General features: G+C 44.3%; 1 protein-coding gene across 1 annotated transcript; it reads right to left on the reverse strand.

Annotated features, from left to right (window-relative positions):
• Positions 1-13,583: 13,583 nt before the first annotated feature.
• Positions 13,584-78,863, reverse strand: FRMPD3 (FERM and PDZ domain containing 3). The gene is made up of 14 exons (XM_087829407.1): positions 78,716-78,863; positions 75,573-75,675; positions 72,110-72,155; positions 61,741-61,845; positions 57,710-57,817; positions 54,543-54,674; positions 52,981-53,100; positions 47,629-47,765; positions 46,932-47,058; positions 44,742-44,831; positions 42,813-42,992; positions 32,809-32,947; positions 19,081-19,902; positions 13,584-17,525 (listed from the first exon to the last, which is right to left on the reverse strand). Exons 1-14 carry the CDS (start codon positions 78,861-78,863, stop codon positions 14,458-14,460), a joined length of 5,325 nt encoding a protein of 1,774 aa, XP_087685533.1. The 3' UTR covers positions 13,584-14,457.
• Positions 78,864-144,179: the final 65,316 nt, after the last annotated feature.

The raw sequence follows: 144,179 nt of genomic DNA on the forward strand, positions 1-144,179 counted from the left end.
GGGCGGGGAAGCTGAGCAAAGAGCGCCAAAATGTTCCGCGCTTGACAAGGGGTGGAGGGATGCTAGTGACGTGTAGGACCAGATCTTTCCGCAAGCAGGAAATCAGCTAACCTTTTTTTCCGTTTCAGCACCAGAAAGTAAGTCTGGCTGTGGTTTACAGTTTTTTTTTTTTTTTTTTCCAGAAAGACTATTTATCAGGATGGCAGCCACAGTTCGTCAGAATGAAGGGGAGATTTCTGAACTTGAGTTTGCATGTTTCTGAACACGAATGATGTTTGTATAAGGATGGGCCCAAATTGAAGCACATTTACATCACAGAGAGATACAGGTGCATCCAAAGAGTTTGTTTGCCTTTTGCAATTGTGACAGTGTAGCTTTAGGGAAAGTGACAAAGCACACCACTGGAATAATCCAGATATTGCAAGAGAAAGCTATTTTTTGTTTCTAACGCTGGGCCCGAGTATGTTCAAACAAGTAAAGGAGTAGGGATTTTCCAAAATATCTGGACAATAAAGTTCTGATTTACCGAAAGCTTGGAAAAGAGAGAAAATGCGGTGTATTTATGGGACTTTGGATAAAGAGCCCTAAACGAATCAGAAAAACTGGTTTTTGGTCCTATCTGCCTCACGTGAGCCTCAACATCATCATCCGCAAATTGCTAATGTGGCCTTTTACACCATGCTTTATTATTTTTATGATGATACTTGCTAATTGAACCAAAGAGAACTTTTATTCTTATACCACATTTTCATTAGGTATATTCCAACCATGGCTTAGAACTAAAAGTACAATTTTAGAATAAAAAATCATACAATTTTAGAATTATACAATTTTAGTTATGAGCACCACATTCTTGGCTGCTCAGAAAGGGGCAGATTTGACAGCTCCGGCTGAAGCTGCCAAGAAGTGACCTCTGTCCAGCACACTACAGATTTTTGAAGGAGCAGCTGGGAAGGGGGCAACTGAGAAGGCTGTGCCAAAGGAGGTTAGGGGAGGTGACACCAATCTGATTATTATTTCCCTGACTTTAGACTATAAATTTTTACACATATGGATGTATCAAGGGATCGAGCCTAAATAAACATCTTTTGTCACACACACACACACACACACACACACACACACACACACACACACACATCCCACACACAAAAAAAATAGAAGGGACTTCAGAAAACTTCTAGTCTACTAGCTTCATTTTACATATGGTGAAACAGACCCAGAGATGAGAAGGGATTTGTCCAAGTGGGAAAGGCAGAAAATACTCAAAGCAGCATCCTATCTTACCCGTACTGCCATTGTCAGCGGTGTCCATGGAGGAACTCTCTTTTTAAAATATATATTTTTTAAATATGTATATATATATATATATATAGAGAGAGAGAGAGAGAGAGAGCGAGAGAGAGAGAGAGAGGAAAGGAGAGGGAAAGAGAAATAGAAACATCAATGATGAGAGTCATAGATCAGCTGCCTCCTGCATGCCCCCTACTGGGGATTTAGCCCCCAACGGGGGCATGTGCCCTGACCAGGAATCGAACCTCGATCTCCTGGATCATAGGTTGATGTTCAACCACTGAGCCACGCTGGCCGAGAAGAAACTCTCTATTTTGACTTATTGTCATACTTTTACCAGTTTAGAAATTTAATGTAGGCTCAGGTACAGAGAAGTACTTGGAGAAGGAAATAAACTGCAAGGCAGAATATTACTAGTCTTCCATCGTACTTCATTCATCAAATATTTACTGAGTGCCTTTTGCGTACAAGGCAGTGTGCTAGACATTGAGGGGACTATAAAGTATTTTCCCCCAAGGAATTGGTTTATTCAGTAAATACATGTGTCCCAAAAATGTATACACACTTTAACAGCTGATAACTCAATTTTTCAAAATGAAATGTATTTTAATAAGCACCGCCTTATAATTATTCAAAGTGTTTGTATACATTTTTGGGGGGACACTATATTTATTGAGTACTTCTTATGTTCCAGGCCCTGATCTGGGAATGGAGAATACAGCAGTAAACAATAAAAAAGAAAACCCCTAGCCTCATGGAGTTTACATTCTCAAACAACAAACACATAAATAAATAAAATATGTTATGTCAAATGGTGATAAATGCTATGGAGAAAAATCAGGCAAAGAAGTGGGATAACGTGCCAGGATGGTGGTGGAGGGAAGGGGGAGTGAAATTTTATTTTTTTAAAAGATTTTTCTTTTAATTTATTGACTTGAGAGAGAGAAACATCAATTTGTTGTTCCACTTATTTATGCATTCATTGGTTGCTCCTTGTATGTGCCCTGACCAGGTATCAAACCAGCAAACTTTGTGTATCGGGACTATGCTCTAACCGACTAAGCTGCACGGCCTGAGCAGAGTATAATTTTAAGTAGGGTGGTCAGAGAAGGCCTATCTGGGAAGGTAACATTTATGCAAAGATCTGAAGAAGATAAAGGAATGAGCTCTTAGATTAAAACTAAAACTAAACATCCCTTTAGGGCAAACTAGGTAATCTGATCCACAAATTCCAAAATATGTTTGCAAATAATCCTGTTTTCCTTGTTTCTTTTTCTCTCTGAACGGTAACCAATGTCATGGCATGGGGGAGTGGCTTACCCTTTAGGGGTAGGTAGGGTCTACAGTAAGGCAGTACTGACTGGAAAGTTTAAAGGAGACTTTAATTGAAATAATTTAGAAAAAATGACCTCAGGACTTTAAGGATGGGTGAACATGGACAAATTAGACTACCAGAAAAGGGCCAATGTGTATGGGGCAGGCATGTGGATCCTAAGACGTAAGGGTTTGAAAGGAGTGTGGCTGAGTTATATGTAAATGATCGTGAGTTCTGTAAGTTTGATATAATTCAAAAGAAATGTGCTGAGATCCTTCTATATGCCAGGGCCTCTGGAGAGTGGGCACACAAGGGATGAATAGTACACAATCTTTTTCCCCTAGCAGGCAAGATAGATACTTACTGAAATAAGGTTAAGTATGGGGGCATGAGAAATGCAATCAAATTCAGAGGATTTGAAAGAGTCCTTTAGGAATTGGACCTTGTAAGACCAAGGATTGCAACCTGGGGATAGAAAGCTAAGAGAAGAATTTTAACAAAGGCCCCGAGGCAGGCTAATGTGGGGGGAGGGGAAGGTAGGGAAGGTAGGTTGAGGGCTCAGAAAAGGCAAGCAACTAGAAGCCTATGAATGTCAATTTTATGTGTCAACTTGGCTAGGCTGTGGTCCCAGTTATTAAATCAAACACTAATCTAGGCATTGCGGTGAAAGCATTTTATAGAGAGAATTAATATTCATAATAGTTGTCTTTATGTGGAGGAGATTTTCCTAGACAGTTTGAGTGGATTCAATCAGTTGGAAGGTCTTAGGAGCTGAACTGAAGTTTCTCAGAGGAAAAAGGAATTCCACTTATGGATTGCAATTTCAACTGTTGCCAGATAATTTCAGCCTGCCCTTCCTGATGGCCTGTCCCATGGATTTCAGACTTGCCTATCCAGCCCCCACAATGGTGTAAGCCAATTCCTTACAATAAATCCCTCAACATGCCCTGGCCGGTGTGGCTCAGTTGGTTGAGCATCGTCCCATGCACCAAAGGGTCACCGGTTCGATTTCTGGTCAGGGCACATGCCCGGGTTTCGGGCTCTATCCCCAATAGGGGATGTGCAAGAAGCAGCCAATTGATATTTCATTCTCTCCCTTCCTCTCTCTCTCAAATCAATAAAAACATATTTTTTAAAAAATCTCTCAATATACACTTCCTACTGTGTCTGTTTCTCTGGTTGACCCTGACCCATACAAAATCAGACTGTGGAAAGCTTTGAATACCAGTTCAAGGTGCTGAGGGTAAGGCTGGAGTCCTGATGAGGGGAAATCTGATCCCTAAACTGGAGAGAAAGGGAATGGAAAAAGCACAAATTATTTTGTTCTAGAAAAGGCTGAAGAATGCCCTCTTGCACATATTTTATATTTCCAATTACCTCCAAAGCTCAGGGCCACTTGGAGAATTTTGTAAGCACCCTCCACCCCCCTGCCCCATAGTGAATCTCTAGTTTTGCCTCCCTCTAAGATCCCAGGCATTATAGGACAGTCTAAATTCATCCATTTGTTTAGTCACTTCTCCTATAGGCATTTCTTGGGCAGCAACTGCGGGCAAAGAACAGTGCTCAGCCGTTAAATTACGGAAGTGAATAAAACATGGCCCTTTTCCTCAAAAAGCTTTATAAACTTGTAAATGACTACTGTAACATCAGAGAGAAAGAAGTTCTCCTTCCTTCCTCCCACTGCCAGCAGCTCTAAAAAGTAGTTGCAGCAACATCTTTTGCTGGGCTGCCACTTCAATCCCAGTACAGTGGGCTTCTTCTAGCATCACCTTTAACTTGCTGGGCCTCCTTGTCATCTTCAAGAATCTTTTCCTGCCCCTTCTGGGTATTAGCATTTCTTTCAAGACATTTTCTCTTTTCAGTCTCCTCCCTATATCTGCATTTTTCCTCTTTCTGCCTTTTTGACCTGTCATCATTGTTCATATCTTTGCCTTCACTTTTTCAGCCAACAGAAGTTCAATGCCAAAGTGATGGCAGATGGGTGTCTCACTTTTGTAAGCATATCAGACGGTTTTTAAAAGCTACCACAAAGCTCATCACATCTGTAGAGAGTGCTGATTTACTGCAGCCCATGCCCAGCTCACCAGCTCTTAGGAGTCATCCCTTCCATTGGGCCTCTGACTCCAAAACTCATGTTCTCTGTCTTTAGCAAGTAGGCAAACTCATTGAGGGTAGAGACCATGCATCTCCCATAGCCCCTAGCATAGACCCAGCCTTGGAGTGGATGCATTTTAAATGCTTAAGGATTTGAATTGAAATCAGGATTAACATTGAAGATAAATTAGGAGGTAACTCTTAGTGGTTTTTGAAAAGGATTAAATGTAGGATTCCCATAAAAGAGCAAAGGACACATATGTAAGTCATGGTTTTATTACTGTAACTGTATCTTATAATGAGTTCTGTTCCAGAAGATTTATTTCAGAAAGCAAAGCTTGTTTGTTGTACCTGAGGCAGGATTTGGCTACACCCTTTGGATACATTTCACACTCTTAGGGTTCCCATGAGTTGGTTTCCTGTGAATGTAAGCTTTATTGTACAAGGTCAGTATCCCAGGGGGCTAGAATCATCTAGAGATTTAAGAGATAGAAGATTTAAGCCCCCCTCCCCACCCCAAACAGAAGAGGATTAGGTGAAAATGCTCAGACCAAGTGGGCTTTGTGGTTTGTTCTAGTGATTAATTTTATGAGCTGGTAAGTTCTCCCAGTTTAATTACTGACTGAGGAATGTTTGGGTGATGCTAGAAGTATTTGCTTTTGTTTTAAAAATCCTTAAATGAAAGAATGAGAGAAAAATGTGTATTTTTCTTAAAGCAAATTGGGCCAGCCCTGGCCAGTGTGGCTGATTTGGTTGGAGTGTTGTCATGCATACCAAAAGGTGGAGGGTTGAATTCCCAGTCAGGGCACATACCCAGGTTTCCAGGTTCAATCCTGGCCGGGGTACTTGTGGGAGGCAACTGATTCATGTTTCTCTCTCACATTGATGTTTATCTCTCCCCCTTCCCTCTCTCCTTTCCCCTCCCCTCCCCTCCCCTCCCCTCCCCTCCCCTCCCCTCCCCTCCCCTCCCCTCCCCTCCCCTCCCCCCCTCCTTTCCTCTCTCTAAGATCAATAAAAAAAATTAAAGCTACTAGGCCCTTTAGTTCAACCCATTCATTTTACATAGAAAGAAATTGATGCTCAGAGAGGAGAAGTGAATGCACAAGGTCAAGTAGCTAGTTATTGGAAGAGCTACAAGTAGAACCAAAGTCTTCTGACTCCTGGTGTAGGGCACCTGCTTGCAGTTTCATTACAGAGCCAAGCTAGCATGGGCTCAGGTCTGCAGAAACTGCGAGTGAAATAAAAATCTCTTCCATTGTTCAGCAGGGGGAAAAATCTGTCTGCTTTCTACTTGGTTCTTTGAGGTCTCTAGAGGCATTGTACAATCCTGTTGTGCTCGATTAGGAAGGGCGGGAATACTTGTCCTAGTTCTCACTTTCCTACCAATTCTCAGTTCTTGGTGGCCAAGAGTCCTGCCACTGTTATATATATATATATATATATATATATATATATATATATATATATATATATATATATATATAATTTTATTTTTTTTGCCTATAAATCATACCAAGAAGCAGGAATTGTAGTTACTTTCAAGAAACTGCAAACAGCTTGCCCATGTTGTAAATTTATTCTCATTTATATGAGGTAGGAAGGGCACGCTGAGAGATTGAGTAATTAGGGTTCTAGACAAGGCAAAGAAAACAGATAACTTCAGTGGCTTGGACACTTCTTACCCTCATAATCCCATAATTGAGAGAAGGGATTTCCAATAGCCACCTTACCAAGATTACACAGCATGCATACCAATTAAAAGATCATATTCATTGCATTCTTTATTGGATATGACTATATCTAACTTCAGGGAACCCTTAGGCACAGCACAAATTGCTTTATTTGTTAATCAGATGACTCAAAACCTAACATATGCCCATACTATGTCAGGTTTAATTTTTTTTTAATTTCGTAATTTAATTTAAATTTTTTAAGAGAGTGTGTGGGGGGGAGACATTGATTGGCTGCCTCCCATCCAGGGATCAAATCTGCAACCTAGGTATGTGCCCTGATGGGAAATCAAACCCACAACCTTTCGGTGTATGGGATGAAGCTCCAACCAACAGAGCCACACTGGCCAGAGTTTATTAATTTTAACGAAAGAGGAAGAGAGAGAGAGAAACATAGATTTGTTGTTCCACTTATTTATGCAGTCATTGGTTTCTTCATATATGTGCCATAACTGGAGAGCAAACCCGAAACTTTGGTGCATCAGCGCGACCGACACTCTAACCAACTGAGCTACCCCGCCAGGGCTGTCAGTTTTTGCTTGAATCAAGGAAGAGGAGGAAGAGGTCATTTTGAAAGGAGAGCAGGCTTAGAGGGTTGTCACCATGTAGGACCTTGAGAAGCCAGAGGAATATATGAGGACCCAGGATGTCCTGCTGAGAAAGGGGTAGGGAAGGTAACTAGGAGTTAGGAACCAAAGCCAACTTTGCTTTTTAGGCCATTATGTCATGATACTGGGAGCTGAACTGCCCTCTCCCCTGAGGGTCTTTGAAAATCATTTCTCAAAAAAAAATCATTTGTCCTGCTGCCCTGGGCACACTGCCATAATTTGGCAAACTGCTAGGATGGGAGTGGGATGCAAGGAAACTTATCACTGGGCACATTAGATAGAACTCTGTCACCAGCTGTCACAGGGTCACTGGTGAGAGTTTGGAGTTGAAAGCCCTTTCTTAAGAGCTAAGCCTAATTTTTTTAAAAAATATATCTTTATTGATTTTAGAGAGAGGAAAGGAGAGGGAGAGACAGAGATAGAAACATCAATGATGAGAGAGTCATTGATCGAGCTCTCAACCCGGGCATGTGCCCTAACCGGGAATCGAACCCAGATCTCCTGGATCCTAGGTTGACACTCAACCGCTGAGCCACACCCAGCCGGGCTAAGCCTAAATTTTGAAGAAATAGAAGTTCAAGCCTCTTTCAATTATAGCTGCTTCTAGTAAGAAGGATGAGAATGAAGTAAGGAGAGGAGATGTCAGAGAAACAAGTTAGGGTATTGGCTTAAGACCAAGAAGAGCCTTGAGCCCATCTGACTGTTGATGGGAGTTCTTCACTGAGGTAGTGATCAGGTATCCCAATTTCAAGAGACAGGCTCAAGGAAGAGGAGATCTTGCAGATCCCTTTTGAGGACAACTGACTGGAAGATGGTTTTAACTGAAAACAATCAATATTTAAAGAAAACGGGCCCCCAGATTTCTAGTTTCAGGCCCCTGGTACAAGCTTAATTAGTTTCTGTGGATCAGCTGCAAATGAAGCAGTTCGATTTGTACTTGTTAAGCTTGTACAGCTAGAACTCAGAATTTTTATAGCTGCTTTTCCAGCACCACCTCATTAATCCTCAGAGCTGCAGAGGGAGGCTGGAGATTCAGTCATCTTCATTTTAGAGAAGGGCCCAAAGAGGTGAAATGACTTGTACCCCATCATAAGGCAAGTCAGCAACTGTGCTGAAAATAGAACTGAGCCTTGATTCTGGGGGGAATTGCTCATCTTAGCCCAGATGGCCTCCCTGCTTTGCTTGTTCATTGCAGATGCAGAAATCTCTAGGTTGCAGGGAATCTGGCTCCCTCAGTCTGGGTGCAGGGCTGACCCAGTGCCAAAGGGTGTAACAGCCCACCATGGGATGAAGTGGGGGAGAGGCATGAGGCTTTTATAACTGCCCCATCTACTCCTGGCATCCCTTCCTGGAACCCCATCAAGTCATATCTCTTTTCCCTGAAGAAGTTCCTGACTTCTACCTGTGCCCAGAGCCATGGAAATAGGCCAGTCCTAGAAGCCCTCCCCTTGGGGCCCACACCACCATTTAGCTCATCTGATAGACCTTGAGCATGTCCCACATTTCCACCAAAGCATGTTTGGTGGTAGAGGACAGTGAACCTGAATGCTGGGTAGGTGGGTATGGGAGTGAGGCCAGATGTATCAGACAGGAGTCTCAAATGTCTTTAAAGTGATATGTATTCTTTATAAGGAAGACGACTCCTGCATTCCTCTTTATATTTTTACATACACATATTTCATGTAACATCTGCATAATATTTTCCTCACAAATCTTGGAGAAAAATGCAAATGTATCAGGAGTATGGGCCACATCATAACCATTGCTTTTTGTGTCTGCTGGCACACTACCACATTCTCTGGGAGACTTAGACCCCAGTTTGAGAAGAATGGGGTGGCAGGACATAATCTTTTTTTTTAAATATATCTTTATTGATTTCAGAGAGGGAGAGGGAGAGAGAGAAATGTCAACGATGAGAGAGTCATTGATTGGCTGCCTCCTGCACACCCCTCACCGGGGGTCAAGCCTGCAACCCCGGCATGTGCCCTGACTGGGAATCGAACTGAGGTCTCCTGGATCCTAAGTTGATGCTCAGCTGCCGAGCCACGCCTGGCTGGGGTAATCATTTTTTAATATTTTTTTATTGATTTCAGAGAGAGGAAGGGAGAGGGAGAGATAGAAAGATCAATGATGAGAGAGAGTCATTGATAGGCTGCCTCTTGCATGCCCCCTACTGGGGATCGAGCACACAACCCTGACCAAGAATCGAACCATGACCTCCTGGTTCATTGGTTGAAACTCAACTACTGAGCCATGCCGGCCAGGTGGCAAGGCATAATCTTGAAGGTAGCTTTTTGGATGCACCTGCTCTACCCACAAATTTCCATGCACATATACTGCTCCACCCTGTGTCAGAGATGTGTGTGGCACTAAGGAAGTCCAGGGAAGAGAGGTGTGTGTGTGTTGCGGGGGTTTGTGTGGGCTTGCAGTATCCCACACCTACCAATGACCTGTTACTACCCACATGCTGCCTTGACCACAAACAAAAGTTACAGGTCATCTTCTCATGAGTGTGGCTGCATCCATGCCTGTTTCTAGGAGGAAGTACTTTAAAGGTAGGGTTGGGCTGAGTACTGTAGGGTAGCAGTTGAAAGTCTGGGCTGGGTTTGAAAACTGACTGGCTTACCACTTACCAGCTGTGTCACCTTGAGCTAGTGACTTAATCTTTCTAAGATTTAGTTTTTCCCTCTGAGAAGTATATACGATCATAGTATCTCTCTCAAAGGACTGTTAGGAAGATTAAATGAGATCATGCATGTAAAGATCTTAACACAGTGCCTGACATATGGCAAGTGTTCAGGCACAATTGGTTTTGCATATTTCAGGGCAGAGATGAACTTTTTTGTGTTGTGGAAGACTCCCAACATAATACAAATGCATATTCCTTTTAGCCAAAGCTGTAAAAATAACAATGAGGAATTAATATCCAGAGGTAAACATAGACACCATAGATAAGAGGGCAAGAAAGTGAAAACTGAGCTCATTCATAAGTGGTAGGTCCAGAACCTGCAGCTGGAAATGTCAGTGTGGGCACCAGAGCACATCCCCATGATGCTGGGAGTATGGTCAGCACCCAAGGATTGGATAGGTATGTGGGTGTGTGGGCATGGGTGAGAAGGAGTCTCTAGAAACACTGAAGTGAAATAAGCAGTTCTCTTCCTGTGTGAAGGCAAGCTTCCATAATTTCCACTTAACAGTGGCTTCCAGGAGGACAAGGCATTGGAACCAAGAGACCCACCTGGAGTCCAGGACATTTTGCGAGGGCCCGGGACCAAACCTTCTGAGGTCATTTTCTTCCACTCCATGGAAGACCTTCTTTTTACTCCAGACACACACAATCTGGCTCCCAGCCTATAGCATGGGGAATGGGATGCAGTTATTATTCCCATCCTAGTGGCTGCTTGGAAGAATTTAAGCCTAAGACATAAATTCATGCCCCTTCCTCATGTTGGCAACTGATCCCCCCTGCCCCTTTGGCAGGAAAAGTTCTGGCTGAGGCAAGTCCTTTCAATTCATTGCTGAGGAAATTGCCTCTTATCCACAGTGCCTCGACAACAGCTTGAAAAAATGTGGCTGTGCCAGTACCACAGGCATCCTGGGCCCATGCCAATAGCATGAACCTATTTCCCTTTATTGGCTGAAACCAGAAAGGCAGGAATCAGGCTCTGGGGACTGGTGTCTGGTATAGGGTGGCCAGAGAATATCTGCTTCAGGCTCTGGCTCAGACCAAAGATGGCATGGAAGTTGCTGGTGGAAAAATGGCCTCCCTCAGTGCTTCTGACTACTACAGATAATGACCCTGGGTCCACAGAAAAGAACACCACTGGTCAATCACCTCAGGAGATTTCCTGAAGCTTTTTGAAAGTTGTTGGTGAAATTCAGGATGCTGGATGATGGACCCGACTTCTTATCCTTTGATAGGAGGTGCCAGCCTGCCTGGCCTAGTCTAACTGCAGTACCTTGGATTAACCATTCCCAGAGGAAAGAGGGCCCTTTTCTGGAGGTCTGGAGGTCTGGAAGGGCTCTCTCATGAGTCATCTCATTCAACACTCATTTATTCAGCAAATACTTATTGAAGAATTACTATGTACCCGGTTCTGTGTGGGTACGTACCCAAGGTATAGAACCAAATATGCATGCTTTCTGACTGTAAGGAGCTACCAGTGTAATGCAGGGCCAGAGGGGGGTCCAAGTTTCTGGACTGTCCAGTTGGGTCATTTTGAAGAACAGCAGACCTCACTGTATACTGGCACTGCCTTTCACTTGAAAGGGTCAGGATCTTTGGGGGACAGCTCCCACAAGAGCTCTACCACCAGGCTAAGCCTGTCACCCCTGATGGCCTCCCGCATGCAGACAGAGTTCTGGTTTTGTGTTGGGAAACATGCAGAGCAGCCCAGCCTGACTACACTGTCTCTGGCTCCTCCTCTGTGCTTTGCCTCCTAACTGCTTTAGCCACGCCTTTACAGACATGAAAAAAAGTCTGTGCTCAATCTTTGGGAGGAAGTGACTAATCAGAGCCACTATACATGGTTGTGGAGTATGTGCACCTGGCCAATGAGACCAGCTGAGCTGGGTGAAGCTAAAATGACCAAGACGTGTGCCCGCAGAGCTAGCAGCACCCAGAGGGTGTTTTGTTTTGTTTTGTTTTGTTTTTTTCCTAATTCATCACTTGAGGGGCTGGGGGGATAGCAGGAAGAAACTTTTTCTTTCTTTTTATTTATTGATTTATTTTATTTTTTATTTTATTGATTGATTGATTTTAGAGAGAGAAAGGAAAGAAAGAGATAAAGAGAGATTAAGAGGTTTGTTGTTCCACTTATTTATGCTTTCATTGGTTGATTTTTGTATGTGCCTTGGCTGGGAATTGAACCCGCAACCTTGGTATATCGGTATGATGCTCCAACCAACTGAGCCACCTGGCCAGGGAGGGAGAAACTTTTTCTAGCTGGCACAAAGGCACCTCATAGGCTAGTGGGGATCTGTGATTACCAAAAGGAAATAGAACAGAGAAAAAAAAATCATTCATCACTATTAGGTAATTCTCTGAAAAGCTGGAGAGGTCAGCCCTACTTAGGGTCCTGTTGCTTTTGTCTTATCAATCCGCACCCAATAAATTGTCAGAGGCCATTGAAAAGGATTTGCTAGTCTAAACTACAAAGAAGTTGGGATACACTCTGAGGTGACTGGATATCCTTCAAAGGGAAAGGCCCCATTTCCCAATTCCGACCTGAAGGCTGGCCTAAAACCCTGTCTCCTGACTCCCAGGCCATCCAGTGTACTAGGCACAGAGCACATTGTGCCTACCCCCACCCTGCCCCAACCCCCTTCAACTCTGAGGTCACAGCCATGGTAACTAGGTGAGTCAGAGACCCCATGGGCAAGAGAAAGGAATAGACAGTATCCAACTCCTGTGACCAACAGGAGGCTTCTATGAGGAGCAGAGGGGAGGTGGAAGGAGCAGGCTCCTCAGCTGTCATCACCCACTGGGTCCCAAGTAGATAGGAGGAAAGGCATAAGGAGAGCACTCAGAGGGCCACCACCAACCAACAATTCAAGGATACAAGAACACTCACAAAGAGGCACTGTCAATACTTATTGGGATAGTAAGATGAATAGATTTAATCATTCTTGTTTGAAAAACAAGACATAAATTAGTATATATATATATATATATATAATTTATATTTTATGTAGTATATATACTATATACAGACATTAGAAAATGTGTCCTCTCCATGAGGCTGAGGGAGAGGTGAAGGATGGTGGTGGAATGACACAGGTGGGGCCTGAGTGGCAAAGGTGCAGGATAAAGAAGTTGGGAGGAGAGGAAGACCACATCAGCACTCATGCTTACAGTGGTCAAGGGAGAAGGGGTTCCCCACTGACGGAATCTCTGGCCTATTAAACAACTTGGTCCTGTGGGAGGAGACACAAGGAAAAGGGGGGCTGGCTTCTGCAGAAGGAGCTCCCCTAACCCTTGCTGGGAGAAATCACCACTCAGGGGGGCTTTACTGCACTAGGGGATACCAAAGATGGGTGGGGGTTAAGCACAGTGTACATCTTTATAAAACTCACACAAGAATAGGAGATTTCACATGGGCCTCTCACAAAATGATGACGAGAGGCAGACACAGGGCATGAGCATGTGGGAAAATGGGGCGGTATGGAGAGGTGATGAGAAGCAATCTATACAGAAGAAACATTGGCTTTCTTTGTTCCCTACAATGGGACAATTGGTAGGGACTCCGTGTCTTCACTCCCATGAAGGTTGTAGGGGGGCGGTGACAGCAGCAGTAGATGTGTGTCAAGGAGGATGCTAAACAGTGTGAATTCCCTTCCAGATGACTCCGGAGAGAGAGGTGCAGGACTGCACTTGGTAAGGCGCTCAGCTTCTTTTCTTAGAGAGACAAATCCACAGGGTCAATACACAGCCAAAAGCATATACTCAGGATTAACATATCACGCTAGCTTCCAGAAGTTTAAGATATAGTCATCAACACCCCCCCACCCTTACCCCCTTCCCACCCTCCCCCCACCCCCCACCCCCAATCTGTAGCTAAGTCGAACTCCTAAGGACGGTCTGTCTGGTAGAGATGTTGAGAGAGGAGCCACATGCCTGCAGCCAGAGCCACTGCACTATGCTGGGCCAGGCAGGCTCCAAGGCTTGCTCTGGGCCTCCCCAGAGCAGACATTTTCACCAGGTACCTTAACCAGAACCAGTGGGGTGATCCCAGATGCTTGCTCCCTAGTGGACTGAGCTACCCTGCCCATCAGTGAGGGACAGGGCACTTTGGGGATGGCTGGTGTGGAGCTACTAGGTCTGGGGGCAAGGGCTCCCAAGGCTGCCAGCCAGTTGGACTGGCTGCAAACAGCCCCATGTGGCTGTTTTCTGTAGGACTACCACCTGGGCACAGGCCCTATGGGGTGGCTTCTGCAAGTGAGTGTAAGCCCAGGGTGGGTGGGCATATCAGGACAGAGTACCCTTTCCCCTCCACTGGGCACTGTGGTCTGCTGCTACTGCCATTGCTCCCTGGAGGGGAGTAGATGCCAGAAGGAGCTCAAGGCCATCTGGCTTGCCTGCTTTAGGCCCTGGCTTCCCTGTGGCAAAAATGGAGGGGAAGTGAGCCTGATGTCACCTCTCAGCCCTAGTGAAGAGATAAAATACAGCTCTTCGGCGGGCGTAGTGACGAGGGGCCTTGGCCCTCACAGTGACGCCTAGAGGCTAGAGAAGGGGTGAGGATACCCAGGGCAGCAGCAGCTTGGAGACCTCAATGCAGGGATTTTTTGCTCCCTGGAGATTGAAGGCTCTTGGACCCCAGCTGGTCCAGCAGACACATACGCTCACCACAGGATGCATGACCACAAAGCTCAAACTTGGGGCCGAGGTTAAGGAACAGGGGAGGCTTGGGCAGACGCCCTACTTAATAAGGGTTTTTAAGGAATGAGTGAATGTGCTCATAACAGTCGCCGAAGTTGGAGATCCTGGTGGGTGCCCTGGGGCCACCCTCATAGCTGCAGCTGCCTGCTGCTGCTGCTGCTGCTGCTGGTTGAGATTCCGGGCGGTGGATTCCTCAGCAGCGCGCAGAAGGAAGGTGTAGTTCCTCACCACCTCTTCTACCTTGGCCAGCAGCTCTTGGCGCTGTGCTTCGGAGCGCACGATGAACACCAGCCGCACAAAGGTCTCAATGAGACTGCTCAGCACCTGGAAGCTGCCCGTGATGGCTGCCAGCATGTGAGTCGGGCTCTTGTCCACATTGGCTACGCGGCGGCAGGAAGCCCGGAGCTCCTTGAACTTGACAGCCAGCTCGAGCTTGTACTCAGAGATCTGGGAAACATAGGGCTTGGGAGCGCGGGCCTCAGGGCTGGCCACACACTGCCGCAGGACTGTCAGTAGCTCATTGGTGTCCAGCCGCGCAGCCAGGAAGCCGTCAGGTAGGCCATAGGCATGGGCCCGCAGGGCATTGATCTTGGCCAGGCTCCCCTCAAAGGTGGACACCCGCAGGTCAATCTCCTGGGTGCAGGAAGCCTCAGGGCTGCTGTTGCTGCAGGTGGCGGCATCCAGCACCTGCAGGGTCCTGCTTACTACGGGCACCACCTTCTCGTCCAGCTTCATGCCAGGCAGGATCTTCATGGGGATGGAGTAGGAGAGTTCATCCTTGCCATCACTGGCATCATCTGCCACGTCGCACTTGCGGTAGTAGAAGCAGTAGCGGATGGAGCAGCACTTGCTGCTTTCGCTGTCGTCATCCAACTCGGTGGGCTTCCGGTACACCTCTTCTGGCAGTGAGAACACAGCCATCTGTCTGGAGCCTTTGGTCTCAGGGGCAACTTGGACATATGATGGGTCTCCCAGAGTTGGTGACTCCAGAGACTTGCTTTTGGGACCCAGGCCTGGGGGGAGGCCTGCCTCTACCTCCTTGGCCTCCCTGGGCAGCATGCCCAGGGGTAGCTGTGGATAGACATCCGAGGTCAGTGAGGCCCTGTCATCCTGGTCCAGCTCACTGATACTATAGCGGCGCATAAGTTTCCTGTAGTTGGGAGCTCCCAGACACTCGCCCCCCGAGGCACACGTGCTCAGGCATGAAATACCACTCTCAGGGTCTGATCGGCACTCTCGGGATTCCAAGCTGGTGGAGCGGATGCGCTGGACATTGGTGGGACTGCTGAGGCTCAAATCTGGGCCAGCCTCTGGCTGCCTCTGGGTAGTCAGGACCTTGTCCTTCTCCTTTCCTCGGAGGCTGGGCACTGGTGTCTGGGGTGCCTGTGGCCGACCACCCCGGCAGATGCGCTTGCAATCACAGCTGCGTCTCTGCTCACGAGACATGCCAGGCCCCTGCTGCACAGGGCTGCTGCGTAGCTGGCAGCTGCAGCGGCCTGGTGCTGGAGGTTGGAGGTATTCAGTGCCCGGCAGCTCTCCCTGACTTGGTGGCTTTAGAAGTTCCTCAAGAAACTCTAGCTCATACTGCTTTACCTTCTGCAGCTGGGCCTGCCGCTCATCAGTCTCCTTCTTCTGGCGGGCTGGAAAGGTGGCAGAGAATAAATTGCGTAGCCTGAAAGGACCTCGAGATGATTTGGGCTTTATGGGGCCTTCAGAGGTTGCTTGGGCTCCATCCAGGGTCGTTTCAAGCTTCCTAGAGGGCATGGTGCTCACCTGACGGCTGGCAGCCTGGGGCCTCAGTGGGCTCTGACCTCGAGGGTGGCAGCTGGGGCTCTGGCCTCGGGACTGGCTGATGGGACTGTGTCCCTGTGGCTGGAAGCTGGGGCTGTGGCCTCGTGGCTGGAAGCTGGGGCTGTGGCCTTGAGACTGGCAGCTGGGGCTCTGCAGAGCCATGGGGTAGCCAGCTCGGGAAAGCAGGCTGGTCTCCTCAAGCTTGCTGCTTTGGGGTGTGCTTTCCAGCTGCCCCTTCTCCCCTTGGCTGGAGACAGTGGCCTGCTTATGCAGGGAAGGTTTAACACCCTCTGGCCCACCCTTGCCTGCCATTGCCACTTCCCCTGTAGTTTGCTTGCCCACTGACTCTCTACTCGCTCTCAAATGATAGCTTTTGGGAGGGAAACTTTGAACAGGTAGCCTGTCCTTTTGTGGGGAGAGGTGCAGGCTGTCAGCCCGGCTGCCTGTGGGTGCTCTGGAGCTGGAAGAGACCTCTGGGCTCAGCTGCTGCTGGGAATTCCATGAGGTATCTGGAGCAGTGGGGCTCATTTTGAACTTAAGATTTTTATTGGCACTGCCACTCATCATGCTGACTTCTGGTCTTCCCATGCTGACCTCTGGCCTCCCTACGCCGGCCTCCAGCCTCCTTTCCCCACTGCTGGAAGGGTTCCCCAAGGCCCCGCCAGGGGCGGGTAGACTCTTAGTTTGAACCACCTGCTGTAGGGCAGCTGAGATGATAGCTGGGGTCACACTGCCCTTTGGGTCCAGGATAAGTTTGGGGCTCAACCTGACCTCCTTTGACAGGTTCTCCCTTAGCTCAGAGACCTGTTCTTCACTGAGGGACGGTGTGGCCGCCCTCAGTGACATTTCTAGGCCAGCCTTACTATAGCCAGGCCCTTTGTCCTCAGGAACTGGGGACAGCAGGCTCAGATTCTTCTGCTCACTAAGCTGTGGGGACAGTGCTGGGTGCACTGCCAGGGCGTATGTTCGCTCTCTCTGTGACTGGGCCTCTGACTGGGGCAGCTTCCTCCGAGCGCCAGGGGGGCCAGTACTCTGGCCTGTGACAGCTGGCTGGAGGGATGTGTTGGGATCCGGGCGCCCAAGAGAGTAAGGGGCTGTGAGAACAGCCTGGGCTGCGCAGCTCTGGATCCGGAAAGGCAGGTCCTTGCGGGCCAGAAGACTGTCTTTGTTGAGGTGCTGCGCCAGGAAGTAGGTAGTGTTCTGGTGCTGCTTCATGGCAGACATCATCTCCGACATGTCTGTGAGCTCTGAAGAATTGGTTTCATGGCCTGAGTCCAGCGATGATTCAGGGGTGATTGTGGCCAGCACAATCAGACCTGGAAGAACAGGGACAGGGCTTGCTGCACTTAACTCAGATCAAGTCCTTTCTCAATCATTTGTAGAGGGTTTATGGGGGCCAAGGTTAGCCAGCAGTACTGGAAGTTGGGGAAAACCAGTCAGGCCTGGGGGGACTGCAAGGCTAAGGGTGGGAGGAGTGGAATAGGGGGACAACAAGAGGCAAGCTGGGGAGGAGTTAGGAAGGACTAGAATTCAGAAGAGAACAAGAGGCACAGAGAAGATCTGGGCACTTTGATGGCAAATTAACATGCAAATCACATGCAAAGCAACATGCTAATCACTATTTTTTCCATAGCTAGGAAATTTTTGTTAATTGTCCTAAAGAGGGCTGGCAAAGAGAGGTCCCTCTCTATCTGACCCTTTTCATCTGTCCAGGCTTGCCTACAGTCCTTGAAGCTGAGGCCATTTAGCTGAGATTGTCCTCCCTCTGGCTACCACATGGGCCCACATCCTGGAAGCAGCTAATGCTTGGAGCTCCAGACCCTGAGCAAAGAGAAATGCCTGCTGTGGGGGCCAAACACATGGGAGCTGCCTGACACCAAAGACGCCCTCAAATACAGAAAAGGCAGGAAGTTGGTACTCTCTCTGGTCAGGCTCACTCTGACCCCAACTTCTTTACCTTCTCTGTCAAAACTTTCTCCCACCTCATGCGCTTTCTCATGTGCCTTACTCTTCCCTATTCCTTTCTGTTGCTGTATTACTGACCACTTCTTTTTAAGGTGTATATTTATGGAGGTATGTATGTGTGACTATGGGTGCACATCTGACACGTGTTGTCTACAAGATGGACATACATGTGTATAGAACAGAGAATAGCATGCATGTTGTATGGTTTTCCCACCAAATAATAATTAATAATAATAGTTACCACTTACTGAGTCCTTCCTATGTGCTAGGCAGTACTTAAGTGCTTTGCATGAATGGTCTCATTTAAACTGCACAACAACCCTATGTGATATGACTACTATTATCAAACCCATTTAAGATGACAAAAGCAAGTCTCAGAGAGGGTAAGTGCCTTGCCAAGGTCACACTGAAAATGAGTGAAGAAGCCAGGACTTGGGTGCATCTGATTGAGAGCCCATGATCTTAGGCAGAATAAAGACCTCTGCTTTGAGCAGTGAAGACTCCTGGCTCCCGTGATCCCAGGTTGCTAGGTGGTTACTGGGTTGTTTGGTTTTTCTTCCAGTCATGTGCATGCTGGAAGTTTTTTGCCTGTCTTCTACATCTCTCATAATTTTGCTTTGATCCTCCATCCTAGTCTGCCTCTATAGCTGTCATGTCCCCAATCCCTGGGGTCCATCTGCAAGACATTTTCAAGGATAGAATGGAGAGAGCTGGAGCTCCAGCTGGAGATGAGCAGCAGACCCCTACCATAGCGTCATTGCTCCATGACACTATCTGAACTGCCTCTGGCCCATCCACTGCTCTGACACACCACAGTGACTTTGATCTCTGCTTGGGAAGAAGCAATGTCACCTACTGGCCCTGCCTGGAAGAGGTGGGCAAGAGTGAGGAGAAATAGGCTGTTACCTGCAGTCTGTGGGGGTGGGGGGTGTGGTCCATCCTCTGAGGCTGCCAGGGCTTCCAGAGCCTGCAGAGTGGACACCAGGGCATCATCTAGCTCCTGGGCATGATCTCGGACAGTCCGTGTCTGCATGCTGTCAATCAACGTCACTGGAATCTCATCATACAGTAGCCCACGCAGGTGGCGTCCTTGTTCCTGGCTCTGGACAGCCCGGCGCTTGGAGTCATCCTCATCAGAACTGTTGTCTCGGAAGCCAGGAGGCGGGGCAGCAATGGCAGGCAACAGCGAAGTGCTCTCATCTTCCTCCTCCTCCTCCTCCTCACTCCCGGGAGGTGGAAGGGACATTAAGTCTACTATATTGTCACGAGAGGAACCAGGCCTCCCGCCTTTGCGAGGACCCAGCTGCTCCTGGAACTTGGCTTTGCAAGAGTCACAGTAGAAATTCAGGGCTTCAGCCCCAAGGGAATTGTCCAAGGTGTAAGATCTGGCCCTGCTGGCACAAGGCTCGTGGTCTAGGCTGGCTGCATCAAAGTCATCGGGGACCAAATTGTAACCTTGGCCAGAGCTTTTGGACGTGGGGTCAGATTTGGTCCGGGGCCTGGTCTCCTCAAAGAAGATTAAATTCTCATTGACATCTGTCCGGCTTTCCTGCTCCTTCCTTTGTTCCCGCATGTGGAGGTAGCAAAAGCTGACAAGCTCAGAGTCGGCAGGCGGGGGCGTGCAGTGGCTCGACTTCCTGGGGCTGGTGCCCACGCTGCCCACATAACTACTCTCCTTTTTCCCCAGGTGGCCCCCAGTGACAGGGCGGTGGGAGCTGTGCATGTAATCTAAACCCAGAAAGAGAATCAACAGATGAGCCCTGGTAATGAGGACTGTGGCCAAGCTCTCATGGTTTCTCTGGCCTGGATTTCTAGTGCATAGTTGGGTGGTAAGTACAGAGAGAGAGCATTACCTGACTGCTAGGGATTAGGGGAAGGGGAGTGAATTGCCCATGTTGCTGCTGACCCTGAAAGTAGAGTGCATAGAATAAAATGGCTTGAGTTGCTAATAGCCCCATCATCTCTGAAATGGGAAAAGACATGGGCTGAGGTGCGGTAGGGTTAAACCCTTGGTATCTGGGCACGGCTAGACTCTTACATGGATAGGTCTGCTCTGAGAGTCACCTGTAAGCATACTTAAAGAAATGATATTTGACCTAATGGATTTAATTGACATTTACAGAACATTTTACCCCAAAGCAGCAGAGTACACATTCTTCTCAAGTGCACATGGAACATTCTCAAAAACAGACCACATGTTAGGGCACAAGGCAATTCTCTACAAATATAAGAAGACTGAAATCATATCAAGCATCTTCTCGGATCACAATGCCATGAAACTAGAAATCAACCACTATAAAAAAACTCAAAAATATTCAAACATATGGAGGCTAAATAACATGTTATTAAACAATGAATGGGTTACCAATGAGATCAATGAAGAAATCAAACACTTCATAGAAAGTAACAAAAATGAACAGACAACAACCCAAAATCTATGGGACACGGCAAAAGCAGTCCTGAGAGGAAAATTCATAGCATTACAGGCCTATCTTAAGAAACAAGAAAAAGATCTAATGAACCATCTAACACAACAACTAAAAGAACTAGAATGAGAACAGCAAGAAAATCCCCAAGGAAGTAGAAGGAAGGAAATAATAAAAATCAAAGCAGAAATTAATGACATAGAGACTAAAAAGCAATACAAAAAAATCAATGAAACCAAGAGCTGGTTCTTTGAAAAGATAAATAAAATTGATGCACCTTTAGCCAGACTCACTAAGAAACAAAGAGAGATGACCCAAATAAATAAAATCAGAAATGAAAGAGGTGATATAACAACTGACCCAACAGAAATGCAAAGGATTGTAAGAAAATACTATGAGCAACTATATGCCAAAAAATTGGACAACATGGGGGAAATGGACAAATTCCTACAAGCATACAACCTTCCAAAGCTGAATCAAGAAGAGGCAAAAAACCTGAATAGGCCGATAACAACTAATGAAATTGAAGCAGTAATAAAAAAACTCCCAGCAAACAAAAGTCCTGGACCAGATGGATTTACAGGCGAGTTTTACCAAACATTCAAAGAAGAATTAATACCTGTTCTCCTCAAACTATTTCAGAAAATTCAAGAGGAGGGGAAACTCCCAAACTCTATTTATGAGGCCAGCATCATCTAATCCCAAAACCAGATAAAGACACTACGAAGAAAAAAATTACAACCCAATATCTCTGATGAACATAGATGCTAAAATCCTCACTAAAATACTAGCAAACTGGATCCAGCAATACATTAAAAAGATCATACATCATGACCAAGGGGGATTTATTCTGGGGATGCAAGGCTGGTACAACATCCGCAAATCAATAAATGTGATACATCACATAAACAAAACGAAGGACAAAAATCATAAGATCATATCAATAGACGCAGAAAAAGCATTCGACAAAATCCAGCACCCATTTCTGATAAAAACTCTCAGCAAAGTGGGAATAGAGGAATCATACCTCAACATAATAAAGGCCATATATGACAGAACTACAGCCAACATCATACTCCACGGGCAAAAACTAAAGCCATTTCCATTAAAAATAAGAACAAGACAGGGATGTCCACTTTCACCACTCTTATTCAACATAGTACTGGAAGTCCTAGCCACAGCCATCAGACAGGAAGAAAATATAAAATTTATCCAAATTGGAAAGGAGGAAGTAAAACTGTCATTATTTGCAGATGATATGATATTGTACATAGAAAACCCTAAAGACTCCATCAAAGTACTACTAGATTTGATAAACGAATTTGGCAAGGTAGCTGGATACAAAATCAACATCCGGAAATCAATGGCATTCTTATATACCAACAATGAACTTTCAGAGAGAGAAACTAAAAAAAAAATACCATTTACCATTGCAACTAAAAAAATAAGAAACCTAGGAATAAACTTAACCAAGGATGTAAAAGACCTGTATTCGGAAAACTACATGACACTGAAAAAAGAAATAGAGGAAGATTTAAACAAGTGGAAGAACTAATATCATTAAAATGTCCATACTACCCAAAGCAATTCATAAATTCAATTTGGGTCCATACTACCCAAATGCAATTCCTATTAAAATACCAACAGCATATTTCACAGACCTAGAACAAACATTTCAAAAATTTATATGGAACCAAAAAAGACCCCGAATAGCTGCAGCCATCTTGAGAAAAAATAACAGAGTAGGAGGGATCACATTACCAGATTTCAAACTGTATTCCAAAGCCATTGTAATCAAAACGGCCTGGTATTGGTACAACAACAGGCATATAGATAAATGGAACAGAACAGAAACCCCAGAAATAGACCCACACCATTATGGTCAATATTTAATTTAATAGTTAATATTTGACAAAGGAGGCAAGAGCATCCAATGGAGTAAAGACAGTCTCTTCAATAAGTGGTGCTGGGAAAATTGGACAGATACATGCAAAAAAATGAAACTAGACCACCAATTTTCACCATACACAAAAATAAACTCAAAATGGATAAAAGACTTAAATGTAAGTCACGAAACCATAAAAATCCTGGAAGAAAACATAGGCAGGAAAGTCACAGACATCCCACGTAGTAAAATTTTCACTGATACATTTCCTAGGGCAAGAGAAACAAAAGAAAAAACAAATATATGGGACTACATCAAACTAAAAAGCTTCTGCACAGCCAAAGAAAACAACCTCAAAATATAAAGGAACCCCACAGTCTGGGAAAACATATTTGCCAAAGATGTATTTGATAAGGGGCTAATTTCCAAAGTGTACAAAGAACTCATAGTACTCAGCAAGAGGAAGACAAACAACCCAATTAAGAAATGGGCAAAGGACCTGAATAGACACTTCTCCAAAGACATACAGATATCCAAGAGACACATGAGAAAATGCTCAATGTAGCTAATCATCAGAGAGATGCAAATTAAAACCACAATGAGGTATCACTTCACACCTGTAAGAATGGCTACCATCAACAAATCAACAAACGACTCTTGAAGGTGAGGATGTGGAGAAAGGGGAACCCTAGTACACTGCTGGTGGGAATGCAGACTGGTGCAGCCACTATGGCAAACAGTATGGAGGTTCCTCAACAAATTAAAAATGGAGCTGCTTTTTGACCCAGTGATTCCACTCCTAGGAATGTATCCTAATAATCCTGAAACTCTATTCAGAAAGAATATATGTACCTCTATGTTCATAGCAGCACAGCTTACAATAACTAAGATCTGGAAACAGCCCAAGTGCCCATCAGTAGATGAGTGGGTGAAAAAAGCTGTGGGACATTTACACCATGGAATACTACGCAGCTGTAAAGAAGAAGAATCTTGTACCCTTTGGGACAGTATGGATAGACCTGGAGAAAATTATGTTAAGTGAAATAATCCAGGCAGAGAAAGGAAAAACATCACATGATCTCACTTATATGCGGAATCTAATGAACTTAATAAACAGATGAACAGAATAGATTCAATGCCTTGGAAGCACAGATCAGACTGACGAGTGTCAGAGGGATGGAGGAGGGCAGGTGGGTGGAGGGGGAGAGAGTAACCAAAGAATTTATATGCATATATGCACAACCCAAGGACACGGACAACCTTTCGGAGAGGGACTGGGGAGGGGGAAGAGAGGGGGAGGGGATGGGGTGGAACAGGTCATTGGGGAGAAAAATGGACATTTGTACTATTTTAAACAAAAATAAAATGGGGAAAAAAAAGAGAAAAAAAGAAGTGATATTCGTTTTATGTCGTTCTTGGAACTGCCCCTGCCCCCACTTTTTTCAGAGCCTTTACAACCCCCAGTGCTCTGTCACTCTTGTGTTAAGTTGGAAGGCTTCTAGCAGAAGGAAATAAATCTGACAAGTTACTACTGCTTTAGTGGGAAAGTGTAAAACAAGCTATGTACAATGCCTGAGAGTTTGCCCTTCAAAGAGGACTGTCAGTGGAAGGATGTAAAAGAATAGATCTCTACTACAGTACTGGAATTCTGGGCATCTGAATGTGTAAAGTGTATAAGAGATATGCTGGGATGTGCATATATTGGGGGAGAGGATGGGAGGAACATTATTACAATTCCTCAAATCTCATTATTGCTCTGTATTCATGTAGGGCCATCCTATCTGCTACATATATAAGTGGTAAAATGTTCTGGTCAACAGTTTTTATTATTTTATTTTATTATTTTATTTTATTTATTTTATTATTTTATTTTATTATTTTATTTTTGTTAACCCTCACTGGAGGATATTTTTTCCATTGACTTTTTTGGAGAGAGTGAAAGGAAGGGAGGGAGGGAGAGGTAGAGGGACAGAGAAACATCAATTGGTTTCCTCCCACATGTGCCCCAACCAGGACCGGGGATCGAACCTTCAACCCAGGTACCTGCCCTTGACCAAGAATCAAACCTGCGACCCTTTGGTGCACAGGCTAACGTTGTAACCATTGAACCACACCGGCCAGGGCAACAGCTTTTAATAATGGTAGGTCTGTGTCTTTGAGGATTATCTATATCAAATGCATCATCTGTGAATGGTGTCTCTCTCTTACTCTGTTTTGAGGGCCCCACCCCATGATACCTGTAAGAATATATTCTCACAATGCCAAATTATTTTGCTATCAGATTAGTAGCAAGCAAGCACTAATTTAGGTTAAGGTCATCATGTATAATCCCATTTAATCTCACAACAACCCAATGAGGTAGGTGTTATCATTATCTCTATTTTACCAAGGAAACTGATCCAGTTGGTTATGTGATTTACCCAAGGTCGCATGAGTCATAAATGGCAGTCTGGATTTGAGCCCAGGTTGGAGGGGCCACAAAGCCCTTGTTTTTGACTACTACCCTATAGTTCATCATGGTGGTCAAGATGTTGGAAAACAAAACTTCAAAATGCCTTTAAAATTCTAGTTTTACAGGGTCAAGGTGTCCATGTTGCTTTTCACTACAGCTTACTGCTACCACAAAAGCACAGTACTGGCACTTAACAGTACAACCCCAAAATACATGAAACAAAAGCTGACTGAATTGAAAGGAGAAATACACAATCCAACACCAATAGTTGAAGACTTCAATACCCCACTTTCAATAATGGATAGAATAACTAGGCAGATCAAAAAGGAAAGAGAGCACCTGAACAACACTATAAATCAATAGAACATGCCACCTAACAGCAGCAGAATATACATTCTTCTCAAGTGCACCTAGAATCTTCACCAGGATAGGCCACATTTTAGGTCATAAAATAAGCCTCGGTAAATTTTTAAAAATGAAATCATACCAAGTATGTTTTTTTAACACAAGAGAATTAAATTAGAAATCAATAACAAGGAAATTTGGGACATTCACATTCATGTGGAAATTAAACATTGCTAAATAACCAATGGCTCAAGGAAGAGATCACAAGGGAAGTTAGAAAATATTTTGAGATGAAGGAAAATGAAGATACAACATACCAAAACTTATGAGATCTTGCTAAATTAATGTTTAAGGACAAATTTATAGCTGTAAGTGCCTACATTAAAAAATAAGAAAGATTTCATATCAATAACCCAACCTTCCACCTTAAGAGACTTGAACAAGGAGAGCAAACTAAACACAAAGCAAGCAGAAGGAAAGAAATAGTAATGTATAGAGTAGAGAAAAATAAGAGAAAATCAATTAAACTAAAAGTTGATTCACTGAAAAGATCAATGAAATTGTCTTTTCTCAGTTTCTGTTGACTGTCATACACTATACTCTGATTTAGGGGGTTTAGGGGAAGGAGATTAAAGATATCTTTATACTTTGGTAGATGATAAAGGAGAAATAGAAGGAAGAGACAATGTGGAAAAGTGGCCTGCTGAATTAATAGCCTGCCTGTAAAAGTTGTGAGCATAAGGTATGATTCAGTTTGGGCCCAGAGGAAATAAAAGATGTTGTTTTCATATGCCTCTCATGTCATACCTCTGTAGAGTTTGTTTCTTTGGAGAATGTGAGCTGTTAACTAAGGCTATTGAAATCTAGCCCCCAAATAAACATTGCTTTTGAGTGGGAGGTGAAGAAGCTGGAAGGAAGTATGAGGTATATTATGAATATTTTTTTAAGCTATACATTTAGCTGTACAGACCAAGCAAAAAAAAAGAGAGAAAGGGAGAGAAAATTTTCAAATTAGTAAAATCAAGAATGAAAAAAGGGCCATTGCTACTGACTCTATAGATACAGAATTGCTTATAAGGAAAAATCATGAATAAGTTTATTTCACAAAATTAAATAACCTAGATGAAATGAACAAATTCCTAGACATACACAAACTATCAAAACTGATTCAAAAGTATAGAAAGGGTGAATAGGCCAATAACAGGAAAATAAATTTAATTAGTAATTAAAAATTCCTTCTCTCCCCCAACTAAAAAATAAAGGTCAGGCCCAGATGGCTTTACTGGTGAATTTTTCCAAATGCTCAAAGAAGCGTTTATACTAAACTCTTCCAAAAAATAGAAGAGGAGGGAACACTTCTCTCAACTCATTCTATGAGGCCAGTATTACCCAGATACCAAAACCAGACAAAGACATCAAAAGAAAACTATAGAGCAATATTTATTATGAATATAGATGCTCCTTAACAAAATAGTAGACATCTGAATCCAAAAACATATAAAAAGAATTATACACCATAACCAAATGGCATTTATTGCAAGAATGCAAAGTTGGTTTAACATCCAAAAATCAATTAATGTAATACATTGTGTTAATAAGCTAGAGGACAAAACCATATGATCATCTCAATGGACACAGAAAAATCATTTCACAAAATTTATCACCCTCTCATGATAAAACTCAATGAGCTAGAAATGAAGGGGAACTTCCTTAACATGATAAAGGTTATCTATGAAAAACTGATAGCTAATATCATACTTGATGGTGAAAGACTGAAGGCTTTCCCCCCAAGATTAGGAAAAAGTCCAGAATTTCTGTTTTTACCACTTCTATTCAACACTGTACAGAAAGGTCTAGCCAGGACTATTAGACAGTAAAATGAAATATAAAACATCCAGATTATAAAGGAAGAAGGAATAGTATCTCTGTTTCTAGATGGCATGATCTTGTGTATAAAAAAACTTAAGCAATTCACTAATAATAAACTATTAGAAATAAACAAGCTCAGCAGGGTTGCAGGATAAAAGCTTAATATATAAAAATCAATTGTATTTTTATACACTAGCAATGAACAAGCTGATAATAAAATTAGGAAACAATTCTATTTATAATAGCACCAAAAAGAATAAAACACTTAGGCATACATTTAACAAAAGTAGCACAAGACTTATACACTGGAAACTAAAAAAAATTGTGAAAGAAATTAAATAAGATTTAAATAAATGGAAAGACATCTTATGTTCATGGTTGGAAAACTTAATAATGTTAAGATGGCAATACTTCCCAAATTGATTCAACACAGTCCCTATGAAAATCCCAGCTGACTTTGTAGAAATTGACAAGCTAATTCAAAAATTCATATGGAAGCACAAGGGACCCAGAATAATCAAAAGAAACTTAAAAAAGTACAAAGTAGGAGGATTCACTATTCCCTGTTTCAAAGCTTACTACAAAGCAACAGTAATCAAAACAGTGTGGTACTGGCATAAGGATAGACATATGAATTAGTGGAATAGAATTGAAAGTCCAGAAAGAAATCTTTATGTTATGTTTAAGTAGCCCAATTTAAAAATTGGCAAAGGATTAGAATAGATATTTCTTTAGAGAAGATATACAAATGACCAATAAGCACATGCAAAGATGCTCAATATCATCAGCCATGATGCAAATCAAAACCACGAGACACACACTTCACACCCATTACAATGGATGTAATAAAAAAGATAATAACAAGGGTTGTTGAGGATTTGGTGAAATTATACCCTCTAACATTGCTGATGGGAATGTAAACTGGTGCAGTCATTTTGGAAAGCAGTTTGGCAGTTTCTGATCAGCAATAGTAATACACTCTTAGGTATATACCAAAGAGCAATGAAAACATATGTTACCACATATATGAATGTTTATTACATTATTATTCAGAATAGTCCAAAGGTAGAAACAACCCAATGTCCATCAACTGAGGAATGAGTAAACAAAGTGGTCTATCCATACAATGGAATATTATCTGGCCATAAAAAGAAATGAAGGGCTCATACAATATGGATGACTCTTGAAAACATTATGCTTAAGTGAAAAAAAGCAAGCCACAAAAATACCATATATTGTATGATTCCATTTATGTGACATGTCCAGAAAAGGCAAAGCTATAGAGACAGAAAGTTGATTAGTGGTTGCTTAAGGCTGAGATGTAATTAGGAGCGGAATAGGGAATGAGTATTAATGGGTACAGAGTTTGTTTTATAGGAGGGGCAAGAATATCCTAAAATTAAATTGTGGCAATGATTGTACAACCCTTTGAATATATTAAATATACTTAAAAACACTGAGTTGTGAACTTTAAATGGGTGGAAATTATATCTAAATAAAGCTGTTACAAAGAAGCACAGCACTGGACAAATGAACTGTCAATCATTACAAAAAGAGCAAAAATGTGTTCTGCATTTGAAAAGACTATCCCACCTGATCTTGTCAATCCCTCATAAGGTAGGTTCTATTATTATCCTTAGTGTACGGATGAGGAAACTGAGACTCAGTTTATGTACCTTGCTCATGATTACACAGCTAAGATACAGCAGAGCAGGGACTGGAACCTACGTCTCTCTGACTTTGGATCCCAAACCCTTGCTGTTATCAATAGACCATGTTGCCCCTCTAAGTATAGTCAATGTACCTACATTGAGTGGCTTTAATTTAGGCCTTAATGGTTGTATCTAGGGGTCTCTGGATCAGCTGGGGGGTTGCTTCTTCACCTTTTGGCTAAGATAAAGTGTGGATGAGCTGGAGGAATAATATGTAATTATCCTTGGAGACTTAGAGAAGTGCTCTATAGGAGCACTGAGCCAGGAGCTCGAACTGTCAGTTTGGGAGGTCTCTACCCTCAGGCATTGCTCACAAGTCCTGGCAATGCATTAGGTGCTAATTACCTATGAGACAGCTGAACAACCTTAATCTGCTACTATCAGAGGTGGCTCCCAAGGGCATGTCCAATAAGGAGGTGGTGAATCCATTCAGACAAGGGCTAGAGGTCTAAGAGTGGCTTCCCTCCCTGCAAATGGAAACATCTCTCAACACCAGGCTCTCAAGGCCAGGTGATGCACAGCCTACCACTTGGTACTGTGATTTCCAGATCTGAGCAGCAGCACAGGGCTTTGCAGAGGAGAAAATGTCCCTGGAGAAGTCTAAATCTCCTCCAGATAGAAGGTTAAAATGCCAGTAAAGCCAGGTGCGGTTGGCTGATGTCTGAGACAGCATGCCTCCCAGATTGCAAATCTGATGTAAATTGCTCATCAGTTTTCCCCACAGGGATGCCCTAGTCTAGCTCTCTGTACTCACCCACTCAGAAGACTGACTTTAAAAAATACTTGCAAAGAACAGGATGGTGATTCAATTGGAGCTATATTAAAAAACTATTATTATATATATACACACACACATATAGACACACAGTTAACACAACACTGATAAAACTGACTTTCTATTACTTGGTCTTGCTGTATTCTACAGTCTGATAATCATTGTTCACAAGGACAAATGACCAAAAGGCCTTGCAAGAAACTCATGTCCTTTCTGAATCATCAAAAAAAGAGTCTGCTATGTTCACCCTAGCTTTAGTATTCTGTGTATGTTGCTGAGTTTTAACTATATGAAAATCGGTAAGCTGTGCATGGTATATATAGTAGCCATTAACCAAAATATTTGATTACCAGATCAAACTGTTTTCTAAACATGGGAGAAAATTTAGAGTGGAATCTGCCTCCAACTGTGACTCCAATGCCTTGTTTTCTTGGATTTCCCCAGGATACAGGGAGCTCAAGGTAGGATACAGGGAGCTCAAGACAGCTGCCTCTGGATTTTCAACCATTCCATTATAGGTGGAGAGATAACATTTGTCTGAGACTCACTAAGTTGTGTCCTCAAGATCAGGTTGGATTTATTCTATATAAATGCAAAGGCACTTAATGTATTGGTAATATTCCTTTAATTGTCTGCCTGTATTCTCCCACTAGATTGTAAGCTCCCTGAGGGCAAGGACCGTGTCTGTTATTTATAGCTCTATCTGCAGTGCCTGGCACATAATGAGTACTTGAGAAGCAGTTGAGTGAATAAGTGAAATACCTAGTTCAGGAAAACTACTGATAAAGCCCAACAAGTTATCTCTTCCCTTTCACGTCCCCATTTTCCTTTTTTTCTGTGTCTCAGAGGAGAGGTGATGCTTTGTCTTTTACATTTGGTGGTTTACCAGCATCCTTTAAGTCCAGTCAGCTAAGCATTGAATTGGGTTAGCTGGCAGCCAGTAGCTACTATGGTACAAGAATATAGACCCGGCTAGAGAGACCAGGCTCTGAGTGGGCTGGAGCTCTATTCTCTGAAGGGAAAGACCAGATGAGGTTGGCAGGAAGACTGTTCCCTATAGGCCTTTGCTAAACCACAGTCAACACTGGGGCTTTTGTTCTGGGATGAAAGTGGGGGCTGATGGAGGAAGCCAATCTCAACTTTATATCAGGAACTGATGGCCTCTCACTGTAACCTGCGTGGAGGTTACAGTGAGGCCATGGGATAAGCTGTGCACCCCAGCCCCTAACAGGCAGACCCATGAGACTCACCCTGCCCCACTTGTCTAGAACCCTGGGTGTTTGCTGTCAACCCAGTAACCAACAGTCCAAAAGGCCAAGTACTGGGCCCAGACATTGGCCCAAGCCCCTGGGGAAGTCAAGCGCTACAAACTGGGGATACCACAGTGATCCTGCATGGACAAAGACCTTGTGTCAGAGGCAGCCTAAGCCCCCACCACTCTGTAGGCCCAAGGAGGGAGTGTCTCAGGAATCAGGGAGGGGCTCTAAAGCTATGCCTAGCACTTATAGAAGCTGCAAGAGAATCCAACAAAATTGATTTGTCTTTGGGAAAGCAACATGATGCAATATGGAATGTATTCAGTGAAACTGAAGGGACAGAGGAAACCAGTGTCCCTCACATGGTGCCACTATTCCCACAGCAAGGGGAATACTTAATGAAAGCATTTGGCTAGGGTGCTAATGGGATGACTAAAACCCTTTGGAAGGCAGGGTGGTACTATAGAATCACCCAGGGGCCTTCTTAAAATGGACCCCCAAACAATCCTCACTTCCACACCTGGTCCTCAGATGAGCTCCAGGTTCTTTCTTCTGCCTTACCTTTTCTCTTTCTCCCTCTCTATTCTGCTCAGTAAGAAGTATAATTTACTTAGGTGTGATGACAGAGAGTAAGACCACAGGTGACATTAACAATGTTAACACTGGCTTTTCCATCACTTGGCCATCATAAGTTTGGTAGTTCATATGGCCACCCATTTCAAAGCAACTTGCCTGGAGACATGTGGCAACTTGGACCCCTGAGTTCTTTATATTCCAAGTTAGTTCTTTTGCTTCTCTATGTGGCCCCCTTCATATGCCTTGGGGCCGGCCCTCTATCTTTCCCCAAATCTGTGTTTGGTGGATTGCCTTCTAATTCCTGTGGACAATATTATGAGATGTAAACATGTGTCTGTTGTGATGTTCATGATGAAGAAAATGAGGTGAGAGGGTGTATGTGGATACACAGCCCACTGGGTGTTGGGTCATCCATCAGGTGTGTGCTTCTATTCTAAACTCCTCAACCTAGATCAGATGTGACCATGCTGCAAGGCAAAACAGCCTTGAGGAGAAAAAAAAAATAGTTAAGCAGCAAGAGAAGTGGATGAAGAGTCTTCAGCATGTAAGGAGGACAACTACTGGGTGAGAAGTCTCAGCTTCCACTTGTGATGTTTGGGTGCTGGGATGGGGAGAGCACTCATTGCATGTATGTGAGCCTTAAGTCTAATATGTAGAGTGCCTGCTCTTTGAGTCCCCTCCTTCTCCTCCCATTTTGGTTTGGGGCGGCATTATCTGGATTGGGTTGATTTTTCCCAAGGCCCCTGATTGTGCCATCATCAAGACAGCTCTGAGAAAGTGGGTTCACTTAGCTGTTTGAGAGCTGCACTTGACTGTTTTAAGTGGTCATGCCCTCCTATCTCTAAGACTCCTACTAGTCTATACTCTGGGCTTACACAGTCTTTCCTACCCAAGTCTTCTGTGGCCTCTTATTTCAGGCAGCTGTCAACCCTCCTATGAACAAAAGAAAGTTTTATCTTCATTTTCAGCTTCCACTTCAAAAAATTTAGAACACCCATGCATCTCTCCTAGATCAATGTACCTCTAAAACTTTGCCTTAAATTCAATGAGATTCCTTAATTGGTTCTATTTATTGCTTGTTTGCTATTTTTATCTTACAATTGTTCACTGACTCAATCAGTGTGTTGTCACAGGCATCCTTTGCTGGACAAGCCCATCTGAAGGCCAGCTGTCTTTCCCACTGGCTTGTGCCAAATGGGACGCAGTGGTACAGCATTAGCTCCTGGTAAATCCGGCACTGGCAGAATGGGGTGAGCACTAAGGCAGAGGAGCTCCTCCCTCCATGTCTCCAGGGTCCAAAGGGCCTTTGCCACACTGAAAACTGAGGTTGAACCCTACCTGCCTTGATCATTGGAAGAGGCTGGTTGGTGGGTCTGGAGAAAACCATCTTCCTGGAATCCATTAGGAGGCGGCAGTATCCCGAAATCAGGCAAGCAAAGTTGGTGGCTTCGGGCCACTCCATCAACAGCACCAGAGGCTGGGGGAGAGACGGGGAGAAACATGAGGACACATGGGAAAGAGGAAGGCAGGTTCAATTCCTGGAGAATGATGGTAAAGAAAAGATAATTTGCATGGTTATGGGAACCACAACTTCTGAACCCAAAATTGAGGCACATGTCCTGACAAATGATTTCTTCTGATTTGAGAATTAATTTGTAGTAAACTCTTACCCAAGTACCAAAGCTAATCAACCTTAATTACACATTTAATGAACCTTCTTTACTGAAAAAAAAACTAAAATTATTAAAGATCATGTGACTGCCATGTGGCTTTTATTAGGGTTGTCAGGGCTCAGTAGATATTCAGCCAGCTGGGAAAGCTGGGGTGAACCAAGCTGGGGTGAATCAAGGCTAGACTGGGGAACACCTTTTTTAAAATTTATCTTTATTGTTGAAAGTGTTGCAGATATCCCCCTATTTCCCCCATTGATCCCCTTCACTTTGCACCCCCCCCCCAGGACTTTACCACACTATTGTCTGTGTCCATAGGTTATGCATATATGCATATAAGTTCTTAGGTTAATCTCTCCCCACCCATTCACCCACCCACTCCCACCTTTCCTCTCAGATTTGGCAGTCTGTGGGGAACATCTTTGATGGGAAGTTCCCTGAGTGCAGGAGCTATCTCTTGCTTATCTCTATAACCACCCAGAACAGCTCCTGGGCATGGACATTCCATGCAATCAAGTCCTCACTGTGCCTTCCAGGCCAAAGTCTTTCTGGTCTGTAGTTCCTGCTCAGACTGTCATGTACTCCCCTTTTCCCTCTGTTTCCCAAAGTGTTCTCAAGATATTAATTGGTGCTCCTTAAAAGAGTTCCTTGGTCAAATACATGAGTGAAACCCTGGGCTAAACAAAGCTAAATAGATAATTGTAGGAATTCTCAGATCCTTTAATATATTAGTGTGCACTACCAAACTTCAAGAGAAGGGCTTCAGTATTCCAACTTTTCTAAATTATTTGATCAAAAAAATCTATTTTCATAAAACATCTTAAGGTGTTCTCAGAGCTGCTGTTGCTTTTTAACCCACTTTGGGAAATACTAGCATACTCTGTTGCTTTCTGTTCCTGACCTTAAATCAGTCAAATTAATCCTGGGATTAGCTGGTTGACTACTTAAGAGACCTGGCAAAGACAATAACAACAACAACAACAATAATAATAATAAAATGAAAAAAATCACCATCTTTTCAATAAACCTTCCCAATATCTGTATTGTAATTTAAAAAGTGTGGCTTGAAAATAAATTTGAGTCAGATGGATACCAGCCATGAGAGTTTTCTACCTGGGATAGGGCAGTGGCCTCTGGATTAAGACTACTGAAAACTGTACTGGCTGAAGAGAGACCATTGAGCTGTGTGTTGCCTTGACTTTTGAGCATTCCCACACTAGGCATTAAGAGATAAGAGAATTAAGAGAGGGGAATAAGTCCCTTCTATGACCAGTGAGAAGGCTACTGCACCAGTCCAGGTAAGAGGTGATTAGTGCCTCCACTAGGAAAATGGCAGTAAGAAGGGACATCATGAAGACCTGATGAAAGTTGGTTATCAACTAGACTAGCCTTCTTTGGCTGGATCATCACCTTGGGAACCATTCTGAATCCATACCAGCTCAGCTTTTAGTTAAAGTTGCACCAGTATCCTTTGCTATCTCCCAGAATTCCGACATATAGCTGAGTTGAATATTTTGTAGTTCATACAAGCCAAGGGTTGGCAATCTTTTCCTATAAAGGGCTAGATAGTAAATATGTTAGGCCTTGTGAGTCATACAGGCTCTGTTGCAACAACTCTGCCATTGTGGTGTGAGAACCATCATAGATAATCAATAAGTTAAACAAATGGATATGATGGTCTTCAAAGAAAACTTTATTTACAGATAGAGGTGGTGGGTCAGGTTTGGTTCATGGGCTGTAGTTTGCTACCTGATCTATGAGTGAAGCTTCTTTCCAGCTAAATACAATAGTTTGTATTCATTTTCATACCTCTCTGCTTGTTTCATTTGCCAAGAGTAATCGCCTTCTCCTTTGGAAATTCTCTTCCTGGCTTCTGTTTCCATGAGGTGATATTGTGTTCTGGTTCTGTAATTTCTGACCATTTCCATTTCCCTCTTTGGCCAGCTCTTCTTGCACAACCTCCCCACTCAATCCATGCCCCAGGCTCAGTCCTCAACCCTTAGTTCATCTTTAGGGCATCAAATTTCATCTCCAGTCTTTTCCCTTTTTTTTTTTTTTTTTTTAACCCTCACCCGAGGATATTTTTTCCATTGCTTTTCAGAGAGAGTGGAAGGCAGGGAGGGAAGGAGAGGGAGAGAGAGAGAGAAACATTGATGTAAGACAGACACATTGATTGGTTGCTCCTGCATGTGCCTCAACTGGGGCCAGGGATTGAGCCTGCACGTATGTGCCCTTGACTGGAATTGAACCTGAGATCCTTCAGTCCTCGGGCTGACGCTCTAACCACTGAGCAAAACCGACTAGGGCTCTTTTTCTCTCTTGAGCTCTTTTCCTACCTCAGAACTCATACAGTGCTACGTCTATATCACACAATCTCATGCTAGATTGAATCCTATCTTGAATCGTTTAATAGTTATAGTACATCCAATTATACTGCAAACCACAGCAAGGCATTTGGATTCTGTCCCTTAGACAATGAGTTAGTGATGCTCCTATGGAGCTTACAGAATACCATCAGCAAGAGAAGGAATGGTCTGTACCCAAGGGACCAGGATGAGATGTTACCTTTGGGTCATTATTAGGAAGGAGCAGAGGGGATATTTGTACCTCCAGCAAATGGATGTTTCTCAGTAACAACAGAATGGTGAACTTTGTGTACAACAAAATAGAGACAGAAGGGGAATAGAGTGGGAAGGGGATTGAGATGCCCTTTTCTGTCTCACTCTGTCACCAATGGCAGAAGGACACACAGAGGTTTGGGTGTGAATAGCTGCTACCACCATTACTATGAGCAGCCAGGATTCACTAGGCTTGCCTCAGAAGGTATCATAGGCATCATGACCATCCCTTCTGCCACTGATTTATTTCAGGCCTTCATCATCTTCCTACAAGACCAAAACTTCTCTAGGTATGTGTGAATGGGTGAGAAGTGTACTGAAATTCTGAGCCCTCAGCCTCCAGGTCTTGTTGCCTCTGGCCACAAGCTGCCTCATCTGTTTATTCCAGTATGCTGTACAAATCATGACTTTTTTTGTGATACAGAAAAGGTAGGGACACACCCCAGGATCTCCAATAGCCTTCTGATTGATGTCCCTGCTTCCAATCTCTACCCACTTCACTCCATTTCACCTCCATATTGCTGCCTAAGTCATGTTCTAAAATATGACTCTCTGTCACTTAAAATCTTTTTTTTTAAGTATGCATTTTATTTTACATCAAATGTTCAGATTCTTTTTAAAATATATCTTTATTGATTTCAGAAAGAGGAAGGGAGAGGGAGAGAGATAGAAACATCAGTGATGAGAGAGTCATTGATCGGCTGTCTCCTGCACGCCCCCGACTGGGGATCGAGCCCGCAACCCGGGCATGTGCCCTGACCGGGAATCGAACCCCGATCGCCTGGATCCTAGGTCGACGCTCAACCACTGAGCCATGCCCGGCCGGGCTGTCACTTAAAATCTTAAATAGCTCATCACCTAAAACCTACTGCCTTCCATTGTCACACAAAGCCCTTCGGGACCTGAACCAAACCTGCAGCTTCAAAGCATGTCTCCCACTAACTCTGCCTGTGCCCTCCTCCCATTACAGCCCCTCGTCTTATGCTCCAGCAATGACACATCATTTACAATTTGCCAGAGATGTTATGTTCTTGCATCCCTTCATAACTTAACCTATGTTGGTCCCTCTGGCTGGAATGCTCTTACATCCCGCTCTGTCCACCCAGCAAGCTGCTACTCACTGGTTACATGGCTCATAGACAGCATGACCCACTGCAAGAAGCAGCCATTCATTCAGAACAGGGCCAACACAGTTCCTGATCTCATGGCACTTATAATATAACAGAAAATAAGACATAAACCAAATAATCATAGAAATGAATATGACTGTAAGGTATGTAAGAACTATGAAGGAAAGTACAGAGAGCCATCAGAACATAGGATGTCCTGGATCAGTGTGTGGGTGAGTGGGTGCAAATGTGCACACATGTGACTAATTTGGTTGCAGAAGCTGGAGAGAGCTTCTTTGAGGAAATGGATTTGACTGAAAAATAGAATAAGGGACCATTTGACCAAAGTACAGGCTGACTGGCTGGCTGACTGATAGAAAACTGATAGACTAGCTGGCTTCAGGGCAGTCTGACCTATTGATGCCCTGGCTGACAAGCTTGGCTACAGGACAGGAAGAATGTCTCAAAGCCTAGCAGCCTGACATCCTGACCAGTTAAACTGCTTGGCTGGCTGGTCAGCTGGCTAATGAACAGATGAGAAGCTAAGTGACTAACTGGCTGATTGACTTAAATTGTGACTTCACTTTGGTTTCCTCTCTTATTTCTTAACCCAAATATAGCCCAGTGTCAGTACTAAAGCAGCATGCAAGCAAAATCCTGTGCACAGAGAGAACCAAGCACATCCCCAGTTGGCTCAGCACAGCACATCAGGAACCTCTCCTCTGCATCTCCTCACAGCCAACTGGACCCCAGTATGAGCCAAATGGAGCTTGTAAAAGGAACACAGATGCACTTTTTGCCAGCAGAGGTAAAAATCAAATCCAAGGCAGGCAAACAAAGATGTTGGATAAGATTTCTTAGAAACCTTAAAAACAACAATTTTTGTGTTTTTGTGTGTTTTTTTTTTTTAAATAGGATTTTAATGATCATATCTAATGTAATGCTTGTCCCTACAGAAAGCACTAGAGCAATAAAGCTCAAACACGAGAATAGGAGACACATTGGGCCACAAGAGATCCCTTGGGACATTCCTTTGATGGCTTCTTTTCTCCCCTTGCGTGCTTCTGTGGTAATGGGGTATGGTAATAGCCCAGTGCTGCCTCAGTCCCAGACTGCTGTATCTTGGAGAAAGACAATTGCATACTACCTCATGTGTGCTCCACTAAGAGCAAGTAAGCTGAATGAAAACTATAAAAATATGCTCAGGCTATCTTCACAAGGAGAAGGAGAAAGGGAGAATGGAGTTGGAGGCATGGTCAAACAAGAGAAGGTACAGCGGGGATTAGTTTGACATGCTCCAGCTCTGTCTCCTTCCCAGCATTTTGAGATGCCAACTAGGGAGGGTACTGGTCCTGGGGTACCCTCAGATCTCCCTAACAGCCCTGAAAACAGGAAAAGGGGTGGGAATTAAAGGGCCTGGAGGAGCAAGGGTACAAGATGATCTTTGAGTCCCAGGGGACCAAGTACATTTGGGTTTTTGCCTCCTTGACACTGGGAAAGGCTTATTGGGCATAGCCAGCTAATTTGGGGACCAGGCAGAATATCACTTTAAGGCAGTGGTTCTTAGACCAGCTGCATATCAGAATTACCTGGGAAGCCTTAAAAGCCTATATTCCCTTGGGGAGGTAGAAGAGGGTAAAGGGGGGGGGGGGTAAATGATGATGGAAGTTCATACTAAATGACTGTCAGATGGAAACCTAGATCTTTTTTCTCCCTTAATCTTCCTTTTTTTCCCCTCCCACCACTATATCATGGATTCTGCCTTTGCCAATTTATCTGAGAAAGATATAAATACCATCCTGTCAATTTCATAGGGCACTGACTTGTTATTAGTGATGCACACAGCAGACATCTCTGATTACAGATGCATCTGGTTTTATGTAACAAAAATTGGGTGTGAGCATAACATTTATCAATCAAATCACATTTTTTTTTTTTTTTTTTTTTTTTTAGAGAGAAAGAAACATTGATTCGCTGTTCCACTTATTTATGCATTCATTAGTTGATTCTTGTATGTGTCCTGACAGGGGATGGAACCTGCAACGTTGGCTCATCGCAACAATATACTCTAAACAACTGAGCTACCCAGCCAGGGCCTCAAATAATATCTTTAATGTAGTGTATAATAGCTTCCTACTTGAAGGAATCTCACCATATATTAGTTTCCTGTTGCTTCTGTACAAACTAACACAAATTTAGTGGCTTAAATGCCATACATCTATTCTCATACAGTTCTGGAGCTCAGAAGTCTCACATGAGTCTTACTGGGCTAAAATCAAAGGTAGGCAGGGTTGTGTCACTTCTGCCTTCTGGAGGCTCTAGGGGAGAATGGGTTTTCTTTCCTTTTCTAGCTTCTAGAGGCCACCCACACTCCTTGGCTCATGGTCCCTTCCTCCATCTTCAATGAGAGCAAGATCAGACTGAGTCCTTCTCCCATCACATCACTGTGACCTTCTCTTCTGCCTCCCTCTTTCACTTAGGAGGATACTTGTGATTATACTGGGACCATCTAGGTAATTCAAGCTAATCTCCCTCTTTTAAGGACAGGTGATTAGCAATCTTATTTCCATCAGCAATCTTAATTACTCTCTGCCATATAACAGCATATTCACAGGTTCTGGGGATTAGGGCATGGGTATCTTTGGGAGGCCATTATTCTGCCTACTGCACATGATAAATATTTTTACAAAGTAGAAACATTTTAATGTAAAGTGGATAATTCTCCTTTGGTTTGTCATATACATTTTATCTGTTGATTAAAGTAGGACATACCTGAACTATCTGCCACCGGATGGTTTCATCATCTACCTAACCATTCATTGTTTCCCACTCAGCAAAGTGCAACCTTCTCCTAGCCCCTTCCTTTCACCAAGAAGATCTTCTGTTTATCGCCTAATGTAGTTTCTCAGCCTCTCCACCCACCCACCCATGATGTGGACACTTTGTGTGCAATGCATAGTGCCATTCTTCAGTGCACTTGGGCTACATGCAGCAGGTGATAAGGGTTAGGTATAATAAGATGTGTGCTTTGTGTGTGCAAGACAAGAATGTGTGTGGGGATATGCATGTACATCCTTAACGATTCTATACATTTCACATTCACTCTGTCTTTTTCATTACCACTGCTGTCCCTCCAGCTCAGGCCCTGCCTTTATCGCTTCACTTCTGCACTAGCACCACAATCCCCTTCTTGCCTCCCTGGTTTCACATTAGCTTTGCTCCCATCCATCAGGCAAACTGGTCCAAATCAGCTTTCATTCTATCATTCCTCTGCTCCAGGGCCTACAGTGGATTCTCACTATTCTATCATATTGAATCTACATTTCTCAGCCTGGCCTTCAAAGCTTATAACTGGCTTATTCTGCCCACCCCCAATCTCTCCAATCTTTTTTCTCATTATTCTCCTCTTCAGCCATGCTTATCGACCTGCACATGTCTTGCTTATTTCCGTGCCTGCTCTCTGCCTGTGAATACATCCCACTTCTCTCTGCTAATCCATGCCTATTACTTCAAGATCCAGCTTAAAACACTTTTGTGGGAAGCCAGTTCTTGTAACCCCTTCCCGTTCCTTTGTTCCATGCTACTATTTTCTACAAAATTTACTTAATTTTAACTTTATTGATGTTTTGCTTTTTCAAAAAATACCAGGTTTCATTTGTTGAGGAATTATAATGTGTCAGGCAGTGTTCTAAGACATTTTACATGAATTTTCTCATTTACTCCTGAATGACAACCTTTTGAGATAGGCACTCCATTTTGCAGTTGAGGAAATCAGTGCTCGTAGAGGTTAAGATACTTTTTCAAGTTTACACAGCTAGGAAGTGGTGCAGCTGGGATCTGAACCTGGTCTGTCTGATTCCAGAGCTCTATAGAAGTTCTGATATTGTTTTATTAAAGTAGGTCATGTGTCTTTGTGAGTCTAGGTCTCCCCAATAAGAGTGTAGCCCCTCCAGGGCAGCATTCATGCCCACGACTGTGGCTGGATCTCTCCTATAAATGAGACTAGTGCTTTTTGCCTGGGCAATATCCCACTGACCCTGCTTGGCCTGGTTCCTCCAGAGCTCTAGACTCAGAGGTGAGAGATTCTCAAACTTGGCTATACTACAGAATCACCCAGGGAACTGAAAAATAAATAAATCTTGATGCCCAGGCTGCATCCCAATCAATTATACCATGATCTCTGGGAGTAGGATGCAGGCATCTGTACTTTTTTAATTCTCACCCAAGGATATTTTTTCCATTTCTTTTCAGAGAGAGTGGAAAGGAGGGAGGAAGGGGGAAGGAGAGGGGGAGAGAGAAACATTGATGTGAGACAAACACTTCGATTGGTTGCCTCCCTCATGTGCTCAGGCTGGGGCTGGGGATCGAGGCTGCAATCAAGGTACTTGCCCTTGGCTGGAATTGAACCCAAGACCCTTCAGTCTGCGGGCTGATGCTCTAACCACTGAGCCAAAACAGCTAGGGCCAGGCATCTGTATTTTTTGTAAAGTTCTCAAAGAAATTCTATTGTGCAGCCAATGTTGAAAATCACTCGTAAAGCAAAGAAGATTCAGTTGGAAAATTGTTTCTATGTTTTAAACCCTTTTTATTTCTCAGAAAGCCACATCTCTCTTGCATGCCTTGTCTTTCCTCCCCCTTCCCTACCTACTCATTTGGTTTTTTACTCAACAACATCTGAGGAGGACAGCAATCATTGGTTGAGGAAGTGACCAATTAAATATTAATATTTATATTAAGCCCATTAAATATTAGCTCCAGGCAGTTCCTAAATCAATGGCATTCCAGTGAATCGCAGGTGGAAAATTAACATATTAATATATGTTAATTAATATATGTTAATATTAACATATTAACATATTAACATATTTCTGGGTTTCACAAAGACAAAAATAATTTGCTGTTTTAGAAACGGCAAACATTCCACCTCTTAATCTGCTAACAATACCTTCTGGGAAATCCTTTAAGAAAGAAAAGCTGCCCCTTCTTTAATAACTTTCACCAGCTGGCAGGCAGGCCTGCCCCCACCTACAATGGTCACTGGGTGTTGAAACAAGAGAGCCATGAAGGGAGTGGCTGACCAAGGCTACCTGACTCTGCACTGGCAACAGCTGTTTGATAGTCTGAATGAGCTCATCTATGAGAAAAGTTCTAATGTTCTGGAAGAGGTGGACTCTGGGAGGTGAAATGGGGACCAGGCCATACCTGTTCACTGTCTCCCCAGGACCCCTTAGTTCTGTCTACATACTCAGACATCCCTTCCTTTATGATTCCAAGTGTGTGTGTCTATGGCAGGGCTCCTTAACTGGTGTGGATGTATACCTTCAGCCTTTGGGACAGCCAGACAGGGCCTGGGGTGGCCAGAATCTCTGGGATCCATTTACCCCAATATTCCACATAAATGTTATTCCCTATGTGTGCTATGACACAGGATTGGAAAGTGATGGCCTGGGGATAGCTCCAAGTTCTCCCATTCCCCTGCTCTCTGCTACAGACCTCTTACAGGTTGATTGGACACTCCCTAGCTTTCCCTAACACTGGCTGACCTTAATATGTGGTCACGATAGCATGTCCCAGGGGCTCTATCTATGGAGCATGTCTGCACCTTTCCCCACCCTCTGCCCCAAGAATGCTTTTCTTGCCTCTCTCTTTCTCCTAAGCTCCAAAGGCCCTTCTTTTGCCTCTGTAACTTGTTTCCAGAGCCCATTTCTTCTACAGCTCACTTCTACTTCTGTGACTTTCTAAATAAACTTCCTTTTATAAAAAACAGTATGTCCCACAGGGTTGAGGAGCGCAAAAAAGATGAGCCCAAGTGGACTTAGGATCTGAGGCACTTCAGAATAACTGAACTTCACCTCACAGGCTCAAACTCTCTTTCTCAAGGTTACTTCTTCCTGTGTTCCCAAGGCCTGTCCCAGGGAAAAAGTAGCCCCCAAAGCCGAACTTACCTTGGCATCCATGATACTGGTCTCCACTCGAGCCACGCCCTGGTTCTCCCGGAACAGCTGGATCTTGCTGATCTTGCTGAACTCAGACAGCACAGTGGTGAGGTTGGTTTTGAGGTCAATAACATGGCTGATGCCATGACGGGGTCCCACCAGGAGAGTGGTGGCTGACTGCTTCTCGTCCTGGTGCCCAAGTGTGGTGGGCAGCATTCACAGAAAGAAAGGCAGAGGAGGCGGGGAGAGGAGACAGGAGGAGGAAATAGAAAACAAGCATCGGGCCAGTTCTGCTGGGAAGTCTGGAAATATCTGGGGCTCAGTGCCAGGGCAGGAAGACAACATTGAGGGAAAAATGGTCTGGGATGCCCCTGTTCTCAGGGAAGGGCTCCAGATCATTGGCCCAAATGGACACCTTAGGCTCAACAGCAGGTTGAGCGAAGTGGGCCACAGGAAGGTTGGTTCTAGCAAAATCATGAAGTAGGTGAGGTTTTTCCTGGTGCCTTTACAGCACCCTCTTCATATCAAGTCTCACAGACTTTCCATTTGTTGTTGCAGGCCACTCAACGCATCTACCCAGTACTCTGCTTGAACTGGTAGCATCCTGTGTTTGGTCTTTAATCTCCCCACCCAACCCCAACCAACAGCCACTCAAACTTTCACTTCTCACTGGCTGCCAAAAGCTAAAAAGACAAGGAAGTAACCCTAGTCTAAGGTGTTAAGGGTTGACTGGGTGCTTAATTGTGTGTGTGTGGGGGGGTTATCTCTCTCCGTAAGAAGATATTTGTTCTTTAATAGGCACTACAGTAGTCTTAACCTAAAGGAATAGCCTATAAGAACTTCAACAGTGGCAGGGGTGTGTGGGGTAGAGAGGAGGAAGGGGGCAGTGGGTTTTCAGTGATCTTCAAATCCCAGCATGTAAATGGCTACGTCTGTGCCTGATGGACTGAATTCCCTTAAGTGGTCTTGACAGGCTCCTTGGTGCCATCAAGCCTGAGCCCTCTGCAGGTCCATTCTCTGGTATTAGCACCACCCCGAGAAACCTCTTACACTTGCTGTAGATGTTTTGATAAGTGGCTTTCCATTGGTGTGCCCCACAAGCATGACAGTGTGTTCCCCAGAGCACAACAAGCACCTGGATCCTGTCAGCAAGATGATTTGAATTTCCTTTCACCATAGCTCACTAGGGTAAACTAGCCTGGGGCACAATCTTTGGGGGACCAGTAGTTCCTCCCCCTCCTGAGAAGGGTGTTGCTACAGTGGAGGCCCTGAGTAGGCTGGGAAAAGCATGCTGATTCAGGAAGCCTTGGGTGGGGGGCTGTGGGGTTATAAGGAAGAGCAATGAAACAGAGCAGGGGTCAGCAAACTGGCCCACTGGCAAATCTGACCCACCACCAGTTTTTATACGGCCCATGAACTAAGAATGGTTTTTACATTTTTAAATGGTTGGGAAAAGTTCAAAAGAACCATATTTTGTGACATGTGAAAATTACATGAAATTTAAATTTCAGTGTCCATAAACAGAGATATTGGAACACAGCCACACTTATTTTTTTATGCATTGTCTATGGCTGCTTTCATGCTACAATGGCAGAGTTGAGCATTTGTGACATGTGCATAGCCTGACTGCAAAGCCTGAAATATTTACTATGGAAGTAGTCTGCCAACCTCTGAAAGTGAGGAAAGGGGACACAAAAGGGCCATGGAGGGATACAGAAAACAAATATTGCCTCTTACTTTACCATTTTACCAGAGGTGGGATCAGAGCACCATGGGAGAGGAGAGGGAGAAGAAGGAGGAAGAGGAGGGAAGACCTTTAGAAATATTTGCTGAGACATAATGACATCCTAAAGCTCTAACGGAATCCCTCCTGCCCTCCACCCAAGGACAGTGCCCACAGAAGGCTCCCTCCCACCCAGCCCTGCTACCCTCACTGACCAGGCCTACAGTGTTGAACAAAACGCCGGTGAAGGTTGGAAGTTCATTCAGAATTCGAAGATACTGGAGCTTTGCCTGAATTGTGGAGCCCTGTGGAAACAAACCACCCAGAAATATGAGAAACTTGAGACACAAAAGCAAACCTGTGTTCTCAGGAAAGAGTGTCAACATCTTAAGACAGGAACAAGTCAGCAAGACACACTGCAGGAGTGTGAGGAGATCTTCAGAGAAACTGCAGAAAGGTTCCCATTCAGACAGGTCTTGACTCTAGCATCCCCTCTCCCTTCCTAAACACTCTTTTTCCTCCTAATCTTAATACATTAAGAATCCAGGTTATTCATTTTGTTCTTGGGTTAATTCCAACACCTTTCCCTAACTGTAAGGCCCCCACCTCATCTATACCTCTCTCATGAGATCTCCTATAACCACTAGGTACTGGCCATCCCCAACTGGGGGTTCCCTTAAATACCTTTGATCCTGAACACACATACGTCCCAAACCTGTTCTTCTTCTGACATTTCCTCATACAAAAGTCTCTAATAGTGATGGCAGCATCCCCTGGGGATTCTACTTAGAAACCTGGGAGTCACATTGGACTCCTCCCTCATCCTCTTACCTGAGAAGGCCACCAGTCATGAAGTCATCTCAATTCTATCATCTGTCTATCCACCCCTCTTCTCTAGCCCCATGGTCATTGCCTTGATGTCCCCCACCTGTGTCAGAGTGGCAGCCAGGTTACCTTCAGTACTGACACTCCTTTCCCTCAGCCCCTCCACACTGCTTATAGGGAATATCCTAAAACATAAGATTGATCACATTAGCTACCTGTTTAAACCCTTCAATGGCTCTTGGCTGCCTACAGGGTGAAGTATAACCTCTTTCTTCCACGAATTGGCTCCTGCCAACCTCTCCAGCCTCCTCTCTTGCCCCCACTCTCCCCCCACCCAGGCATGTTCCTTGAACTCTGTCCTGGCTTATGCTGAATTATTTGCATTTCTTTCCATGTACCACGTTCTTTCATGTCCAGAAGGCTTTGTACAGACAGATCTCCCTGCCTGGGAAAGTTTTCCTTCCCTCCAACTCATCTAGAAAAACTGTTATCTGTCCATCAAGACACAGCTCTGGCATCAGTGCTGGCCTTTTCTGCCTTCCTCAGGTTGGGCTGCATGTTCCTTCTACGTGTTTTCAGAGCAGCCACACTTGTTGCACTGTGTTGTGACTGACTGTGGTGTTTCCTCACTAGCCTGTGCCTGACTTGAGGGTGGAAACCAGGCCTTCTTCAACTTTGTCTCTCAAGCCCGCACACTGATGAACCTCAAAAAATGTTTGCTGAGGAGAATATTTGCTGATGTTCTTCTCTGGGGAGAAAACAATCTGATTAAATATGCACCGCGATGTAGGGATGGCTTAACTCTCTGGGGAAAATTGCACCTTAAAAGAGAAGCTAGTTGGTAATTCAAGGAATCTGGAATGGGTAGAATATATGGGGGTGACTGTCCTGTGTCTACATCTGCATGCTGATTTCAATGCCTCTCACCACAACTCCTGCTTCCTAGGCACAAGCAGACTGAGCTTCACAAGCTTGAGAAGGGCCTACAGAAGAAAGAAAAAAAAAGAGAAGGGCCTATAGGGCTGGGGGAGCAGGGAGTGGGAGTCCCTCAGAGGGAACCCAAGAAAGTTCAGGAATGCAGAGCAGTGACCTGAGCCCTCAACATGCCACCCAATGACCTGTTCTCTAGGTTATGCCTTGTCTCATCAGGCTGGGCTTTTATCTCCCCAAATTCTCTGTTCCAGTATACTGATGAATTAGACATTTAATGAGGGAAAGAGCAGTCACTTTCATGGAAAATGTGCTACCCAGGGTCCAGTGCTGTCCACATGGCAGATACTCAACCAGCACTGACTAAATGGGTGAAATGACCAGAGAATTTTCTCCTCTTGCATCTTGGCCCCTTTGTTCTGAGGAACTTGGGCTTTCTTAGTGACTGGCCACTGAGCTGTCCCCAGGGGAAGCTCAGGCTTGGGGAAAACCTCCTCTGTAATCATCCCCTGTATCCAGCCAAGCTGTATAGTATCCAAGTTGAAACAGTCAGGAGGATCCCCAGAAGACCAGACCTGCTGGGAAACCACACAGGAGGCCCCATGACTACTAGTGCCTGAGCAGGGTGCCCAATGGCCTATTCTGGGTACCTTGGTGCCACTGGAAGGATGTGTTTGGTGAGCCTTCAGCTGCTGAGAGAGGGATTTCCGGAAGTTCTTCTCTTTGATGCCCTGAAGGAGGGAGGGGGGAAGAAAGGGTTCCAGGCCCCACTCCTTCCTAAAAGCAGAAGAAAAGTAAGAAATTAATGAGAATTTTGGCCGGTGTGACTCAACTGGTTGAGCATCATCACATGCACCAGGAGGTTACCTGTTTGATTCCCTGTCAAGGGTACATGTCTGTGTTGAGGGTTTGATCCCTATAGGGGCATGCAGGAAGCAGTCAATTGATGTTGTGCACTCATATTAATGTTTCTCCCTCTCTCTCTCCCTCCCTTTCTAAAAATCAATAAACTATTCTTTAAAAAGAAAAGAAATTAATGACAGAGACAAAGTGAGACAGAGAAAGGAATAAGGTAAGACAGAAACTGACTGAATCTGAGAGGCAGAGATGAAGTAATGAAGCCTGGAAGAAAGATAAAGACAATGGGGGGCAGGAGTATAACATTGGCCACAGTTCCCTAGTAGAAGTTGTAGCTCAAGGACATTATGGTCTAGGTGTGAGGAACTCCAATTCTCACTCCCACCCCAAACTTTCATTCCTGAAAATTAAAGCACAGCTCAAACTTTTCACCTTCTCCCTACACAGCTTTAGAAGGGCCCCATCTCAAAGGGGCCCAGCACAACTCACTCCACATTCTTGAGTGAAATCTTCTGACTAGGTCGAGTGGCTGAGACAGTGATATAGATGTGGAGGGCAGCAAGGCCCAAAAGCATCTCCGGCTTGGGGTCCATTCCAAAGCGTTCTCGGATAACATCGTTTCGACTCTGTGAGAGAAGGCAATTCAAACCTGTTAGTTAAAAGAGACATTGCTTCCTCACCCTTGCATCTACACCCTTCCATCCCAGAAAAATATCCTAGTGTCAGAAAGACTTCCTAGATCAAGGAGAAGAGGAAAATTCTGCTTTTGGGGAAGAAGTAGCAGAGGAACCTTTGTTCTCAGAGACAGTATTCACTTCATTCAGCAGATATTGAACAGTTTTCTTCTCAGTGATGGGTGCACACACCAGTTGATATAAGTAAGCAGAACATCTAGGTCATTGCAAAAGTGAGACTCCCTTTCTTTCCTCCTGCTACAAAAACCCTCCCTGCATTTTCTCAGGGGCCTACACTCAGCCTCCAGCTCAGGTGGGAACAAAGAAGAGAAACATTGGCAAGGGCTCTCTACAGGGCTCTGGCCCAGAAGCCCAGGGTGGGAAATGGATTGCAGAGATAGGGCAGATATTCTGTTTCATGGGGTCTGAAGGTCAAAAGCACTGATGTTGAGTCAGTCTTCCTTATGCTATCCTAAAAGGGGTACCCTAGAGCTACTGGACAAGGGTATGACAATTCCCAAACCCCGAGGGTCAGAGTCAGTCAATGATTCAGCTTTGGTTAGAACAGTTGCCCATTGTGTTGAGGTGGAACCAGGATGAGCTAAGGGACTAAGGACCCATGGTGATATCACTACAGCATAGGAGAAAGTAGAAAATAAATGTTTCATCAATGATCATCTATGTAGGAAGTCCAATGGAATCTACAAAAAAAATCCTACTAGAACTAATGAGTTAGCAGGGTTGCAGGATATAAAATTAACATAAAAAATGAATTACACTTCCACATGCTTGTGACAATCAGAATTCAAATTAAAAATCAAAACTATTTATCAAAGCATCAAAAATCTGAAAAAAACACTAAGTATATATCTGTCAAAATATGTGAAAGACCTGTACACTGAAAACTAGAAAACATTGCTGAGAAAAATTAAAGAAGACATAAATAAATGTAAACATATACTGTATTCATGGGTTTGAAGACTCAATATTGTTAAGATGTCAGTTCTCCCCAAATCTATTTATAGATTCAACACAATCAGAATCATAGCATGTTTTTAGTAGAAATTGACAAGCAAATTGTAAAATTCACATTGAAATGTAAAGGGCCTAGAATGGTCAAAAAAAGCTTGAAAAAGAATAAAGTTGGCGAACAAACACTACCTGATTTTAAGACTTATTATAAAACTATAGTAATCAAAAGAGTGTGATGTTGACATAAAGATAAACAGGTAGATCAATAGAATAGATGAGAGAGTTCAGAAACAGACGCCCCCCACACAAAGAAAACTGATTTCTGACAAAAGTGCAAAGGCAATTCAGTGGAGAAAATATAGTCTTTTCAACAAATAGGGCTGGAAAAACTAAATATCCATATGAAAAATGACCCAAAACTTTGATTAGTACTTTGTACCACATACAAAAGTTAACTCAAAATGAATCACAAACCTAAATGTAAAATCTAAAATGATAAAACTTCTAGAAAGAGATAGGAGAAAATCTTTGTGACCTTGGGTTAGGCAAAGATTTTTTACATATGACACCACAAGCACAATTCATAAAAGAACAAACTGATAAATTGGACTTCATCAAAATTCAGACTTTTCCTCTGTGAAAGACATTGTTTAGAGACTGAGAATACAAGCCATAGACTGGAAGAAAATAACTGCAAATAACACATCCAACAAAGAACTTGTATGCAGAATACATAAATAGCTCTCAAAATTTGATAACAAGAAAACAAACAACCTTAATAAAAAAAAAAAAAAAATGGGCAAAAGATTTGAACAGACACTTCACCAAAAAAGACACAGGGTGGCAAATAAGCACATGAAAAGAAATTTAAAATCATTAGTCATTACGGAAATGCAAATGAAAACCACAATGAAATACCACTCTACACTATTACAATGATTAAAATAAAATAAAAAAATACTGACAAGAGCAAGTGCTGATGAGGATGCGGAGAAACTGGTACTCTTATACATGGTTGGTGGGAATCTGAAATGGTACAGCCACTTTGGAAAACAGTATTGGAATTTCTTTTTTTAAAAAAATGTTTTTATTGATTTCAGAGAGAGGAAGGGAGAAGGGGAGAGAGATAGAAACATCAATGATGAGAGAGAGTCATTGATCGGCTGCCTCCTGCACACCCCACACTGAGGATCGAGCCCAAAACCCAGGCATGTGCCCTAACCAGGAATCCAACCATAACCTCATGGTTCATAGGTCGACACTCAACCACTGAGCCATGCCATCTGGGCTGGAACTTCTTTAAGAAGTTAAAGAAAGGTAGATCTACCATATGATCAAACCATTCCATTCTTAGGTATTTACGCAAGGGAAAAGAAAGTATATGTCATACAAAGACTTGTACATGAATATTCATAGAAGCTTTTTTTCTTTTGCTCATAGCTAAAACCTTGAACTAACCCAAATATCTATGAGCAGGTGAACTGATAAACAAATTCTTGTACATCTAGCTCTGGCCAGGTAGCTCTGTTGGTTACAGCCTCATCCCCATACATCAAGGCTGTAAGTTTGATCCCTGATCAGGGCACATACAAGAATCAGCCAATGAGTGCATAAATAAGTGAAGCAACAAATTGATATTTCTCTCTCCCTCTTCCCCTCTCTCTCTAAAAAAAAAATCAATATTTTTTTTTTTCAAATTTTGGTACATCCATACTATGGAATACCGCTCAACAATAAAAAGGAATGAAGTACTGATACACACAACATGGGTGGATCTTAAAATCACTATGCTGAGTGAAAGAAGTCAGACTAAAATAAGTATATATACTGTACAATTTCATTTATATAAAACTTTAGAAAATGCAAACTAATCTATATTGACAGAAAGCAGTTCAGTTGTTGCCTGGAGATGGGGAGATGAAATACAAAGGAGCTTGAGTAAACCTTTGGGGGTAACGGATAAATTCAGTATCTTTACTGTGGTGATGGTTTCATGGGTATAACCGTATGTCAAAACTTATCAAATTGTACATTTTAAATATGTGTAGTTTTTTATGTGTCAGTTAGACTTCAATAAAGCTGTTTAATATTAAAAGAATGAATATAGTCAATAATACTAATATAATAACTATGTACAGTGCCAGATGGGTACTGCACTTTTCAGGGTGATCACTTCGTAAGGTATATAAATGCCTACTCACTATGTTGTACACCTGAAACTAATATAATATTGTATGTCAACTATAACTGAAAAATAAATTTAAAAAATATTCTTAAAAAAGATTTTTTAAAAGGGAAAGAATACAGCTGAAGTCCATATCATCACAAAAGGGAGGGAGAGGGTGGACATGTTTTGTCACCAAATTTCAAAATATTTGAACAAAGATGATCTCCGGAAGCTTGAATGAAGAAACATAGGGCAAATAAAATGAGAACTAAACTTATAAAATTCATAGAGGAACCACAACTCCTTGCCCCCTAAAGTGCAGGTAAAGGAACCTAAGGCTGTTTGAGAAACATTCCTAACATTTTAGGTTGTCAGAAGGGGCAGCAAGGACAACCATGATGTCTTATAGCACATTTCCATCAGAGACATCATCAGAGATGTGTTTTGAGGGATTTCCCCCCCTCTCATCAAGCATTCTGTATGTGCTATGGGTACCTAAAACTCAATATGTCCCCAAATGAACTCATCTTTTCCTCAAACCCATTCTACTACCTATATTCCCTAACTTGGGGAATGATACTACTTTTACCACTCATGGAGTCAAAGCCATTGATTTTACCTTTTAAATACCTCTTGCAACCCACCCCAACCCCTCCATCACTGCCCTGATTCCAGCCCCCATCATTTCTCCTCTGGACCACTTTGATAACTCCCTAGCTGGTGTACCTCCTCAGCACCATTCGGTCTTTCAAAATTGCTCATCTGACCAGGCTATTCTCTTTTCAACATTTCTATGCCCCCACCCTACAGCAGGATTTCTTTAGGTGCACATTAGAATTATGTGAGGAATTTAGAAAATGTAAATATTTGGACCCCATTCCCATAGATTTTGATTTATTTGATCTTGGGTGGGGCAGAACTTTTTTTTGCAAAGCTTCCCAGTTAATTCTAATGTGCAGCTGGATAAGATCCACTGCCCTGAAGCAGTAGTTCTCAGATTCTATTGGGCATCAGAATCCCCTAGAAGTCTTGTTAAAACAGGCTGCTGGGACCAAATACCAGAGTTTCTGATTCAGTAGGACTAGGCTAGGGCTCAAGAATTTGCATTTTTTTGCAAGTTCCTGGTTAATGCAGCTGCTGCTGGCCCAGGGACCACACTTTGAGAACGACTGTCCTAAATCATTTTAATGCCTCTGCTTGTCATGACCTATCAAGCCCTTCACTGTCTGCTGCCTGTCTCTCCCATTTCATTTCTTAGCATTCCTTACTTCACATTCTGCACTCCAGCCATAATAAATTACTCTCAGCTCTTACATCATGCTGTGCTGTTTCATGCCACCAAGCCTTGGCAGATGCAAGTCCCTTTGTGTAGAATATGCCTCTTCCACTTGATCTCTGCACACAGCAAACATCCACTCATCCTTCAAGGCTAAGAGCATGCATGCATCACTTCCTCTGTGAAGCCTTCACTATCACCCTCCCATGGAGAGTTGGCAAACTGCTTCCTGGATGCTACTACTGACAATGCTCCCTGCCGCACTGTCTTATATTTATTTGTGCACATATCTATGAACTCTAGAGAGTCAGACATTTCTTTGTTCATCTTGATTAGCAGCATTGAGCACAGGGCCTGGCTCAGGGTAAATGCTCAGCAAATGTCTCTAGATGAACTAAATTGGGAATTTTCTCCTTACTGGAGCTGGTTACTGGGGGTTGGGAACCCCTGTTACCCAAATGGATGTGTTAAATCTTGGGATTCCGTGATGGTGCCAGAGTCATTGGTGTTTCTTGCTCTTGAAAATTGATGAGATCTGTCTAAACAGACAGGACTTTGAGCCACAGCCAGCTCAGGTCACCAGGCCAATCAACTTGTCCATGGCCTACAATGGTAGCAGAAAAGGAAAGGGCCTTCAGAGCTATCTGGAGGTTGGAAAAACTTACATAGTGACTTCATTGTGATGGCAGAACACACTGCCTGTTTTTTTACCCATTGTTCTGTCTGTCTCTGTATCCCCAATCAGACTCTACCTGGATGTACAGGTACTCAAAAGCAGCAGGATCCCGACGCAGCAGCTCCACAGGGTCTTTGGGAAAGAAGCTTATTCGGAAGAGGCATTTCATTCCATGATAGTGTGTCCGCTGCACCACCTGAATCCCAGGGATGAGAGATGGGAGGCAAAGAGATCTGAGAATCAATGGCTGTGCTGGTAGGAGACAGCTTGGTGGCTCCTCAATGTGGGGCTTGGGGCAGAATAAGGGTGCTGTATCCCACTTGGCAAATTCCAATTACCCTTAGAGAAAAGTGATGAGGAGCCAGGTTTTTTCTGCCCGTCAGACCCAATTGACTAGAATTTTTGAATCACTTATTCAGAACATGGCCTTTATCGGCAATTGGGTCTAAGGTGCCAGATACTGGGTAGGAAGAGAGGGCTCCTGGGTATTTCTATGACTCTTTTCTTGTTGTGGGGCTAATGCCTCTACCTTGCAGAGGGGCCCAGATTCAAGCAGAGTAAGTTGTTTATTAGAAGCTAAATCAAAGATTTAAAATTCCATTTGGAGGTATAGATGAAACAAGTGGGCAATATATATCAGTAACTGCTGAAACTGGCCTTGGGTAATGGTGGTTCCTTATATAATTCTTTCTACTCTTGTATATATTGAAAGTATTGTTTTTTTTCCCCCCCAAAAAAAGAAAGTTCAAAATCCCATTTGGAACAAGAGATCAATTGGATTCAAAAGACCTCTTAAGCCTCCCTCCAAGCAGGACACCCACAATCTTCCCTTCATAGGTGGGAACTTGTGAGTCCTTGAATTGCATTTGGCTGAGAAATAAACTTGAATAACTTTCCTTTCCAAAATCTCTCCTTTTTTTTTGGCGTCTGATTTTGGCTTTTGTTTCACTCTCATTTAGCCATTTCTTCCCAATCGTTCCTCTCCAACTTCTTCCCTCCCTCTCTGGGAATATTGATTGGCCCTGGTTGCCTCTTTGGCTCTTTCTGCTGCTTCACTATTGGTGAAATACTATGCAGCCATCCTGGATTTCCCCAGCCTTTTTCCATATGGCAAAGGCTAAGATGATAAGATGCTTCCTCCTACTCTGCCTTGGAAGTTGACGTGGGTGACATACTGCCCATTCTTTGCCCCACTCAGCCCATTCCCATCCCACACTTGTCCCGGCCTCACTGGTCTCACTAGGCTCCATTGGCTGGCCCTTTCAGTACAGTCTTCATGTGAAGCTCAAGTTTCCTCTCGGAGGCAGAAAAATCTAACAGGCTTCTGCCTCTGAGAGGAGCCAGGGCAGTTGACAATGTTCTTCAACTCGGCGTTCAGGGAGCCATGCAGTGAATTACCACCCTATACTTTTTCCACAGAGACTGGAACTAACAATCTTCATGCCCTTTTTAGGTTACAAGGGGCATTGTCAGAAGTCCTCTAGAGGTGGGTTATACAGAACTCGATTGAGAACTGTGACTTCTGGGAGCTGACTGAACATATCATTATGAATTTTCCAGAATAAGAGTGCCTGGGGTCCTCTTCTCTAGTAGAGGCCACATACAAAGCTATAAAGCCAGGATAAAAGAGTTACTTACATAAGCCAGGGGCTGCTTGTCCTGGAGAAGCAGGAACTTGTGGTTCTGTTCTGGCCCGGCATACTCAAGGACAAGAGCAAAGTGCTCAATGTACCTGAGCGAAAGACGGTCCTGTAATGTCACCATCACATCCTGTGGAAGAGAAAAGAGCCTTGAGAGGGAGATCCTTTCCAGCTCTAATCTACTCTAAGTACCAAACATGGGAGGGGGGGGGACTAAATTCCAAGAAAGAAAGTCCTGGGGAAAAGGCTGAGGCTGGGAAAGTGGGCCAGACAGAAACATCAGCCTTTATAGTGGTCTAGGCAATGTGCTTCAGATGAGGAGAGTGACCCATGAGTGTTATTTAGAGGCCTGGGCCCTGGGAAACACCAATGGTGCAGGGGATAGAGAAGTGTTTCTGAATTTGGAGAGAACTGTTTCTGAATTTGACCTGGCCAGGCATATAGCAAAAGAAGGTCATAGCTGGCCCTACTTTCCTCCTTCTCTTCTTCCTTTCAACAAATTATTTCCGGAGTGTTTACTAAGTTTCAAGCACTCTGCTAGTTCTTTCTTCACCTTCTTCTTCTTCTTTTTTTGTTTTGTTAATCCTCACCCGAAGATATTTATTTTTTCCATTGATTTTTAGAGAGAGTGGGAGGGAAAGAGAGAGAGAGAAACATTGATATGAGAGAGACACATTTGTTGCCTCCTGCATGTGCCTCAACCAGGGCTAGGGATCGAACCTGCAATGCAGGTACATGCCTTTGACTGGTAATCAAACCCATGACCCTTCCATGCAAGGCCCAAGCTCTAACCACTGAGCAACACCAGCCAGGGCTTCCCTCACCTTATCATGTAAAAATGTTCACTCTGGTTTGTCCCTCGACTCTTTAGGAATTTAAAAAAGCAAAAGTGATGATTTTATGATTAAAAAGTCGACTTTCTGGATTTAAAATCTAAATTGAATGAATTGAGTTACTGGAAAAATATTCATTTTTTATCGTAGCTGATTTTTAAAGACAAGCAATTTAGCAACTTGAAAAACGCATTCACACAGAGGAGCTATGTCACGTGTCTTGTGTATAGTCATAAATCTGACTACTTCTGGCTCCGTCTGCTCTGCTGCCCTACTTTTAATATTAGGGTGTCTGGAAAATATCTGTGGGGGCTGGCCAGATGTCACTTTGAGACTTCTGCCATCTATTTGCCTACACTGGGTTCTAATGTGTGTGTTTGTAGAGCCGTCATCACTATGTTCCCAAAGGCCAGAAAGAAGAAGGCTTGGGAATGCAAAGCACCCTTACAGCCAGGGCTTCCTAAAATCCCTTCAGTGAACATGAAAAAGACACTGATCCATTCAAATGTTCAGCTGGAAACTGGTGTGTACTTGAGAGTATCTCTTTGTATTACCCAAGTAGTTACAGATGTGCCAGTGTTTCTGGAGCTCTGGCAAGAACAAATGAGGTTTTCTTCGCAGTTCGGCTGCATTGGGGTTGTGGACGGCCAAGCCCCAGTGATTACCAACTGGTGTAACACCAGTAACAAGTGTAACAGCCCCCATACCAGGCTGTCAATTTGCTCAGGTACCTCTCTGGGACAAGTGGCTTGGCAGCCTGTCCAAGTTCCAATGAATAGCCAGTGCACCCTCCCTAAAGTCAGGGTGTGATCACAAACAAGGGGGCACGCTTTTCCTAGAAGGCTGGGGCTACCTGAAAGCCACAATGGTGGTGATGTTGTAAGGTTGAGAACACTTGGAGAAGGCGCCAAAGGGAAAGAGAAGAGTAAAGGCTCCAGTGTGGGGACAGATCTAAAATGGATATACTAACCCATGAATCAACACCAAAGAGGATTCTGACACAAAGAGATATTCACATCTGGAGGAGGGGCATTTAGATATTCCCAGTTACCTAGTTCTGGTTCAATGCCCCTCCCATAAACTGAGATATTCAATAGCCAAGAGACCATCCCAGGGTACCCTAAAGAGTGTGTTTTGATCCTAAGTCCCATGGGGGATCCACCCAGGCCTGGATCTTCTGAAGAAACTCTTGGTTCAATCAACATGGAGTAGGCTCAGTGTTTTGCAACTCGGGTGCTACTGGCACTTTGAGAAGGACAATTCTTCATAATTCGGGGACTGTCCCACTCCCTACAGGACACTTAGCATCTCTCGCCCCCAACTGCTTCATACATTCCCAAAAGCTGTCTGGGAGGGGGCAGTGCCAACCCTGGCTGAGAACCACTGGCAAGGCTAGTTCTGAACACCTGATGACTCCTTTTAGGGAAAGTTTCCTGGCCAGGGCTTTCTTGATTTATAGGTTTGTCTGGGCCTCTGCATGGATACCTCAGAACACCTTTGAGCCAAGGTGGGTTTCCTGGGCAAGCACTGTAGACACCTGTCAGTCTAGGCAGTATTGTTTACATGGAAATATTCATTTTGGAAATGGCATTTTCTTTTAGGAGAGTCCAGAAGAAGCAGGAACATATCTGTTCTAGAGCAGAGTTGAACCTGGGAGTTAATTGTATCATCACCTCTCTTCTTCAGGAATAAGGGAATTGCTACAACTTTTAGATACCTGGCTGAGCCGTTAAGAATCACAGCTCAGTAGTTGCTCTTCCTGTGAAAAGAATAGCCAAAGGGACTGTTGCTGGACTTTTAAAATCTTGGTTCAGTGCTTAAGATCTGCTTTCTATTTAAAAAGCAAGGCATGGCTAAGCTAATCTCTCGAGAGATTGTGTTTGTTGATTTCTGCATATAAACTTGCGTAGGTGTTATTGTATCAATATAAATCACTTTTTTGCTTTATAAGTAGTTTAATGATCTTCACACTCCTTAACTCCTAAGAGTCTTGGAAGGCCCAGTATAACACGGACATAAATCAGTTCACCAGTAGATGTGTGCGGACATGTGTGTGAACACACACATGCACATATGCAAGCACATACATATGTGTGGCATACACACACACATTTACAATCACTAGCACAGAGTTGGTCATGCAAATCCCACCTCACCGGCATCTGAGGACTGTGTTCTTTTGGAGCCTGGTGCTCACAGCAGCAAGAGTTCAATGGCCACCTTGCTTTGGCAGCGAGTAGCTCTGTACAGACTCAGAGGAACCCAGGGACCAGCAGTTGTGTGTGCTCCAGAGAGGGCAATGCTGACCTGAGAAAGGAGATTCTATATGTACCTTAACAGTGGTCCGGCCATCAAATGTGAACGACTTGATCTGTCCATTTTCTAAGAAGACCTTCAGGACATTGGGGATGAGGAGAAGAGCTTCTTTCTTCATCATTTTCTGTGAATAGACAGGGAAAGGACAAAGAGAGGGTCTCATTTAGAAGAAGGAAAGAAGCCAGAGGAGGAAAAAGGAGTGAGTGAAGGAGACAAGAAGCCAAAGGTATGAAAGGACAAAGAGAAACAGATAAGAGTAGATCAATAATAATGTTACCTGGACACAAAACCAAATTCTCCAAGACATTGGGCCATATCAAAAGTTCACCATTTGATGTCACAACACACCCACATTCTACTGTGGCTCAGAGCTCCACAGCTTCAGAGACCACCACACACTGAAGGGCTGATGGAAGGTCTCTTTAGGAGCCCATCTCTCTCATCTGCTCCTATCTCCTGACACCTCCTTTCCCACCAGGTCCTTCAAATATTGAGTTCATTTTCACATCCATGCACTTGTTCTACCATTACCCTTCTCTTGTGGCATCCTAGGTCCTTCCTGAACTGGCACCTGACTACTTCCCCAGAGTCATGTCTCGCCATTCCAGTTACCCACACTGCTCTTTCATGTTTTCATACCTCTAACAAGTCATCATTCAGGGACTGTCTCACTCCCTGTAGGATACATAGTTAAATGCCAACAGCATGCCAAACCATGGGGATGACCCCCCAAACCCTCAGACATTTCCAAAATTTATCTGAAAGTGGACACTACTGATCTTGATTGAGAACCACTGACAAAGCCCATTTTTGAACACCTAATTATTCTTCAGCAAAAGTTTTCCTTATAGAGTGGTGCATGTTAAACTCTCAATAAATATTTCTAAAATAAAGACTGTTCCCTCTCCTCTACCTTCCTTGGCAAACTGTCACTCATACTTTTTTTAAAAATTTATTTTTAAAAATATATTTTTATTGATTTTAAAGAGAGAGGAAAGGAGAGGGAGAGAGAGAGAAACATTGATTGGTTGCCACCCAGGCTGGGAATAGAACTGTTGACCTTTTGGTGTATGGGATGATGCTCAACCAACTGAGCCAAACCTGCCATGGCTCTACTTATTCTTTAAAATTAAACTTAAAGATGAATTCTGGAAAGCCTTGTCCAGTATTGTCAGTACCTCGAACCTGGTGTTCCCATGTATTCCAATAGCAATGTATACACATCTCTCTCAGTGCTCCTCTCATATTAAAAAAACAGTGTGTCTTTCATAATCAAACAGTGAGCTCAGAGCACAATAATCATGCCCTATTCAATCTTTGTAGTCACAATATTGAGCAGAATCTATGCCACACAGTTAGTGCTCAATAAATTGCTACCAAATATAGAGCAGTAGGTGCTTGATATGTGCTTACTTGAATGATTTATCAGGAGAATCCAATCATTTCCCAAGGCCAACATCATCAGTTTTCTAGAAACTGAAAAACTGCTTAAGATGGCCAGAGTCATTAATTCAGTGGGTATTCAATGGGCTTGTACTATATGCCCTGCGCTGTGCTAAGCCCCATGAGGGCTATGGCAAAAACAGAAGACCTGGGTTTAGTCTTACACTCTTGTTATAGTGACTTGGTGTATGCAAAAATCCATTAGAGAACAATTATAAAACCAAAACAAACCAACGGGTGTTAAGTTTTCCAAAATGAAGTGAATTAGATTTTTATTTTAAAGGAGATGGTGGGTATGGGCAATTGGAGAGGCCATAAGAGAACAGTCCAGATCTTGGGACTGTCACAGACAAAGTATGAAAACGTGAACAATAAGTCCTCCTGGGACAAGGTGTAGTTGTCAGTGGTGGGGAGCCAGGAGTCAAGCCATGGTGGAAAGTGATGGGTTATAGAGCTGGAAAAGTGTGACTCCCTGGTTCTCTCCCTGATCTTGAGATACCTTGCTCCTGCCAAGCCCAGAGGCCCTGGATCCCCAGACTGATGACACTCAATGGTGGCAGGTTTTATTTAACACACTGGGTTGGACTCAGATGATTACTTAATTGATTTTGTTTAAAAATAGAGTTGGCAAGGAACATCCACAGGATTAATTTTTGCTGTGGCTGCTTAATAAATCCCTGGAACATGAAGGGAAAGGAATGATAGGACAGCCCGGTATCACCAGGGTATGGACTCTCCCAGTTCCCAACCAATGGTGAGGTTGCTATGGTCCACACTAGTGGCAGTGGCGGTGGGCTGCTGTTGTGACATCAGGTACTTTCTTAAGCACAACTACAGTGGGAAGATTGAGGTCTGTCTCTCTCGAAGACAAGAGCCTGGAACCACACCTAGTGGCCTGTCCTGGAGCAACAGAAATAACCTGGGTGGGTCCCAGCTACTCTAGGGCATTTGCATTCAGACCGGTCTGGAGTGAGCACTTGATTCTGCCTGTAGCTAGCGGAGACATATGAAGAGGGGAGTCATGGTGGAGGAAGGGAAGGATGGGGAAGGAAGAGTGGAAGGGAGAGGAAGAGAAGGGAGAAAAAAGGAGGGGACGAAGGTAAGGGAGAGGAAGGGAGGCAGTTCATCACTGACTTGGCCTTGGTTTATTACTCTGTAATGCTGAGGTGTGACAGGTAGTTCCTGTCTTTCCAAAATCAAGTCACATTTCCTCTGGATTTTCAAGGGCTCATGACATAAACATCCTCTTAGTGACTTGAACCTCAAGGTCTGCTCCACCTTGATCTGCAGGGACTCCATGCTGCTCCCTTTCCTCTCTCCTCACCAACCCCTGCTTCTCTTCAACTTCTGCTAAAATTGACATAAAGCCCAACCACTAATTATTCAGACATCTTGCCAGTGGGGTCCTGTAGTTAGTCCCTTGGGCTTTGCAACCTTCCTCCAACAGGCATGGAGGAAGGCCTGGGCTGAATTTGGGAATGAGAGTCCAGGAAATGGAGATAGAAGACAACTGTGTCCTCTATCCCTTCTGAGTGGCTCTGCCTCAAAGAACTATAGAAGTGCCTGGCACCCCACTGATTTTCCCATTCAGTCTGGGCCTACTAACTTCTAAACTGCAGTGTGTAAATGCCACAGGTCTCCTGAGAGCCCAGCCCACAAAAGCCAGCAAAAGCACACAGGTGGCTAGCAGTTCTGGCTATCCCTTCCCCCCATCCTCACCCTACCCCCACCCCACCCATACTCCACATCCCACCCTCACCAGATATCACCAACATCTGCAGATTCCTGGGATACTCTGGCGATAATCTATGATTGCTTACCACACATCTTTCTGCTTTCTATCCACCTCTTCTCATTTGCTTATCTGGAGCAGACAGCTCAGCTCATGTAAACCCCACAAAGAAGTGAGAAAGATTGAGGGCAGACCATGACCCCTCTAAACTGACCGGTACATGGCACGAGCTACCAAGCGTCACCTGCTCCTCAAAACCATACCGCTCAGCAAGGTATCCTATACTGTCTTAATCTGAACCCCCAACATCACCGAGATGTATCCAGTGGCAGGGAACAGGTATTTATTTCGCATCCCTTGTGGTGCTGGGAACACAGCAGGTGACTAATAAAAGCTTTGTGGCTTAATGAGAGTCTGTATCACCCTTCAGTGCACAGTTTTCTTCAGTCAAGATGTGAAGTTGCAGGACCACTTCAATGTTGAAGAGAGCTCAATTTCACTAGCTGCTGTCTCTCTGGATCTTTGGAAAACCACTACTTCATTCCTGCTTCTATCAAGTAGCCAAAAGACGTTTATGGAGCACTTGTTCTGAGTGTAAGCTGCTGTGCTAGAGATGAAATTTCTCTAAGCACCACAAGGATCTTGAGTGAATCGATAACATGTTATTTCTCCCCACAATGTCCAGGGCCTCTCTGGATGACACATACCCCTTGCTCACTATCCACCCAGAGCCCGGAGGTCTCCCCCTCCAACTGCTTTGTAATGTTGTCCCCTCTGAGGAGCAGCAGATGAGCAATTCCTCAGAGTGAGACCTCGACAGCAGAGCCAATTCTGGCCAAAGGCTGAGGAGAGGGAGTGGAAGCTGCACTTACTGCATCTGTTTCTCCAACTGCCACCTGCTCGGAAAATCGGACCTTCACAGGGTTGGATTTCAGCTTGGCCTTCTTTGCAGCACTGATGAAGGCAGATTTGGGGGACTGGAAAAAGAACAGAGGGCTGGTGAGTTCTCCACCCCTGAGAAAAACCTGACCTTTGCCACACCAGAGTTAAGATGTTTCAGGATGGGTACACTTTTCCTTATTGATCAATAAGTCAATAAATAGATATTGATCCTCCATTAGATGCAAGGTAATGTGCTAAGTGCTTTCTTATACAGGGTGGGGCAAAAGTAGGTTTACAGTTATGAGTATGTGAAACAGTTTATTACTATAATATTATTGATTATTGTATTATTTTTCATACAAACAACTGTAAACCTACTTTTGCTCCACCCTGGGGTTTTTGTGTTCTGAAAAAGCTGGGCATGAATCAAATTTGGGTGAATTGAATCCCATTATTAATGCTCTAGGTCTAAGGGAGTTTGCAAAAATTCTTTAATAATGCAGTGAATTTTTATATATTTGATTTTCTTAATGTGAGATATACCTAAATGGTGGTTTTTATTGCATCTCAATACAAGCATCTGAAAGGATTTACAAGGAATTATCTTATTCATCTCACAGCTATGTCCTGCCAATAGGAGGGCAGCCCATAGAAAATATTATTTTAGATGTGGAAGAAAGGATTCCTAGCACTCCAAAATGATTTATCCACAATTTCTGCAGTATTCAGAAACAGAGACACTGGGGATTTACCCAGGTGTCCTCGCTTTTTAATTCTGGGCTCTCTACCACCTTGTTTGTTCAATTCTATATGAATGCCCAAAGAATCAGCTAGGCTCTCTAGTTCTTGAAAATTGTCCCACAAATTCAGCAGGACACATGGTTAGCAAATCCTGAAACTAAGTCTTTCCTGGGTGCTCCTTGTACTGGAGGAAATGCAGGAATCATGTATTTAGAGGCATTTATTCATTCATGTGACAAATTTAGGGAGGGCCTTCTATGTGCCAGGCATTGTGCTAGGTGATGAGGGATTCAGCAGTACACAAGACAGACAAAACTCCCTGACCTCAAGGAACATTCATTCTAGCAGGAACAGACTTACAATAATCAAATATCTTTTAGGTAGCAAAAAACAACTATAAGGACAAACTGAGCAGGGTAAGGGATGCTGCAAAAGAATGAGTAAGGGTGGAAGTGATAGAAGTGCTAGTTTAGGCAGGATGGTCAGGGAAGACCTCTCCAAGGAGGTGATATTTAAGCGGAAACCTGAAGGAAGTGAGGGAGAGAAGCCATGAGGCTATCTGAAGAAAGAACCTTCCAAGAAGAAAGAACAATAAAAGCTCTGAGGTGAGATTAGAAATGGGGTGCATGAGGAACAGCAAGGCAGCCTAGTGAGGCTACAGGAGAATGACTGAGGTGGAGTCAGAGGGGTTGTGCTTACAGAGACAGTGAGGGACTGGGTAATGTAGGGCCTTTAAGCCATGGCAAGAATTTTGGATTTTACTCCACTGGATGGTTTTTGAGCAGACAGTGTCTAACATGCATTTTAAAAGGATTCCTCTGGCTGCTGTGTGGAAAATTGTGTTGGAGTGTGATGCCAAAGTAGGGAGACCAATTAGGAGTCTACTGCAATAATAAGTTGAAATATGATGGCAGCTTGGGCTAGAATAGTAATAATGGAGATTATAAAAAGTGACTGAAATCTGGATATACTATGAGATAGAACCAAGACAATATGTTGACGAATTGGATATAGGAGGTCAAAAAGAGAGGAGTCAACAGGAAGAATGGGGGTGTGATTTTCTGAGATGAGGGAGACGGGGAAATCAGGTTGGGGCTCCTTCAAACCACCTCCCCTACCAGCCTTGCCATGGAGCCTTTGAATCCTACAATCCAGAATTTCTTTTTTTTAACTTTATTTTTATTGTTGATACTATTACAGATGTTCCCATTTCCCCCCTTGCCCACCTCCAGCCCAGAATTTCTTTATGTTAAGGCCCTGAAGGTCTCTGCCATCTTGGAAGGCATACATGAAGCTATTTTCTATCATTAATGCTGTGGTAGAGATTCATTTACCAGGTCAGCCACAGGAGGGCAGGGCCCTAAGATAAAGACACACTAGAAACAAACGTCCTCATCAGGTCTGGGGCCCTGGCCCCAGCTGTGTTCTTTTTCACAGCCAGCAACCTTATTCCCCCCATAGGGAAGATTGCAGAAAGCCACCTGTTCAACCTGAATCCAGTAAGAACCTCAGTGGGTGTCAGTCTAGGCTGCACGGCAGAAACTCTGAAGGAACTTTTAAAACTTGATACCCAAGCCCCACCCCAAACCAATTACATCGAATCCCTGGGGATGGGGTCCAGGTATCTGTATTTTTTTTAAAGCTTCCTATGATTTCAAAATGCAGCTATGGTTGGGAACCACTGAGCTAAAGGAACCTGGGACATTCATCCTGAGCCATGGGGATAATTTGTTGGTTGCGACGATATAGCACAACGAAATCCAGGGCTGGATTTCATTGTGTTAGAGAGAGATCATTCTAGGGTGATTACAGTATTGATTGTTCATGGAAGTTGAGAAATGTCTTTGTGTGTTGCACAGCTTGGTGCTCAAATCCTGGGTGGGGAGCTGCAGGCTGCCGCAGGAAGGAAAGGGCAAGAGAGAAAGATCTGTGGCTATGTTCAGGCAGCTCTCCTTGACTCCATCAGTAGTCCAAATTTCCACTCAAGGTGCCACAGACATGAGGCAGGTGACATCGTTCTACCTGACAGACACCCTCTCCTTTCTCTGTGATCATCCCTCATGGGATGCCCTCCTGCACAGTGTAAAGTGAGGCTTCTCTACACACCTGAATGGGCCATGCTGTCCACCCTTCATTTTTACACATTAAACAGAGGCCTGGGAAGAGGATATGGTTTGCTCAAAGTTATCAAAATAATTTGGTAGTGGGACTAAAACTGCAAACCAGATTTCCTGAGTCTTGCATTAGCGATTGTTCCTCATAGCAGAATAAAGCTGAAAGTCCATTCTTGATCTTTCACCCACTAGTTCTAGTTCTACTTTGGTCCTATTGAATAGATTTGAATATATGAAGAACCCCAACTGGTATCCTTTTATGTATTCACCTATAGGGAGGAGACAGCCTCCTTGCTATCCCTATCAAAAGTCCAAGATTAGATTCTGCCTTAGAGATACCACTACAAACAAAATATTCAGATATATAGGAGCAAAACCATGAAGGAATAATTGGAACTGCCATTATTTTCAGGGATTACAATAATCTTTGGTGTCTTAGAACTATTTTCAGCTTGTTTGTGCCCCATTCCTCATTGACTCTTGCCTTGTTGGTCTTTAAGATGCCATTCTATTCTCAAGTCTTCAGCCTTGATCACTGATGGTGACTCACTCTTTGCTACATGTCATGAAGTCACATCTAGCCTTATGCTTCAACATAGTGACACCTGCCTTGCAGTGTGGATACAAGGGACTCCCAAAGATTACCCTGTCTCAAAGAATATTCAAAGCCCAGCTATTGGGCCTGAAGTTTTAAATACTGGGGTCACTCATTTGAATTAAAATATTGAAAATTGGGAAGGCCCTGGTCAAACTGTGAATGTGGTACAAGGGAGGAGTCATGAACACAATTCAGGGGCCAGCAGACTATAGGTCTGAATGGGGCAAATCCTGCATACTACCTGTTGTGTTTTTTTTAAAAATACACATCAGAGGATATGTTTATTGATTTGAGAGAGAGAGAGAGAAACATCAATTTGTTGCCTCCCATAGCGCCTGACTGGGGAATGAACCCGCAACCTAGGTATGTGCCCTGACTGGGAATTGAACCTGTGACATTTCAGTGTACAGGATGATGCTCCAATCAACTGAGTCACACTGTTCAGGGCAGCACACCACCTGCTTTTATAAATAAAAATTTATTGGAACACAGCCATGCTCTTCATTTATATATTGCCAATGGCTGCTTTTGTGCTATCATGTATGGCCTACAAAGCTTAAAATAATATGGCCCTTTACAGAAAATGTTTGCCAACCCTTTCACTAACTCATTAGCATACAGTCACCCACTGTTTCTAAAGCATTCCTGATGACAAGAATCACTGAAGAATGCTTGTTAAAATACAGATTCCTAAGCCTACACCAGACTTAAAAAGTCAGAATCTCTGAGGGGGTAGGGCCCAGGAATTTATGTTGTTGAAAATGTCCTAACCCATTAAACATAGATTTATTGAGTACCTTAAAGCTGAGACATCTGAGCTCTCTCTTCACTGACCCATTTTTCCTTCAAGCAGCTGGGAGTATCATTTTGCAATAGGCACCCTTTCTGGCTAAAATGAATTTTGGCTTGAAACATGGGATTAGAATTGCTAAGTACCTCCAGGGTCACTGCAAACCCCTTGAAGCAAATATGAAGCCAGCAGCTCTGTGGAATGAGCAATAGAGGAAAGAGCCTGCCTCTCCCTCAGGACTGAATTCAGCAGCTCGTGATTCTTTGGCCATTTTAAAATTTGGTGACTCTATTAGCACAGACTTTAGGGTTGTGTTCATTCATACCTTGGCCAAAGTTGGGTATATGGTCAAACATTTTAGTACATGATAGAGCCCACTTTGATACTATGAAAGAATTTTAAGAGGATGAAGCTCAGGTTCCTGAAGCTTTGACAGCCTCCTGATTCTCCTTTCTGTTGGCTCATTGTCTTTCACATCTGATCCTACTTATAAGGAATTCCCATAGCAATCACTGTGGGAGTCTGAGCCAATAAAGAGCCATCCTGGTTTCATGGGCCCACTGATAAGAGACCCAAGCAGCCTTCCTTCCATCACTTGGGACTTCCTAGAGGTGAACATGTCCTCTCCCCAGCTTCCAAGGCCCCCCACAAGCCACACATGACACTCACTCCCCATCTATTGCCTAGTCAGGTGGTTCTGCCCACAGCTCCCTGGACACACTGGGCTCTTCTGTGCCCACCTCATACTGTCTCTTCACCACCTTTCATGTCCTCCAGTGTCTCTTTTGTTCAGCTAAATGACATACCTGAAGCCCAGTTCAAATTCTACCTTGGTCCTGAATCCTCCCTCAACTCCTTCATTACCCTCCCTGGATTTCCTTTTGTACTCCTTGTTAATCCACATGATAAATGCTCATGTGCCCAACCAGGTTGTAAAAGAGATGACATTTTATACTGCTATGTCTCCCCCTACCACCAAGCACAGAGTAGCACAGAAGAAAAAAAAAGCTGATAGCTAAGGTTAATAATGAATTAATCGATTCAGCAAATATTATTTGAGTACCTACCATATCCCAAGCACTATACCTCAAGAAGCTTTGTGTAAAAGCTTCTTCTGCTATGGTTCCCATTATTTTGGCTTTTTTTCTGGCCAGATGGCTCTAAGCAGAGGGTGGCTTTTTGGGTATAGGCTAAGTTTTCAGAACCAGAAGATTAGGGTTTCATTTGAAGGGACTGTCTGCTTGCTCTACCACAGCCATTCTAGGTCACAATCCATACTTTATTTTAAAATATTTACTGAGGACATACTATGTGCCAAGGTCTAATGATACCAAAATTAATACATATTCAGTCAATCATAGGGAATAGTTGGTCACTCAAAGATTAAGAACACCCTTAAATACATATAGGTTTAATAAGTGGCTATCTATGCACAATGGTTTGAGAGGTCTTGGGAAAGGACCCCTGTGACTGCACAATATATCCCCAAATGGTCTGCCATAGTATCAGTCACTCTGTTAAAAAGAAAATGTCACCTGAAAGAGACTACGTATTAGACCAGTAGTTCATAATATGTACCCTGGCTACAAATCAGAATCATTTGGGGACCCTTTTCAAAGACCAATGCCTGGGCTCCATCCCCAGGGCTTCTAATTTACTTGGTCTGAGCTAGAGCCCAAGTATTAATATTTGTAAGAACTTCTCAGGTGGTTCCATCGCATAGCCAGGGTTGAGAACCACTATATTATCAGCTATGGAATGTAGGAGTTGGCAGGAGCCTTAGAGATTGTCAGGTCCAATGTTTCCCAAATTCTACTGAGCATCAGATTTACTTATGGCTCTTATTAAAAAGAGATCATTTGGCCACATTCTGGATCTATTGGGAAACTGTCTTCCAGAAGAAGTGGTAATCAAGTTTAAACATAATGAGGGTTTTGGTATGAGGCAGCAGCGTCATGAGATACCAAGTGACTGCGTGGACACAGTACTATGTTCTGTGATGTAGGGGCTATAACACTAAACATATGCTGGGAATCTTGAAGAAGCTTTCACTACGGGTTTAGTGAGAAGATTCTCTCAGTTGATTTTTGTTCTTAATGGTAGTCATGGTCTATAAAGTCACCTCAAAAACTGAACTAATGAATACTGAACAGTTGTTTCTAAGGGAAAAGTGTGTGTGTGTATCTCAGTTATATTATAATCTTAAATTCTAAAAACAACTCATCCTGTAGTTTCTATTTTCTTTATTTACCAGGAGAAAATGAGATTCTGAAGTGTTAAGTGATTTGCCTAAGGCCACCCCACTAACAGGGGCTAGAGTTGGGATTCAAACCCCATGCAACTGTCCCCAGAACCAAAGCTTCTTGCACTACAGTGCACTGCCCCCCACCATCTCCATCCTCTGGGATACCTCTGTAATACAGCTGAAACAAGAAGACAGAGTATCAACTTATTTGACCTCAGCTGGGAACGTGTGCATTGGGAGACTCAAATTTTTCATGCTTTGTGCAGGTCTGCAAATGACCAGAAAAGCATTGTGAGTATTAACTTTGTTGTTAGAAAGACATTTTAGGAAAGAGGCAAATTTGCAAACAGGGAATCTGTGAATAATGAGGATCAACTGTACGTGTATTCAAGGTTGACATTCAGTCAGGATGCACTGGTATGACCACACCTATTGTAAAATATTGAGGGATTCTTTCACACTGCTTGGTAAGTAGCCACTGCCTTAAGCTTCCTGGGTGCCACCTGACCTCTCTCCCCTGAGACCTCTCTACAAATAATCAACTAGGGGTTAACACCTGGCACAGTTAGGAGGCCTCCAAGACTCTGCTGTAAGTGTCTGTGGATGGCTTACATTCTGATTAGATGGCCCCTATTTTACAGGCTGCTAATTGTTTTGACTATCACCCCTGTGTATATGTGTTCTCCCACATCTATACTCAAAGGATTTAGAGAGCACAAGGCCAAGAATTAGAACTTAAGCTCTCTGAGGGTAGGAACCATGTCTGTCCTGTGTGCTGCTATATTTCCAGTCTGGAAGAGCATCTAGAATAGTAGGCATTCAGTAAATGTTTGATGAATAAAGGAATTAATGAATTAGGAACTCTCACTGAGGTTAGTCAGGCACAGGTGTTTACAAGACATGAGTTTCATGCCAGATCTAAAAGGAAACAGCCATCTATTAGAAGAGATGTGGAGTAATACAAGAACAGACATTGCAGGGCAGTAAGACGTAAGACATGTACAAGGAGGAGAAGGAAAGCAGCAAAGAGGCCATGGAATGGGACAGTGGGGGCATCAGAACTGGGGCCACTGGGATGACAGTTGGGACAGAGATATGGGGGAGTGTTTGGCTCTTCATTCTGAAGCAAAGTTTGAACACTTTAGTTCAAGTTGTTGTGATGGCTGAAATTTGGGTTTCCTTCATTCGTTCAACAAATATTATCAATTGCCTACTCTGTGCCAGGTGCTATTCCAGGCACTGGGAATACTGTAGTGAACAAAATACAGTCTCTACCCTCGTGGAGCTGCATTCAAATGAGAGATATAGACAATAAATACATATAAATATAATATTTCATGGGAATGTAAAATGTTACAGCCACTCTGGAAAATGGTCTGGTAGTTTTGTTAATAAACTAAATATACATTTAATATATGACTGAACAATAGTTCTTTGGGGCATTTGTCCCAGAGAAAGGAAAACTTATGTTCACAAAAAACTGTACATGAATGTTTATAGAAGCTCTGTTCACACTAGCCAAAACCTGGAAACAACCTAGATGTCCTTCAATAGGTGGATTACTAAACAAACAGTGGTACATCCACACCATGGAATACCATGTAATACTACTCAGCAGCAAAAGGAGATAGATTATGATAGACCCAACAACTTGGGTGAATTTCAAGGGCATATGCTGAGTGAAAAAAGCCAATCCCAAAAGGTTACATACTATATTATTCCATTTATATAATATTCTTGAAATGATGAAGTTACAGAAACTATAGAATAGATTAGTAGTTGACAAGGATTGAGGGGTGAGGAGGTGGGTATGGGTACAAAAGGGAAACATGAGAGGTCCTTTTAGTGACAGAACTGACCAGTATCTTGACTGCGTCGGTGTATACATGAACCCACACACGTGATACACTGATATTGAACCATACACACATATTGTATTGATGTCCTGACTTTGGTTTGGTATTGATATAGTATTATAGATATGAAAGATGTAGACACTGGAAGAAACAGGAATAAGGGTTTACAGGGATGTCTCTACTAGATTCATAACTTCCTGTAAATCTACAATTATATATTATTTATTTTTTATTGAATTTATTGAGGGTGATATTGGTTAATAAAATTATATAGGTTTCAGGTGTACAATTCTATAACAGATCATCTGCATATTTTATTGTGTGCTCACCACTCAAATAAAGTCTCCTTCCATCACCATTCATCCCCCTTATACCCTCTCTACAATTATTTCAAAATAAAAAAAATTAAAAATATAAGATTTTAGTTCTGATGAAAAAATTAGGTAGTATCAGGATATAGTGACAGGTAGATGCTATCTTAGAAAGGGTAGTTGAGGGAGGCTTCTATAAGTGGGTGACATTTGAAGAGACCTGATTGACAAAATAACCCACAGTGGGTCTCTGATCAGAGCAGTACAGTCTAACGACATAACAAACATGTTTTTAGGTGAGAACTGGTAGCTATTTTCATGACAGAAGATTGGAAAGCAGGGACTGACTGCCCACTACCCAATAGGCAACTATACATTCACAGTAAGGTGGGGAGGGAAGAGCCTGTTGGCAACACCCACTGAGGGAATGAGGCTTCCCTGTTCAGAGACAGAGGAGAATTGTGATTGACAAAGGCCTAGCTGCCAGGGAGCATGTCAGAGGTGGGGAGGGGAGTGGAGTGAAGAAGGGAGGGAGAGAATATGTGTGCATGAATGTATTGTGTGAGGTTCACACTAACACAGAAGAGAGCTGGGGGCCAAGGGGAGAGGCAGTTAGTGCCAGAGTTTGAATTGAACCCTATCCCCCTGACTCGTACCGTACCTGTGCACTGTCCCTGACTTTGCACAGAAATGTGATCTCTGGAAAATCTTTCCCTCCACCTTTGCCTAGGAAATCCTGCTCCATCCTTCAAGATCTATCTCAGGTGCATCCTCCCCTGTGATGCCTCCCCTGTTTTCATGCTCCCTACCCCCAACAGATGTGACCTCTCCTGTGGCTACAGGATGGGGGTGGAATCTCAGTACTGAGGTGTAGGGGAGTGTCGGGGACATTGGGAAGGGGCAACCAGTCTAGAGGTGTAAGGAGGGCTCTGCGTTTTGCCCACAAAATTTTACACCTGGATTTGTACATTTGGGTTAAAATTACTGTAAGGACGTAACATAGTAATGGACACTGGGCCTTCTGAATCCAACTCTTAATGAGTGGAGCCTGGGGATTTTCATTTTTAATAGGTAGTCCTGCTGACTATATAAATCAGGCAAGTTTGAGAAACACTGCTCTAATCTAGACCCTTAATGTATGGATGAGGAAACAGGTTCAGAGAGGGGAACTGACCTTTTAACTGGTCACACAGCCAATTAGTGACTGAACCAGAACACAGCTCAACCTGTTTGTCGAACTGTACCTCCCCAGCAACTTTATGTTAAATTCCCCACACACAGTGCTAGGTCTCATACATTTCAGGCCATGTAGTAAATACCTGTATGAATGAATGAATAAGATTAACACCCACTGTATGCAAAGACTTTATGGGAGTTAAACACTGTACAGGTAAATTTTGATGGGCACAGCCAAAAAGAGGTAGGAAATATGTCTGGAACTGTGGCAATGGGCAGCTTAAGAGGGGTAAAGCAGAGGGCATAGGGCAGAACGTAGTACTCTATAGCCCTTCAAAATCCTCAAGCCTTGGATGTGAGAGCAGACAAGATGTTCAGAAGATATGTTTTAAGTTCACTTCTAAATCCTTGGCTCATAAAATGTTGGTCCTAGTTTCTCCTCTAATCCTCTCTCCCATCACTATCACTTTCCAATATGAAGTCCTCTCATCTCAGGAGGAAGGGTGGATGGCAAAGAGGCTCACTCACCTGATGAGTGTGCAGAACTGTAAGAACGATGAATTCCTTAGCGCTCCTACAGAGAGAAGAGGGAATAGGAGAGTAGTGTATCATGCACTAGGTATTCATCTAGCACAAGAAGCAACACCAGAATTTTGCCCTGGGCTGCATTCAGCTATATGGATTAGGACAGAGGGCAATCTGAGTATCTGCATGGCTGCCTCTCCTCCCATCATTTGTGGGAGTTGTCATAATCATCCATATAGGTTCACACAGGCATCTGAAATGGTATTACCGTTATCCCTGAGTTTGTCATTTTTCAGGTCTTCTTTTTTATAGTCCTTCTCATATTCTCTCTGTAGAAATCCCGAAACCTTCGGAGCAATTTTGTCTGTAGACTAGAAAACTCTCAAGGAAAACTAAAGGTCTGAATTAGGGAACTCAAAGGGCACACAATCAGTATTGGGAGCCATGTACTATGATTATTGGCAATTTGGTATTTAAGCAAGAGGGGCAGTTCAAAGGAAGAACCCAAAGGAGGTCATTTGGTCATGACTCACATTCAGCAGATTTGTTTTAATTGAAGGACCAAAAAAAAAAAACACACACAAAAAAAACAAGAGCCAGGGAGCCACAGATGGAAGCCAAGACTCTCCAGATAGCAAATATTAAAAAAGATGAATTTGAAACTCTTCCAACAAGAATTATGCCAATGATCAAATAGGCTATGAGGTATGAACATTTTCTCCCAGGAATATATAATCCTTTAAAAGAACTAAAAGTACTGGAAAGAATTTGCCTTGAAGGAGCATCCCCTCTCCTTGCTGGCCTTTTTCAAATGTTTCTGGGAACAAAGGTGTTCAAGAAGCAGAGTCAAAATGCCCTTGGTTCTGGTATTCAAGAAAGGCCAAGGCCCCCTGCTTAAGGACTTGGAACATTACCCATATTCAGTGAGGCAAAGTTCCGGGATGAATCAGCGCCAGAGTCTGAGAAGCTCCCAGGAGAAGGAAGGAGTTGTGTTCCAGGGAAAACACCATGGAAAAATCTGTCTCTTGAAGAGGGCAGGGACATAGTGTGAGTTGTATTATGTGATTTGTCTGCTCTGACCCCTGCTGTGTCTCCCCATTTCATGTAGAACAAAACAAAAGTCCTTATAGTGGCTATAATTCTCCCCCACTCCACACACTGGCTTCTCTTCTGTTCCCCAACCATGCCAGAAACACTCTTGCCTTAGGGCCTCTGCCCTGGGTCGTCTCTCTTTCTCCAACATCTTCAGCTCTTTCAAGTCTTTCTTCAAATGTTACCTTCTCAATGAGGCTGACACTGGCTATGCTATTTAAAGTTGTATCCTGTACTCATGTGCCCAGCACTCCTGATCCTCTTTATCCTGATCCACTTTCTAGTCTTCAATAACATTCATCAACTTCTAGTATACTGTACGATTACTTATCACATTTATTGCTTATGGTATATCTCATTTCACTAGAACATAAACTCTAATGGACATTGATTTTGTCTTTCTTATTCACTGTTGTATGTTCAATGCTGTAGAACAGTGCCTGGTGCACAGTAGATACTCAATAATAAATATATATTGAATGAATGATCCACTAGCTCCCAAAGTTATCAAATGAGCAAGCTCTGTTTTGACCTTGAAGGAGCTCTAAACTCCCTTGCAAAATTGGGCTAACTTGTTCTAGGGTGCAAAGATATCCACTGAAAGGAAAGCAAAGATTTCTGAGGGGTCAGGCTGAAAGAATCCCAACATGTCCTGCTGGGGTTGAAAGAACTCACCTCATACTGGTGTGGTGATAGAGGGAGAAGGGCAAAGGGTGAGGGAATACAATGGACAACTAAACTTACAGAAGAGACAAACTAAAGGTAATTAACGACCAGACACATTCCAAGACATTGAGCTGGAGGGGGAGCATGTCAAGGAAGACCTGCTCTAGACTTCAAGAGGAAGCATTCCAAACCCCTCCAGAGCTAGCGAGAGGGGTTTGTTCAATACACAGAGCACTAAGTCTGCCTTGAAGGGGAGGCAGGGGCTTGGGGGCAAGTGGACTTTGGGAGAATAAGAAAGATGAGTGGGATAAAAATACTCTGAACTAAAAGAGGTTGAAGGAGATAGAGGCAGAGATGGAACAGACTACATAAGGCAGAGAAAGACAGTGAGAGAGCCAGCACATGGTTTCATTTGAGGGGAGATAGCCAAGGACCTCTAAACTGAGATTAGCCCATGTAATTTAAAACCTTCACCTCTGTCCTCTGGTTCCTTATCAACAAGTCTATGCAAGGGGGTATGTGGTTGGTATGTGTGTGTGCATGTGGTGGGAGTTTGAGGTAAGGGAGTATGTATGGTATATGTATGTGTGTGTGTAAGCATGTGGCACAGGTGGATTTGGGCATGTGTATAGCACATGGTGTGTATGGTGTGTGGTATGTGGTGGCATATTATGAGTGTGTGTGCAGGATGTGTGTGTGGCTTGTGGTGGCATGGTGTGAATCTGTGGCGTGTGTGTGGTATGTGATGGCATAGCATTTGTGTGGTATGTGGTTTGACTGATGTGTGCGTTATGTGTGTATTAGCTGGTAGCATGTTGTATGTGTGTTGTGTGTGGTAATGGTGGAATGGTATGTGGTGTGTGTGGGTTATATGGTCTGCATGGTGTATGTGTGTGAGTGTATGTGGTGTGCATGGAGTGTGTATGTGCTACGTGGTGTGCATGTGGTATGTTAGTGCTATGTGATGGCACAGTATGTGCGGTGTATGTGTGGTATGTGTGGTATGAATGGTATGTGCACATGGTGTGTATGTGATATGTGGTGGCATGGTGTGTGTGGTATGTGGTGTGTATGGTGTAAGGAAAAAGAAAAGTCAATATGATTATCCCCATGTACAGAAGGTGGTGGCCCTCTGATACTCCTTTCTCTCTTTTACCTGCCCTTATCCCTGGAGGGCATGAAGGGGTCACACACCCCATGAGTAAAATCCACAATGGTAGGTTCCCTTCCTCAACCCACTGGCGAGGGATTTGGATTTTCTTCTCCTTAGCTTTTTTTGGGGGGTGGGATAGAAAGGTAGAAAGCATGTCTTGCTCACACTGTGCTTATCTCAGAGTGTTCGTTAAATGGCATGTTTGGTTCTCATTGGTCATTTGGTCTGTCCCAGAGCATAGTAAGTAAAAAACCAAGGGGTTTTGGTGAGGTGAGTAGTGAGGTGAAGGGTGAGAGGTGAGCTCTGGCAGGAGGTTATTCTTTGTGTCTGCTCACATCACGGTAGAAGTCTAAACCACAGTGTGTGATGGCCCCTGGGGCCCCAGAAGGTCTGGATCCTGAAGTCCTGGGTAGCCAGAAGCCCTGGCTAGGGCTGCTGTTCCTGGAAGGGCTCCTCTTTCAGTGCCAGGTAGGACCATGGTAGCCCTATGCCACTGGTGGGGCAGGGGAGTGAGTAGTGTTTAGCTCCTGCCAAGGCCCAGAAGGCCTCTATTACCTGATGAGTTCTATGAACCTCTCCCTTGGGGCTTCACTCACGTCCTCCTCATTAATAGCCAGAATCTGGTCACCAGCCAGGAGCTTGTCCTCAGAGGGGCCTCCTGCAGAAGAGAGGAGAGAGGCATGAGGGCTTGGGGCCACTGCTGGGAAAGCATAGGTCTGAGGGAGTCACCAGTATCTGAGGAAGCTGAAGTGGGTGCTGAGCCCTATAGGAGATAATGCAGGATGAGTGGTGCCAGTGGTGGGGGTGTTCTTTGAGCTCTGTGCCACTGCTGCCTGTGGCAGATGGAGGGCAGAGGACTGAAGAAAGAGAATGAAGTGGACCTTCTTTGGCTGGGAGTGGTGTGGTGGCAAAGGTCCTAGACTAGGTTAATGACTCCTCTCTTGGCTTGATTCTAAAGAGGAACAGAGGCTTCCACTTTATCAGGAGGCATCTGCTCAGGCACAAGGAATAACTTCCAGACTACTGGAGGTGGTACAGGTGACAAGAGCAACCTTCATACTTGAACATTATTCATACTCACTGCTCTGTAATGATTTACGCATTCAATTGTTTGGAGACAAGGGGATTGACTAAAAAACCCAAAGGGTTTCTTTTCTTTCAACTCTGAGAGAAGCTCCTCTCCAGTAAATGAGGGGAGGGGGAGGCACAGACCCTATATCACGGGTGGTTGGAAATTGCTTTCTCTCATTTCCATTTCCACTGTTGAGGTTAAGAAAGCAGACCTGTTTGAGGGACATACTTTCTTGGTTGAGGTAAATGGTGGGGGTAGAGGAATACAGGCAGTGCTGCCCCTGGTGTTTAGCAAGATCTTGAAGAAAAGCTTTTCAGAGATTCAAGGAGAATGAGAGTCAGACCCAGCCTCACTCAAACCTAAAAGAAATGTTTAATGACACATTCCAATCTCAAACCAGCCTGGACTCTTGTTTGTGTCCACTTTAAGGGGCCAGATACCAACTGCTCACTCTCTCTACAAAAAAGTGTGCTGTGCAAATTCCAAAAATGTGAACAAAACCAAGCAACTATGTCTCTTGAGCACACAGCTCAATGGCTCTGGAGAGTGTGGCCTGTGATCTGAGGGTGGCTTTGCAGGCTCATCCAGCAGGGTTCACTACTCCAACTGCAATGGCCCTCAATCCACTCAGTCAAAGACTGTAGGAGCAGAAAGCATGGTGGTGAAAAGTTCACTCTTTGCAGCCAGTCAGACCTGGACTTTAATCCCAACTGCCATTCACTAGTTGTGTGACCTTGGATGAGACATTTAATCTCTCTGAGTCTCTTTCCTCATCTGTAAAATGGGAAAATACCTGGACCTATACATCATAAGAATGTTGGGAGGATAAATGAGAAGATGAATGTATAGCACTTAAAATAGTTGATTGATGTTGGTAAGAATTTGATATATGTTAGTTATTATATCCTCCGAGGGACAGTTTCTTCAATTCATTTCATTCCTTTTATGCACCTCTGCCATAAATGCCAATCTTTTAGGTGAAGATCCCTCTACCTGTTCCCTCCCTCCCTTTCTCCCTTCCTCCCTTTTAGTGGAAATAGTTCTTATGGAACTCAACTCTCTGATGGCAGTGGTAGGTAGCATCAATCTTCTACTGCCTTCACAGAATGGTTTGTTGGTATGCTCCACCATAATAATTTCTCTATAGGATGCTTCTGGTCTTTTCTCATGGTCTCAAATACAGAACCAAAGAAGTTGTCTGCATTTGGGAGCCACCTGGGCCAGAAACAGCTTTGTGGATCAGCCCAAGTCTTCATTGGGCTGGGCCTGCCAGCCCCATGGCTTTCTGTGGACCTTGCCGGTGACTTTCCTTCTCTCCACTCTTCCAACCCTTCCTCTTTTTTATACCACTTGAAGCTGGGGGCTTCCTTTGGCCCTGTGAATTCTGTCTCCTTTGAAGTGAAAGAAGGGGCTCCTGGTGGTCTGTTACTAAGTCTTATATGGTTCCTCTTACCCAGGACAAATTTGATTTCTGATCAGAGACTCAAAAACCTCTTGTCAAACTGCATGACTGACTCAGGAGCATTAGGTCAGCCACGAACTCCTGTACCGAATTGTTTTTTTTTTTCTCTATGCCCTCTAGTTGAAGAGAGAGCTTACAAAAATCTTTTTGTTTTCCTTTGAAGATGGAAAAATTCATCAAATTTCTGCTAGACCAGTTTGTACTCTGGCTGCTCCTCTTGACTGAGCGAGAAACTGTTGTAAACATCTAAAGCCTCAGGCCCAGCAAGTCAGGAATAAAGCTGCTTTCTGTCTGTCTTTTCTGTCAATTCCTAGCAGATTTGGAACAAAACAGTGCTTAGGCCTTTTCCCATTTCATTCATGATGTCGTGTTTCACAGTTCAGGTGGTGTTTTCCCTTGTTTCATCCCACATGGCCCCATTTAAGCCCTGCTTCCTCTGTGTGGTATCAGACAGACTCAGGTGCAAATCCTGCCTCTGCTGCTTTCTAGTCAAGTGACCCTGGACAAGTCATTTCTCTTCCTCTCTGCCTCAGTTTCCTCATTTATAAGAATGATATGATACCTTGCAGGGTTGGCTGTGAGATTAAATGAGATTATGCAAAGCACATAGTAGGTGCTTAATCAACGATAGCCATTGTTATTGCCACTATGGCATTCAGAGATTTCATTCTCCTCTCCCACCTATAGTCTGTATCCTGATTCCAGTTGTCAATGGTTCACCTAGTTCATGAGTGTGTACCAGTCTCCACAGCTGGATAGTTAGGTTCTTGGGGACAGGAACTGTGTCATGCACTTCCCTACAACCTTGCTGGACTTAGAGTAGGCAGTCTATAAATACTTGTTGAACTGAAATTAAAATTTTCATCTAAGGCAGTATGGCTCTTCTATGAAGGTTCTATGCAAATAGGAAGCTTTATTAAGACTCAGACCTTACTAAACCATCAACTGCAGCCTCTGCCGAGGGCCCCAAGAAGCCTCAAAGGTTTGTGTCAATCAGTCTTAAAAGACTGGCTCCCTTTCACAGTGATTGGCTGGCAAGCCTTCATCCACTCTTCATGAATTCCTTCGCAACACAGTGTACTCAGGAGCTCTGCTCTTTGGGAAGATGTAGGGTGTTGGGGGATAGAAACCAGGGCCGGGGGGGAAACCCTGAAGGACACCTACCTGGCTTCACAGATCGCACCACCACAGGCCTCTCACTGCCAGCCACGAAGCCAAAGCCATATATAGGGTCTCGGTGAATGGTCACTTGTCGCAGTGTCTCTGCTGGCAGCTGCTCACATTCCATATCATTTGCGCTCTCTTCCTGCATCACATGACTAAGGGAAGGGGAACATAGGATCAAAACAAGATGCAAAGGCAACTAAACCTCAGAAGCAGCTGGGAGGGCCACCGATTAGGGTGCTGGCCATGGCACCAGGGAATTTGCACACTTAGCTTCCTGCAGCCTCTGGAATCAGCAGAGGCAATGAATGCCTATTTCCGATTGCAGAAAGAGGAGTCTAGAAAGGAGAAGCCACTTGTCCATAGGGCCAGGGCCAACAGAGGACACTGGTGCTAGAGAACCTGACATTTGAATCAGTCATCCCTTCAAGATATTGGGACCTTAGAGGAAGCCTAGATGGAAGTGTGCTATTCTAAAGGTTAAGTGGTACCACTCATTGAATTGGCTATTAGCTCCCTAAGAGAAACCAAAACTTTGAGGAAAGGGACTACAAAACAGGCAAGTAAGTAGGGAAGGACTGTGAAGTCATTTAAGGATGTGAAGCACCTTCATGAAGTCCTTGAGTAATTTTAAACTTTAACATTCCTTAGGTCATATATAACAATAAACTATTTAGATGGCTTCTATAAAGAAATGGGCTACATTGAGGACCACTGCTTTATGCAATTGTACATAATGCCAACTAATTTCAATTAATGGAACAACTGGAAAATGACTCCTGTGGGCAAGAAGGAGAGATGTGCCCTGTGGCTGCCAGCAGACTGAACCCCAGATGGGCTGGGAGAAGAAATATCACAGCCTCAGTACCTGGGAGGGATTACAGATGGCTCTTCGATGCCCACAACTTAAGTTACTGAAGCTTAGGAATTGCAAACGAATTTTATAAAGGTTCCATAGCAAGGGCCAGGGTGAGGCATACTGTAGGCAAGGATAGGTCTGAGTGAAGTATTCGAATGAAGAGCCCTAAGGGGTAAGGGCACTGAGTGACAGTGGCAGGGAAGGAGGTAAACAGAAGAATGAATGGCCTACAACAAGGATAGGGCAGGTGGAAGTGGAAGAGCCAAGAGACCCAGAGCCTGAGCTCCCTGACTTGGCACCACTCTACCCTCAGGCTTTCTGGCCTAATAAATGGGATGAGTTTCCTAGCCTCAGTGTGTGTATTTTTGAAAATTAAATTTTCAAGCAGAGTCCTTCTGAACAAGATCCAGAGGGCCAGGAGCTAATTAATCAAACTAGTGTACGGTTTGTAAAAGAAGTGGGAGGTTCTGACACTATGAGAGTGATTGTTAACTAGCTAAGAATACCAAACTCCTCAGTAGCAAATGGTTTCAAGCAATTAGGTCATTTATCAGGACACAAATTTGGTAATTAGAGAGGAACTTTAGGACTATTTGGGGGGGGGGATTTTAAGTAATTGTATAAAAGAGAAATTCATAGTCCTGGGCTTGTGGCTCTCATAAAAACTTGGGAATGAAGACAGACCATGGCTGACTCGAATCCAACCACATCAACTCTGTCTGCATGAAAGTTGGCTTGGGGCCTGTCTGTTGCTCCTTAAGGAGCCAGAAGGGGCTGCTGGGATGAGGTCAAGCCTCCTGAAGGTAAATTCAGAAACTGATTCCTTCCCTCCCACACTGGAAAGATAAATGATCACTTTTTAACAGAAAGTCACTCAGAAGCTGGAACATGGCTGGCTGGTATCCTGGATAGGCGCCCTCCCAGGAGAGGGGTTCAGCTAAGGTGGCTTCAGGCTGGCGCCTCTCTCATTTCTTCTCCCGGTGTCAGGCAGGAGCTTGGCCTTGAAGGGAGCCAGAGAACATCTTCCTGCAGCTGCCGTCTTGCCTCACCCCCTGGGCTGCTTCTGAAATGAGCCCTTTGCCTCCTGTCATCTGACCATATTGGCACAAAAAGGACCTCTTTTTGGGATAACACCAGCTCATTTCTGACACAAGCACCAGCCAGGGCAGGCTGGAGGATGAGAGCCTCTTGGGCTGTGCTGCCTGTGGCATGGGGAGCAGGGACACCGGCAAGGAGGATCCAGGCACACGTGGAAGTGCTCGGTACTGTCCTGAGCTCAGAGCCCTGGCCACTGCAGGCTCAGTTTGTCATCTTTTTCTTTTTCCGAAACTGGGGACACTTCAGTCTTCATTGGGCCTTCAGGTACCTCCAATATTGATGAAAATAGACATTCCTGGAGTGAAAGGAACCAACAAGCTAAGAGCCTTTTGTAACACAACTGTTCTGCTTTACTGCTTTGACTCATGTTAATCCATCAAGTATTTATCGAATGCCTACTTAGACAGTCAGAGCTCCAGGGGACATAAGAGAAGTTACAGATCTCAGAGCTTCTAGATTAGTGCAGGTGGAAGAAGAGAAAAGTGTACACTGAACAAGAAGATTAGAGTGGTAACTGAGAATAGTATATGAAGTCTAGCATCAAGGTCCAAGTTGTATATTCAGAGGAGGGGGTAAAGTAACTGGAGAGGGCTCCATGGAACAGGTAGGTATTGTGCTAAAATGGACAGGAAAGGGAAGTGATGGAAAGAGAGAGAGGAAATCAAGCTCGGTGCATGGGTGGCCCCCATCTTTCCACAGGGGACCCAGATATTTTTCCCACAGCTACAGCAGACATGCCTCCAGATGTGACTGGGTTGTCCTCGAGTTGGACAAAATGTCCCTAACTAGGTCCTCCCCAAATTCGGCAAGCACACCTTTCCTCACACTGCCTGGGCCTTCCTAGGCATCATAGTCAGAGAACAAACACCCTGGCCTTGACAGACCAGAAGGCCATTTTACAACGCAAATGGAAATGGAAATTGTCCCTTCCCTCCTGGGGTTTGCATCTTTCTGTGTCTGCAGTTCAGTCCCTCTGAAATTTGCTCAGTGCCTAGAGACTTGGGAGTGATATTGAAGGTAAGCAATGATGGATGACAGGAGCTCAGCTGTCCACATGTCACGTGATTTCCCTCCTGGGGGAAATAAGCAATACGAATTTGAAAGATGTTTGACTTCTGGTCCTTTCAAATAGGGCAACTTTGAACAAAATTATGAAGCAGCCAAAACTTATGGTCTTCCCACCCCACTCAGCATTGTTTCTGGGACCTGCTATTTTCTTCTGTTGTTTGTCCCAAAGTACACAATGCCTTTATTTTGTCCCCTTACTACCCAAGGCTCCCTTAAGGTATCCCCTCACTGTGTGCCAGTCAGTGGCCCCAGTAAAGGCCTTCTCCTGCCTAATAATAACACTTTACAGCCATGTGGTTGTTTTCATTTTTACACTCATTACCTCATCTGAGAAAAGGTGCTTTCACATCCATTAGCTCCTCATAGTCTCTGTCCTGCCAAATAGGCTAGGTGACTGCTCCTCCTCCATCTCAGTCCCCAAAGAAGGTGAGGAAGAAGTGACCCATGGAGGTGAAGCACATTAGCAGCCAGCTGGAGTCAAATCTCTCAGACAAGGCCCACAATCCTGACGCCCCCACCTACACCCACTCAGAGGCATGGACCCTCTGGCTATCGAGTCTCCATTACAGGGCTGGCCCAACCCTGTGGCCAGCAGCACTCTGTATCCTGGCCAGGTCTGGATGGCCAGCCCACATCCTAATTAACCTGTCTCTGATCCCATTCACTCAGAGTTGTTGGGAGAATAAAATGAGATCATGGATACAGAAGCACTTTGGAAGGTTAAACGTATCATATGGATGCAGACATGGTGATATTACTGGTAGCATTATTTGGAGTGGCCAGAGGAGCAGAGAAAGAGAGCTGAAGATAAACTTTATCCACTTCACACAACCCAGGCCTTCCCCCATCAACTCTGCCTCTACAAGACAGCTCCACAATACACTCTGTCCCCTTGTTTTCTAGGCAGCTCTTTCCCTGACCCAACCTGGGTCCCTGTGGACACCCTGAACTCCAGTTCCTCTGTCACCTAAACTGACTCCATCCCCAAATTGTCCAAAGAGAGACTGGTTGCTAGAGCTCACACTGACAACTGTTGCTAGGCAGAACATGGCTAAAGGACAAGTGAACTGAGAAGATGGATTGATTCTGAGCTGATGCTTTCTCCCTTGCTTGCACTTTAGGGCAGGAAAATAGAAATGTAACAGCTTAGACTCCCAGGCATCAGAATCAGGCTTTGGCTTCTTTTTCTTTACATTTGGTTGGCTCCTTGGGGAGTCTTGTCACTCCCCTCGCAAATGGCAAGATTTGGAGCCATGTGGGGCCAATTAGCCCTCTGATTCCAATCACAGGAGTCTGACTCTCCCGGAAGCTCCAGGGATCCAGCATGGCAGTTGGAACCCCAGGAGATGCCTTCTCCTGGAGGCAGGGATGGGAGCCCCATCTCCGGGGCTCTGAAGTAGTTGCTCTGGGAGTCCTCCTTTAAGGAGCTTAAACACAAAGTCTTTCTGTAAAGCAGCCCTCACTTTGGCTACCTAGCTGCTCCTTACTGCAGCAGTGCTGCTCAAACATGAATGTGCATATGAATCACCTGGAGGTATTGCTAGAATGATTCTGATGCAGTAGGTCTGCAGTAAGGTCTGAGATTTTAACAAATTCCAGGGTGGTGCCCATTCTACTGGTCCACAGACAACACTTTGAGAAGCAAGGATCTAAAAGAAAGCTATTCTCAGACAATGAGAGGGCCACAATCAGGTGGTAGGACTGAGGTGCTTTTATTAAGGTTGGGTTATGGCATCAAAGGCCTCATTAAAACACAAATGCTAGCATTGACTGGGTGGCTCAGTTGGTTGGAACATCGTCCCACACTCCAAAAGGTTGAGGGTTTGATTCCCAGTCAGGGCACATACCTAGGTTGTGGGTTCGGTCCCTGGTCAGGGTATGTACAGGAGGCAACTGATGGATGATTCTCTCTCACATCGATGTCTATCTCTCTCTCCTCTCCTTCTCTTCCTCTCTCTCTAAAATCAATTAAAACATATCCTCAAGTAAGGATAAAAACAAAAAACACAAATGCTATCTTAGAGAAATGACACATACATTCATGTGGAGGACTCACTGGCTGAATCAGATTTACCCTAGGTGAGAATATGGAGGGCTCTAAACAGATATGAAATAAGATACGTATTAGGGGAAAGTACAGAAATTTCCAGATGGTTTGGCACTATTTAGCCCTACTGAAAAGTTTGGTCAGCAGAAGGACAGCCTGAGGACTCACAACATTTGGAGACAAGGAAGATGCTGAAAGATAGGACAATGCAGAAAAAAATAGCTGCCATTTCTTGACGACTCACTGTGCACTAAGTACTGTCCATATATTGCCTTACTCCAGCCTCACAACAACCCATGAGCAGGTAGTATTATTGTCATTTTATAGATAAGGAAACTGAGATTTTGGGAGAGTATTAAGTAATTTGCCCCAGGATACACACCTGTATACACTGTGGTGCAACCACCATGTTAACCTGGGTCTGACCAACTCCAGAGCCAATTTTCCTACATGATTTTTGCCAAACACCTGTGAATTGAGCAGTTGTCCAGCAAGGGATGAGTAGGCTCAGTGGGAGGATTCAGCAGACTGCTCCCTGTTGTTATCTACAACTTCCTGGATAGTCCCCACATTGACTGAGAACTTTAATTTCTAGCCACATGATCTTCCCCCCTACTCCCACTCTTTATTTTATTGTGGTAAAATATTTATAACATAAAGTTTAATATTTTAACCATTTTAAAGCACACAGTTCAGTGGCACTAAGTATATTCACATTGTGCAACCACCAGAACTTTTTCATCATCCCCAACTGAAACTCCCCCTCCCCCTCTCCACCCAGTCCCTAGCAACCACCATTCTAATTTTTGTTGCTATGAATTTGACTATTCTAAGAACCTTGTATAAGTGAATCATACAATATTTGTCCTTTTCTGATTGGCTTATTTCACTTAGCATAGTGTTGTCAAGGTTCATCCATGTTGTAGCATGTGTTAGAATTCCCTTCCTTTTTAAACTTGAATAATATTCCACTGTATATATGTACCACATTTTATTCACCTGTCAATGGACTCTTGGGTTGTTTCCACCTTTTGGCTCTTGTAAATAATGCTGTTGTGAACATGGGTGTACAAATATCTGTTTGAGTCCCTGCTTTTACTTCTTTTGGGGTTATACCCAGAAGTAAAATTGCTGGATCATATGGTATTTCTATATTTAATTTTTGAGAAATCACTATCCTATTTTCTACAATAGCTGCACCATCCTACACTCTTAACCATAATACACAAGTGTTCAGATTTCTCCACATTCTTGTCAACACTTGTTATTGTTTTCTATTTTTTCCTATTTTTTTTTATAATAGCCATTCAAATGGGCATGCCCTCTCCAACTTTTGATATCATCATTGGAATTCAACATCCACATGGTGATAAAGAAGCTTCCAACAACTGCTTCCTCCACTTTGCTCAGTCATTCATTCCATTGTCACACCTAGACTCTGGGCCATCATCAGATGTTGCACCACCTCCCAATCTCCCTCGACAACATCCCACTCTACTTCCCCATCTGTCCTACCAGTTTACCTTCACAAGGACTCCCACTGTAGGAATAGTCAGAATACATCATGATCACACATATTCACTTCCCACTTGGTATTCCCTTTTCCTGAAATCTCTTCCTCCAGTCTTGTCAGAGCTGAATCTTCGTCCTTCAGGTCTCAGCTTAAATGTCACCTCCCCAGAGATGCCTTCCCTAAGCACTTATCCCTAATTATTCACTTCCTTATTCTCCTTCAAGCTCCTTCTTACCTTCACTCTCCTTCATACCCAGATTAGAACTCCTGATCTAACATTATGATCATTCTCTTGCAAACACCTTTAACTCCCTCATTTCTTCTTCCTCTGTTATACTCACTTTGCAAAACCTCACTCCTTTATGGACTCAACCATATGCATTCTCCATGCCTGCATCTTAGTAGCTGAAGGAAGCTGGAGAAAAACCTCACAACTGGGTAGATGGCTTTCACTTTATATTCATGGTTTCAAACTTGGTATGGGCTCTCAGTGCTGTCTGGCTACCACTTTCTCACTCTCTAGAATGACTGTTTCATAGCTCCTCTTCTCTCCTTGATCTTCCTCACCTTCCCATTTGTCACAGTAAGCCTCAGCTAATGACTTTTTCCCATATGACAGTGAGAAAACAAAGCCATCAAATGAGAGCTCCCTCATCTGACCATCACCAAAGCTACACTCTACCCTGTCTGCATCTGTACCCATGATTCCTTTTTCTCTCCTATTAAAATGGAGAATCTTTCTTTTTTTCTATCAATGGCAGATCTATTCATTTATGCTCTGGTACCATCCCTCCCATCTTCTCAAAGATTTTGCTCAATTGGGCATTCACCCTCTTCCCTAAATCATCAATCTCTTTACCTCTAGAATCGTGTCAGCATACTGATGGAAATCATTTATCCTTAAGAAAACAAACAGAAACCAACTTCTTCCACTCCACACTCCCCTTACACTGCTCCATTGTCCTGCTTCTTTTCACAGCAAAATTGCTCAAGAGTTTTCTACACATTATCCCCACTTCATTTCCTACTTTCTCCTTAAACCACTATAATCCTGCTTCCACATCTATTACTCTACTGAGTCACTCCTGCTAAGGTCACCAGTGATCTTCAAGGTCATCTCTCAGTCCTCATCATATTCAACTTTTCACCACTGGCTTTAGACAAAGTTGACCACTCCCTCCTTCTTAGAATGCTCACCTACCTTGGCTTCTGTGGCTATCTCTTGACTTTCTAACTACATTTCTGCCCAGTTTTTCTCACTCTCCTTTGTGGCTTCTCCTGCTCTACTTAATCACTAGAAACTGCAGTTCTTCCCAACTCAGTCCCAGGCCTTCTCTTTTCTCTCTACTCTCTTTCCTAGGTGATCTCATCACTCCCTTGGCTTTAAATACAACCTACATGCAGACAACTCCCAAATTTGCATTCTACCCACATGTCTTCTGTGAGTTCCCAAACTCCTATATTACAACTATCTATTCTGATATCTCCACTTTCATGTCTCACAGGAATCTCAAACTTATTATGTCCAAAAATGAACTCCTTTTTTTCCCCTCAAGCCTTGGCCTATCTCAATCTCCTTCATCTCAGTACACAGCATTATCATTTCTTCAATGACTCAAGCCAGAAACTTCAGTTTTCTCAAGTCTTGTCTCTCCCTTTCCCTCACTCACCACATCTGATCCCCTTGTTCCTTCACAGCAGTTCCTTCAGAATTTGATCAACACTCTCCATTCCCATGGCTATCACCCAGTTCAAGCCACCATTCTCTCTCCCCTTCACTGCTGCACCAGCCTCCTTTCTGGTCTCTCTGTAGCAACTGCTGCCTCCTTCTAAGTCTAGTCTCTTTAGATATTGCAAAAGTCAAAATCAGATCTAATACTCCTGACTCAAACCCTGTAGACATTTCCCAAATGAATAACATCCAAACTCCTTTTCCATGGCCTTTCTTTGCCACACCCCTCTTATACTGCTCTTTTGTTTGCCTTCAACAATCTCGCCCCACTGTCCTCCTTTCAGTTTCTGAACACATCAAGTTCTTTGCACCTCACTTGGTATTGTTTCTTTTTTTTTCCTGGAAATCTCTCTGCCCATTCTTCATGTGGTTGATCTTTCATTCTTCAGGAATCCACTTAAATATCACCTCCTCACAGAGGTCTTCCCTGAGAACTCTGCCTTGGTTTTCCCTATTCCTGCAACTGTTCATTTCCTTCATGAGACTCATCATGATTTGTAATGATATATTCATTTATGTGATTATTTGGCTGTAAACCCCATAAGAGTATTGACTATGTCTCTTATTCAACAGCTTATCTCCACCACCTAGTATGCTACCTCACACAGAGTAGGTTCTTAGTAAATATTTTCTAAATGTCTCAGTGATTGCACAGATAGGAGTGATTTTGACACATACAGATTAGAATCTCCTGGCTATTCTATGCAAGTCATTATCAAATGCCTACTGGTTCTATCTCAGTCTGCAAAAGATGGGTTTCTGGCTGGGGAGTCTGGTCAGTGGGAGAAACCCCTCAACAACTGTGGCCAAAGACAAATGCTGGGAGAAAATCGAGTAAAAGGAAGAGTACAAGGAGGGCTACAATCTAAGAAGAAATGAGAGCCAGAATGGCTCCAGTCCTTTTAGAGATAGGAGATCTAACAGCTATTTCCTCTCAGGGAAAAAATGTTTCTTTAAAGGGTAAATAACTTTTCTTTCAGAATGGCCAGAGGTTGGGGGTGGGGGGTCAGGATAACTTTGGATAGTCCTCCCAGTCCAAAAAGTCTCTGGACTTTTCCTAGGGCTGCCTCCTTCTTTCCCTCCAGATTTTCATGGCCCTAAAACTTCCTCCTCAGCTGAGCTTGGAGACACATCTTCTAGAAAATGTGCTGGCATCTGGATTCATTTTCTGGTTGCCCAAACAGATGCTTTACCCAGTGGCCTGGAATGGAGACACCTCTCACCTGCTCTAACAAGTCACAAGGGAGCATGTAGAGAGATGAAAACCACTTGTCCTTGGAAGTCTGGAGTCACCTTACAAAAGTCCAACCTCCATGGTGCTTCTGAGAGGACACTGCAGAGGACATGCTTGGCAGTCATTCCCTCCCCTCCTGACTTCTCTGCTCAGGGGCTATACATTCAGTAAACTCAGTCCCATTGTGTAATAGGCCCAGACACACTCCTAAACCCTCCCTGCTGGGGCTGCCAGCCTGGTGAAAGATGTGAGGGCTGTGCCAGATGTGAGGTTGATGCCATATGGCACTGTGGTTCACAAGGTCTGAAGCTGTTGCCACTGAGCTGTGGCAGAATTAGTGGGGAGATCCTTGCATTTTAGCCTCCATTCACCTGTCACTGGCAGAGGCAGTGAGGGAGAACTGGAGCAATGAAATATTCACGAGAGCTTGAAGGAGTTGTCATGTCACTCCAAATAGCCTTGGGCACCCCAGCCCCCACCCTCCACATACCACATCAAGTATTTCTGAGGGAGGCAGAGACAGAGGTTATCTGAGTCAGAGGGGGAGAGATGAGGAATGGAGGGAAAGACAGATGAGCAGGAAAGGGGGCTAGAGAGAGCCAGGAGGGAGGGAAGAGGCAAGATCAGGCAGAGAAAACCAGACAGAAGCAGAGAAATGAGACAAGAGGAGGGCCTTGGAGACAGTGAAAAAGAAAAGACAGGCTTGGGAAAGGCAAGCCTGACAGAGAACTTGTGCCCGCCAATTGTAGCTTTTAGGAGACCCACCTCAGTGCCCCTCCTGTTCTCTAAATGACCTTGAGTTGCCCCCCCCCCCCCCAGGTTCCTGCTACTGGGAAAGGGCCACATGGTAATGAAAGCCTTTTGATATCAAGCTCTTCGGGGAGGCGCACTGCAATTATGCCACACTAACAGCATGATGGCACCCTCCCCATTTCACAGATGGGGTGAGAAAGGGGCAAATCTGAAGCAGCCTGAGGAAGAGACCCAGGACACTGTCCTAACTTAGGTCTATTTCCCAGCCATCAGAGGCTATATTTTTTTCTTGTGAAACAGAATGAGATTGAGAAGAGAAAACAGGAAGGTGAGAGCATTCCAGATGGCAGGAGGGAATGGTCAAGATGGGAAAAGTGGAGTTGGCAGGGGAGGGAGCTGTAGGCATGAATTCTTCCCCTTGATGAACACATCTTTCTGAGACCAAACTAGGCTGCAGAGCTCCGGCATAAAATGCTAAGCCAGGAGAGAGTCCCTGGCCACCCAGATCTCTCTCTCCTCTTGAAGCTTAGCTACTAGTCTGCCAAGGGCTGAACTGTAAACAAGGCTTGGAGGCTGGAGAGGGAGAGCAGGTGTGGGCAGGAGCTGTTGGGAATATCCCAACAAGTAGCTGCCTCCAGCAGCCAAAGACCCAGGGCTCAAATAGCGGCAATCTGGGAGCTGTTTGGCAGGCACCAGCTGCACAGGACTCTGGGCAAAGCCTCCTGAAGCCAAATGAGTGCTTACTTGACTGGCTGACTGTGCCATTTTCCTCTTCTTTGTGAGGTTTCCAGGCATGGATGGCCTGGACCATCAGCCTGGGATGCCCCCAACCCCTAACTTTGGTCAAACAGCTGGAGAATCTCAGAGTTGGCAGGGACCTTGGGAGTTATTTACTTCATTGTTGTCCACCCTCTGCTGACTTCCAGAAGCAGCAGGGGAAGGCTTTCTAGAGGACTGCAGCTGGGTACTACAGAAGGGGCCAAATTTGGGCAAGTAGAGAGGGAGAGCACTGAGAACAGGCCCAGAGACAGAAGGGGAACAGGGAGTTGTGGCAGGAGGCATGAAGACAACAGCCTGAGTGGGGAAGGGGGTGCTGGGGAGAGGTTAGCTGGGAAGCAAGAAGCTGGAGCTTGCCCAGGGAGACAGTGAGTGAACCTTTTCTCAGCTCCCTCTTCTTATGTCTGGCTCTGCTAAGGCATTAGGCCCTCTCCCCAGTGTCCCCTTGGGGAACTTGTGAGGAGACTGGCAGGCCAGTCTAGTCATAGCTAGACAGAGACAGGTATATATATCCTGCTATTTTGCCTAGATGTCCATCTGCCCCCTCCTTGTCTGAGATGATGCAATTATTATCTGAAGCCCAGGCACCATGCTGACCTCCTTTGAGGATACAAGCAGGAGCAACCCTCAGCTTCTGCCCTGTGCACCATCTCCAAGCTGTCTATCCAAGAGTGCAGCATGGGGGCAGGACAGAAATCAGGCTAAGAAGCAACTTAACAAAAGGGGTTATGTGAGCAGACGCCTGGTAAACTCATATCACCCCATCTGGAGGTATTCAGAGATGCCAACTACAGCCTCAGGACAATAAGACACCTTTTATTGTGCCCAACTGCATCTTCCTGCTGAGAGGGAGGAAGAAATTATAAGGTCTTTTCTAAAGAAAAGGGAAGATCCTATGGGATCAGAAAAGGGAGAGCAAGGTTGGTAAACCCCGCTCCCTCCCAGGAATAAAAGCCAAGGGCAAGAGCAGGTGCTGAGTTACTATCTCAGATGGCATGAGATAGCACCCAAACACTCATGTTGCTAGTCGGGACCCTTGTGTGTTTCCTGGAGGTGAGTGGCATTAAAATTGCCAACCTCAAAGGGCCCGTGACCTTGTCTTTGGGTGAGGGTGGGGGTGAAGGTGGTAAGAAGACTGCACTCAACTCCGCAACTAGGCTGAGGGGAGACAGGATTTAAAGGGATCCTGGAACCCAAAGACTCCCTAGTCAGCAACACAGATTCAAAGATGAACCTCAGACTTGACTCACTAATGTAAGAAAAGCAGGCCCAGGCATTTTAGAAAGAACCAAAAAGGGTAAGAAAAAGTCTCCTTTTTTCTTTTTTTTTGCCTAACCCTTAGTTTCCCAGAACATTCTATTAATCAGAAAAGCCCTTCCCAAGCATTCATGTTTTTGCATTACAGTGTAATTATATTTTTTCAGTGATTAAAATCCACAGAGCTGGGACTCTGTCCCAGAATAATGCAGGCTCTGCTCCCATCTTCCTTCTTGTAAGGGGAACAAATGGCATAGTCACAGCCTCCTTCCACCAGCTTTTAGATAGCATTCATTCACGCATTCATTCACATATGCAACAAAATTTAACTGAGCATCTACTATGTGCCAGGCATGGTACTGGATACTTGAGATCTAGAGGTAAAATAGGCCCAGTCTCTCCCCTCAAGGAGTTTGCAGTCTGAGGTAGGGAAGGTATGTATACAGACAGATATAAACCCATGTGTCGACTGGCACAAAAGAGGCAGCAGAGGATGCTATGGGAGCACAGGGGAGGGCTACTCCTGCCCCTCATGACTCCCAGAAACAGAGTGTTGAAGGTGAATAGGAGTCCAGCATATGGACAAGGCAGAGAAGGACATTCCAGTAAAGGAATGTCAAATATTACAGCAAACTAATAATAAAAAAGATTCTGTAAAGAGGGAAACCTCTAGGTATTTAAGACACTGAAATTAAAAGAAGAAATCATATAACACATTCAGGGAAAATTGAAGGAGAACTCTCATTTCTGGTTGCAAGAGTGAGGGCAGAGGACTTGTGTTAGCTGCTGGCCTCTTTTGCATGGCCTTGTGAGATGATGCAGTGCACTTAGTGCACTCAGAAGAAGCCACAGAGATAACCAAGGACACAGGCAGGTACTGGGGTTACCAGTCACACATCCTATGCACCACCTAAAAGTTACACAGGGAAGCTCCCCCTGCCCCTCATCACAGAAGGAGGCAGGAAGGGTAAACCACCAGCAGATGCATTGAGATCCAGCCATGGTAATGAAAACCAAAGCCAACAAACTCAGTGCTGCACATTATGCCCACATTGAAGAGAATCCGTGGAAGCCAGCTCTATGAAAGGGCCAGGGCAAACAGTGGGAAGTTACAAACAACCCCACTGTAGAACCAGATGTGAGCAGAAAGATCCTCAGGGGACATGGCCACATTCTGGTAAGCCTGAGGAAAGGAGGGGTGAAAATCAATAGGCATAACAATACTACTAAAGCATCAGCTGCAATTCCTGCTACTGTAGTCTTGGCCAAGAAACAAGCCTCCTCCTCCTCCCCAGGAGGTGAGAAGATGGCTTTGCTCAGCATTGCAAGGATCTAAAAACTTTTTAGAAAGAAATTCCTAACAGGGGTACTCAGATAGAGACATAATGTCAGATTAACAACTAAATACCAGAAGTCCAGACACTTGTCTAATTAATAAAACTTATAAAGCAGAACAATTTATTGATGTTATAGGCAGGGCACTTAGTACAACAAAACCGAAATCCATGCAGAATACTCCATGTTCTCTAAGAAGCTCTTTCTCTTACAACCTGCACAATCCTTTCTTTAATGCAAATGGGGGTTGAGGAAAGGAGAAAACACTGCAGAGCTCCAGGGAACTGGCTGGGGAGTGGACAGCTCCAGGAGCCCAGCTGGGGAAGGTGAAGCATCCAACTCTACCTCTTGCACTAATTTGCCAAGGTTAGTTCCAACCTGGGCTGGAATCCCAAGTCTGTGGCAAGTTATTTAACCTTTTGGGCCTCAGTTCCCTCATATAAAATGGAACTCACCATAGCACCTACTTCAAAGTACCTACATAAAGATTAAATATGCAATGTAAGTGCTCAATCATAATGACAATTAGCAATTATTATTATCATTGTTCTGCTTAGGTACCTACTAATAATAGAATCTACTGTCTTGATATAGCCCACTAAGTTTCCTTTCTCTACAAAATGTAATGGGGGTGATTTGAAAATTGGCTCAAATTTCTTTGGATCTTGGGCCAAGACTTTAGATTTACAGAATAAAATAAGCTTTGCTGTGGGGAAAACAAACTCTATTTGACTACTTCATTAAAGACAACTTCTTATCCTATTTCTAATGGTTAACAGTGGGGATGCTGAAGTGAGACTAGGTAGAAATCCTAGCTCTGCTTCTCAGTAGGTGTGGGATCTTGGGCTTGTCCATCTTTCAATTTCCACCACCTCAATCTCCTCATCTTTAAAATGGGAATAATATCAGGATCTACCCCACAGGGTTGTTGTAAAGATTAAATATGATAATAATACATGTAAGCATGTAAAACTATGTCTGGCAAACAGAAAGCGCTGTGTATGCCAGCTACAGTTCTTATTGTATACAAATTCTTATTACTGCCTAAGGAGCTTAACAGAATGCTTGGCACATAGTAATACCAAGTACTATGATCATTGGTACTCTAGGTAAAGAGAAGTGATTGGAGGAGGAGGAGGAGGAGGAGGAGGACGAGGAGCAGAAAGGAGATCTGGGTCTTTTCTAGGAGGGGGACAAAGTTTCATATTATAAACTCACTTTGTGATCTCAGATGCCCCCATTCCTTGAATTTTACACAGCTCAAGAAAAGAAAGTAACAGGTATGCACCCGCATAATCCCATATGCCAAGGCTTTCTTGTCTTGTTTTTTAAAAATAGGTAATGTACCACCTCATAGGATGGGCTTGTTTCTCAGCCCTGGGAGGCTTCCTGAACGCTGAGGCATGGGAGGACAGGCCAGACAGGGTACCGTGAACCTGGAGAAGCCGAGGTGCTGGGAGAGGGCACCTAGAAGGCCCTCCACTTTTGACACAGGGTTCCCTGCTGGGGACGGAGCTTGGGGCCCGCTAGGGCTGGCGGAGCTGAGCACCTATGGGGTCGCCCCTACTGCTCTCCAGGCTTCTAGCTCTCCTCGCTGGCCCCTCCAGCGGCAAACTTCCCGTTCACGCCTCCACTGTCCTAGGGGCGTATAAAACCTCAGCCCTGAGCATCTTGCCTTCCAGTTAGCTCTCCAGAGGCTCCGCAAAAGGGACCACAGGTGGCCTGATGACAGGAAGGGCTCCTGGGGGCTCAGCGTGGGGGTGGGGAGACATCGGCTCCCAACGCACCAACTCCGTACATCCACTGCAGGAGCCCAGCAGGCGCGTACCCAGGACCAGAGACCCGTGTCTGAGCTGCCCGGACTGGCAAGAACCCCAACACTCGATTGTTGACCCCCAACCCCACAGACCCCACCCTCACTTGGTCAGGAGCCCAGCTTTCTGGCTCTTTCCCAGGTGAGCCCAAACTGGACTACTCTGAGCGCGGTACTTACTGTCGGGGCCCGAGTCCCCCTTGGGCTGGCCCTAGCTGTGCCTAGCGCCCACGGCTGGGGTGTAGGTAGGAAAAGAAAGATCACGCCTGCCTTAGAAACCTAGCCCCTGCTGTGACCAGAATCTTAAAGAAGGTGACTGGTTCAGCCTCAGAGCTGTGAACGAGGTGGCAAACTAGCCAGGCAGCTGGTAAACAGGGCTTCTGCTGCCTCTCACCGGCCTGCAATCCATCGCCAGAGAGCTTCCCCCTCCATCCCCAACACTGGACGGCCCCCGCAGGGGTTCTGGGAGAGGAGGAGGGGGGCTCCAAGGACACAGACTGGAGGATAATCCAGCTACCGGGCACTGTGCTTTACATCCATTTCTCATCCCAGCATCCTCCCCATTGTACAGAAAACAAAACCAAGGCTCAAGGGGAGTAAAGCCAAATAACCCCAGATACACAAGCCAGTAATAAGAGGACGGGCCAAGATCAGAAACCAGAAGGATCTCAAATTGGCCGCTGCCTGCCTCAAAAGTCACTTTTGTGCTACTGCAAAACACATTGGAATACCTGTGTCTCCAACTCCTGTTTCCCCATTTTTCTGGCACGACTAGAGACAAGTGGCAACCCCTTGTCAGTTTGCTGGTGGAGGTGGGCCCCTGGGAGGCAGGATCCTGACTGCAGTGTCTTGTGCCAGGGAGAGGCCATCCCTCTTTACCTCCTCTACAATGTGCCAGGCCTTGCTGGAGACACAAAGTGTAATAGGAGATAGTCTTGGTCCAGATGCTATCCAGGAGACAGGCACTGAGCCTGTGATATACGGCTTATGGTAGAAGGGTCGAAGGTGGGGTGCAGAGGCCATAAAGGAGGGAGCAGCCAGTGTTCTCAGACATCACTCCCATGGCAGAACCTCAAGGAACCACCACTGGTGAGGACATGAGGAGAGAAAGGGTTACTGGGGAGAGTGTGGGGAGGGTGCTTTTCCCACAGGGCTGATTCTGGCTTCTTCCTGATACTTGAATGAGTGCCCATAAGTACTCATCACCCATCCTTAAAGGATGAGTAGAAGGCAACCTTGTTGGGAAATTAAGCCCTGTCTTCTCTATGGGAGCTACCCTAATCTCCCTGCCTTGGCAATGATATCTGTGAAATGGGTAAGATCTCTTCTTCCTTCCTGGTCAAAACTATGAAATAATGCAGTATTCCTGCCTTTCTCTTCCAGTCATTAAAAAAATGACTAAGCAGTTAAGTCCTGGACAGTGTTCCTAAGTGGTTAGAGCTTCAACCCACAAACCGAAGGGTTGAGGCTTTGATTCTTGGTCAATGGCATGTACCTGGGTTGCAGGTTCAATCCCCTGCCCTGGTTGGGGTGACTGCAGGAGGCATCCAGTCGATGTGTTTCTCTCACATTGATGTTCCTCTCTCTCTCCCTCCCACCTTCTCTAAAAAAAAAAAAAAATCAATGGAAAAATATCCTCCAGTGAGGATTTTTAAAAAGGTGTTTTAGAACTTGTATTACTTCTGCCTTGCCCCTGCTTATCCATTCATCCATTCCTTTAGCAAGCATTTATTAGCAACTACTATGTGTCAGGCACAGTGTTAGGTGCTGGGCACCACCGTGGTTCTGTGTGGGAGTCTGCATGGGAGGTGTAAAGCACACAGGGTTGGAAATTAAGAAACATATTTTAAGTTCTAGTTCTTTGACTAAATAGCTCTGTGACCCTGGATGAGTCATGTCTCCTTTTGGGACCTCAGTTTTCTTGTTGGTCAAACAGGACTAATAACACCTTCCAGTAGTACTTCATGGGGGTGTTTTTGAGGCTCAATGGAGATAATGAATGAGAAGGAGTTTTGAAAAGTATAAAGCCACTAGACAAATGGCAGGGATTAATCTGTATCCAAGGTGGGAAGGGGCTGTTGGGAAGTAAAGCTTAAAGCTTAAAATAAACCCTGGACTCTCCCAATGAATTCCATCTTCCTGGAATCACTGTTCCCACACCTGGGTAAGAGTTTCTGCTTTATGAAATATTGTCCTCCCTCAACAGTGCCCATGACACCCGGGTTAGGATGACCTGGCCTTAAGCCAGGGAGATTGTTTGGGGTACTTGAGTGGAACCAGTGGGGCAGTCTTGGCTCTGGCTCTCTAACTCCTGGGAACAGCATCATCATCACCCTACCTGAGCCCATCTGAGCCCAGGACTACATGTGGCTGGGTAGAAACCACTTGAGGCTCCTAGAGATACCCCTTCAGGAAGCACAGGGCTAATGTCAGATAGTAGAAGGTGGCCTTGAAAGTGGATGCTCTATTTTTTTTTTTTTTTTGGAAGCTAGGAGTTCTGGGTTCAGCTCAGCTAGCTGAGATCTACAAGAGAACTAGTGGAGCCTCTGGGAGGGTCTCTAGCTTGCTCTGCTCCACCCCAAACAAACCTATAACCTTAAATTACAATACTATTCTTGCTATGCAAATGTAGCTTCAAGGCAAATCCCCAAATTTTGAGAACTCTTCCCTGCCCTTTCCTATCCCAAGTAAACACATACTGTAAGGAAACTGTCTTTCCAGGTAAACAGTTTCCAGACAAATCCACTAGCCTCCTTCCTTTCTTTCTCCCTTCCCACCAGATCATAATGCTGAAGTCCCTTTGATATAAAAAAAAAAAAAAAAGCTAGAGCATATGCAAAACAGGGAGGGCTCAGGAGCCTGGGTGCCATGGCCAGCCAAGTCCAGAGCTGCAGTGCACAGCTCTGGAGCCATACTAAAATGGTAGAGGCAGCAACAGAAAGGAGAAGCCCAGCTGTGGGCCAGGGTACCTTCAGCCAGCAGGTCCCTGGGGGAAGCACAGAACAGACAGACTCCACACCCATCCTCCCTTGGCAGTGTCAGAGCCCATTCATCTTGCAGCTGAGGCTCCTCTCAATGTCTTCATAGATTCCCTTGTCGCATCCATCTCACCTAGGCTGCTCCTTTTAATAAAGTGCCCCTGCGGCCACTCCAGACAGCCTGATGTTATCCTTCACTCTCTTGCCCTTTCTCCCCAGTGTGGGCCACACAGCAGTGATTCAGGCCTCCCAGGTTACAGTACAGTCTCCTGGGGAAATGTTTCCTGTGTGCACTCCAGCTATGGCATGATGGAAGCATTGGATGTGGGTGTATCAAATACCCCTTCCTTGCCCCATCAGGGTATTCTGGGCCCTGGATTCAGATTCTCACCCTGAGTTCCCATGCCCACCTCAGCCTGCATCTTCTCTGGGCCAGCTGCCGCTGCTGTGCCTCAGATATATAACCCGAGTTCAATTTGCAAAGCCCTTCTCTTGGTGATTGTCAATAAATCCTCCATCTCTAGCCCCTTGAAAGACTAGAAAGCTTCAAGCTCCAAAGGAAAGAATCACTGATGGTGAAATTTCAGGCACAATGACAGGAAATTGAGGAAACATATTTGATCACATCATGTTTACCTATGTGTAAGGCTGGCCCTGAGGATATTCTGGCATTTTCCCTTGATTATAATGAAGACTTGGAATAATAGCAAATAAATCAATAGAAAATACAGCAGGCTGGGAGTAGGGATATCCTCCTGCTTACCCCAGTTCTGGCACTAATTAGATGTATGGCCCTATACTTTCTCTTTCTAGGCCCCAGTTGCCCCTATGTCAATAGCACTGGATTCGCTGATTTCCAGGGCCCCTTCCTGTTTTAACAGGCTCAGATTCTAAGGTATATGATGTTGAAGTAGGCTAATGTTCCCTCTAGAACGTACACTCATTCCAGGACACTGGGCATGGCACTGTGTATACACGGGAGTTAGGCGGGTATGAAAGGTTGGCACTATGGGCATGAGCCTGGTGCTGCTATTCTACAGTGTAGCCAGTGTCTGATACACCTTTGCTAGGGAGCAAAGGGAGAGTTGTTCATTGTCCCCCATCCAATCTTGTAAATAGGACTCCTCAGGACCACAATGGTTAGCTCTCTACCTGCAAATCCTTTATACCCTCCAGGACTGATTCCAGCTGTCCCAGGATCAGGCCTGACATCCCACCAGTGAACACCTGTACCACCATCACACTTATTCAGATCTGACATTCCTGACTTAGTTATCAGTAAACAGCTGCTGACCCAAGAACTCATGAATGCCCTCCAACTGTCCCCACTGCCTTCCAATCCAGCAACCAAAGGGTTAAGGCCTGGCCTTATAGGGGCCCTCCAGGACACTGCTCTAATTCTAGGACAATTTATTCCCAGGCCATTTTTCCCTGAAGATTAGTCAAGGGTTTTCTGAATTGATGTATGCCCCACTCCCTGCCTCTGAGTCAAGTGGGCCCTGATTGTGTCATAGAAGGAAGGAAAAGAAGGCAGCAGGTGATGGGGATTGGCTCTGTAGTTAGTAGCAGCTGTCCTGGTGACCCTTTTTCCTGCAGTCTGGATCCAGTTGCCAGAGGATGACACCACTCTTACCTGACTGGGGCACTGATTCTGTACCCACCATTGGCTTTCCCCACCAAGGGCTGTCAGGTGCTTCTGCCTGCTCCCCAGGCCCACTGGGGTTACTTACTACCATTTTCTTTCCCTGTTTCATCGCTGACCCCTTCCGTTCTTCTGTTAGCCAGAGCAATTCTCCCTAGCATTGAAACCCCCCTCACTTGTCCCCTGTCTCCCTCCCTCTGCTATTCTACTTCCTTTTTCCTCTCAAGGCCTAGCTTCTCCAATGGGTGCTTTGCCCCTGTGGTGCGAATGTTCTGTTCTCACTGGGCCCTGTATTAATTTGCTCTCGTTTGTGAGCTGCTTTGTTAACATGCGTGGTCTTTTCTCAAAGTGTAGTGCTGCTCCCTGCTGCCTCTGTTACCTCCCCACCCACACCCTCCTTAACCTTGTAATAACAGGCCCTCCCCTGTGGAGAGGGGGTTGGGCTTTTTCAAAGCCCTTTCTTCTATATGCTTTAGCAGTTCAGTACATACTCACAACTGCCATAGGGAAAAAAACAACAACACAAAAAACAGGTGTGATTACTGACCCCTGTGGGACCAGTGAGGAAACCAGAGCTCAGGGAGGTGAAATGGCCTGTGTGGATAGATATTGTGTGATGGCAGAGTGGGCCTAGAATGACAGGTTTTTCCCATAGTACCCACATGCTTATGGTGCTCATCTTTGGCACCGCCCTTTGAGGCCCCAACCAAGTCTCGAGAAAAGTGCACGGATGCACACATACCCATATGAAATTTTGTCTACAACTCTGAGGGTCAGGTCCCTGCACTGGTATGTTTAAAAAGCTGCACAGGTGATTCTAATGTGCAGCCAGGGTTGAGAACCACTGCTTGAAAGGAAGAGGGAAAAACAATAGATGAGAGCATAAAAGCTTTAGCACCTAAGAACTTTCTTAAAAATATTGAGTGTCCCCATAAGAATTGAAGGTAGAGTAGAATGTGAACTCTGGCCCAGTTTTCCTGCCTCAGTTTCCTTTTTTATGCCTGAAGGAAATATTCTGAAGGCCTCCTCAGCCCCTCCCAGCCCCAGACTGGCTTTGTAAATCAGCACTGGGTTTGCTGTGTGAAGGGAGTATAAAGACAGAAGCGCACCTCACTCCCCATATATACATGCTGGCCAATTGCTCTGTAAGCATTATTTTTAGTATCTTCTGCCAGCAAAGGTGGAGCTAAATTTCTCTGAATAACGCATAGGGTCTCTCTGGAGGTGAAGGGTAGAGACTTTCATGTCAGTCACCTAGAAAGGGGTGCTCCTCAGGTAAGAGACTGGGACATAATGATCATCCTAATAGCTATCATGTGTTAATCACTTACTATTGACAGGGATTTCACTTATAGGACCTCATTAATCCTCATACCCTCTGAAGTAGATATTAATATTATCCCTATTCTACATATTAGGAAACTGAGGCTCAAGAGGTGAAGTTACTTGTGCAAGGTCACCCAGCTAGCAAACAAATGTATTGCGGTTGGGCTGCAGAGTGTTTTCAATTTTTAAAAATTCATTGATAACATTTAAAAATCCTCTTATTTCATATAAGAATCCAGATTTCTGGCTTCTCTTAAAAAATACTAGCTGGCAAACCTGGGCCTTAAAGTCCCACTCAACAGTGATCAGCTGGAATAAAGTATCAGTACCCCTTCTGGATGAGAAATGGGCTCTACAGGTCACCCCAGTCCCAGCACTTTCTGTACCCTCACCATGGGAAACCCTCTCTGACCCCCATCTGCCTCCCCAGGCAGAGCCAATTTAAAAGTCTACCCTCCCATTAGAATGTGATTTCATGGAGGGCAGGGCAGGGCATAAGTTTTGTCCACTGCATCCCTAGTGCCTGGGGCAAGAATAGGTACTCTGTTGATGATAGTCGAATGAACTGGGAGGAGGGGTTGTGGGAAGAGAAAGGTTCAAGAGGACATTCTAGCAGCCACATTTTCTGGGGCTCCTGGCTACCAGAAGACCTCCTAAATCTGCTTCTGAGTGACCCCCCAAGTTCTTCAAACTAACATCACAAATTACCTTTGCCCTTCCTAAGCCTATTCTAAGGCTCACCAATAATATAGGTGGATGTGACTCTTTTTGGAGACTTTGTCAACGTTCAGTATGCCCTTGTGCCTTTGAACAACCCTTCACTGTGATAGACCAACGAGCTTCCACCCCTCAGGCTGTTCTGGGGACCCCCCTAAAGCACTGACAGTTCCCTGGGGGATCCCTACTGAACATCCAAACTGAGATGTTTTGTGTCCCCATTTCCTTCAGGCCCTGCTTTCTCACTAGGTCTTTCATCCCAGACAATATATTTTAATCTCCTGTGCCTCTATCCAAAGTGGATTTCCAGCATTGGGAGGCTAGCTGGGGAGCTATGTCTGTGGGAGTAGGGTTCCAACACCCCTTCAGTCACATCCATAGCCTGTACCCTAACTCCAGAGGGGATTTTTCTCACTTTGTTTTAAGTACCTGTCTTTTATGGGAGAGTAGGCTAACTCAGGGCGAAATTTATACAATCTACCCTGCCACCCTCCATTAACAATAACACAAGGAAACCATGGAAGCCCCCCAGCCCTGCTCAGCAGTCTTCTTCCTCCTACTCCCACCTGTGTGGCCCATGTCACCATCTCTTACCCTGATGCAACACCCCCACCCTGTTTCCTGCTTCCTGCAGACAATCTGAGTTCCTTTGCCAGAAGCAACCAGCCTGAGTGCAAAAACAACTTGAGAGCCATTAATGGGAAAGTATATTTCAGAAAATCCAGATGATTCTAAAACATTAACAGACCCCTTTGCAATCTTATCTCAGGAGGAGCTAGTCTTGTAAGCTGGCACTGCACCAAGGACTGCTCAGCACAGCAGCCCTCCAACACTGAGAAGACATGCCCTAGGACCCAGGTGAGATCTGGCAGGCAGTGAGAAAACCCATGATGTGAGCTCTCATAGAGTGCTAATCCCAGTGCCACATGGGCGTGCATGTGTGCACACACACATACATACACAGAGTCAGAAACACTGGCAGGGCCACATGCTGGCACAAAAACACCACCCACACTCTTGCTATAAGACCCACATGTGATTTGCCAACAAATTGCAAATTAACCTCCTAGTGAACAGATTAATGGTATTCATGGTAATTTACACTCCAAGTTTCATAGCAACAGACTTTGAGCATTCTGGTTGCATAAGAATTCAAGGATTTTCAAGTTCCTGGAGACATTGTAGTAATTAACCTGATAAGCCTATGTAAATTAGCCCCAATATGACTGTCATTTTTGAATCCAATATCCAGGGTTTTTACCCAGAAGGTTACCCATCACGGCTCCAACTCCTTGGCTTGAGGTGCTAATCTGACAGATGCCAGTCTGCATTTGTCTATGCAAATGAGGCCCCAGAGGAGAACTCTCCATCAAATCCAGAAAGGAACTTGACAGTTATAAATTGTCCACTTGCATGTTGACCAGAATGGAATCAAGGCTTCCAGGGCAAATGGGGAGAGAGCCCCAGCCAATTTGCCCAGGACTGACAAAGCTATCTTTTTAAGATCCTTGGTTTGAGGACAAAAATTACTGACTTACACAAGAGTTTGAGCCTTCTGCCTGAAGGTCAGGAAGAAGCAGCACCTCTTTGTGGCACGTTGCCAAGTGCCACTAGAGTTTTTGTCTTTCCAGAAAGATCAGCTTCCTAAAATAAAACTGAAAGCTGGAGTTCCCTGTTTCTTCCCTGGGAAGGTGAAGTTTAATCAGCTCTATTTCCAATTTTGAGAAAAAAAAAAAAAAAAAATTCACAGAACGTACTCAACTCCCTCATCAAATCAATCGGCCTATGGGCACAGCTTGTGTGCTCTCTCCATGGTTTGACTGGTTTCTGGATAATAATGTTTAGCCTTAGGGGGTGGCCAGTCCTCCCAACCCCACCGCCACATGGAAGGTGGGCAGACAGAAGAATAAGTGACTCCATTGGTGAAGCTCCATCCTTGACCTCCTTATTGTTTGATCTCAAACCACCAGGGCTCACTGTACCCCCTGGTTAATCTGTCCTGTGCTTCCTGACCTGCAGGGGACAGTAATGAAGTGCCATGGAGGAGGGTATCAGTGCCCACTGGCCCCACCCACTGCTGCTCCCAGCTCAGCTCTCCCCAGTGCCTTAGCTAGTTGCTCTTGGTGTTGCAGACCCACCCTGCTGCTAATGGGCTACTATCTGGAACTCAGAATTCTCCAGACTTCTCCAGAATGCAAGGCCAGACAGGGTGTTGATTGGAGTAGCCTTATCTCTTAAAGAGCTAATACTCGGAAGTGATAAAACACTTGAAACTTATACCAGAGCCATTTGGTAATAACTATCTTTATTTTGTCTTCCTAAGCATCCTTTAGCTAAGTCAGGATTTGAGAAGCATTGGAAGGCCTCCTGTGTAGCTACTGGCTTTCTCTCTGAATGCTTGAATTGAGCCATTCTAAGATGGTGCCTGTGGTCACTCTCTCTCTTATCTACCTTCTCCCTCTCACTACATCAATTCCCCTATTCATCCAGCTGCCAACTCCTCTTCTTTGATTGCCAACAACACTTAGTATCCACCACACTGGTTCCAAGAACTGTGGACCCAGGACTCTAGGGACTGTAGCATACTGCAAGAGGGATGCACATGCATACATTCTGAAGAATTGCCTGTGGATATGCCAATCAATAACCCATGATAATGATGAGGAGGAGAAGGAGAAGGAGGAGTAGAACAGCTCCCCTGTGAGGTGCATTTACTACATGCCAGACAACTTACATGAGCTTGACATTCAATATCTCAATGACTCTTCGTAACATCCCTGTGAGCTTGATACTATTATTAGCTGCATTTTGCAGATGAGGACACTGAGGCAGAGGCTTAAGAAACTTTCTCAAAACCACACAGGTAATATGGGACAATGTCAGAAATCAAACCCTAGCTGGCAGATGCCAGAGAGTAGGCATTTAAGCACTATCCTAAAACATCTATGTATATACCACTATTTTCCAAACATTAGGCAGATGTCATAATTATTAACAAAAATCATTTTTAAAAAAAATATATCTTTATTGACTTCAGAGAGAGGAAGGGAGAGGGAGAGAAAGTTGAAACATCAATGATGAGAGAGTTGTCGTTGATTGGCTGCCTCCCACACATGCTGACTGGGGATGGAGTCCACAACCCGGCACGTGCCCTAACCAGGAATCAAACGGTGGTCTCCTGGATCCTAGGTTGATGCTCAACCACTGAGCCACGTCTGGCTGGGCCAAAAGTCATTTTTAAAACATCATACATTCACAGTAGTTTGTGGTCATCATGTGTTTCTCAATCAACTGATACTAAGAGTAAATTTGCTGTGAAGAGGTGTCCAGAATATGGGTCCTTGGCTTAAAGAGATTGAGGACTGTGGGCATAGAGTACTCCCACTTCAGGTCCTCTCACCAATGAAGTCTCTCATTTTCTTATCAGCTCACCCTCTGTTTTATCTCAGGAGACTTGTGTGTCTCTGTAAATATGACATGGGTGGGGAGCCCTGTATAAAGCTATTTGCATATGCAATTATTCCTTAAACAAATATTTGTCGAGCTACCACACTGGGGCTACTGGAGTGAACAAAAGAGATAAAAATCTCTCCACAGGGAGTTTGCATTCTAGTGATAATAAACAAATAAATTGGTAAAGTTATATGCTGTTTTAGAGAAGGATAAGGGCTTTGGAGAAAAATAAGACAAGGAATTGGGGACAAGTGGTTGCAATTTTAAATAGAGTGGTCAGGGAAGGCCTTGGTGAGTAGGTGTCACTGAGCAAAGAACTGAAGGAAGGGAGGGATTGAGCCTCGTAGCTATCTGGGGAGAGCCTCTCAGGTACAAGGAATAGCATGTGCAAAGGCCCAGGGATGGAGTGTACCTGGAATGACCAAAGACTGTAAAGGAGGTCAGTGTTGTTGGAACAGTTTGTCTGTGGGAATGTATATGAATAGTTGTGTGTATAGAGGTGGATTCAGGAACGGGTTCTGTCATTAGATCTCCAAGTGGCCTATGAGGGCCACCTTAACCTTGGCTGGTTTGCAGGACTAGTTTGAGGCAAAATTACAGGGCAAACATACATGGATGCCACTTTTCAACCCCCTAGTCCTTCCTTTTGCCTCCTCAGGAGCCCATTTGCCCCACCCCTGAATTTGGGGTCTCTACAGTGCTCTCTGCCAGCACAGCCAGTTCCTCAGCCTAAGGAATAAAGAACACAACTTGGGAATCCCACAGATCTGGGCTTGCCTCCTGGTTCTGCCTCTTACTAACTGTGTGACTTTCTTTGGGTAAGTTACCTACTTCTCTGAGCCTCAATTTCCTTATTTTTAAAATGGAGATAATCAGGTATTGGGAAAATTAAGTGAGATAATGCATGTAAAATGCCGAGCCCAGTGCCTGACACATAGTAAAAATGCTCAAGAAATGGCAGCTGATATTATTCACTCATACCCATTATAAACTAGAGAGCAATCAGTGTGCCTTGGGTCTCCTGAAAGGCAAAGATCTCTTGCAAGAAAAGTTCTTGAATACATCAATTGTGGGTTGTCAGTAGAGAGAAAAAAATACAAGTAGAATCACTATTGGGAGGGAGTGTCCTAAATTTTTAACATTACAAATAGGTATTGACTTAGAAAGGCTAGGAACCATTGGCACCAAATGAGTACCTCTTCCAGGGTGTTTGCATTAGCTGTAAACTGATAGGCTCTGAACAGTGGCATCGCCAGCATCATTGAGTGGGTGGGAAATTTGAGTAAAGCCTTGGATCTCCTGATCCAGTGTGAAGACGTGTTTCCATGGTCTTCTTCCCTCTTTATTCTGTTGCTCTGCTCCCATGGGAGTGTTGGAGACATCAAAATCACCATTTCCAACCCAGAGAGGGCAACTTCTGAGGTTGGCAGACCCCCCAGTCTGAGGGGCCTAATGGTGTATATCTTTTCCCCTTTCACACAGCTCTAAGTATCACCCTGCTGTTTATGTCACCCTCTCTTTCTGCACTCTCAGCAGACAATCCTGGCCAATCTTTGAAAGTGGTCACTGAGAAGGTGTTTGTTGACAACCTCCAAGAGTCCTTGCTGAGAGCTTCACCCATTTACTAACCAGAGCTTGGGCATGTCAGCACCTTATCATATAGAATAGTTGCATCCCTGATAAGTTTCTTGCAAATCGAATTTTCACATATCAAAGCCTATTTTCCATTTAACTTTTAACATAAAATTGGAGATGTATTTCTCTGAGGAGAAAAAATGGGGCTCTGAGACTTAATAAAAATCATGTTTATGAATGCAATGCTGTAACACACTTGAAAATCACAAATATGAATGAAAAAAATGAGAATTTCCTTATAAAATATTAACAATGCCCCCAAATGAGTCTCAAGATCTGAATACAAAATATCTAGTGTTGTTTTGATATTTGGCACAATAGCTTAAAGGCCTAAAAGAAAAACAACAGCTTAACAGAACAGAACACACTGGACTGAAAAGTTCCCAAGCTTCTATAAAATAATTGCCTTTCTAATGTTCTACAGCAGGGAACCATGCAACATTCTTTATAGGCTCAAATCCTGAGCTCTAGTACTCTGGAGAAGCTGCTGGATTTAAGAAACAAACAGGTTGATCTGGGCCAGAGAACAGATGAAGAAGCACAGCTGTGGCACAGCTTAAAAATGCCCCAGGAAATGAATTAATTGGGGATGGGGCGGGGGGTAGAAAGGCTTCCAGGTAAGACTTGAAATTTCTGAATAGTGAGACTTTGGGTATTGTATAATGAATCAGTCCCCCAGTTTCTAAATGTTGCTTTGGCTAATGTCTTTCCATGGAGTTTCTGGACAATGAGAAATTCCTATAAAGGGCTTTATAGTCTTAGTATAGTCATTCCTCAGTATCTCGGGGGAATTGGGTCCAGGTACCAAAATCAGAAGATGCATAAGTTCCTTACATAAAATGGTGTAGTATTTGCATTATAGGCTACAGCAGGCTGTGCCTACACATCACTTCATTCATGTGGATTCAGCATAGTGCTTGGCACATGGAAAATTCAAGTTTTGCTTTTTGGAACTTTCTGGGATTTAAAAAATATTTTTGATCCACATTTGTTTGAATTCACAGGTGCAAACTCCGCAGATATGAAGGATTGACTGTATTTCCCCAAAGTATGTTGCAGGGAACACTAGTCCCAGAAGAGGCTCCATAAAGGGGTTCCATGGACAAAAATGTTTTAGAAATGTCAGGTGCTCTAAATCAGTGCTTTTCAAAATTTAATGTGCATACAAATCACATGAGGAACTTGTTACAAATGCCGATTCTGACTCAGAAAGTCTGGGGTGGAGGCCTGAGATTTTGCATTTCCAGCAAGCTCTCAGGTGATACCTATGCCTAAGCTGCCAATCCTCAGACCACACTTTGGGTGGCAAAGCTCTAAATGTCCTCTTGAAGATTCATGATTCTCATTAGTATGTTAAGGGCTCTGTGAAACCCTGTAGTAAAGTTTAGCTTATCTAACTTAGCATTTGTCACACTCATTTGTACCCAGAAACCTTTTCTCTGCCATGGTACCTATTAATCTCTCACATTTAGGGTACTGTGGAAGCCAATTTGGGAAATGCTGCTCAAGCTAATACTATCCTACCTGGAGTGACTCTGCATCATCTGAGAAGTACACATTTTGGGTCATGGCCACAGACCTCATCTAGGGCTAGTTAATAGTGCTACAGAGACAAAGGTACGCCAGGGCTGTGAACTGCCATTGGTTTTCAAAAACTCCAAGCTCAATAGCAGCAAAATAACACAAAACTCTATTTACCATCCTGCCATACTCGCCACTTTCCAAAGTGCTTTACAACCTTAATGTGGCTTGAGCTGAAATGAAAGCAGGGAAAAGTGAATAGATTTGGAGCAGAGAGGAGCAGGCATTTTCAAAAGAGGAATGAAATGAGATGATGAACTAATGACACTGGAAGTAGACAGGAGGTAAAGGACTCAGGTTATTTGGGGAGAGGAGGAAGAAAGCATCAGCAAGAGATGCTAGTGGTCATGGAAGTGCAATGAAGATAAAAAAAAAAAAAATACTCTATAAAATCTGATCCTATAGAATGAGGAAGAAAACACAAAGAAAAATCATCTTGTTTACTTGGCCTCTGCCTGTACAGGTCTCAGCTATGTATTTTTCCAAACTTTTGATGTACAAATTGTTTGTTTGGGAGGCTCTCTCTGAGCATATTTCTCATTCTCATGGTATTGGCTGCCAGATGGAAAGGGTCCGGGTTGTCAGTTCATATAGGAGGGCATCTGCTCACACCCATGGTGGCCTATCACTCCAGCCCCTATCCCAGTTAGCATATGGGTCCAAGAGAGCTCTCCAGTTATCAGAAGCCAGTGTCAGACAGTGCCCCTAAACTGGAAAAAAAGTGAGAGATGGGAAACCCTGATGTGGGAGGCAGTGCTGCACAGGTGTTCAGGTTCTGAAGTCAGACAGGGGCCACACCCTAGCACTGCTACTCACTAGTTGTAAGATCATGGGCTCAATAAGCCTGTATTCTCCTCTCCAAAACAGGGTTAAGAATAAGATCTAGCCTGACCAGTGTGGCTCAGTGGTTAAGCATCAACCCATAAATCAGAAGTCACAGTTCGATTTCCGGTCAGGGCACATGCCCGGGTTGTGGCTGGATCCCCAGTAGGGGTGTGTGCAGGAGGCAGCTGATCAATGTTTCTTTCTCATCCATGTTTCTCTCTCTCTATCCCTCTCCCTTCCTCCCTCTCTAAAATCAATATAAGGGTATTTTTTAAAAGTTCAAGTTTAATAAAGCAATCAGGGAAGATTAAAAAAAAGAATAGAATCTATTTCATAGCACATGGTGAGGAATGATTAGGAAGATCCTGGTTAAGATGGTTAGGATAGTCCCTGACACATAATAGGAATTCAGTAACTGTTAACTGCTATTAATATTACAGTCATCCCCCTTATAGGAGGGGAATACATTCCAAGACCCCCAGTGAATTCCTAAACTTGCATATAGTACCAAATTCTATACATATTATGTTTTTTTCCCACATACCTTTTCACTGAAAGTAAGCACTTTGTGACTTTTCTTTGGTATATCCAAATTGCCAGCATAACTACTCCTGCTCTTTGGGCAGTTATTAAGTAAAATAAGGGTTACTTGAACATAAACACAGCCATACCACAACAATTGACCTGATAACAGAGATGGCTACTAAGTGACTAATGGGCAGGTAGTATATACAGTGTGGAGATGCTGGATAAAGGGATGATTCACATCTTAGGCAGGATGGATTGGGATGGCACGAGATTTTATCATGCTACTCAGAAAGGCACGTAATTTAAAACTTATGAATTATTTATTTCTGGAATTTTCCATTTAATATTTTCAAACTTTGATTGACCACAGGTAACTGAAACCATAGAAAATGAAACTGTGGATAAGGGGATACTTCTGTAGTCTTTTTTATGATTATTATAAGCCAGTCAGAGAAAGACAAGTATCACATGATCTCACTTATTGTGGAGTCTAATGAACAAAATAAACTGATGAACAAAACAGACACAGAGACATTGAAGTATGGAACAGACTGATGATTCTCAGAGGGAAGGGGGGAAGTGGGAAGAGATTAACCAAAGAAGTTATATGCATATATACATAACCCATGGACCCATGGACACGGACAAAAGTGTGGTGAAAGCCTGGGGAGGGGATAGGAGTGGGGGGGGAGTTAATGGGGGAAAAGGGGGGCACCTGCAGTATCTTCAACAATAAAGATATATTTTTAGAAAACATTTTAGTGTAGTTGCTTGGCACAAAGGAAGTGCTTGACAAATGATCACTGATATGACAGGATGACAATGACCATAACCATGATGACAGTGGTGATGTTGCTATTGATGATGGAGCTTGCTTTCTCTCAGTTGGCATCAGGAGGTGTGAGTTTTGAAAGGCTCTGGGGTCAGATCGTCCTGGGTTTGAATCCTGACTCTGCTACCAGATAGTTGGTGAGCAGTTTTCTCAGTTGTAAAATGCCAACAATAATTCTACTTCCCTCATCATTGTGAGGACAGAATGAGATGATGCATGTAAAGTAGCAATCCCAGTGCCTGGTGCATTGTAAACACTGATAGCTGCTAGCCACTTAGCTCATGATCCAGTGTCTGAGAACTTCAGGGAGCTCTGGGAAGCAAAGTTTTAGCAGTCAAGGTGCCCTCACAGTCCTTTTTGAGAATCACCATGTGCCTTTTCACACACTGCTATTTCTTTCATACACACAAAAGGAAAATAAAGTATTCAGGCCCATATACAGAAACCCACCTGTTTGTGGAGGAGAATTTCCAGTGCACAGAAATTTCTGACTCAGAGCTTAAAGTGTTGTTGTTTTTTTAAATTAGTTTCTTTAAATTCAAGAAGAGGAGTTCGAAAAAGATATTACTAAAACCCACTAGACTATAAGTACGAAGCATACAGGTTTAGGTCACCATAACTCCAAAACTCTTAGCCCGGTAGTTGGCATATGGTGGTGCCCAGTAAATACCCACAGAATAAAACCACATTTTCATCTCAAAGTAGTTTGGTAGCAACAGTATCTATGTGTATATATATTTTTTAGGTCATGAATCAAGGACATTCTTCTCTGCATTTAGGAAAGTCCTATCAGTCTGCAAACGGGCCAAATTTGAATATCAGCCATAAGGGCTAGACACCCACAAGTACACAAAGACTCCTCAAGTGAATACACAGACAGTCACTCTCCAAATGCTTTGCCAACTTTGGGCCTCCTCTGCAAGATGTGGGCCCCGCGTCTTTGGATAGAAATAGCAGAGTGTGCGTCCGTGATGGTTCTCAGAGCCAGTGCAGATATAACAATGAGGCCATTCAGGGTCCTTGTCAAAACCATGTGGATCTGGGGTGAAATTTCAATCATCTCACCAGCTGGCACCAGAATCCCCCTTAAGGAGAGAACTGGGACTGTCTTTAGGAAAATAATTTGATAAGGTGCTTGGCTTGACAGCATGGGTAGGCAGGAGCCAAGGCAACAAGAGCTTAGCACTGGGTGGTGAAAATGAACAGAATTTTGGGGCTATGGGGGAACAGAGGGGAGAGGAGTAGATGGAGGAGAGAGAGGGGAACTGGGGAACAGGAAGGTAGGCTAGAGCCTGACTTAGAAAATGACCAAGGGCTCCTTAGGATCAGGACTCCCTAACTTAACATTTTAAGTTGTTTGTGCCTATTAGAATCACCTAAGGGAGCTTTTATAAACCCAAGATGCCCCTGGGGCCTCCCCTCAGAGATTCTAATGTAATTATTCTGAGATGGGGCCTGGCATCAATGCTTGTAAAAGCTCCCCCAGTGATTTTCAACGAGTAGCCAAGGTTTAGAACCACTGGTCTAGAAGGAACTTTCAGGAGAAGCAGGTGTTTACAGCCAGTGGTGGGGAACAGGAGAAGGGAGGCCTTTGGGAATTTGGAGATCTGGGAGGGCATGAATTTGGGAGGAATCTTATCTCCATTTGCAGGGCAAGGGAGACCACATGGACATCTGGATTACAGGGATCTAACTGATGCTAGTTGTCCAATTTCCCCCTCAGCTGTCCAGTTCTCCCTTCTTACCTGAGCATTTATGCTTTCCAGTTCAGCTAACCCATTATGTTTCACCCTATGGCAAACATATCTCTCTCCCCTTCCCATCGATCATTATTTGCCCTGGATCCCATTTCTTTGTGAACTCGTTTTTGACAGATAAAAGCCAATGAATCTAATATATAAAAACTTTTCTCAGACAAAAAGAAAATGTACATTTTAACAAGGGTGTTTGGAGGACAAGGACTTGACCCACAACAATAATGACAAAGCATGGAGAACATGTTTTGTGGTGGAAGGGACTTGTGAAGGTTCTCAAAGCATACTGTGTGGGTAGATGGCTACTCTTGAAGCTGATTACTGGAGCTCCGCATCTGGGAAATGTCTGGAACGGCTTAGCCCATTCTTCAGAGTGACTAGAGATGGTATCCATGAAAGATCCAGGCATAACCCAGCCTAATGGGGCTCTTCTCACACCCAGTCACCAGTGTCTTTGTCCCCACTCCTCCACAGCCCTTCAAACTCTTTACCCCTCCAGCGTTTTATGCAGTTCTGAATAAAATAAGCTTCACAGGACAAGCTACTCTGTTAAAAGCTCACTCCATCATGAATAAGGCAGGAGTCAGCATTTTAATTGCACTTTAGCCACAGCCAGAGAAGGCAAAGGCAGAGAATGGCAGAGTGCAGGTGTCAATTCCCTGGTTTACATAGGCCCAGGCCTGAGGAATGGATCATCTTGTCACTCTTCCTGAAGCTAAATGTGACAAATGAGTGGGATAACCATTAAGCAGGGCAGAACCAAGGAGGAACAGTTCTCTTTCCCCTGTACCCCTTCCTGAGCTCCTGCCCTCCATACTGGGGCAATAGCCTGAAATGAGGTGAGGCTTCAAAGAGCCTGAGGCTACCAGCGGGAGGTGGTCACAGCTCCCATTTCCCAGGATAACTTACTTAGGGGCAGGAGTTGGAATTAAGTAGACTGCAAACTCTCAATCAAAATGAAACCTGTTAATTTACTGAACACTTCCTTCACAGAACTCAGATTCCTTTCTTACATAGAACTAGGGTGCTTTTTAAAATCTAGTAAACCAATTAAACCCAGTAAGGAACCTGCATATTTTCTAACATTATTGACCAAAATTTAAACTATATTTTAAGCCACTATATCAGAATATGACTAAACATTAAATTTAGTTCAAGACCCTTTTAAGAGACTGGGAGGTGCTTGTTTGGGAACTCTTTCTTCTGCCTTAACCTTTTCCCTTGCAACCCCTCCCAACAAAATCCCAACTGACAAGTTCCTGCAAAGACCCACCCCAGTGCTAAAACAGATTCCTGAAGAAATGCCTCACCAGCAGAGGAACCCAAGCTCCTTGGCAGGAGAAGCTCTTCCATTCCAGGGCACTTTCCCCTTTCCTCCTCCCTCACCAAATTACTTGGTTGGGTTAGCCCACTGGCATGACTAAAATTGGAACATTCTTCCAGGGTATGTGTTTTTTTCCAAGAGAATTCAAAGAACCAAGAAGCAGACATTTCTGACAGCAAACCCACCTGGGGTTCTTTCCTCTTTACTACCTTCACATGTTTGCATGACCAGATCTTCTCAATTAGCTAACTTTATCCTTTGGGATTTGCACTCACCTCTGGGGAGTGGACTGAGCTGTGAGAAGTGAGAGGTGGTAGGTGGTGGTGAAGCAGGCACTGGGGAAACCAGTGGCATCTATTCCGTGAGAGGCAGCAGAAGGAACATTGTTGGACTACAAAGCTTGGCTCCTTGTCCTGTATCCATTTGGAGTTGGACTTGCCCTGGTCTCTATACTCCCTAAAGGACCCCAATTTCCTTGGCCCCTCTGACCCCTGGAAGAGCACCTCAGCCTTTTGCCCTGGCCGTGGTCCTGGCTCTAAGACCCAGTACAGTGACTGAGGTGTGTGTGTGTGTGTGTGTGTGTGTGTGTGTGTGTGTGTGTGTGTGTGTTTCCCCCTTGCTCCTCCTGGCTAGGACTCACACCCAGCTCCCCCTTTGCCCCAGGGGAGCCAGCAGGAGCCAGAAGGAGCCAGCAATGATGCAGCTCTCAGGGCAAGAGATTGATGGCAGCCCTCTGCTTTCTTTCCCCTCCCCTGCTTCTACTGTCTGGCTCCTCCCAGCTCTGGGATTTGGAGAGGAGAGAGGAGGCAGAGAGGGAAAATGCTTAGCTGTTCCATTCACATTCTTCTTGTTTCAAGGGCTTTTGCTAGTCCTCAATTGAAGGGGCTCAGCTGAGAAGATGCTGGCCTCCCTGTTAGAATGGAGAGGTTATCAGAACCTGCCCAACTCCCTGTTACTTCCTCCCTGGGTGGCCGTGCTGATGTTGACCTGAGGCTCCTTTCTTCCCAAGCAGCACTCTGTTGGGCAGTTCGTTTCAAGCCCATCTGGCACCATAATCTGCTGGCGTCTGGGAGGGCCCAGTGAGCTCATTGGGAAGCTTTGGGCCTGTGCCCTCAGGAAGTGGGGGAAGGGACACTTTAAGTACAACCAGAAAGAGTTACTATCCCTCTCCTTCCCCACAACCCCATAGGTTTTTACACAGGGGTCTGGACACAGCAGGATGTGGACATGATAAAGCACTCCAGCTGAGAGACTCTGGCCACTGTTGTCTTCTCTGCCCACCCCGCATATATGTTGCTTTGCAGTGAAAATCATCTACAGGAGACCTCCATCCAGGTGGGCAGTCAGGGAGGGAGAGGGAACTAGTATGCTCTGGGCGAGCCCTAGAGGCCCAGGAAATGCATTCTGGCTACAACAGCTAACTAGAGGGGCAGTTGGGAGGGCAGGGCACAGAAAACTGGGGACACAGCAGTCAGAGTCACGATTCAGATAAACAGTTGGCACCAAACTATGAGGAAAAGAACGGGCATCCAAGATGTGGTAGCTGAGCCAAACAGGTGGGCAGAGCATAGGGACAGAAAATGCAGGTCTGAGAGAACACAGAAATTGGGAAGTCTTCATGAGGTGGAGTCTTCTCCAGGCCCCAAGACACCCGCCTCACTGGATTTCCTGCCCTTGTGCTCAGAAGTTGACTGGCAAGAACAAAAAGCCTGGGACCAGGGGTACACAGGGAGGGGGAGAGCCTCAGTGGGGAACTCAGGAGCCTAGGAATGGGTCACCACAGAGCATGTGAGCCCCTGCCTAGTGGCAGCCAGAGCCAAAATTACTCTATTTAGTGCCTTTGTGTAAAAAGCTTAGAAAAAGCTACTCTCTCTAGGTGAACACAGCCCCATGAACAATATGGCTTTGTCAGATGAAAAAGCCAGGTGTACTGCAGCAGGACACCTAGTTTGAGGAGCACAGCAAGGGCCAGATTTCTGCCCCTACTTATTCCCTTGGCCAAGCACCTTTATGTAGTTCACAACCTGCACAGCTGTACGTGGCACCCCTGAGTGCAGCAGATAACTCCCCTCCTCCATATTGAAATCCTTGCCTGCAATCCATCCTCATTGGTTTAGAAGCAAGGAAAAGGCTCAGTCTCTGGACAGGGACAATGGTGACCCTGGCTGGGGCACCAAACCAGCAGGAAGCTGCATTATGAGATCAAGATGGAAATGCCTCTTCTTTTGTGAAGAAGTTATTTTCCAGGTCCTTCTGCCCATCAAGAACTTTACAACTTTTGTTTTTTACTGTGTTTTATTCTGTTGTAAAAGTAATACTCATGTCTTTTGCATCCCCCAACCTCTGCTGTTGACTCCCCTCCCCAAGAGCCCTCACTTAACCACCCTGTTCAATTGTATTGGTACTGCTATGCAAGCCATCTCTTTAAGGACCTTGTTCCCTCATTCTCTGCTCTAAAGTGGAAATTAGGCTACATTATCATGACTATAATCCTCAGTTTCCCTATCTATACATTGGAGGCAGGGCAAGGCTCCTTCATGTTCTGAGGTTCTATAACTCTGAAAATCCTTTACTACTCCTGCCCTAAGTTTTTCTCCCTGGTTCCACCTCTCCAGCAACCAAACAGGGGATTATGTGGCCCTAGAAGCTGAGGTGGGTAAAAGTATGGGCCCCAGAACAGAATCTGGTGACTCTTCTGCTCAGTGTTGAATGTAAGAGGAGTTGAACCAGGTGCAGCACAGATCAAGAGTCTCAGACTGAGAACAGGGAGATGGCCAAGCCTGTAGTCACCCAGCAGCTACCTACTAACAAGCACTTCACTGACATTATCTTCATTTCAGAGTGGCCTTTCCAGGAAGACTCTGCTGACAAAGGAGAGGGAGGGGGAGCAGGCTGGAGACAGCTCAAGGACCTACTGGAGCTTGGCCTGACTCCAGAGCAAGGCCACCTTGCTGGGTAAGACAAGGAGGGAGGAGGGGCAAGCCTTTTTGAAGACTAAGTTTCTATCAGGGCCACCTTGCAAAGATGGTTGAGAGAAAAAGAACTCTTAGTTCATGGGTTTTTGCTTGCCAGCACAAAGTGTGTTATGATTTATTAAAAAGGGCTGGATTAGGATTCAGGAGCTCCACCTGGACTAATTAGCTGGGTGGTTTTGGGTAAGTCCCTTCTCCTCGAAAAGCCTCAGTTTCCTAATGTGTAAAATTAGGAAGGAACTTGAACTAGTAAGTAATCTAACATTCTATCCTATCCTTGTCTGTCTAATCTCCCACCTGCATCCATTTGTTATGCTACATTGCATCAGGCCTTGTTCACAGCCTGATTTCTTTTTTATTTTTTTAATCCTCATCTGAGGATATGTTTTTACTGACTTAGAGAGAGGGAGGAGAGAGAGAGAGAGAGAAACATCAATTGGTTGCGTCCCGTACTCGCCCCAACCAGGGATGGAGCCTGCATTGTAGGTATGTGCCCTGACCGGGAATTGAACCCACAACCTTTTTGGTGTATGGGATGATGATCCAACTAATTGAGTCACCTGGCCAGGGTCACAGCCTGATTTCTTTTAGCCCCAGACTACATTATTTTGGAGCATAGCTATCAAACATGACTTTGAAGAAAATCTAATTTTCAAGTGGCTGAAATCCAAGAGACCCATTAGATGAAGTGAGAGCTCACCAAGTATTCATTTTGGCCAGTTTTTTTCCAACCAACTAGTTCCCCTCCCGTTAGGTCCCAGTGCTTGTTCAGGCACACTTTCTTTGTCTCTCTCTCTCTCTCTCTGTTTCTCTCTGTCTCTCACTCTTTCTTGATGTTTCTAGCTCTCTCACTCTCCTCCCCATTCTCTCCTTCTCCCTCTCACTGGCTTGCTCCATTCTCTTGGAGGAATTTATTTTTTATTATGATTAATGTAGATACCAGGCAAACGCTGGCCAAAGGAAAATGCAAATTAAGTCCCTGTCTCTTTCTCTTGTATACTAGGAGGGTTAGTCAAAAGCCCTTTTGTCTGTTGAGGAGGGATGAGGCTTTGGTAAGGCTCAAGCTGGGCAGGTCTAACAAAGCAACAGCAGGGACAAAATGATCCTTACAAATTACAGCTTGTCACATGGTTGGGGTGGAGGTGGCTGAAGCACACCTCAATGGCTCTGTTTCTTGAGTTCTGAACTGACCCTCAGGCAGTACCAGCAGCGAGATGGATGGTACCTTCATACTCTAAGCAAGAACATCTGGAGGGCCCTAGCACTGGACCAGGGCCTGCCCTTCCCTCTCATCAGCAAAGCCTCAAATGGCCAACAGAACACAAATAGGTAGGGCTGGGTAACTGAATCACAAGCCCTTTGTTTTAACTTCTTTCACCAAACCTTGGACCACTAAGCCATGATAAGTCACTTTTCAGAGAGCCCTTCTGGACCACCAACCAGAAGACATACAGTTTGATGAGATTTTGAGAGTAGATCTGGATAGCAAAAAGCCAACCCAAATGAACTGATGACAGTTTCAGCAACTTCTATTTCTCTGCTTCATTTAATCATGGAGAACTCACAAGCATCGCCATGGCCCTGGAAGTGTGAGGTAGCAACGGGACAGTCAGCTTCTGAGTAACTCAAATCTCTTCGTATATCCCTAATTATGAACTGTGTAATGTTACAAACTAAGGGCCCTCTGTGGAACAACCTTTCTATCACCTATCCCAGGTAACATCCTGAGTGAGCAACTGCTCAGCTCTGCCATCTTACCTGTCAATGAACCAACAACGCTCAATCACACAGCAACCCATCTGTTGCCTCCTCTCTATTATGAGTCTTCCACATGCCCTTAGGTCCCATAACTCATTTTTGGAACAATCTTTGGCTGATACAGAAAGCCATGTGTCCATTTCTCCAAAATCCTGATCACGTTAAGAGTTTCTTTTATCCCTTATGTTCCTTTGTGAATATTTTCAAATATACCAGAGCTGCTAAAGTAGCATTAAAAACAGTACAATAATCACTTTTATATTCATTGCTTAGAATCAACATATATTGATAGTTTGCCATTTTTTCTTTATCTACTTATTTGTGTATATTTTTACACATTTTTATTGTGGTAAAATATCACAACATAAACGTTACCATTTTAACCATTTTAAGTGTACAGTCCAGTGGCATTCACATTGTTGTGTAACCATCAACACAATCCATCTTCATAACTTTTCATCATCCCAAACAGAAGCTCTGTACTCATTAAACAGCTCCTTATCCTCCCCCAGCCCCTATTTATATCCTTTAAATGATACATCATTTTAAAGTTTGAAACATCATGACAGTTCACCCCTACATACGTCATCATTCATCTCCTAAAAATTAGAACATTTCCATAAAACCACGATGCCATTCTCACACTGAAGACAATTAACAACAATCTACCATCCAGTTGTCAGGATCTTCTTAAATAAACAAAGGTTTCTACATGTAAAATAAGAAGACTGAGTCACATTTAGTCATTTCAACTATAAAGTGCTACATAAATTGAGGCATTAATAACCTTATTAGATGATCTTGAAATTTTGCTTCAGCTCTAAAGTTCAATTAGTGTTTATGATTTTCTAAAGGGTTCCACCTCCAGATCAGTTGATGTGCCAGAAGCTGCTTTCAACCCCTCCTCACCTCCCTAAGGCAGAGAGACACTCCTCTGGGTGGGAGACCAGATTTTTCTACCCTCACACCTGATCAGCAATAAACAAATATGTCAAAGAAATCCATACAAAACCCATCACTAGCACCACAAAGGAGTAAAAAGGCCATAAAGTAGGTTCTCGAGACTGAAACATGAAAAGAGCCTTAAGTACCTGGCCACAGCCAAGCAGGCCTTTACTAGCATTCGGAGGACTGAAGCAGCCAATGTACCCACTGGTGTGGAGAGCCACAGGTGACGAATAAAGTGGGGTGCAGAGGGGCCTCCCTCCTCACTTCTAGCACTTCCCCCACCCATGCCCAAACCAGGTTCTCAGCTCTGTTGGCTCAAACATTTGAGCTCCTGTATTTGGATTTGTCTCTGCCTCCAGATATCTGCACACAGTCACCAATCACTTGAGTTTTCAACTGCTTTTTCCCCCAGCCATCTTAACAATCAATTTCTGTACAATTGCATGGCTTGGCATTGCAGTCTAGCACAAGCAGGCACTGAGTCAAACATTTTCTTTTTCTTTATTTACACCGTGTCTTGTTTCAGAAAAGATTTAAAATGAGGAGACAAACATTTAGTAAACACCCTGGACCAGATGCTCAAAACTGTGCTAGGTGTGGGAAATGCAAGAGTGAACACATGTTTTGTTTTGTGTGTTTTTTTTACCTTCAGTTCAGTTTACAATTCACTTCGGGAGACAAGACTCTCTTAGGAGGCAACTAACTCACAAAAGCACTGGCCTGGGAACTGGGATCCTGGACACCTGAGTTCTTACTCCCAGCTCAGCCCTTAGTCAGCTATGTGATCTTAGAAAAGTCACCTCACCTCTCTGTGCCTCAGTTTCCTTACAGGAAAAACAAAGGGGCCATGCATATATATTTGTATGAGGATAGAGACAGATCAGAGAGACTGGTAATATTGGCTTTCTGAGGGGCTGGGATCAGAGGGGCTTAAGAGGGAGATATTTTTTTTTTCTTTAAGCTTCTGTATTTTTGACTTGTTATAATGAACATATATTACTTTTGCGGTTAAAAAAACCTAGCATTTACAAGTGGGGACGGATGGAACTAGCTAAATACTGGTTTAGCTCTAACCATGGTCTGAGATTATTTGTAATTCAGACAATACTGAGCCTTTGAAGTTGAAAGAAAGGAAAGCACAAGGGTTCTGATATTCAGGAAAAGCTTCCTGGAGGAGGTGAGACTCCAGGCAGGTCTTGAAGGCATGCTATGGATTGGTAGAAACAAGAAGAGGGCATCTTGGAATGAGGTGAAGATGGGCAATAAACTAGCTGAGGCCATAATACGAGGTGGAGGGTAAAGAAAAGAATAACTCTTTCTCAAGGCCCAGATGTATCCTAGGTTGGAGGGGAGAGGCATCCCAGCCTGAGGAGGGAGCCTGAAAGCAGGAATAGCTAAGTAGCTTCCAGGCCCACCTGCCATGGCAGCAGCTGCAGAATCTGAGCAGCAGAAAGTCTAGAGGCCCCAGCCTGGTGCTCTTGGATCACAGACTAAGCATAACACTTGTGTATTAGCTAATCAATCTCATAAATTCATCTCCCTTTTACTGGGATCTGTCAGGAAGCTGATTAAATGCTGTGCGAGTGGGATTTGGCTCAGATGCTAGCCGGGAGCTTGGGGATGAAGTTTTTCAATGTTCAGCTCATGCATAAAATTCATAGTTTATCATTACCCAGACTTGCTTCTCTAGAACTATCCAGATGGGAATATTTCTATATGACAGTCGTATCCTGGGTGAGCGGGTGGCCTGGCCGTTCTCTCCACAGTTCTCTCTGCAGTAGATGCTGCTCCTATAACCACCACAGCCCAGCTCTGTCTGCAGAATCACCAAATTAGGATGCCAACAACCCTGGGGCACTCACCTGGCTCTTCCTCTTTCCTGGGGCCCCAAAAGGATTCCCTGAGGCAAGGCCAGCACTCTTTTCCTCTGGTATCCTTGGGCAGTATTAGGGAGTATGCTGGATGTCTTTAAGGGGAGATAGATATGCCATCTCTACCACTCCTTGCCTCAGTCCTTGGCTAGATGCCCTCTGGCTGTCCTTCTAGCATGGGTGGCCCACTCATCCCTGCTCTCCTCTCCTGAGGGCACAAATGTCTCCAAGTCAGCTAGGCCTGGACTTCTAACCCCTCCTCTATCCCAAACCCTCAGTCAACAGGTGAAGTAATCCCAGCTAACTGGCAGATGGGAAAGGGCTGGTAGAGGGGATTGAGCCCAGACTACTATCTTCTTCAGCTTTTGCCTCTCTGCCTCCCTTTTTCCTCTCTGCTCCCAAAGAGAGAATGCTTAGACTTGCCTCTGGCATACTGCCTAATTTAGGAGCCTCTGACCTTGATTTTCCTCATCTGTCAGGTCTCCTCCAGCTCCAGTATTCCCCTTGTCATGAATATGCATACAAGTCCAGCAGTCACAATGGCATTGGAAACCCTGAGTTCATTCCTACTGTCTTTCCCAGTGACTAAGTAGCCTCCAAAGAAAAATTATACCAGGACCAGCAGCCATCAGGTAAAAAGCACTCACTGAATCCCAACACCTGTGCTCATCCAGAGATCTCAAAGTGGGGATCCTGTCTGAACATGTGGCCTGGCTCAGTGGTGGAAGGCATCGAACATGACTAAGCATTGATGATATGCTTATAATAAAACTGGGAGCTAATCTGGCCGGCATGGCTTAGCAGCTGAGCACCGACCTATGACCCAGGAGATCGCAGTTCGATTCCCAGTCAGGGCACATACCCTGGTTGGGGGCTCGATCCCCAGTGAGGGGCGTGCAGGAGGCAGCCGATCAATGACTCTCTCATCACTGATGTTTCTATCTCTCCCTCTCCCTCTCTCTGAAATCAATAAAGATATACTTAAAAACATACACAAACAAACAAAACTGGGAGCTAAGGTGTTTGGTTTGAGGTGGGCACAGTGTGTCCTCAGGTGTTAACACTCTGGTGAAAAAAATGATGAAATTTCAGACAATAAAAATCCAATTTCTGATTCATCAATTGATCAGATACATTTTTTCTTCACTCAGCTGTTTGGAGAAAGAGGCAAAGTATAATTAAATAAGCCTTCATGAGGGAATAATTCCAGCAATTAATTTTCAGAAGATAGTCTGGGTTCCATACACATTTTCACCTATACTTTCTCCATCTTATAAAAATACCACCACTCCAGATGAGGAAATCAAAGCTCAAAAATGACAAGCCACTACCCAAAGTCACACTGCTTGCATGTGGCTGCACTGGAAGTGGAGCCCACATCCTCTGACTTGTAGAATTCAGTGTTCTGACTGCAGCCTGGCATCTTCCTGTGATCCTAAACATTGGGGCTGATATTTAGAAACTGAAGACCTTAGTCATCAAACACAGAATCCATTTCATAAGGAAGGCCTTACATTCTAAAGCATGAAATAGGCTTCCGATTTTAGAGAGAATTTCAACAATGAATCAAAGTGAAGAGAGAAGCCAGAAAACTGTTATTACCTGCCCATTCCCCAATATTCTGGTCAACAGAGGTTTTGCTCCATCTATGAACCATTCTCTTCTAGGCATTTGGAAACAATGGCTGAGCTAATGTTTCATTGGCTCAGAGGTTCTTTTCCAACCAATGATCACTTCCCCCCTTTGGATGTTGTTGAGGAAATAGCAGTTCAGGCTAAGGTTGGGGAAGAGAAAAAAGGAACCGTGGGAGCGGGGAACATATTGCAAGCCAGGGACCCTCTTCCACAGAGCAGAACAGACACTTGAAAGGAGCTCAGGGAGAAAGAGAGAGGGCCCAACTCTACCAACAGTCCAAGGGAAGACTCACTGCCATCCAGACAGCAGAGAGTATCATCCTTCTCACACACACCATGTGTGTTATCCATGGGTGTGCAATGCATCTGTGTACCAGGAGAGAAAATATTCCTCTCTGGGGAGGCATATGAATATAAATATATATCCAGACACATTTGGTATCATTACTCTAAATTCAGAGCTAGTCCTGCTGTTGATAGAGTTGGGCCTGCTAGTTCTCCAAAATAAGATACTGGAATATACACCCATTCTCTTTTAAGAGTCTCTCATACCAGGCCTTCATTTAGTCAACTTGTCCTTCAGAGGCTGCTGAGCAGAAAGCCTCCATCAGCACCCTTGCTCTCCTATCCAATTAAGGGCAGTTTAACCCTTTGCAGCCTTTATCGATCCTATTGCTTTTTTCCTTTACTTCCCGCTGTTTGATTTTCATCAGTCTCATCTCCTCTTGAACACAGTAGGCACTTTATAAGTGATGCTCAATGATGGCAGCAGCACCAACGGGTGGCTGGTGAGAAACCACCCTTCCCCATTAATCTCTAACAAACATCTGCCCCCCCTGCAAGCTACCCACAAGAAATATATAGCCTAAGTAGAAACCATATACAAAGGCAGCTTTGAAACAAATCTAAACCCTTAACTAAGGATATTGTTGCCCTTACGTTCTAACCGTATGACAGTTCTAGAGGCCACTCTTTCAGTATCTCTTGCATTTTGCAATCTGAGTTTGCCTTCCTTATCTTTCCTCCATGGCTTCATGTCTCTCAAACTCCTCTCTTCCTTGATATTCTTTTCCCTTTCCTTAGCCTTTCTCTCAATCCTTGTGCTTCTTCTTCTTTATCCTCTTTTGACCTCTCAAATCTACATATTCTTCACCCTGCCTTCCTCTCTCCAGACCAAACCTCAATTCTGGAATCTTCTCAATTCCTAATTCCTCATCTCCAACCCCAAGGATTTCAAGCTCTTCCCTCTCTGCAGCTATTGTAGATAAAGGAAAAGGTGAGTTTACCCTAAGCTGTGAAGCCAGGGCAAGCTATGGCAAACCCAGATCCCTACCTCCCACCACAGGGACTGGACAGAAGTTTCCCTTGGTAATGAGGAGAGGGTATCTGCATTTCTGGGAGGATGACTTTGCTCTCAGAGCTTAGCATTTTGAACAGGTTCTCCAATACTCACATCTGCTTCCTTGTTTCTTAACCTCAGAAATGTGTTCAAAAGGAAAGTAGCCATTTGGTAGAAAAGCGTGCGTGTGTGTGTGTGTGTGTGTGTGTGTGTGTGTGTTGGGGGTGAGGATAGGAGAATGTTGTTACACAAATTAGAATGCCTACTCCTGGCTCAGCCACATTGAGATGCAGTAAAAACTGTACTGCAAAATCAAGTTTGTGGGGTCCAAGAAGTTGTGCATTATCTGGACCCAAAGCCTTCTACATTTTGTAGCCAACCTCTGGCCCCACTGTCTACCCCAATCACATCCCAAAATCATGCTCAGGGCCAACCAACTGTGGGTAAGATAGAAAAATGGCAGATTTGGAACTATGACAGATCTGGGTTATGGTCCCCACTTCCACATATTAGCTGTGGCCCCTGGGCAAGTAAGTCATTTCACCTCTCTGGCCCTCATGTTTCTTCTTATGTAAAGTGGAGATCATTAGAGTGTTCAACCCATGTAAATCTATGTAAAGCCCTCAGCAAAAGAAGACACTTAGACTCAGAGAGGTTTTCTGATTGGTTTGGGAAGCCTAGTCCTCTGCTGAGAGAGACCTGCCTCATTTGAGCTGGGTGCCTTGAGTCAGAGCTGGGTATATAAGTAATAACAGCTACTGTTTATTGGTGCTTTACCTACATGAGCTCACAATTCCTCACATCAACCATGTAAGCTAGGGACTATTTATCTTCATTTTGCAAAGGAGGAAATGGAGGCACTGAGAAATAAAGCGACTTGCCCCAGGTCACAAAATCATCAAGTGGTACAGCCAAGATAGGAACACAGAAGTGGGAGGAGGAGGCACCTGCAGGCAGTTGCTAGCCCACAACACTGTTTTGCCCAGGGCTAGCTGAGCCCCCTACCCAAGGCCTCATACCCGTCAGGTCCAACAGAACTCACAGCCCTTCTTTACTCTTAGCCAAACTCACCGCACGGCAAACAGCGGCTTGGAGCTGACACGGCAGCAGTGGCCTGTGGGAGGCAGCCAAGGGCTAGGTCAGCAGAAATGACAAACCCTCCTGCTTCAGCCCCTTGTGTGAAGCTAAAATTAACAATTTTCCCAACTGCAAACAAATGCAGTTGCTGAACCTGCATTCCCCTCTCTTGCTTCTGTTGCCACTGGGCTTCTGGGGGCTTCATCTCAGCTCCCTCCTCTCTCTCTGGCTCCTCTCACAGGGCTGATACCTCTGCACAAATTCAGGCCTGGATCAGAGGAAGGTCCCCAGTCATTCAGCAACTCCAGATGTGGGTCAAATACCTCCCAGCAACCATCCAACGTAACTTTTGGCTCCTCTCTTTGCTCTTTTGGTATCCAATATCGTTGGCTACCACTAAGTTTAGTAACTATGCTAATCCTGATTACCCAGGATATTTCAAGTTTCCTCTTCACTAGGGTCTTTTTACCACCTACCATCAATCCTTGTCCATCTGTGGAAAACAGCCTCTAAAATGGCCCTAATTACTTCTACCTCTTGATATTCACATCTTTGTGCCTACCCTCCCCCTGAGCGTGGCTGGACTTAGTGACTCACTTCTAATGAATAGAATATGGCAGAAGTGATGGAACATAACTTTCAAGATAAGGTTATAAAAAGATTGTGGCTTCTGCCTTGGGCTGGCCTGCTTTTGGTTGCATGTGCAAACACACTCTCTCACTCTCTGATCAATCATACTGGAGTAAGCAAGCTGTCATGTTGGGAGCAGCCAAATGGAGAGGCCCACATGGCATGGAAAAGAACTGAAACTCTTAAAGCCAGCCGACAACCAGAAGAATGAGTTGGTGGCAGATCTTTCAGTCACAGTGAAATCTTCAGATACTACAGCCCTGACCCACAGCTTGACCACAACCTCATGAGCAACCTTGAGCCAGAACCACCCAGCTAAGATGCATCCTGACTCCTGATCCACAGAAACTGTAAGATGAGAAATGTTTGTTATTTTAAATGGGTAACTTTTGGGATCATTTGTTACACAGCAATAAGTAACTAATATACCATCCTGTGTTCCATTCCCTCAAAGCTCTGCTTTATATGTGCTGACAATGGCTAATGACTTAATGTTCAAAACAATTTTTAAGCCAGATAAGAGGATACCTTAATTCAGTTAAAAATGCTTGAGTCTCTGGATTGCCACTAAAGAACAGTGGAAATTTTAGCTGTCAATAGAAAGTTAATGGAAGATTATCGGGGAAGTGTGCTCACACTTATTTTGCATACACTGGGTCCTGAGCCCTCACAATGTTCACAGATGATTAAATTGTGACCAGAATAACTCAAGGTTCATGGTAGTATCCTTACTGTACCCCCTCATACCAGTTTCCTCCTTGGGTAATGGTAACCAAACTTTATTGAGTACTAACTAAACATCAGAAACTGTTCTAAATACTTTGCAATGATTAACTCATTAAATATCCCCATTCTACATTGGATGAAACTGAGGCACAGAGGAGTTAAGTAACTTGTCCAAGTTCGCAGTCAGTAAGTGGCCGAGCTTACTTTGACCCCATGGTCATAACAATGTTCCCTAAGGGAGCCCACATGTACTGAGCAGAAGGAGGGATTCTGGTTACCAAAAGTTGTCAGGACCTCTTTTTTCTTTCCTTCTGTCTTCATTTCCTTGCTCAAAAATTGATAGCAGCTTCCCATTGCCTATTAGATCAAGTCCAAAGCACTCTTCATGATCCTTACCATAATTTGGCCCCCACCTACATATCTTTCTCTATTCTCCACCACATACCTTCTACTTTTAGCTACAATAATTCCCTGATTTCCCCCACCCATAAGCTATCTTCTTGACTTTGTCTTATCTGGAAACCCTCAATGTTTCTAATTGGAAACTACTAGGCGTGACATAGAAAGAGTTTTATAGTCAAGTCATCTGGAGAAATCCTGAAGACCCTTCCTCTTACAATGGTCATCTCAGATTCCAAGAAGACTATGATTCCTCTACTTGAGTGGAAGTGCATCTTTCAGTTTTGCCAGAATGGGGCCAATGTTACAAATGTAGTGGTCAAAGCTCTATGCCACACACTTTACCCAGACAAATCTCATCTCTCTTGAAATCCTTCCTAGTTCCTTTTGCCTGTGTGATTTCTCTGTCTGAGGCAGGAAGTGTGGACTTCCTTCAGGCTATTCAATTCTCAGCTCAACTGTCACCTCTGCAGAGAAGCCTTTTCTGACTGCTCCAACCGAAGCAGCTCTCTGTTACTCTACATCCCAGCCCCTTATTTCTTTCCTTCCTGGCACTTCAAAATAGAAGTAATGATGATTTATTTGTTTGCTTTTTAAGCATGTGTTCCCTTTAAAACAGATGCTCCACAAGGGCAAATATTTTGTCTATCTTGTTCACCATTGTGTCCCTAGTGCCTATAATAGGTATAGGCACATAGGAGGTACTCATTGAATATTTGTTCATTGAATGAAAAAGATGTTTCACCTATAAGTTCCTTTGTGTGTTTTTCCTTAGCTAGAGAACAAGTTTCCTAAGGACAAGGCCTATGTGATAGTCTTCAGTTTTCCATGGTATTTAGCATAACACTGGATGCAAGTAAATCCTAAGATCATACTTGTAGAGTAAAATTGTTGGGACATTTGTCCATGCCTCAGTTTTCTCATCCATTTAACCACACTACCCTGTCTTACTGAGCTGCCAAGGATGGGGAGATATGGGTGGGCATGCACTTTTTTATTGCATTATGTTCTAGTCTTGAACTTTCCAAAGGGGTGATCTGGGGGAGGTGGGAGTGTGGTTTTGGGGTGGGTTCTGAAGTTTCTGGGTAGTGGAGAAAGTCTTTGCAGGGGAGTAAGTAGAGTGACATCAAAAGGAAAGCTGGAAATGGCTATCCTGACAGGCATAAGCTGAAGCCCACATAAGAGAAAAAGAAATCTTGGTCCTGGAGTAAGAGGGGGCATTTGATATCCAAACATTTTGAGGCTTCAAAGCAAATTCTGAAGTCTCTGTATGAGTAGGAAAATGCACTATCACTGCAGGTGTCTGTGACCTGGTCTGGGAGAGGGAGAAGGAGAGAGAGGGAGAAGGAGAGAGAAGGGGGAGAGAAAGAGAAAGAGAGAGGGAGGGAGGGAGGGAGGGAGGGAGGGAGGGAGGGAGGGAGGGAGGGAGGGAGAACACTAGGGAGTGAAAACCTGGGGTCTTCATATCAAAAAATAGAAAGAATTTAGTGAGTGGGAAAAGCCCATTTCCTAACCTTAATGAAGTTAGGCAGAGGAATAAACTGCCTAGTGAGTGAGGTTGAGTCACTAGCATTAGAAGCATTCAAACTATGTGAGATCAGCTCCTAGGGAGGTTATCAGTACCAGGAAACCCTTCCGGGTACCAGGCAGTAGGGGAGGAGATAGGGGTTTAAATGGATCTATTGAAAAGCCTTTTGCAGAGTCAGTCCTTAGAGGCAACCACATGCATGTGCAACAGCACATACATACTCACACACTTGCACCCTTCATGGAAGTGACAACCCTGCTCCATCTGGTCTGTTTCATTGATGATGAAAGGGCTAGGACACTATAGAGATTTTATCCCTACTGACAAATCATTTCTGTAATCCCGATCTTCACCTGCAAAAGTCTAGGTGTTCCCTAGACCTCCTGTGTCAGGAAAGATTCAACACCTTGCAGATTTACCTACACATACAAAGGATATACACATAGGAGTCCCCCTTATCCACAGGAGCTATGTTGAAAGGTTTCACCCCAGTGGATGCCTGACACCATGGATAGTATCAAACTCTATATATCTTATGTTTTTTTCCTATAAATGCATACCTATGATAAAGTTTAATCTATAAATTAGGCATAGTAAGAGATTAACAACAATAACTAATAATAAAATAGAACAATTATAACAACACACTCTAATAAAAGTTTTTTGAATGTGATCTCTCTCAAAATATCTTATTGTACTGTATATACAGTGTGCATACACTAGACATAGGGATGATTCATGTCCCAGGTGGGATGGAGCAGGATGGTGTGAGATTTCTTCATCCTACCCAAACAGCATGCAATTTAAAAGTTATGAATTGTTTATTTCTGGAATTTTCCATTTAATATTTTTGGACTATGGTTGACCATAGGTAACTGAAACTACGGAAAGCAAAACCATGCATAAGAAGAGACTACTGTTTATACACATGTACTCTGTGTACTTTCTCTACACACACATTCCTTCTCCCTCTCTCTCTTTCTCTCCCCCTCTCTCCCTCCCCCTTCCAACCTGAGGCACTTTCAACAGATAAAAGCTGGACTCCTTCACTTTTATGTTGCTCTGGTTCCCAGAGGGCACCTTGCCATTCTGACCCTGAACTTCTCTTGGATTCTCCTGACAAAAGGTAGTTTTTCTGCCTCCAGAGGGTCTCTTTGGCATCTCCCCAAGGCCCAGTGATGGCATGTAAGTGCCCATTTCTGCTATGAGGGTGCAGAGAAAATACAGGCTTGCCTCAGGTCCTGCAGAAGAGGACATGTTATTATTATTATTTTTGTCTTTCCCCCCACCCCATCCTCTCATTCTTCCCTTTGGCAGCATAAAACTCAAAAGCCTCCAACCACTGAAGGGAAGAGGAAATAAGATCCATATGAAATGGGTCAATTAGTAGACTGAGAAATTGAAACTGCACCAGAGGCCCATGGAAGGAATGGAAAACAGCAGGCAGGGAATGAAAAGCCCCAGCTGAGAAGCTGGTGACCACACTTGCAGGGTCCTGGCTCAGCCAAAGCTGCTCCACTTTGCTCACTGTTGGCTCAGAGCTGGGAGCATAGCACCTACCAGAGCTGGTCAGTGGAAAAACTGTGAGGTAGGGGGAAGCTGGTCTCCAGCATCCCCTGTCTTGTTTCCCTCTCCATTTTGAGGTTACCCTATCCAACACTTCCAGTGCTTTCTCCCTGTTCCAAAAGTCTTGTACAGCTTCCCCACCACAAAATTCACCCATCATTATCTCATTTCTGCAGAACCTTGGGTACATCAAGTCATTTGTGCACCCAGGTTTGAAATGGTGGGTCATGGCTGAAAGCTAAGTTCTCCAAAGCTGTTGTGTGGATGTTAATAGATTGTATTTGAGGAGGAAAAGAGGATGGTGAGCTGTGATCAAATACATATTGGAGACCTTAAACAATGTTATCAGGTTTCTCTACTGTAAGACTTCTCAGAGCCTTTAATATGCTAATGTGCATTGTGAAGATCTAAGAGGGGGATATAGCATTCCTCAAACTTATTTGGTCACAGATTCTTTTTTTTTCTTTTTATAGAACAGCTTACAAGACTAGTGGTTTTTTAAATTATTGATTTTAGAGAGAGGAAGGGAGACAAATATTGATTTGTTGTTCCACTTATTTATGCATTCATTGGTTGATTCTTGTATGTGCCCTGACTGGGGATCAAACCCCACAACCTTGGTATATCAGAAGATGTTCTAACCAACTGAGCTACCTGGCCAGGGCCAGGACTAGTGTTTTATTTGATATATTTCTCCTCTCACATAACATAGTTGCATTTTCACAACAGTCTTTAATACCTACACCTAAAAGACTGACTGCGATAGTGTGAAAGTAGGCAGTCTTACAGTGGAGGCAGTGATGGTTAGACTGGATTAACCACCAGGCTATAAGGAATATATTTTTGATCACAGGACCCTGGAGGCATAGCTGTCTCATGTTACACATTATAAGTGATTGTCACTTACCAGTCTGCCTGCTCCTGTCCCATATAGTTCCAATACCTTTTAATATTTACCTTTTTGTGCTCTGTCTAGGTGACCAGTAGGGAGTGAATAGAGGAGAGCTCATCTCTCCAATATGTGTCTATTTCTTAAGTTGGCATACTCATTCATGTTTAAGAGCTGGTCCTTCCTGAAGCATTTGTGGCCTTGTTCTTTACTGATACCACCAGTTCCCCAAACTCCATATCTAAAGGCTACTAGGCTTGCTACATCAAGAAGGGCTAGCTGTGAGCTCCAGTCCTCTCTGGGTTTTCTCATATATGTGTGAGAGCCAAGCATTTCTTCACAGTGCACAGAATTTGGAAAATGAGGGCACTGGAGACAACTCAAGGGCTGTTCCCAGTCACACTGCTGTTCTACTAGCCTTCTAAATGGCCTGACCAGACAAGTACCCACAAGGGGCTTCCACTAGCTCCCATTGAAAGAACTGAGATGTTCTTCAATGTGGTGAGATGAGGGGTAGGCAGCAAGCTGCTCTTTTGAAAACAGTGACTTAGTCAGGTGAGGGTTAGTTATCTGAGAACAAGATATTTTCATCCATTCATTAAACTGAGAGCTCTCTGAAAGTGAGAACTGTGCAATATTAAGCTGTTCATAAGAGCACTGTATCCATTGTACTCTGTGCTGGTTAGAGCACCCTAGGAAGAATGTGACCAGTTCTGACCAGGAACCTTAAGAGGCACCTTCACAAATTGGAGTGTTAGAAGAGGAAAGTGACTAAGATGTTATAAGGTCAATAGGCTAAGGCCTCTTCTAGGTCTTGGACCACTGTTGAAAGCTATGAACCCTGAAGGAAGACATGTAGGTACACTTAGTCAACGTTTTACATATAATTCCAGGAAGTTTATGAACCTACAATTTAAGAAGCTCAGCTGTGGAATAATACCACAAAAGGAATCACTGAGCAAATTGGATAGATTTAGCAAAAATAGTAAAGTAAAATAGAAGTCAAAAGACAGATTTGAAACAAATGTGATAACTATACTCAGATACAGTCATGTGTCATATAACAATGTTTCAGTCATTGATGGACTGAATATATGACAGTGGTCCCATAAGATTATAGTGGAGCTGAAAAATTCCTATTGCCTAGTGATGTTGTAGCCATCATAACATCATAGCACAACATGTTACTTATGTGTTTGTGGTGATGCTGGGGTAATCACAAACCTACTGTTCTGCCAGTCATATAATAGTATAGCATATACAATTATATACAGTGTATAATACTTGATAACGATAATAAATGACTACATTATTGGTTTATATATTTACTATGCTATACTTTTAATCATTATTTTAGAGTATACTCTTCCTACGTATAAAAAAATGTTTACTGTAAAATAGTATGCAGTGTGATACAGGCAGTAGCCTCATACATCTTGTGTTTATGGTGTCTCTTGATTGCATCACTTTCTCTTGTGCTTGATTTAATCTCATGTCATTTTGTACAATAACATGCTATACAGGCTTTTAGCTTAGGAGATATAGGCTATGCCACGTAGCCAAGGTGTGTAGTAGGCTATACCACCTAGGTTTATGTAAGTACACTGTATGGTGTTTGCACAATAACACATTTCTCAGAATGTATCCCCATCATTAAGTGGCATATGACTGTATTTTAAAGGGGCTGCTAAGAGGAAGAAAAAGGAAAGAAGTTACTGAAAGACTGCTTTCATCTCAATATAAAAAAATGTTCTAACTAGACTTTTTCAACAATGGAATAAGCTAGCAAATGCCTCTTCTTAAGGAAGCAGCGAATGTCCTGCTGATGAAAGTTAAAAACTTGAGGAGGAGACTTAACTAGATGATCTTTAAGGACTGACCTTCCTTCTAACCTCACATTTCCTTCCACCCATGTGTTTGTTTCTGTCACTGAGATCTTTTCTTGTTTATCACAGACCAGAGTCACAATCTTGTTGACAAATAAACCCTCAAATGCAAGAGCAGATGGGAGTTGGCCTCAAGCTTAGGATTGCCTGACCCCCTCACGCCTCCATTTCTACCTTAAGTCATATACCTTACTAGCACCCTTACTAGGGCTCACAGTGTTTTCTTGGCACCAGCTAGTTAATCTAATAAACTAATCTGCACTAATAGGATCATGAATGCTAATGAATTAATATGTTACCTTCCCAAGTGACATATTTGCATTTTAACAGAGGTCTTCAGGAGATAATGCCTTAACTCAAAGGAGTGATTAATGTTGAAATTTCAGCTGTTTGGCAGTCTAGTAAAGGAAATACTTTTGGAAAGAGAACTTTTTCCCAGCCTTCACATCATACATACTATCTGCTAGAAGAGAAAAATACATGTCCCTGCCCTTGAGGGGTTTATAGTTTATAAAGCTGGGGAATTATAATGGCTGACATTTATTGAGCTTCCATGGAAGTGCTAAGCCCTGTGATAAGTGCTATATAAATGTTATCTTTGAGTCCTCACAATACCCCTCTGATGTAAGTATTTTTCAGATAAAAGGGTGGGGCCTCAGAGAGGTTAAGTAACTTAGTACCATATTTCACTGACTCTAGATATGAGAGGTAACATTTTCTTAGGTTTCTCTGAGGAAAAAAAAAAAAGATGCCACCAACTGAACTATAATGCACCATGGATTGTAAGAAGCATTCCAGTTTTAGAAATGTTAAAACTGTGTGTTCGAAATCATGAAATACATTAAATGGTAAGTGTGACTCCAGAGTATATACTTTGCCTAATATTGCTCACAGGACCCAGATGGGAACTAGCTGGGAAACACTTTCATATAATAATATAATTGCAAGCTCATATTGATATTTTAATAGAAAATGATTACACAAGGACTGAGAAAGTTGCACACTGAGTCTGAAGTCAATAGCAGCACATGTTGTTGGGGTCATGAACCTCAGTGGTGGAAAGAAACAAGGACAGGATTCAAGATAGGGGGTCTAGGCTGTGCAGGGCCTGGAGCTGAGGTGGGAGGATGGTAGGTAACAAATAACCTTCCATCTGGCACCCTTACATTAGGGAAGTTAGTTTTTGAGAGTATAGCACACTGGCTGGCTTGGGTCAAGTAAAGGGATTAATTAGGAAAACCATGAGAGAGACCTTAGTGAGATGGGAAAGAGAAGGAAAGTGAATTGGCAGATGGTTTTTGAAGGCCAGAGATTTCAATTTGATATGATGGGCAAAAGGGGGCAATTAGTGATTCTTGCAATTACATGCCAACATATTAGGAAAAGCTCATTCTGATGGCCAGAATGAAACAAAACTCTCAGTTCAAAGCCAGAGGCTTCCTTAGGGGAAAAAACAGCACTGTACAAGGGAATTGTGTCATCAGAGGCAGTAGAGTTCAAGGGCATTATGAACACTGAGCTCTCAGCTTTCTCTTGATATGCAGTCCCCTCTTGCCAATTGCATCCCTCACCTGGAAGAGGAAGTAGCAGAGCTGCAGCTACCCAGGCATGCACCCTTCTCCCCTCAGCAATGGGAGGGGGCAGTACAGACTGGATAATGTACAACTTATATCCCCTCCACCCACTACCAAGGGTTTGTTGAGTCCCTACAATGTGTCCATGTATCCAGCACTGTTCTGCATGACACATGGATCAAAGAGGCCCCTCAAGAACTCACTCCCTCACTGAGGAGAAAGGTGAATACAGAGGAAGTCAAAGCAATATGAGACAGTGTAATCAAATGCTAAAATGTGGTGGGGAAGTAGTCTGAATTCCAAATTGGAAAAAGGAGGATTGTGGGTGACTCTTCTTTTTCTTTATTTTTTTCTGTGTTCTCAGCTTTTAACTATGTATAAGTATTACTTTCATAGTCCGGGGAAAATTGTAATTTAAAAAAAGGAGGGCAGCCAATGAAGGCTAGAATGACTAGGAAAGGCTTCACAGAAGAGGCTGGACTTGAGCTTGTTAGAGGATGCAACAGAAGGATTTGCAGGGGTGGAGAAAAGGTGGCTACTGCAGGTTGGAGGATTAGCAGGAAGATGAGTACACAGAGAGAGGAGCAAGATCTTAGTGGGGTACAGCAGGGCAGGAAGAATAAGGCAACTAGTAGAGCTTGGGGGTCAGGACGAAATAGGTCAGAGAGGTTCAGCTGTTGTGGAAGGCAAGCCTCTTATAATGGAGAGAGGAATTTCTACTTGATATCTTAAGCAAAGGAGAGCTATTATAGGCTCTTGAGCAGGGAGGTGACATGATGAGAGATGTTTTAAGGAGATTCCTTTGGCAGCAGTGTTGAAGGATCACTTGGCGGGAAGGAGAAGGCAGCATGCACAGAGACCAGTCAGGAGGCTGCTGCAGTAATCCGGGCATGAGGTAATGAGAGCGTGGGTTATGATGACAGCAGAAGGAATGGTCAAGAAAGCATGGACTCATGAGGCACTTGTGACAGATGAACTGTCAAGACACGATGTTGACTGATAGAGGGTGGTTGACTGATTCCAAGGCTCAGTCCCTGGGCTATTGAGAGTCATGGTGTCACTAATAGAGACAGAGATTCAAAGAAGGGCTCAGGGCTACAGATCAGTTGGAGAGGTGTTCCTGAGTTTGGTTTTAGTTGTAGCAAATTTAAAGTGATGGTAAAATTCAAAGAGAAAATGTTCTTAAAGGTAATAATGAAATGGAACTGGGGTTCAGGTTAAAGGCCAGGTGTTGTCATTTACAGCAATCACCCAGAATTCTAAAGGAAGGCAAGCTGTATTTAGAGTGAGTGCGGAAACCTCTAGAAAGGAAAGAAAAAAAAGAGAAAGAAAAAAAGCAGACCTAACAGCCAATTCTGATTTGGACTTTGCAGGTGACAGACTCTAAACAGTGCAGCAACAGCAGGTTGGTAGGTCTGTTTAAAAAATCCCCCTCCTTTTTCTCTGTCAGCGAGTGATTTCCCTACATATTAGAAAGATTGCAGCTTGACTGTAGGTGACAAGATGAATATGGAACAATACTCACTTTGTTAATCATATCTGCATTCTTTGTGATTTCACTGATGGCAGCAACAGAAGCAGTGTGACACACAGCACCCTCACCAGCCCTGTGAGTGGGTCCTGCAAGATCTAGACATCTGGATCTGAAGCAAATCCTGTCAAAAATTAATTTCTGTATCTCAGTTTACCCCTGTGTCAACTGGAAAAGCATCTGTGACTTATTTGCTTTGGCCTGGGTTAGAAATGGGAAGATTAAGAGAACAGTTACTTAAGGGGAAAATCTGCAGGTGGAAGACAAAATTTGGGATAGATTCAGTGAGTGTAGATTACAGCACAGTTTCCAAACTGAGAGATCTTGACTCTTACCTGGTTGACTCTTAAGCCCATTGTCGCCACCATGCCCTCTTCTTTCAGCTTTCAATGGGCTTTTCCATGTGAAGGGTTGTAAATAGGACAACTGCCCTAGTCAGCCACTTGCAATTACTCTTCCCAATCCCCTACTTCCATAGGCATCGTCCACTTGAGACACCTGCCCACTACTCAGCCACCCTCTTAACCATCACTCCTACCTCAAACCAGCAACCAGAATACTAATCAGAATCCAGAAAAGAAATTTTCAGCAAGGAAATGCTGGAGATCACTGGTTGACAGACTATTATGCAGTGTGTGTGTGTATGTGCATACGGGCATGTTCATCCACCAGTCTAGCCATCTGTTCGTATTTTCCCAGTAAGTTTGGATCACAAGGAAAGATAGACCTGCTTGGGTGGTCCTACCCCCCCCCCCCAGCTGAGCTCCCTTGGTGGTTAGGAGCCCACAGCCTAGGAAGACTTATTCTCCACTCATTCATCTTTAGAAGGCTCATTCCCTCTCACAAGAGCCAGTAAGAAGAAGGGGGTTAAAATCTCACAAATATCCCTTCCAACCCAAATATGAGGCACTAGGCCCCGACACCTGCCCAGGGCCGAAACTCAGTGGGCTAGGCATGGAGGGGAAAGCTGGTGGGGGAAGCAAATGAACAGGCAGAGGCCTCTCCCATTACCCTCCCACCCACCTGTGGCCTCCTCCCTTTTTCTCATACCAGCTGTAACAACAGGACTCCAGCTGGCATTAAAGTGCTGTGGTAGCTCTTGCCATGACCTGGCACAGGTGTGACCTCCACTGGGATGTCCCAAGTGCTGAGAGGAGTTTTTAAACTGATTTTTTTGTTTATTTGTTAATCCTCACCCCAGGATACTTTTTCCATTGATTTTTAGATAGAGTAGGAGGGAGAGAGGGAAGGGGAGAGAGAGAGAGAGAGAGAGAAGCATCAATGTGAGAGACACATCAACTGGTTGCCTCCTGCATGCGCCCCCACTGGGGCTGGGGATCAAACCTGCAACCCAGGTATGCAGTCTTGACCAGGAATCAAACCTGTGATCCTTCAGTATACAGGCTGATGCCCTAACCACTGAGCCACACCGGCCAGGGCTTTAAACTGATTTTACCAGGGAAATTGAAAGCTGTCTCCTTGCTCTCAGCAGGTCTCATAGGACTTGAGAGCTTGAAGCAGAACACCCCCTGCCTCTAGCCTCCCTATTGGGGGTGTAGTACTCAGAACCCCAGTTTAGTTGTCATCTCAACGATACTGCAGCCAGATTCCCCATAGTTTATTCCTTCAGGTCCTGCCATTGAGGGCATTGAAGTTTCCAGTGCAAATCTACTTTACTTGGAATGGTTAACTGATTAATCCATTGTTGTCTTACTGCCAGTGAAATTGAGTCACATGAAGGCCCTGAGGGCAAGGGTCAAAGAATGTGTAAGTACTGAGGCTAAGAAGGAGGGAGCAGGTGAGACAAAAACAATTCAAGAGTACCTACTTGGTGGTTTACCATCCAGGACAATGCCTTAAGTGCCTTTTGGATCTGACCCTCATCTCTATGCCCACTGCCACCATCCTAATTATCTCTCACTTTAATTGCTATAGTATTTTACAAGCTGGTCTCAATTTCTCCTTATTCCAATCAAGTCTGCTTCCTAGCACATGGTTAACCATCTTAAAACACTTCACATTAATTGTCCAGCAGCCCTTCAGGATGTCCTCAAGTCGAAACCCCTCATGCTGACATCAAAGGCCCTTCAAATCAAGATACTCCTTACCCAGTAAGTCATTTTTCCCCACTGTGCCTCCAAACACCCCTCTCCTCTAATCAGACCTCCCTCTCACTCTTGCTTGATCATGCCATGACCATCTCCATTTCTGGCCATTTCCCTAACTATGCAATCCCCTTGGAAGCCTGCTTCTTTTCTAGTCAACAATCTCAATCTCACACATTATTTAAAATCTAACTCAAGTTCAACCTCTTCTAGGAAGCCTTCTCCCTCCATTCCAGCCATGCTGCTGGCTCTCTCTGTGCCCTGAACTCCTACAGTGCTTACTGTTTAGAATACATGATGTGGTATATAATTGTTTTCTAACTTGTTTTATTCTTAGTTGCTTCATATGAATAAGTATTATTTTTCTGCTAAATTATGAATTTCTAAAGAGCAGACCCTTTGCTCTTTCTTCCCTTCTCATCATAACATTGGTATTGGGCTAGATCCAGGAGCGCTCAATAGACTCCTGTTCCTTTGCCTTAACTCCAAAATTAAGAAAGAATGAGATGAATGGAGGCACTCTGAGGGTGTTTTCTATCTGTTCCCTCCCCTTTCTCAAAAGATGTTCCAGGTGGTTGAGGAGCTGAGGCTGCCAAGAAAAACCTAGCCAACCAATGGGGCTAGCCCGTTGGATCTCTAGTTTTCAGTACACTCCCACCTCCTAAGGCTTTCCCAGCGATCAATAATGCTGCTTAAGTGATCAATCTGAGACACAATGGGCTGTAGAGGCCAGTGTTTGATTAACTCAGAAAATAAATGTATTCTAGAAGAGACAGAGCAAGGAAGGAGGAGCAGAAAAGAAAGTAGGAAAAAAGGTGAGCTGGGGGGAGGTAGAGGGAGAGACTGTTATAACTGAGGATACATAGGATGGAGCTGACAGTAGTCTCACCTGATCTGATTCAACAGCTAAAGCAAGTTCTTACTGAGGCAGCTAAATAATCTTGGGGCTTTCTCAGAGCCCAGTGAATATACAGGGAGGGGCTAGAGAATCTTTGATCTTGGCAGAAACATTTTTGCCATTGTCCACTAAGTACCTAAGAAGCTGCAGTCTCTATATTGGATGAAGAAGTGGGTGTGGGATGGAGACTTCAGGGGACACAAAGAAAGGACTTGGGTCTTGAGCTATGCTAATTGGCTGGGTTTACAGAAATCCCATGCTCTGGCATTCTTTGGCCCTCCACCCAAGACTGGTGACTCTGATACCCATGATGATATGGATAGTTAGCTCATCTGCAAGGGTAATATCAGTATTACTTTCTCTCCATTCATTGGTGTACATACTATCCCTCCTCCCAAGGCTCTGGGGCAGGATATTTAATCATTTGGCAGTTATTTAAAAATAAAGATTTCTTTTCTGAAAATTTTCTGGAGGGCCCAAATTTCTATACCACTAATCATAATCTTTCTGGGAAAGATAGTGCTACCTGGAAAAACATAGTAGATGGCTCATTACTCTGAGAAAGTTCCTCTGTTAATATAACCGTGATTCCTGCTACTCTCATTAAAAACCCATTTTTCACAGATGATGGTATTATTATTCTCTCCATCATGCAGGCTCAAAGTCTCAAAATCATCTTTGACTCTTCTTGCTTCCTCGTCCCATTCATCCAATTGATAGATAAATCAGGGTTTCTTCTACCTCCAAAATCCACCCATCTCCTTATTTCTATCCCCATCCAGCCTCCTAGCTGGTCTTCATGCCTCCAGGATGGCCCCCTTTAAACCAATCTGCCAAAGGTGGGGAAAAAGAAAAAAGAACCTGAATCTAATCAATACTAAATCTAATTTCCACTCACAAGAGATACAAGGGATAGTGGGACAAGCTAAATGACAAGAGGAAGCAGAAAAAACAGAATGTGGGACAGTGCACAGAACAAGTAACCTGATTTCTCTAACAAGTCAAAGAGAGGGTACTGTTGAAAGGGCCTTAGGAGACATAATGACCAAATGTAATATATGGAGCTTTTTTGGATCTTGATTCAAACAAGCCAACTGTAAAGCATGTTTTAAGACAATTGAGGACATTTGACTATGGACTGGGTGGTGAATAATACAGAAGCATTATTGTTACTTTTGTTAGATGTATTAATGGTATTGTGGTTGTGTGAGAAAATGTTCAGTTTTTAAAAGATGCATAAAGAAGTATTGGTGAAATGCATGATTGATGTTTAAAATTTATTTTTAAACACTTCAGCAAATAAAAAAAGGCTAAATAAAGCAAATATGGCAAAGCTCTGATAATTACTTAATGTGGGTTATGGGTTAGTGTATGGCATTACTATACTGTTTTTCTGTTTGTTTGTTTGTTTTTTGAGAGATGTTCATAATTAAGAAGAAAAACAAAAGTCATCAACTATACGTAAGTCTACCTTCCTGCTTTATCTTCCACTCCTATCTCATTTCTCTTCTCTATAACACAGCTACCCTATGTCCTTGCTCAAGGGATTCCTGTCTGAACTTCATCCCTTCACTTACTCATTAATTCATTTGTTTACTCAACAACTATCTATTAAGGACCTCTAATATGCATTAGGCACTATAAATGCAAAGATGACTGAGATGAGACAAGGTGCCTCCTTCATGTTTATATTCTCCCCAGGAACTAGCACAGCACATTGCACATAACAGGTGCTCGATAAATGTTTATGGAACTGATACACAGGGAGATATGTGATAGAATCCCTATCTAACATGAACCAACAAGTATTTAATCCAACCCTATAAATGCTTATTGAACACCTACTATGTGCAACCCATTGTGTGCTATGGGGATAAAAAAGAAATGAAAATCAGCAGGCTCTTTCCTTCACTGAACTTCTAATGTAGATAAGGCATACACATATGAGAAGCTATATTTGTATGTGAAGAATTAATGATTCAACCAATAATAATGGGGTGAATCAGCAATGTACTTGCCAAATGTATTTTTGAGAAAATAAGTGTAGGAGTTCAGAGGAGGGAGAGAGATCATTTCAGTCTAGAATGATCAGAGAAGACGGTGATCAGAGGAGGTGAATTTGAATGTAGAGTTGAAGAACAGATACAGTATTATTGGATGCGAGAGGAGCTTAGAAAGAGAGGAGAGGGCATTCCTGGTGAGCAGAATGGCATGAGCAGATGCAAAAAATGTACAAAAGACAAGTTTAGGAGACCTTGAGGAAAAAAATTTGGCTGGCATAGAGGGTCCAGATAAGGCTGTGTTTCTCAAGTATACCAAGTACATTAGGGAACTTTATAAAATGCATGTTCCTTGACTATAGTTCCCAGACTGACTGAAGCAGAAGTTCAGATGGTGGGACCCATGAATCTGCATTTGAACAAGTTCCCCCAAGTGATTTTGAGACATTAAACTTTGACATTCCATGATGTGGACAAAGAGTAAGAAATGAAGTTGGAAGAATACATAGTGTTAGGCCCACTCAAGGAGAGCCTTGAATGCTTAGGCTAAGGAGGCTGAAATTTATTCCACAGGTAATTAGATATCACCCCTCAAATATGTTGATCAGAAGTGTCATGAATAAAAGATATTTAAGAGTATTAATCTGGCAAGTGTGTGTCTTGTGGACTGGAAAGGAAGGAGACTAGTACATTGTATACATGAGGTGGTAGCAGGGGGTTGGGTAGACCAGGGGGGAGTCAAAGATAGTTCTGAGGTTTCTAGTCTGGGAGACTATTAGTCTTGCATAACAGAGAGGTCAGAAGAGCAACCATCTTTGAGAGATAATGAGATGATTTGTGAATGCTTAGTCTGACATGATGGCAGACTGTCCAAGGGAAAATTTTCAGCAAGTAACTGAAAATATAGGACTGAAATATAGGAGAGGAATTAAATTTGGGCTAGAGAAGTGGGAATAGCCAGAAGAGGCCTAAGAGTGGGAAGCCCTAACAGCGGTTCCTGTCCTTGCCAACAGAGGAAGTGAAAAGCAAGAGGAACCAGAGAACACCCAGATTTGAGGGGTAGGAGGTAGAGCTAGCAAAACAGGGGAAAAAGGAGGGGTCACCAGGGTTTAAAGGGACCCAAATAGTACAACCAGGCAGAGAGTTCTTCAGTAAGCTAGGGATGGCTAGCAGTGTGGCTAATGCCAAAGTGAAGCTGAGGCTCTGAAAAGATCACTAGCTATGGCATCCATAACAGAGAAACCTGCTCATCTCATGTTTATCAACACAAATAGGCACACTGGTTCCTACATGTAACAAGCTGCCTCTCTCTCTCTTTCTCTCTCTCTCTCTCTCCCTCCCTCCCTCCCTCCTCCTTCCCTCTTTCTTTGTTCCCTCCCCTTGCCTCCAGTCTCCCCCCCCCCACACACACACACACACACTCACTCTGGTCACTGTGATTTCCCAGCTCATTTTGATTGCCCAGGGGAGTAAGGGCTAGTGTGCCACAGGGCTGTTCTCATTTCATTGAAGGATGGTGCCTTCAGAAAAGGGGATGCTGCCTGTTGTGGGTGAGAAATCATACAGAACTGCAAGATCTCTGCCATCTCCTTACCAGCTCAGCTGAGTGGGGACTGAAAAGGAGGGAAGATGACTGTGCTTCCCTTACCTTGCTCCCTCCCCTCCCCCTGTCCCCTAGGCCTCAGATTTCTCAGCAGAGCTGCAAGGTCCAGCCCATTTTGTGAGTCCTTTGTTTTGGCTGCTGATAATGCAAAAGAATGTTTTTCTCTCTGAATTTATGGTAAGAAGGAAAACAGAAGTCCTTGAGAGAAGAGCCAGAACAGAGTTTTCTGTTGCAAATGCTAATAGCTTTAAGGTCAGCCCACAGCTGAAGCTAACTTGAGTGTGCCTTTCTCCCAGGGACCTGTCTTAGCTAAGGGTCTTCACTCAGAATAGACGGGGACCTTCCAAGCCCTAGAAGTTTTTGCTAGGGCCTCTGTGAAGGCATGAGTCCCAGAAGTCAAGCTTGTCTTTATAAACCTCACTTCCCACTACTGGCTCTAAGTGTGTGTCTATATGTGTGTGTGTGTGTGTTTAGGTATTGTGTGTAATTTGTATGTGGGTGTGTGCAATTTGTGTGTGTGTGCATGTTTTATGTCTTCAAATCCTTCTTCTATTGCCTTTTGCTGCCCTCTCAGGGTGCTTTATCTAGTGCCCACAGAGCCCAATTATTTCTGCAGAATGGGGGCGGGTGGGTACAGAGTGCTTCTGTTATCCTGCATCCACCCATGCTTCCTCCAAGGGCTAAAGTGCAGACTACTGTAGTGGGGCAGTGCTGGACCAATGCTTCTCCTCCACCCATACCACCCTGAATCCCCTGTACTTACCCCTATACCCCAAGACTGCAGCTGCCCCGCCCCACTCCTGTGCCTTGCCCAGCTTGCTGCTGTTATAGCATCACTAGCTTGTGTTTATGGGGGCACTTGCTGGCTTCAGGCCCTAGCTCCACAAGTTTGGGTATGGAAGTGTACTAGGAGCCTGGGGCTCTCATCACCCTATCCTGGCCAGCCTTCTCTTTCTGGTGGCCATCAGCCCACACTTGCAAGGCAATTGTGGTGGCGGGTGTCTGTGGGAGAGAGGAGAGGATCTCTCCACATGCAGCAAAAGTGTTTCTCTCCTGCTTGGATCATATCCCCTCCCTTGTCAGAATCCTGCAGTGGCTCCCAATTGCCTCTCACTCCATTTAAATATTCTCTCTGTGGGCCTCAAATCCCTCCATAATTACATCCCACCTTCCCACATCCCCACTCCCACACACACATCATGCCTAACTCAGGGCCAGACATAGACAGGAGACAATGCCACAAAGGTTCCTGCCAGGGTCTTGCCACAGGTGCCTGAAAGCCCCACCAACAGAGCCATTCCATTGCCTCCTTTAAAAATGCAAATATTATGTGAGAGGTGAAGGCCATCTACAATTATCAGCTATTAACACTTTGGCCAGGCAGGGATTCTGTCTTCAGAAGTGACCATGTAAGGAGTGAAGCCCCACCTAAATGGTCTAAGGGGGTGGAAGAAGGGACCCAGAGGCGCCTGGAGCAGCTTACGGTAGGGGTGCAGGGAAGGGGCTCTGACGTGGAAGCCATCTCCGTCACGACTTTACCAAGGGTTACAGTCTGACTCCGGGTCTCTACTTAAAGCCAGTCAAACTCAACAGTTCGCCCCTCAAAAAAATCTTACTTCCCCCTTCACACGTACATCATGTCTATATCACCTCAGGGGTACCTTCATGCCAAACTACTAAGGTTGAATTGCTTCTTTACACATAAAAAATAAACCACAGAATTGGATAGAAGCCAATGTGCCTGCTAGGGCTTGGCCAAGTCTGGTTGAGGTCTCCCTGGAGAAAGCTGAGAGCCTTTTGCTCAGTGGAAATAGCAAAGGCTTCCTAGGAAACCTCTCTCAGTTCCCAGGAAGCGGGACCTGGGTTCCCCCGGCTTCTCCTGCAGTGAGCCTGACAAGCAGGGAAGGGGAGGGAGAGCCGTGGTCTCTGAGCTGAGGTCCCGGGTGTCTGAATTGCCACACTACCCGGCCCCTCCAAGCCAAAATACGCGCCTTTTACCCCAGCCTTCCAGCGAGGAAAACTCACTCGGAGATTCTCTCTGAGTCAGCAGAGTCCCCCACCCTTCGCCCAGAGAAGGGCGCCCCCAAGGGAGCCATGGTCTTATAGCAATTTCTCCAACGGGCAGGAGTCCAGAGACTGCCCCGCCCTCTGCAAGAGCTGCAGGATGCCGAGACCACCCCGAGGTCTCTGCAGCAGGGACTAAGATGCCAAAGGGAGGGGAAAGGTCTAGCAGAATTCAGCATACACTGTGATCAAGGGCTATTTGGTACAGCTGCAAGGGTGGGGTTGCCACCTGCTTCTGGGGGAAGGTGTTAAGCATTTGCCCCTGCTATGGTTTCAGTGTGTATGTATGGGTGTGTATGCGGAGGGGGAGGCCCGGGAGCTCGGGTGTGGATAGGCACGACTACAAGAGTTGGAAACGCTTTTTGCCACAATGGAGTTCCTAAGG

The sequence above is a fragment of the Miniopterus natalensis genome, chromosome X (genome assembly GCF_054644295.1).
Source record: "Miniopterus natalensis isolate mMinNat1 chromosome X, mMinNat1.hap1, whole genome shotgun sequence".
NCBI lineage: Eukaryota > Metazoa > Chordata > Mammalia > Chiroptera > Miniopteridae > Miniopterus > Miniopterus natalensis.

Bases quoted from the DNA above. Each gene is read 5' to 3' on its own strand.
- FRMPD3 (XM_087829407.1), bottom strand. From the start codon at position 78,863: ATGCAGGAAGAGAGCGCAAATGATATGGAATGTGAGCAGCTGCCAGCA. The intron at 57,818-61,740 runs GTAAGTGCAGCT...GTCTATTCACAG, and splicing joins CAGTTGGAGAAACAGATGCA to AAAATGATGAAGAAAGAAGC. The intron at 53,101-54,542 runs GTAAGTAACTCT...CCTGGGATTCAG, and splicing joins ACAAGCAGCCCCTGGCTTAT to GTGGTGCAGCGGACACACTA.